Genomic DNA, 144,179 nt, shown 5'->3' with positions numbered 1-144,179 from the left:
TATTTACACAATAGCACTGAGTTTTTAGTATCTCAGAGAGAAAGGTTGGGGACGTGGCCTTCCAGGTGGAGGAAACAGCATCCATGCCCTTGTCCACTCTTCTTTTCCCTCGCTAATAATTAGTATTGCTCTAGGCACCGAAAACAGAGGACTGAGGAAATGATACCATCTCTGCTCTTGTGAACTGGAGGCTACCGGGGAAGACATAAAATCACCAAATGATCACATAGCCACAAACAGTGCCAAGTAGCATGAAGAAAAATAGGGACAGGAGTTTAGAGCAGCGCCAGGCCTCTCTGAGGAGGTGATGTGTAAGCCTAGACCTCAGGAATGAAACTGAGAGACAGTCATGTGCGCGGGGGAGAGCCCTACTAAGGAAGGAAGACCCCTGCTAAGAGCTGTCACATTTTTATCTAGACCAGTTAAATCCTGACTATTGGCAAAGGGTCTAGACCTCTTACCCCAAATGGACGAACCGTGTAAATAACCCACTTGGTGGAATTCTGGTTTTACTTTTCTCTCACCAGCATGTGCTGCCTGTGACTTTGTGTGAATCACTTCTCTTCCACACATCCACTTCTAAACAGATGAGGAAAACAAGAAAAAGCTCAAACCTGACAATAAGTTAATAACAGGAAAATCAGTGATGAAGAAAGTTTATCTCCTGAGAAAAGTGGTTTTCTCTTGACATGACCAAACTATTCCGTTCCCTCCCCTGTAGTCCTGGGACAGAAACGATCTCCCTACCGTCTCAGAGTGAAACGCTTTCACCATCTCCCTCAGCAAGTTGGATTATAAATCCTATCTGACCATTCAAATCTACATGAAGTACTTGTCTAAAAAAAAAGTTTTCGTTGTTCCATAATCCACATGTTTCCAAAATTATCTCACAATTTTTAATTAAGGGGGGGATGAAGTAAAAATACCCAGACTAATTCATTACTAAAAAGAACTCTAGGGCTTCCCTGGTGGCGCAATGGTTGAGAGTTCGCCTGCCGATGCAGGGGACACGGGTTCGTGCCCCGGTCCGGGAAGATCCCACATGCTGCGGAGCGGCTGGGCCCGTGAGCCATGGCCGCTGAGCCTGCGCGTCCGGAGCCTGTGCTCTGCAACGGGAGAGGCCACAACATTGAGAGGCCCGCGTACCACAAAAAAAAAAAAAAAAAAAAAAAAAAAAGAACTCTATTATTCTGTAACCTTAGAAGCATATTCTAAGTTGCAAAAGGAAAATAGCACTCAAGCTACAGGCTAAGGACAGTCAGGTAAATGGTCAGGATAATTTAGAAAGGAAAACAAGGGGAACAGTCCATGTTTGCCAAGGTGGAAAAACTCAAGAGTAAGAATACATAGAAACATAGAGAACTGGACACTGCTCAGCTGCTGACCAACAGTACAATCAGGTAAAGTCCTCCTAAATTCCCTACTTTTTTGGCCTCAGATTCTCCATCAGCTGTAATGACCCCTACCCTTCCAAACTACTTAGGCAATGAGAAAATCAAATGAACCACCATGGCTTAAAAAAATATGCTTTTTTTCCCAACATTTTTATTGGAGTATAATTGCTTTACAATGGTGTGTTAGTTTCTGCTTTTTGACAAAGTGAATCAGCTGTACATATACATTTATCCCCATATCTCCTCCGTCTTGCATCTCCCTCCCACCCTCCTTGGTGGTCCAGCGGTTAAGACTCCACACTCCCAATGCAGGGGGCCCAGGTTCGACCCATGGTCAGGGAAATAGATCCCGCATGCTGCAGCTAAGACCCAGCGCAGCTACATAAATAAATAAATAAATAATTTTAAAAATTAAAAAAATTGAGATCTTCTTTCAATAACTAGATAAATAAATATTTTTTTAAAATAAAAAAATAAAAATTGAGATCTTTAAATAAATATTTTTTAAAAAATAAAAATTGAGATCTTCTTTAAATAAATAAATAAATAAATATCACCTAACTAAATACATGTAAGCTTATTATACTTTCATTACAAATGTGCCTCCTAGGTCATTAAAGATGGTAACAAATTCTCCATCACTCTATGCGAGAACAAAGATAAAGGAAACTTTCATAAAACGAGAACACAGAAAATGCACAGTACCAGGAACAATCCCACCATCAACTTAAAAACCCTTCCCCTTCATGAATTACCTCTAAACAACCCAATATGTATTCTAAAACCATCCCTGACCCTTACCAAAAAATTCCTTTGCCGCTTGTTGTAAAATGTTAACACGGGACTATCATAATGTTTCTTCCCAGGAAATTATAAGAGCACTTTGCTCATTAGAAAGAGCCAGGATACTTCACTAGCCCTGTTCCTGGAGATTCTGATTCACTAGATCAGGAGAGGATACCAAGGATCTGGATGTTTAACACACACCACGAGTGATTCTTGCCATCAGGAAGTTTGGAGCAACACCACTGTGGCCTGTGTGAGCAACCGAGGAGCCTGAAGCAGGAGCCTGGCACCCTCCAATCTATGCTGAGACCAATTTACAAACGCCTCACCTGGGAGCTTTATACTTTGAGCCAGAGATTGGCTTCTGGAAATCGGCTAGGGCGCTGTTAAAAATCCCAATACTCAGGCCAGAGATCCTCAGACTAATTACAAAAGAAGCTCTTGGGGGTGGGATCCAGACACAGCATCTTTAAAGCTCTCCAGGTGATTCCAGCGTGCAGCCAGTGCTGAGTGGACAGAATTCTGAGCAGTACTCTCCTGGCTCCTTATACAAACAAGATGACCTCCTCTCTCTCTGACAGGCTTTGGGATCTAGTAATGAAAAGTCAAGGCTCATTAGATTAGCTTTCAGTGTCGCTTGCTTTATTTTTCTTTGTAGAACTTATCACTACCTAACATTTTAATATACTTTAGTAGTATTTAAAACACACACACACACACACACACACAGAATCTATCTCCCTTTTTAAAGTATATGTTTCATTAGATTGAAGAATTTTTCTGGAATAGTGTGCCTAGTATATGGCTGAAAACATTTTTGTGTTGTTATTAATACTACATATATACTATCAGTTGGCAGAGGATGGGGGGAATAAATATTATTATTAGCCGATGCAACTTTAACTAAGTAGATAGATATTCTGGATGAAAAAAAAGAAAAAATAACTGTGAATTAAGATGTTATTGGCAATAATAATGAAGAGATCTTAGATGCAGCAAGAGAAGTGGTCCAAAACGTCAGTGCACTCCTAATAACATGAGCAGATTAGTAATGAATCCACCCCCATGCCTTAAAGGGAAAAATTCTCGTAAATAGCCAACCATCATTAAATGTTTGCCTCACAAAGTCACTTATATAATAATATTTAAGTGGCTCTAAACTCTTTATGTTCATAACCTCTTATACCTCTCTCTGTAAAGCTCAAATCAAACACAAATAAGACCACAAACCAATAAAAGTTCATTTAACAAAATTAATTTAATGTGATACATGATGCTATCTTGCAAAAACAAAAACGCTAATTCTACATTTAATAGGAAAGAATTCTATTTTTTTTAACCTTTAACTTGTCCATTTGTCTCTTTTTATTTTGAGCATAATGAAACATCATCTGATCAACTTTGTTGAAATGTTGTTATTTTCTTTTTGAACAATAAATTTGTATTTTAAAGGTAATCCTTAACTTTAATGAGCATGTATATTCGATAGTGCACTTCAAAATACAATACTGGCAAAATATAAAATGCCAGTTTAATCAAGTTCATCATTGTGTGACAACCATGATACTGACAATAAATATAAGTTATCTGAAGAGACTGGCTCCCCCCCAGGCACACACACACTGTAAATACGGTGCTAAGAGCAAGTTTGAGTGCAATAACAGGATTTGGGTTACCAAATGATAATAGGTAACATGTTTATGTGTGTGTATTTTCAGATAAATAAATATAAAAAAAAGATTGAAGTATTGTAAAAGGCCAATAGCAGTTACATCAGAGTAGTGAAATTACAGATCATTTTTTAATTTTTGTTTGTTTTTGTTTTCAAATATATATGCATTTGTTGAATAATGAGAAGCTCTCCCTTTTACTAAATACCCGTTAAGTGAAGGATTTCAAAAAGTTACATGTAGCATGAGCTGATTTTATAAGGAAAATGATATAAATGTATCCCAAAGTACTGAAAAATGTCTGTAAGTATATGTACCTAAAACTGAAAGATAACTATCTCTGGGTGATGAAATTACAGATGATTTTTAAGGATTTGTCTCCTCTGTGCTTTTGTGTATGTGTCAGGCACCTCCCAACACAGCTGGCAATAATTCCCAGCACCCACCAGTGAGGCCTTTGTGCCACCTGCTTCCTTTAGGGTGAGTGAGACTGACTGATTTGCTCCTAACAAAGAGAACTGAGCAGATGTCACTTCCAAGACTAGGTTCAGAAAGACTGTTGCTTCCATCCTGAGCTCTCTCTTGCTCTTTCTCTGGCTGCTGGTCCTGGGGAAGCTGGCACCATGTTGTGAGGCAGCCGTGTGATAGGTCACTAAGTGCCCTTGGGTGAGCTTAGAGACAGATCCACACCTGCACCCTTCCCACCCCTAGTGGAGCCTTCAGATAAGACCACAGCCCCGGCTTGACTGCAACCTCACAGGAGACCTTGAGGCAGACACTCTCCGCTCAGCCACCAATTCCTTACCCACAGAAACAGTCAGATAATAAGTGTTATTGTTTAAGCCACTAAATGTTGGGGTAATTTATTATGCAGCCAATAGATAACCAATGAAATGTAGGGTTTTTTTCCCATTAAGAAAATAAACATGTTTACTTTATAATCAGAAGGAGAATTTTGGTCAATTGATTTCCTCTCTCCTTGTGTTTTTCCCTTTTTTCTCCCTTTCTCTTTCCCAGAATTCTATACCTAAGTAGGATTACTCAAAACACTGGGAACCTCATCTCAGTGGCCTTTGCTAACACTATACTCAAACCCCCTGTCCTGTTGTTCAGATTTCGATCGCACCCACGTTTTTCATTTCCTAATGTACACTTATTAAAACTGCACAAAGTACACTTTTTAACTAGACAGACTATGTAATGAAGTGACTCTAACCTACCTCCTGAAAACCCTGTTCTTGGACTGGCATTGCTCTAACAATAAGCTTAATCCACCTCTTGAAGCCATCTTTGGATGAATAAGTAGAAGAATCTGGCTCTGTGTTTTTTGCCTTGGGATTCCTCATCATAAAGATAAAGCAGACATTTCTCAACAAGTAACACAATTAATGGACTAAACACCAAATAAATACATCTATTCCCTGCTCTAGTCAGAGACACAAAAATTGGAGGCTTAAAATGAAGAGGAGATGATGGAAAGCAATGTGATTTGACATCTAAATGGAGGTATGCAAGCATGTCCCATCATGAACAGCACCTAGCACCGCTTCCCGCACAGAAGCTACCGATCCCAGGTTCTAGATGACATGTCTGAATCAGGAATAATTTGGTAACTTTCACAGCTACAGAGCGGAACATATTTATGTTGTAGCAGCTGAATGTGTCTTCATGTCACATTCCAAGAATCACGCCACAGGATGGAAGAGAAAACATTTGAATGAGATGTGGACAAGCCCCAGACATCCTGCTTCAGAAACCAGATCTCTTGTTGATAGAAAACACTCTCCCTGTTCATCAGGGTTGAGAGCCGATGGTGAGCTTAATTAAAATCAATGGAGAAAAAATTTGAATACTGAGGAGCACTATTTGGGGCTCATGAAATGTAAATGGGTCAAAATATGAAATATCCAAATAACCTTGGGTCCTGGGCTTTGTTGAGTGACCACCTTGCTGATCCCTGAGAGCCACATCTCTTCTTTTCCTACCTCTGCCATGGCTGATGGAGAGCAGCTAGAGCCTCTGGTTTTGGAGTAGAAGTCTCTGCACTGCTACTTTTTGCCTACATTGTCCCCACCTTCCTTTCACCTTTTGTTCTGTTTCTCTGTGAGCAGTCTTGTCACTGTCTCTGTTGCTCTTTTATTGACACCTACAGAGCAGAAAGAATGCCAGCAGGCTGCAGAAAAAGCCTGTGTTTTCGAGTGACCCAGAACTAAACATTGATTCCAAATAAGAGGAAGATGCACATTTCTTCCTTTTACCTCATTTGGGCACAAGAGTTCCATTTTCTGCACCTGTGATTAGAAGTTACAAAGAGGTCAGCTGAACGAAGGACACTGGATTCACTGTAACTGATATCCTTTGTTTTTAAGGGATTCATTTAATAGCAAATGTGCAATTTGCAAAAATGGCCCAACTCCTCAGCCCTCCCACTAAAAATGCCCTTTGTCACGTGGCTTGGAGTTCTCATGAAGGCAGAGTGTATTCCTCCAACCCTCCTATTTGAGTTGGGCCAGTAAAAGAGAGTGGGCGTGTCAGTCCCTAGTCAAGGCCTCAGGAGCCTTCCGGCTTGCGCTTTCTTACTCTGGCAATGCTGCCATCAACAGGAGACACACCCAGGCTGGCCAGCTGGGGGATGAGGGATACTTGGAGCAAAGCCAAACTGTCCAGTCTGTCCACGTGGGGGCCATCTCAGCTCACACAGTAGCCAATTCCCAGACACGTGATCAGGCCCAGCCCCAATCAGCAGAGCCCCCAGCTGAGCCCACACATATAAGCAATAAATGCTCTTTGCTGTGTGCACTGAAGGTTTTGTTACACAGCATTATAACGACAATAGATAACTGATACAGGAGAGTCTCAGTACCTACTCTCACTGGAAGGCCCACCGTGGAGACTGACTTGGAAAGTAAACTGGCATGTAAGCCTTGCTAGGATGTGTGTGTGTGTATGAAACAGAGAGAAAGGACACAGTTGATGTTTCTCTACATGAATAACTATAAGCTGTGTTTAGTTCTTTAATCTCAAGATAACACGCAGTAATGTGCCCACAGAACACTTATTCATTCATTCATTCACTAACTTAATAATTATCTATCAAATAGCTACCGCATACAAGACATCAGGGATGTAAAGGCAATAGGCTGTGGTCACTACTCCTGAAGAGCTTTCTGTCTACCTGATGACATATTGGAAAATATAATATAATGAAACGAGTGCTTTGCCTTCCCTTTTTTGTAAATTATAAACATGAACGAATGTTGCACTTTAGCTCATAGTTATTCTCTTTTATAAATACGATCTTCTAAGTTTCTATGAAAAACAAAATAGTCCAAATGAAAGAAAAGTCAATTTGTTTATTCCTCAGTTTGTAATGTCACACCTCAAGGTAAGACTCCCTTTAAAATATGACACTCTTGACATTGGCAGTATGGAAAAATAAAGTACATGTCGCTCAGTGGGGGCCAGGGACCTATATTATGTCCTACTGTTGGTTACAGAATTTTCAATATTTCCTTATCCTTTTTCACTCATATGAACTGCAGCTTATAGCAGTGGTAATCATTTCCTGTGTTTGAAAAAGAGATGAAAGCATTCATGGATGAAAGCAAGTTGGATTTAATCTCCTTCTCTCTCATCCAGTGCACTGTACTGATCATTTTCCAAAAAAACAAGACTTAAGCTCATTTTTGTCATGACAAAACTAGTTTCATAATAATCAGATGGCAATTCCTAGTGTACACAATTCTAATATAATTACCAGGAGGAAATGTAGAGGGAGTTGCAGGTCTGAGATAAAGAAAAGCCTGTGAATTTTGTATTAATGTCTCAGACTCTCTTATTTGTGCAAGTAATCAATCTTTCAGGGAGTAGAATAGTAATTCTTTGTGAAAAAAATGACAAGAGTCAGAGGAAGAAAGAAGATAATCTGAGTTCTATTCGGTACACAGCGGGTCAGCTGTGATTGACAAAGCTCATCACAAAACTATAGCTCACGGAGTAATCCCAGTAGCAGAGTCTCATTTGCAGCCCAAGCCGTGTTAATGACATGTTTAACAGCTGCTTGTTGAAGTCTGGAATCTGCATTAACCCGCAGAGCAGTGAACAGAGAAATGAGGGAAAGTACTGAAGTCAAGCCTTCATTATTCTGACAGCCCAGGTGAAAGGGTGTCCAGAGGTTATGGAGAGGCAGGGAGGCAGGTCTGGGAGGTGGAGGGCTCAATTGCATGTGAGGACCGCCTCGGACGTGACAGGGGCTGATCAATAAACGGAGAGACTACAAAAGCACACCAACCTGCTCCAATCCGAGGGATCGAAGCAGGAGAGGCTAGCCATCGAAATGAAGCCCTGGCTTGGGGCACCAGCTATTACGCTGGCATGACAGCCGCTGTGAATCAACTCAGCACTAGATTCCGCTAGAGGCTGTCACACTGGGGAGACCAAGTAACGCCAAGTCTTCATGCTCCTTTATCCCCAGCAATGTTATTTATTCAGCCCAGCTCCAAAAGCAAAGGCATATATGTGCCACAGCGTGTTTCCTAGACTTCCTGAAAGAGTATTTGTTGGATTAGCTTAAATAAATGACTAAGCGTGTTTTCCTTAAATACAACTCTTTATAGTGGTCCATTGTTCTGTGGAAGTGTTTCTCTGGCCTCGCCCTCATAAGAGGGCATCCGTTACTGAGGACACAGAGGAAGAGTCAGGGGATTGGGGCAAATCCCAACTTCTCTACACTTTTTTAAAGTAGCCTTTGGCAGCTTGTGCAAAAGCCCTGAGCTTCAGTGTTCTTATGTATAAAATGGAATAATAACACCTACATTACAGGGTTATTGTAAGGATTAAAGTAAAACTTGGAAAGCCCCCAACCCAAGTAGACACTTCATCAATAGACAACGTGAGTTTTACTGGAGATGAGCACCGTCAGCAGCACAGGTGTGGCCAGTCTGCACAATGGCCCTCATTAGCATAAATGGTACACACACACACACACACACACACACACACACACACACACACACAAAGCTTCCCTCTGATAAACTGTCAACTCCATGAGACCAGTGCAATTTTTCTACGTTGTTGACTGATTTATCCCGAAACGCTAAAACACTGGGAAGCACATACTAGTCCCTCAAAGAATATGTGTGGGTGACTAAGCCTGCTGTCCCAATCTGAGGTGTCTTTCACTATGCTGCACATTGCTTCTATATAAGGCTTTCTTCATTTAAAAAAAACACTGGAATTATTGAATTACAACACCTTGGAGCTCATTTCGTCAACCCTTTCATTTTGCAAATGAGGAACCAACCGAGGCCCAGAGAGCGATTGACACGTCAAGGCAAAGCAGGCTAAACAATGAAGATTTTACAACCTCATGGAGTTTCATGTGGGATGGTGTATTCCTTTATACCATGTCTGGATGCTTTCCCTTTAACCAAAGCACTGGGCAGTGAATTTTCATGGTCATTCAGTCATCAAAGCAGGCTTGCCCACAGGCATTCTTTCTTTGGCCTAAGTCATTTTACCTCTCAGGTCTTCTGTGTCCTCTTATATAAAATGAGGAGATTGGAGAAGAAGGCTTTGTTTTCACACTATGTACTGGGGAACAGGGTTGTTTTGGGGAAGTGCAGTGCAGGGGGATCTAAACCCACTTCCATCCTTATATTCGTACTCAAAACACAGCACCTTTTTTTTTTTTTTGATTTTAAAATGGATGTCTTTATTTTTCTCTCAACAATTGCTCTTTTTTTTAAAACAACTTTATTGAGCACCTCTTTCTTAAAATCTATTGTATATACAAGCTTCTACTTAAGATTTGTTTAGGGTTAAAACAGTTCCTCCAGCTAAGTAACACTTGACCAGATGATCTCTAAGCTACCTTCCCTCCTGTCCTTCTTGAGAATAGAAAGAACAAAGTCAATCCAGTGAGAAGGCACTGGTTCCTGACTACAACCGTCCCCAACTTCTCCTTCCAGAGGGGTGAGGGTCCCAACAGAGAAGAAGAGGAAGAGGGAGATGGGAGAAAGGGGACCACAAAGAACAAGAAGGTCCAGAAGAACAAGAAGTAAGAGGCAGAAAGCAAACAATTCTATAGTATAGTCAACATTTTTTGGTCCATGTGTATCTGTATCTACCATCTTACTTAATCGTCACAAAAATCTAGTGGTCTAAGTACCAATGGTATTAAACTGAAACAGTAGAGGAGATAAGATAATGTCACCTAACTCTGGTTGTTTTCTTAACGGCAGTTTGTCTTAACATTTAGAAAACAAGAATGGTCCAATGGCTCACGTCTTTGAAGTCTCCAAACACAGTCAGCACTCCTTTCCCACAGATCACGGCTTACGTCTGGAATAGCCAGACATCTTCAGAGAACTCTCATTACTCACAACACTGCGTGCATTTTTCTGCTTTGCATCTAGGTAGGGAATGCTCTGTTGCAGATACCCTAGCTAGTCATCAGGCCAATAAACAGTTAATTAGCAGGAGGCATCAACCTCAACTCCTTTTGTGGCATGCAAATGAAGATAATTAGATATTCTGAAATCATGCCAAGTGTTTAGAGCACTGAGGTTCCTATTTCTGGTTTTGTGATATTCTGGGATTCCCCCCTCCCCCAAGCCACTATGCCCCACCCTCTCCTAGGACCTGAGGGCTTTCTTAAATTTTCTTAAAATGTCTTCAGATGCAAATGCTTTAAATTTACTTTTCACATATATCTACATATATGTTGGTGTAGCTGTAAATATTCATTTTTCACATGTAGCTACATATGTATATTTTAAAATGTTCCTTTGGAGGCCCTATACCTCAGTCCTTTATAAAAACCAAATTCAAGAGCCACCTGGGAAAGTCTGGGGGTCTCCATTGCTTCCTCCTGCCCTAGTACAGAAGCTTCCCCATTCATCGCGGCTTATCCCAGCATCCCCGACTCTCAGCCCTAAAGAGGGATGCCCTCCCCTTTCTCTCCCAACCGGGTAGTAAAAGTAATAGGACCTACAGGCTACAAAGCACCTGCTATGTGTCAGTACCATACTGGATGTTTTATAGATACTATAATTCCCCCCAAAACAAGACAGTTACTAGTATTATCTGCCTTTTATATGGAAAAACTGAAGCTTAGAGGTTAAACAAATGTCTAACGGTACATAAATACTAAGGGAAAGGACTGTTATTCCAACCTAGGTCTGTTTTCCCTAAAGCCCATAATATTAGCAATTAAACTGCGTCGCACTTCCTGAGGATCTTCCTGTGGATGAATGGGATCTTAATGCAACGAACACATGTGTATTAAATGCCTCCTCTCTGGCAGACACCCTTCTAGGTGCATGAGGTCTGGCGGTAGACGAAACTGACAAAAATCCCTGAATTTGTGGCACTCACACTCTAGCGGGGAAGACCAACTACGAAGAAGACTAGTAAATCTTCCGCATTAATTCTTGTTTCCTAGATGAATAGAGTTGAATCTATTACAAAACGGGAGATTATTTGCCTTTCCACGTAGCCTTCTGGGAAGCCCCAGGCCTGATTAAAGAGAATGGCTTTTAAAGGGAGGGGGCATGCAGGCACATTGGCAGGCATGCTGGGGGCCTCCAGCAGAGCCTGGCAAATCTCACCTCCAGCAAACAGCTTCTTGCACGATCTCTGCCAAAAATGATGCTCCTACTTCAGAAATTTGGAAATCACTCTTTTTAAGTACTTTAAGTCCATGGAATCCTCAGGATTCAATGTCAAATGAGAACATGGAAGCATTTTGGACTGTACAGACTACTTTAGGTTAAAGATTCTATGAATGGGGCATTTGCTGGACACTGTCAAGACTTTCCTGAAGAAAGTGAGTCTATCCTGACGACACCAAACAGGAGTTTACCACTGAGACCTGGGCACCTCCCAGGCTCCTCCCAAGGTTACACAGGACATGTGGTGATGCATCTGCTTAAGGAAATACATAGTACTTTGGCCTTTGAGACACATTAAGACAACAGACACAACCCAAGCTTTTTTACAAAAAAAAAAAAAAAAATTCAAGATGCAATTTACCTTACCCCATCTCTTTCATTACTAATAGACTCTTTAAAAAAAATTAATTTGTTGAAGGTTTGATGCTCTGATACTTATTTTAACAAAATGAAGTTGACTGAAAAAGAGTGCCATTCAAGTTCACCTGGGGAGTTATATTCCAAATTCAGTTATTAGAGTTCCTGTCAAATTATTATATTAGAGTGAGTCCATCAGAATATACTGGACCAAATATTCAGGGATATGCACAGGGCATGTATATTTTGCATCACTGATGGAGAATTGCTGGCATTCTCATATATGTAACATTTAATATTTCTTTATAAGGTTCAACATAGAAAAATATTTAATTTCTTATCACAATAATATTTTCTCATAAAATGGGACAAAAAGCAAACTTCACATCTTGACCATAGTCTCATTAAATTCATATTCTTGATACTCTCTTTACAGTGACCAATTAAAATTCACCATGAGATATTAGTAAGAAAAAGAAAGAGGAAAAAGAAAGAAAGAAAGAAAGAAAGAAAGAAAGAAAGAAAGTTGAAGAACATCTTATATGCCTAAAAATAAATCAGTTCTTTTACTCCAAACCCACCCCTCGTCCCATGTGGAGTTTTAGGATCTTCCTAGGCTACCCTGGTAGCAATTAGTGCTATTAACCAAATAATGTCCAGCCCTCTGTCTTCCAGGAACACAGTAGGACTGTACTTCACTGAAATGTTGGAAGTAAGCCATGGCCATGTGACTGGCTTGGGCCAATGAAAGGTAACCAGACAGGTACTTCAAGGTGGAAGCTCTAAGAACCTGTGCATAATTCACCATCTTCCCAGCCCCCTGATGTGGTTATCCTGGAAGTGAGAGTAGAAAAGGCACCTGAGTCCCTGACAGACCACAAGGGGCACAGTCTCCTTTCCGGTCCACAGTGGGCATGCAACATAAGTGAGGTAGAGTTTTCTGTTGGGTTAAGTCATGAAAACGTGGGGACTATTTGATCCATAGCACACCCTAGCCCATCCTTACTGATGCAGCTCAGAAGTCACATGCCCTCAAAGTCTAAAAGCCAACACATAAGAACCTTCTGACTTCTGATGATTTCAGTGATGGCCTTATTCCTCATCTGTAGTGGTTGTTTAGGGTGGGAGATGGACAGCTGGTGCACAGACTCGGTAGCCCTCAAAGTACTAATTCAGAAAGTTCACCTTATGCCTTGCTTATTTATTTATTTATTTATTTATTTTTATTTATTTTTGGCTGCTTTGGGTCTTCGTTGCTGCGCGTGGGCTTTCTCTAGTTGCGGCGAGTGGGGGTTACTCTTTGTTGCAGTGTGCGGGCTTCTCATTGTGGGGGCTTCTCTTGTCGCAGAGCTCGGGCTCTAGGCGGGCAGGCTTCAGTAGTTGTGGCATGTGGGCTCAGCAGTTGCAGCTTGCAGGCTCTAGAGCACAGGCTCAGTAGTTATGGCACACGGGCTTAGTTGCTCCACAGCATGTGGGATCTTCCTGGACCAGGGATTGAAACCCGTATTCCCTGCATTGGTGGGCAGATGCTTAACCACTGCACAACCAGTGAAGTCCCATGCCTTGCTTTAATACACCAGCTACATGCTCCTGAATTCCACCTCATTCCCTCACTCACAAGACACTGCAGCAATTCACATGTGATCATGTCTTTCTAGATAAGATAGCAACCAAATGATTACAATGAAGTTAATCTTGCATGCTACCTTCTCCTTTTCTCATATCTTGCAGAGAAATGGGAAGAGGTAAGCAGAAGAAAAATGTAGGCAGCTGAGACTTTGTGTGAAGTTGAGCAGTTTGGATTTAAAATCCATGAGTTTTAGGAACATAATTCCTGAACATAAGTGTAAGCCTTCATTTCCAGTCTTTATATATAGCTCAGTAAAATAGAGAGAAATTGTGTGTTAGGGTTAAGATTTAGCTCTCTTATAACAGAAATATACAAAACATTACTGCCTGCCCCTTTCCTGCTTCTGGCCCAGAATTTCCCCGGGTGTTGCTTGAGCTGAGCCTGCTGGCCCCTATCAGACTCTGGAGAAGCAGCAGGTGGCTGAACATTGACTTGAGAAAGGGAGATATGCAATGTGATATTAAATGGGGCTTTTCTTGTGGTCCTGGTTGAGACCCCAAAGGAGAGGACAGTATGGAGACAATTGCCTCCTTTATTCTCAAAAGCAGCCAAAACATCTATATTAGTTTTCCATTCCTGCCGTATAGATCACCACAAATTTAGCAGTTTAAAACATCACAAATTTATTATCTCATAGTCATTCATTCATAAGTCCAGGCAAACTTGATGGGTTCTCTGCTTAGGGTCTCACAAGGCTAAAATGAAGATGTCAATAGGCTGGGCTCTTATTGGGATGCTCTAGAGGAGAATCTCCTTCCAGGTCACTCAGCAGGTTGGCAGAATTCGGTCCTTGCCCTTGTAGGATGGAAGTCCCCATTTCCTTGCTGGCTGCCCACTAGGGGTCATTCTCAGCCTCTAAAGACCACCTTCATTCCCTGGCTGGTGGTTCCCTTTGTCTTCAAGACCAGCAGAAATGAGGTGCATTCTTCTTACAGACTGAATCCTCTGTCAACCTCATCTTCTCTACCTCATCTCTCCTACCTCTAGCTAGAGGTTTTCTCCTTTTAAGGGCTCATGTGATTAGGTTGGACGCATTGGAAAAATCCAGGATTATGTCCCTATCTTAAGGTCCATAACCTTAATTACATCTGCAAAGTCCTTCTAGCTGTATGCTGTAACATATTCACAGATCCCCAGAATTAGACCACGCATGTCTTTGCTGGGCCATTCTGCCAGTAGCACACCATCTGTCTCAGTCAGCTTGGGCTACTATAACAAAGTACCATAAACTGAGTGGCTTGTAAACAAGATAAATTTATATCTCACTGTTCTGGAGGCTGAAACCAGGTGTCAACATGGTCAGGCTCTGGTGAAGAGCATCTTCCAGGTTGAAGATGACTGATTTCTTGTGTCCTCATATGGTGGCAAGAGATCTAGCTAGCTCTCTGCCCTCTTCTTATAAGAGCACTAACTCCATTCATGAGGAACCCACCCTCATAACTTAATTATCTCCTAATGCCATCACAGTGGGGATTAGATTTCATCATATGAATCTTGGGGGAACACAAGCATTCAGTCCATAATACCATGTATGACTTGCTAAGCTAAGGGATAGCCTAACTCCAATTCTGTGGCCTCTTTACAAATTGCCACCCACCAGCCTAAATATGGGAGGACTAGAATCTGATTGGAGAAGGGGGCGGGATGTGGAGTGAGACAGAGGTTTACTTGAAGAGACACAGGCTGAAGTATGTTTATAGGGAAGAGGAGTGTTTTGCTGCCTTAAGGGAGGGTCCGGAGGGATGTTTACACTCCCTCCTGGTCAAGTGAGTGGGCTTAGTAGCCTGAAGACTCTTTGGAGAAAACTGACTTGTGTCCCTAGACTTCAAGGGGCATAGAGACCATGCCCCTGGAAATGTCTGAAGGCAAGAGGCTGCCTATGGCCACAGAGCCATGGAAAGAGGTTGCAATGAGAGATGTTTGCCTCCTAATGTTGGGCTGTCATGGAGGCCTGGTAGTTCAACAGGGCCTTCCAGGTGAGGGTCCTCACCAGAAAGAGGCTCTAAGCCAGGGGGAAAGATGGGGTGTCATTGGAAGGTGAGAAAGAAAACACAGCAGCCAAGTTGGTCAACAGCAGTGTCAACTTGACTGGATCATAGGGTGCCCGGGTTAAACATTATTTCTGGGCATGTCTTGAGGGTGTTTCTGGAAGAGATCAGCATTTGAATTAGTAGACTGAATGGAGCACATTGCTCTCCCCAATGTGAGTGGGCACCATCCAACCTGCTGAGGGCCTGAATAGAAGAAAACATGGAGGAAGGAAGGATCCATTCCCTTCTTGGCTGCCTGCTGAGCTGTGACTTTGGTCTTCCCTGGCCCTTGGACTGGAACTTATATCCTCTGCTCCCCTGGCTCTCAGGTCTTTGCATTTGGACTGGAATGACACCACTGGCTTTCCTGTGTCTCCAGATTGCAGACAACAAATTGTGAGACTTCTCAGCCTCCTAAATGGTGTGAGCCAATTCCTCATAATAAATCTTTGGTCTGTTTCTCTGGAGATCTCTCACTAATACAGATTTGTAGGAACTGCCTATTTTAGGTCTTCAAAGAGCTCATAAATGTTGTCCATGAGAGAAAATACCAGCAATACTGGCATTTGCAATCTACCACTAAGATGACAACACAGTACAATTGCAACATCCCAAGCCAAGTATGAACTTGCTTCTTAACCTTGCATCTCTCCTCTCCATGCCAACTCTGGAAGAGTTAGAAGAAGCAGTGTAAATATAGAAACTTAGAAAAAAAGAAGGAGAAACAAAGCAAAACAAGGCACCTTCCTTCTTCACTGAGGTTTCAAGCTTGATTCAAGCTTGAGTTGGGGGCAGAGGAAGTGCTTTCCCCTGGACAACAAGTCCAAGTTTTGATTTGGATGAGATTTCGGTCTGAGGACTGGTTGATAATATGAGAAAGTGAGCAGAGGATGTCTGGGGCTCTGGCTGATTTGTTACCTTCAGCCAGGGAAGGGAAGGGATATGCTTCAGAATTTGTTTGAAATAGTGGTAAGAAATTGTGAAGTAGTTTCCCTCCAAGCTATTTGGCAACCAGCTACATTTGATTTCCTTTGTGATATATTGAGATATGAAAATTCATATAAATATATTCAGTCCTGTATTTGAGCTTTAATTGACATATAGTATGTTTATTTTATGGACATACCTCTGGAAAATGAGGTGCCAGAACACTTGCATAATTCTGAGAAAGAAATTTTGGCATATTTCCCCCAGTAAGGACCTTATATATCAGAGTCTTTGCTCAACTCCAGGAAAGAACTCTTGAAACTATTGGTTGGAATACATCTAGCATTCAGAAATGTTTGGATGTGTTCAAGGCAGGAGCTCTAACTTACGCCTACATGAGTTACTCAAATCTAGGTTATTTTTATTTTTGAAGATACTGAGAAAGACATCAATATTTGTGGAACTGTGAATTCTTTAAGTAGTACCTAATCTCTCGCATCCTCAACTTTTTACTTTTTAATCAATAAAATAGAGACATTAATGCTGAGCTTACAGGAAATGCTGTTAGGATTAAATTTAAGAAAATAACATCTATGAAGGATTGAGCACAGTTTATGGTGGGTACTCAAGAAATGACAGTTACTAACATATACAATTCTCTGCTTGGAGGTAGATGGAGATACTTTTAATACTATAGTTGCAATGTAGGCAAATTGAAAGCTAATTCATTCCACAAACTTTTATTGCACATCTAGGTGCTGGGAGTATAAGGTTGAGGAGATATGGAGTCTGCCTCAGGACATGGAGATATATAATTTATTATGAAGAAATAGGCATAGAATATCTGTTTAGTTCATTAGGGAAGACACATGTAAACTGGCAATCCATTGCAGTGTGACAGTTACCATGTACCAATGTACAAATTGCTCAGACTCACACGTGAATGACTAAGCTATGTGGGGCACTGGAAAGGTAGTAAAATGGTAAAAAGAAAAAAAAAGGTATCCCAGAGGGAAAGCTTCCATGGAGTCTTAAAGAATATTGACAAGATGGACACATGGGGAACCAACCACCATCATCTGTGTTGTGACAGAGACGGTCACTGTCGGGAGGGCTGTATTAGCATTGTGGGAGGGGGAGAGGATCACATTTTTAAAGTCTGGACTCTTGACCAAGCTAGAGAAAAATCTGCCAATTAGGTTGTATTTGGATATCAAATCCCCACTTTAAATAGACTGGCCGCATCAAACCCAAAGAAATGTTATGAAGACACGCCAATGCAATTCTCTCTACAGATCAGGCAGTGAGCACACTGATCCTCCAAACATCCCCACTAAGTAGCCACCTAAGCTCTCTACAGTCTCCAGGGGCAAGGGCACTGTCCCCTCCATGTAGATGGCCTGGAGATGCTCCTTCTGGCACACGTCCCAGCAGGTTCTATAGCACTGCCCCATGACTTAATTTGTTCTGCTGAGGTCTGTGCACTTTACCTTGAGTCGAAATAGTATGTGGGTCCACAAGAGTTACTTCCAGGTTATCCCATAGACACTAATGATTAATAGGTATCCCGTTAGTAATTAGTGTCTAGTGCAAAGTCCTTTACTTTCAGCTGCCAAATAGGAGTTTTACTTTTCATTCTTTTTTTAAGTCTTTATTGAATTTGTTACAACATTGTTTCTGTTTTATGTTTTGGTGTTTTGGCCCCGAAGCATGTGGGATCTTAGCTCCCCTACCAGGGATCGAACCTGCACCCCCTGCATTGGAAGGCAAAGTCTTAACCATTGGACTGCCAGGGAAGTCCCGAGAGTTTTTCACTGGAGGCATTCCACCAGCAAAGGAGTCATGACCTTCCACCTTCACCAGAATTAGATGGTGTGTCCCTTGCCCAAAGGGCTGTTTGCTAATTGTACAGAAACTGAAATTGAATTCTTTGTCCCCTTAGCTTACTTACCAGTTACTGGCTAAGATACTGACTATGTTCTGGGAAAAGCTATGTTAATAATTGCTTCTTAGGTAACTGGGGTGGATTGTACAATATTCCAAAATATGAATAGAGAAGATTAAGTAGATTTAACCCATTGACATCAGGTTTAGCCCTGTGAATTAGAAAGCCCGTCCTTACAAAGGGATTATACCTCCCTGCCCTATTGACACCAGTCCTGGCCATATGACTTCTTTTGGTCAGTGAAATGTGAGAGGAAGTAGCTTCTGACACTTCTGAGCAAAAACTTTAAAAACTCACATGTGGCTCTGTTATATTCTCCTTTCCCTCTGCCATGAAACCCACAGTTTCAAAAAGAATTGCTCCTTTATCCTGGATCCAAGAAATGTAATGGACCTGTAGTGAATGTGTAGCATGGCCCAAAAATTAATTTTGATTTTTATAAGCCCCTGACAGTTGGGGGATATTTGTTACTATCACATAACTTAGCCTAAGCTGACTGATACAGACCCTGAGATCTGAGGTCAGCTTTCAGTCTAGTGAAGATTGAAAAACTCAATTCTCAGAATATATATCTCACCAAAGATGCGTGATACTTATTTGATCAATCTTTGTAACATGGCCTACAGAGAAAGAATTTCTAGGTATATTCCTTCAGAATTCGATATTGCTAGTTGATACTACCAATGAGCCTCAGCCTGTTCCAGAGGATCTGGGGGGAACAGAATAGAAAAATTCAGTGTCCACAAGTCACCGCAAGCCAGGATGGACACTTGTCAGTCAAAGTGTGACATGTTTACATTCAGCCAAAAACTATGCAAAATTCAGATACTATAAGAGTCTTCCCACAATGCACTGGAGCCTTCCTGGAATGGGAATCATGCAAAGGAAGGTGCACACCCTGCTTTAAATAGCATGTGTTTTGTCTACAATATTTCAAAGTACATCTTTGCATTATTTTAAAATTATTACCAAAAGAATAAAGATGCTTTGTTATGTTCACTTAAATATATGCAGTCTGCTTTTAAATATATGCAATCCACTTTTAGGGATAACTATCCCTATGGTAAAAATCCACTGTTCAGACAGTGGGACTGTTATTGTTTTAATCCGGTCTAACTCAACAGGTCCTAAGGGCACAATTTCGATAACTCTGAGCTATTCAAACATTCAACCATGAGCCAAAAAAGATTAAAAGCATCTCTGAATGGAATCAGGTTTTTAAGGAAATTTAGTCTGCTCAGGTATCCAGAATGTGTCTCTGTAATCACACCTGTATAAAATGAATTTATTTTATATCTGTATATAATAAATTTTATCAAGTTTATGAAATTTAAATTATAATTGCTTGTACTATATTCTATTAAAATTTGAAGAATTACAAATACCTAAGATATTTCTTTTGGTCTTTTTTCCCCTTTAGAAATACTTCATTACTTATCCTTCAGGCTAGGGGCAGAAAATCTATGATTTTAGAAATATTGTTAGTGTGTCCACTAAAAAAGAATGGAACTCACAGAGTTTGGCCACAAGAAGATGTATAGACAATCTTTAGTCTATGTCCAAGTTGAACTGATGATTCACCTGAAAATTACCAATCAGTTGGCCAGAAGTTACAGGACATTCTTTTGATTTATTTAATTTTATAATTAGAATTTACTTTCTTTACATTTTCTTTCAGTTCTTTTTCAAGTTGAAATGGAAATTAATCATAATTTATTCCTTTATGTATCCAAAAGTCTTCATTAGTATCTATATGAGACATCATATGTAACAAATCCTGACTGCCATCTTGATCAAGTTTCTTAACTCATTTGGGTCTCTTTATGGGGCTAAGAGCAGCTCCCTGGTGAAACAGTGGTGACCAGGAAAGAAGGAATCCCACGTAAAGCACCTAGCCTGGTGCCAGGCATGTAGTAAATAAATGTTAGCTTTTATTATTGCCATGGTTTTATTATTGTTGCTATTTTTATTTGTATTTAATAATTATCCCTAAGGTGTTTCAAAGAGAAAGCAGGGGATGAAAGGTGTGGAGAAGAGATACACTTTGCCCTTAGCCAGCATAGAGCCATTCTCAGGACCCTGGAAAAGCGCTGGTAGTATCTGGTGTGCACTTTCCAGACGTTCTGTTCATTTTTCCTCTTATAGATGAGGACACTAAGTCTGAGGGAGGTGAGGAATCTTGGCTAAGTCAACAAAAGTCTTGAATGGGGAGCAAGAATCTGAATCCCTGCCTCCAAAATCCCTGCCTCTTTTCCATTACAAAGAGTTTCCAAACTTTTACTAAAGAAACACAAGAAAGTATTGTATAATCTGTTTTGAGATTTTTTGAAAGTTTGATTTGTTGTATAGGCAGCATGTTCATGGTTGTACATTGAAAAAGGAAAGACAAAGAAAAGGAATAACATGAAATAGCAGGTTTTTATTGCCTATGTCCTATGATGGCTTATAAAATGAGGGAACAATATGAAAAAAAGGTATATTGCCATAAAAATAATAAGTACACCACTGATGTTTATCATTGTGCTAAAAGATAAAAATTAAGGAATATTCCTTCAGAATTCTGAAACTAAACATTTTTAATAATCATTTTTAAATTCTCACTAACATTCAGTCGGTTTATAGCTTTTCAGTAGAAAATGGAACTCTGCGTTCCCTGCAATCCTCTTTTAGTATTGCCTGTTGCATGAAAATGGCTAATTTAAACTAACTATTCTTTTTCTAGCCTGTTCACCAATGTGCAATGTCCCAAAAGGGTAAAATAAAAATGACAAATTTATTTACACACAAAAGCAGTGGCATCCAAAGTAAAAAGAACAATGCCCAAAGAATGAGAATAAAAATAAACAATGAATTTCAAACCAGCAACCGCAAATCCCAAACAAGAACTTCTGTGAGGAGTCATCAGTATCAGAGTGAAGCATTCTCCCTTCACTTCTCACTCTGACCAGGGGCGTTTTGCTACAGAGTTTCAAGGCTGCCCACGCATCTGCTGCTCCAATCATCTCTTTCCCCTGCTCTTAGCTAAATATCCTACAGGCACAAGAAACACCTGCAAAATATGAGCATTGTGATGGTCCCATCGCTTTGCCCTAAATACCAAAGTGGTGAAATATTTTCAAGCCATCTCTTCTTTATCTGAAAAACAGAGAATGGCAATTGAATTTGGTCTTGGGTGGATTGATAGTAGAGGGAAAAATAACCCTTTATGACATATTCACTTCTTTGTAAGAATTCCCTGATAATATGCACCCCTTTGTTACTACAATATAAAGACCTGTGGCAAGGGAAGGTTTTGGTTTTGGTTGATGTTTGTTCAAGAGTTTCAGGGGATCAAAGTCCTCCAGTTGAGGGAAAGGAATTTCAGCAGTCGTTCACCTACACAATGTGCTTCTAGAAGCAGGGAGCCCGAGGGCAGAGCTGGAGACAGCTCTCTACGCCTGGTTGTAAGTTTTTATTGCTGAGACCACTGAGACTGGACTAAGTTTACTCTAATAATGCTTTCACTTGCCCTTTCTGGTGACCTGAATTTTGTCACCTGAAAAATCATATACTGAGGTCCTTATCTCATAACCTCATAATAAATACAGAATGTGACAGTATTTGGAAACAGTGCCTTTAAACATGTAATTAAGTCTTTGGGGTTGAGCCCTAAATCAGTATGACAGGTGTCCTTATAAGAAGAGATTAGGACACAGATGCTCACAGAGTAAGACCACGTGAAGATGCAGCAAGAAGCGGTCTATCCACAAGCCAAAGAGAGAGGCCTTAGAAGAAACCAACCCTGCTGACACCTTGATCTTGGACTTCTGACTTCCAGAATGATGAGAAAATACATTTTGGTTATTTAAGCCCCCCAGTCTGTGGTACTTTGTTATGGTAGCCCTAGCAATTAATATATCCATCTTTAACAATTCTAATGAAAGAATATTTTCTTAACCAAAATTCCTAAGGCTAACGTTTATCAAGTGCTTACTATGTGATAAGGGCACCACACTGGTATCTCTATACCTGAGTGTTTGTATCTGTAAAACAGGATATTAATCATACCTGCCAAGTTGTAGTGAGGATTGAATTAAATAAGCTATTTTAACTGCTGGGTTATCATTATCATCCTTACCCCCTCACTGTAGTCCTACAAGGTATTTTTATCCCCATTTTACAGATGACCACCAAGGGCCAGATCCTACTAATCCAACCAGTGGGCAAACTGAAACTCATACTCTCCCAAGTATTTAAATAATTAAGCAACAACTTGGTTAAAGAGGAGGACACTGAGGCCCAGAGGCAGCCAGGGGATTGGGACATGAAGAGGTGAATGACCTGCTCAGGGTCACACACAGCCCAGTAGGTGGCTGGTGGGTATTAGATGGAGGGTCTGACTCCAGACCTCATGTGTTAACCATTGCAACTCACTGTTCCTTCCTTGCCTGTGCGTAGAATTGTCAACCGTGGTGAACCTCAGCCATCAGGAATCAGTGGTTGAATGAAGGACACAACAGTTTATAACATGATGTTTAAAACTTGAACCTGGATTTCTACTCACCTTAATTTAAGCCATTCATATTTTTTAGTAGTGTGCTCATTCTCCACTTTGTACCTATTCACATACTTATCTGTTGAATGAATAAGTTTGGACTTCTCACTTTAGCTTTATGTATTTCAAAAGTTGTTATCACTGTCGCTAGCTACTCCCATTCAACAGGTGAGTTTTTACACAATGGAATTAGATCATGAGATACACCTTTGTCCCAGGAAAGCCCATCATATTTCCATCTGTGTGAAACTGGAGGAAACTCCTCCTTGATATGCAGAGAAAATTTACTGTCTTGTCTCTAACATTCAGTCCCTGCCCCATTCAGAAGTGGAGCCCATCCAGAGAGCTGACCCAAAGAACCTCAAGCGGGGTGCAGGACCCCAGGCTCTGGGTGCTCTGCAAGGCTGTGTACATAGGACCACTCACTGCCACCTGTTCTCACCTCAGGTATCAGCGGAGCCCACAAGCTGCACCCCAGTTCCTGTACTTCCAGCCTCTCTCCTGCTGGTTTCTGCCCTTCTGGGGTGTGGGAGTATATCTGGAAATACCAATATTCTCACTGGTATATATATATTTACTTACTTACTTACTTACTTACTTTTATTTATTTATTTATTATATTATATATGTATATATTTCATTTTCCAGAACACGTTACTTTAAAATATTGTTCAATTTGGAAGCAGAACTAAAGAACATGCCTCTGATCCTTTTATTACCCAGTCTGAACACTTCCAGGCTTCCTGAGGCAAAGCCACTGGCAGGGAGTAAAGGAAGAGGGATTTGTCAACGTGTCAGGAACTGGCCTGAAGCGTGGCTGGCTCACTAGTGCCCGGAACGATGACACCAAGGCAAAGACTTCATGACAGCAGCCTGGGTTCTCTGGAAGGCCAGGCTGACACAAGCGCCAACCCCTCACCTCACACTTGGTTCATGTAAGATGCAAACAACAGAAATGACAAAGGCAGGTTTTAATCTGTTGGGATAAGTGTTCTAAAGATGAAGTGAACTGAGACTCACCATGGTAAGTGGAAAAGTTTAAGTATCTATCTGAGTACATCAGGTTACAAATAATTTTTCCACATTTCCCCCTTGAAATTAAAACCAAGTGAACTTGGGTCATGAATCTTTTAGCTTATGAAGTATTTTGCTAGCAGAAGGTTTAGCCAGAAAGGGACAGAAACGTTTTTAAGTTTTTGAAGTAATTCTCTCACCACAAAAGGAAAAAACCTTCCCTCTTAAGAAAAATGTTCTAATTGTACCTGTGATCAAATTATAACTGGTTTGCTCTAAATTCAATACAATCTTGGCTGTGTATCAAGTAGTTTAACAGCTTTTCCCCAGGTTTTTTTAACCTCCATAAAATATTAATTTTTTTTCCCTTTTAAACATCGTTCCAATCAGCTCGGTTAATGTGATGAGGCGCATGTGGTCGGGTAACGAGAGCTGTGTTATTACCACCAAATGCTCCGCACGATACAGCGCAGTCTTTCAGAAGCAAAAGGCACAGTGAAATAAAATCAGACTAAAAGTGTTCTATGTTTACGTCTCACAATAGCAATCACCACCACTGTGCAGGGGCGTTTCTTAGCAAGGACTTACTGGCTGAGGTTAACTGCCCAGGGTACAGTTGAAGGCCACCAAGTCTTCCCAGCCACTCATTAATCCCCAGGAAATCTCCTGAACCTTGAGGGTCATTGTTCAGTCCTTTAGAGGTGATTTTCCAAGTATTTGGAGTACTTGTTCTTTCCTGAACACCTACAGCCATCCAGATCGTGTTTGTATAAAGAAAGGTTCTTTTTTCTTAAAAGTGGATTGAATTCAGCCTCCCCATAAGGGCACCTTAAAAGCCAGTGGCTCAGAGAAAGCCGCTTTAATTGCATTTTGTCTTCTCCCTTTCTCTAAGGGACCAAGCGAATGGAGAAGCTGAGGGAAACTAGGGGAGGGAAGGAGACTAGGAGAAGGCAGAGGATTCCAGACACCAAATTCCTCCTTGTCTCAGGAATCACCCTGTAAAGGACATAAGAGCCGCGGGGCTTCTGGGGAGTAAGGAGAGGCCTGCTCAGGACACAAGGAGGTCAGCACGAAGGAAGCGGAGAGCCTCGGTCAGAGCCACAGGTTCCCTCCTGCCAGCCACACAGCCAGGGCCGGGGCAGCAAGGGGCGTGGGCCAACTAGAGACCAAGGCTCAACTCAACAGGCGGAAGGCAACCTCACCAACTTCCTTCAGCAAATCCGAGGGATTTCTGTCAACAGAGTCCCAAGCATGCATGATTTAATATTGTACGCATGTGAATAGTAAAAACTAATTTGTCTATTTATGGCAATAAATAAAATTAGAGGCCAAGGTTCAACTCAGCAGACAACCCTACTGATTTCCTTCTGCAAAACCAAGGGATTTCTATCAACAGAGTCCCATGCACACGTTTTAATATTGCAAAAATCTGAATAGTAAAGGCTAATTTGTCAATTTATGGCAATAAAGAAAATTAAAATTTTGGTCCACTTTGCCAAGAAAGATTTTATGTTTCACCTCAACATTTAATATATTCTAGATCAGGTGTCTGATATTAAGAAGTTGTATAAGTAACAGAGATTATTTTAAAACCACAAATTAGTTACAGTTGTCCAATGTTAACTTATTAGAGTGTTCTAAGTACCATGTATGTTTTAAGTATCGTGTGAGTATGTGTGACAAAGAGAGAAGAGGGGAGGAAAAAAGAAAGAAAGAGGAAGAGGAGAGAGAGGAAAGAATCTTCTTCTGAGTCAAAGTGGCATCGTATATTCTATGTGTTAGTATCCCTTCTTTCAAATCATTTCTCTATCGCTTATTAGGGCCCCATAAGAAAAAAGTGTCAAATGAAAATAAGGATCTTCTGAACAGATATTGTTAAAAATAAGTATATCCCTATTATGACAAAAAAATCAGACAAAAGACTGGATACATAGAAAAGACAGATATTTTGTTTATAAGTTTTTAAAAAAAGTGAAGGCTGTCTCAAAGGACCAATGGCTTTCTAAAGTCATATCGCAGAAAAATCTCTACAGATTCTTCCTTTGGATGAGAGAAGAGAGGAAGACTATTTTCATCATCAGACACATACCAAATTGCCCTACATCGACATTCAGGAGATCCCTAGCTCCCTTACAATCTAGTGATGGGTTTCCCATATAAATTTATTTTAAATCAGTCCAATGCAAATCAGCAAGCAGTGAATGGGCATCTGGTTGGAGAAGAGTCCAGCCCCTGTATTTTTACTAGGAGTGTAAAATGAATTGTGACACCCTAAATGCAAAGGAAATGATGGGAGTTGCCTATTCAACCAGAGTAGAGCCAAGGGAATTTTCTATTAAATGTTTCCTAATTTGACAATGTCTACACAAGCAGAATTATAGTCTTGGGTAAAGCACATTCCATTATTTCTATATCTTGGGCGCTGACATAAATACATAGGCAAGTCAGTAATTCAGTCAAACAAAAGTAGTGTTGGGTTCAGTCTTTATAATGATTTGGTAACTGGCATGAATTTAATTATAAAATACCTCAAACCAAGCCTAGAGCCAAGAACGCAGGTTGAAGGAGGTGTTCTTGCACCGTCTGACTCTAGGACTTCTAATTCAGAAAGAAGCAAACAGTTTAGCTCAATTGCACTTCCTTTGCCCAAAAAGACTCCAAATCCCCAAGTGTGAGAAGGAGAAATGCCTTCCGTGGCTGACTTATGTCCTGCTCACAGCTGCCCTGTCCCCGAAGGCTACCTGGTGACTAAATGCAGCAGGGTCTGTTGAAACCTGCAAAGTTGTGATAAAAACAGTTGGACCAGGACTTCCACAATAACTGTTTGGGTGGGTAGGTACAGTTAATTATTATGTTTTTCTTCACCCTTTCAGAATTCATAAACTCTGCCTCAAGGTCAAGGCATGATTTTTCTGTACTTTTAACAGGTCATTTATTCTTAAAATGTTTGGGGATTTTTTTTTTTTAGAGAGAGAGTGAAATAGCTATGTAACTCTAGGGAAAAACCAACAACTCAATTTGAAGCGATGGTAAATGGGGAAAAAAATGTTTGTTTTTCTTAAATATTTCATTCCTTTTTCACCCTGGGATTTTTTTAAAGCTGCATGCTTGGGATTATTATTATATGCCAGGTATCTTGCTAAGAACTTTCATTATCTTTAGTTTTCACAATAACCATATGAAGAAGATATTTCATTACCATTCTCATTTTACATACTGGAAGTTAGAAAATTTCAAAACCTTTGCAGGAGTCATGTAACTAGCTAGACACAGAGCTGAGATGTGAATTCAGGTCTGTCTTGACTCCAAATCTCTTTATCCTAATTATTGTGTAATTTTGCAACTGAATCATGTTTCTGAGGTAGATTGACTCAGATAACAAAATGAGATTTGCGTTGCCTTCCCTGCTATCATGTTCAAAGGATGATATTTAAAATCAACACTAAATTAGATATTTATTTTCTTTGCTTTTGCTAAGAGCCTCATGAAATAAAAAGTTTCTTTTCAAAAGACAATGACGATTTCTTTCCCAATTCTATTTCACCTTAAGGGAATCTTGTATAATTAAGGAGGACATTGGCTACCCCCCATTTTCACCCAAAAAAAGCTTTTCTAAACCACTAGAACTTAGTAGTGACATGTTGATATTATGATGGCTGTCTATCAACTCTAGTGTAGTACTAACACTTTTAACCAGAAAATTCACATTATCAATGTAGAAACGCCATATTATAAATTCAACCTTTTTGGTCCCCTTGGAAATGTTCAACTGTTTACATCTTTGTAAATGGATCGTTCATATTGTACCAATAGCATCACCTTCCTGCTTCCAGCTCACACACACACACACACACACACACACACACACACACACACCCTGATCTCATTCTTAGAGGGAGAAATAATGAATAGGGTATTTGAATAAGCAGCTAATTAAATACACTTAGCCTACATTGCTATCAGCTTTCTATTCAGCTTAATGTATATTCCTTTACCTATGTAATCAAGGAGTATACCCCACGCTGTCAACACCTCAGCCCAAATAATCAAAGCAGCTCCTGGATAATAAAGAAACAATATGCAAACAAAGTGTATCTATATTCTTATGAATTTATGTATGGCTCGAATTTCTTAGATATTCTTTCTATGAATTTCTGACTCAGTCATCATTCTACCTCCACCCAAAAAAGAGTGAAACATCCTTGAATAGTTTCTTATGCCAGTTTATGCTATTTGCTCACAATCTAAACATTTATTTAATAAGCGTTTCATGTAATTTTTAAAAGAATCTTCATGAGAAAATGTAACAAAGCAGCATACATAGAAGAAAGAAAATGTGTTCTCTTTTAAAAGAGTATATTTTAAAAGTTCAGATTTATCCATTAAAATGCCTGTTTCAGCCATCTGAATGTTTTTTTCACAGGGAAACACAAGAAAATCCCAACTTGTTTTACAAATACATTTCACATTAATTACCAGATCACTATCAGTCTGGAAAGAATTGTTGTTTTACCAACTTTCAATAAGTATGAAATGATCCTTGAGGAATGAATGCATAATAAAAATCAAATTGGAGTTGCCTTGTTTCCCAAATGCAAACTTGTTAATCTGTGGCCCGTTTATATACCACAATTCTGAAGGGGAGAATTAGGTCATGAATGGATGTGGCTGAGAAACGGAGGTTGAAGAAAAAGGATATGACATTTCTCAACCAAGCCCAGAGTATTATGAAAATACGTAATGCAATGTGACGCCCTTCCTCATAAAACAGTGACCAGTACAATTATTTTATTTTATTTTTTGGGGGGTAAAATAATAATTTATTAAAATTTTCAATGGAAAATTGAGCTTTTTAGAGCATCATCTAAATTGACATATTTCTCCAGAATTTTTAATTCTCCCCATTTCTTCTACTAACATGATGCATGTTAATGGCTCTCAAAGGCTCTGGGTTTCATTAAGGCTATCTCCAAGTATATTCTGTTTGTATCATAATGGTTATGAGAACATGTTAGTCCTTAACTAAGCCAAGTGCATTTATTTTTATTTATTTTTTTATTTTTTTATTAGTTTCTGCTTTATAACAAAGTGAATCAGTTATACATATACATCTGTTCCCACATCCCGTCCCTCTTGCGTCTCCCTCCCTCCCAGCCTCCCTATCCCACCCCTCCAGGCGGTCACAAAGCACCGAGCTGATCTCCCTGTGCTATGCAGCTGCTTCCCACTATCTATCTACCTTACGTTTGGTACTGTATATATCAATGGAATATTACTCAACCACAAAAAGAAACGAAAGTGAGCTATTTGTAATGAGGTGGATAGACCTAGAGTCTGTCATACAGAGTGAAGTAAGTCAGAAAGAGAAAGACAAATACCGTATGCTAACACATATATATGGAATTTAAGAAAAAAAAATGTCATGAAGAACCTAGGGGTAAAACAGGAACAAAGACACAGATCTACTTGAGAATGGACTTGACGATATGGGGAGGGGGAAGGGTAAGCTGTGACAAAGTGAAAGAGAGGCATGGACATATATACAATTATAATAAATATACCAGTGTCAGCGGTTAAAGGCCAGTCAAGATAGTCACGGGGAAATTATTTTCTTAGATAAATAACACATTGCAGATTTATATTTATGTATTTTCACTAGAATTGATAATGGGCGAAGGTCTATGTACATTGCAAACATTCAGAGTATAAAATCTTTTTAACCAAACGCACTGTGTGCCAAGGAAATAGAACAGTGAAAATAAAAATCAGGAAAAGGTGCTGATTTTGAAAAAGTTTAAAAATGTGTTAGCTTTCTTTTATTTTATACCAGTGTACTAACATGCTAACTAAAAACTGAAACTATCAATGTAAAAATGCTATAGTATAACAAAATCATCCCTTGCCATTTTAATGTGATCCAATCTCTCTCGGCAACACAGCCTTTAAAAAGTGCCAAGATTTATTGCTTTGGGAAAATATAATAGACTATAAATCAAGCTACGATAACAACTATGAAAACTTCTCTTACTATTTTCCACCTCTGGGCTCACCTCTGCCCAAGGAAGCCCTGGAAACCTTTCTATTCAATAGACTGTGTTTCCAAACAGTTATTTATCACACCTTGTGATAAGGTGGCTTAACCATTGCAGCGAAGTGTCTTGATTTGTCTTCACTTATAGTTATGAGAACAAAGGAAACTTTGATTCTGTTGGTTGGGATGAAATGTATCCATATCACAGCAATATTAGGACCTTTTAATCGCCTCTCCATAAGAAAAGATTAAAATGCCTTAGTTATGCAAGATTAAATGCTCATTCAGTAATTGCAACAGACAGTATGCTTTCAGAGTGGGAGAATTAAATTAAAAGAAAGACAACTCTGGAAAATGTACTAGTGGTAGAATTAGAGAATGTTTCATCAGATCCTGATGTCTCTACAGTAATGAATCTGCCAAAAGATAATAATATTTTAGTGAAAGGTGTGATTGGATGTCACATTATTTATTAACTGTTACCCTAAAATATCGCTTTTGTCTTATTATTAAGAATGGTTAGAGGGCAGCCAGGATGCCTGACACAAGGCATTAAAATTGGATTGTGTCCATCACAGACCCTGGAGGCGTGAGCTCCACGCTCAGTCGTGGAACTCACTAGCACAGCCCACGGACTGGAAAAGTCTCAGTCAAGTCCCCAAGATCAGCCAGTCAGTCATTCACCTGGTCCTTTCCAATGGCCTAAACAAGAGCTGGTCTTTAATTTCTAAACTTGCTTTTCAAAAATTTTCAAATAGATGCACATGCTAGAGAAGACTGTTGGAGACCAGGAAGATTAAGGTTATAAAAGTTGGTGGGAAAATGTCTCCAAAGCCATCTCTAGAGGTTACTGGCATTCTCCTGGGAAGCAAACTTTCACGGACAGCTTAATTTAACTCCTCAAATTCTCAAAGAGTTTGTGTGATAAAGACCATGATGGTGAAACAGACACCACTAAAGAGCAAAAGAATATAGACTACTTCAAGCAAAGCAGGCCTGGGGGCTAAGGAAGCAACAGGCAATCGGTAGCTACCTTGAATTTCCAAGGGCCTGCAATTAACCCCCTGAATGGGAATATTAATCTAAAGCCTAAACAGTGCTGACAAACTGACAGGCATTTATCTGGTCATCCAAAAAAGAAGAATAAGGAGGAGGAGGATGGGATGTGGGGAGGAGCCAAAGGAGGAAAGAAAGGAAAAACAACTAACCACCCCAGGATTCCCTTTCATGAAATACAGGGTAGGTGAAAAACCCGAGGGGACTGCCTTAAAGTGTGATGCCTCTTCCTCCAAGTCTCAGGTGAGGACCAAGTTAGTATGTTAGCACAATGGAGAGAGGTCCTTATGTCCTGGGAAAATGACCCAGAGTCTCAGCACATTTCTGTTTGTAGTCTTTATGGATCATAGAATCGTAGAATAAAAGGGATATTAAGGAACCCCAGGCTTTTTGGGGCTTACAATTAAGGAAGGGACCTTACTTGTAATTCTCAAGGTTGGTCCATCCGGAGGCAGAACCGGAGCTACGTCATCAGTCATCTGTGCCCAGCAGACACAGACCTGCACAAGCACAGTCCTAGTCCTGCCATGCACAGCACGACCCTGGGCACTGGTTTGCGTGTATCTTTATGCAAGTGTTCACTCAGGGTTTTGTTACTTTTCATCCAAGGACCCTGGATGCAGCTCCAGGCCTCTTGGGTCAATATTCAATACTGTATTTAACAGTATCTCATCATTTTGGTTTTATTTTCATTCCTACTGATCACAATTTAAAAGGTTGTCCCAGGGCTTCCCTGGTGGCGCAGTGGTTGAGAGTCCGCCTGCCAATGCAGGGGACACAGGTGCTCCGGTCCGGGAAGATCCCACATGCCACAGAGCAGCTAGGCCCATGAGCCATGGCCGCTGAGCCTGCGCATCTGGAGCCTGTGCTCCGCAACAGGAGAGGCCACAACAGTGAGAGGCCCGTGTACCGCAAAAAAAAAAAAAAAAAAAAAAAAAAATGGCTGAGTAGAAGGACGTGTGCTCACTCCCTCTTGTGAGTGGGAGTCACCAGAATCACAGCTAACTGCTGAACAATCATTGATAGGAAGACACTGGAACTCACCAAAAAAGATACCCCACATCCAAAGACAAAGGAGAAGCCACAATGAGATGGTAGGAGGGGTGTAACAATCACAACAAAATCAAATCCCATAACCACTGCGTGGGTGACTCACAAACTGGAGAACACTTATAGCTCAGAAGTCCACCCACTGGTGTGAAGGTTCTGAGCCCCACATCAGACTTCCCAACCTGGGGGTCTGGCAATGGGAAGAGGAATTCCTAGAGAATCAGACTTTGAAGGCTAGTGGGATTTGATTGTAGGACTTCGACAGGACTGGGGGAAACAGAGACGCCACTCTTGGAGGGCACACACAAAGTAGTGTGCGCATCAGGACCCAGGGGAAGGACCAGTGACCCCATAGGAGACAGAACCAGACCTATCTGCTAGTGTTGGAGGGCCTCCTGCAGAGGCAGGGGATGGCTGTGGCTCACAGTAGGGACAAGGACACTGGCAGAAGAAGTTCTGGGAAGTACTCCATGGCATGAGCCCTCCCAGAGTCCATCATTAGCCCCAGCAAAGAACCAGGTAGGCTGCAGTGCTGGGTCACCTCAAGCCAAACAACCAACAGGGAGGGAACCCAGCCCCACCCATCAGCAGACAAGTGGATTAAAGTTTTACTGAGCTCTGCCCACCAAAGCAACAGCCAGCTCTACCCACCACCAGTCCCTCCCATCAGGAAGCTCGAACAAGCCTCTTTGATAGCCTCATCCACCAGAGGACAGACAGCAGAAGCAAGAAGAACTACAATCCTGCAGCCTGTGGAACAAAAACCACATTCACAGAAAGATAGACAAGATGAAAAGGCAGAGGACTATGTACCAGATGAAGGAACAAGATGAAACCCCAGAAAAACTAAATGAAGTGGAGATAGGCAGCCTTCCAGAAAAAGAATTCAGAATAACGATAGTGAAGATGATCCAGGACCTCGGAAAAAGAATGGAGGCAAAGATCAAGAAGATGCAAGAAATGCTTAACAAACACCTAGAAGAATTAAAGAACAAACAAACAGAGATGAACAATACAATAACTGAAATGAAAAATACACTAGAAGGAATCAATAGCAGAATAACTGATGCAGAAGAAGGAATAAGTGACCTGGAAGACAGAATGGCAGAATTCACTGCCACGGAATAGAATAAAGAAAAAAAGAAATGAAAACAGCCTAAGAGACCTCTGGGACAACATTGAATGCAACAACATTCACATTATAGGGGTCCCAGAAGGAGAAGACAGAGAGAAAGGACCAGAGAAAATATTTGAAGAGATTATAGTCAAAAACTTCTCTAACATGAGAAAGGAAATAGCCACCCAAGTCCAAGAAGCGCAGAGAGTCCCAGGCAGGATAAACCCAAGGAGAGACACGCTGAGATACATACTAATCAAATTGACAAAAATTAAAGACAAAGAAAAATTATTGAAGGCAACAAGGGAAAAACAACAAATAACATACAAGGGAGCTCACATAAGGTTAACAGCTGATTTCTCAGCAGAAACTCTACAAGCCAGAAGGGAGTGGCATGATATATTTAAAGTGATGAAAGGGAAGAACCTACAACCAAGAGTACTCTACCTGGCAAGGATCTCATTCAGATTCGACGGAGAAATCAAAAGCTTTACAGACAAGCCAAAGCTAAGAGAATTCAGCACCACCAAACCAGCTTTACAACAAATGCTATAGGAACTTTACGAACTTCTCTAAGTGGGAAACACAAGTGAAGAAAAGGACCTACAGAAACAAACCCCAAACAATTAAGAAATTGGTAATAGGAACATACATATTGATAATTACCTTAAATGTGAATGGATTAAATGCTCCAACCAAGAGACACAGGCTTGCTGAATGTATACAAAATCAAGACCCATATATATGCTGTTACAAGAGACCCACTTCAGACCTAGGGACACATACAGACTGAAAGTGAGGGGATGGAAAAAGATATTCCACACAAATGGAAATCAAAAGCAAGCTGGAGTAGCAATACTCATATCAGATAAAATAGACTTTAAAATAATGTTACAAGAGACAAGGAAGGACACTACATAATGATCCAGGGATCAATCCAACAAGATATAACAATTATAAATATATATGCATCCAACATAGGAACACCTCAATATATAAGGCAACTGCTAAAGGCTATAAAAGGGGAAATTGACAGTAATACAATAATAGTAGGGGACTTTAACACCTCACTTACACCAATGGACAGATCATCCAGACAGAAAATTAATAAGGAAACACAAGCTTTAAATAACACAATAGACCAGATAGATTTAATTGATATTTATGGGACATTCCATACAAAAACAGCAGATTACACTTTCTTCTCAAGTGAACACGCAACATTCTCCAGGATAGATCACATCTTGGGTCACAAATCAAGCCTCGGTAAATTTAAGAAAATTGAAGTCATATCAAGCATCTTTTCCAACCAAAACGCTATGAAATTAGAAATCAATTACAGGGAAAAAAATGTAAAAAACACAAACACATGGAGGCTAAACAATATGTTACTAAATAACCAAGAGATCACTGAAGAAATCAAAGAGGAAATCAAAAAAGACATAGAGGCAAATGACAATGAAAACACAACGATCCAAAACCTATGGGATGAAGCAAAAGCAGTTCTAAGAGGGAAGTTTATAGCTATACAAGCCTACCTAAAGAAACAATAAGGGCTTCCCTGGTGGCGCAGTGGTTGAGAATCTGCCTGCCAATGCAGGGGACACGGGTTCGAGCCCTGGTCTGGGAAGGTCCCACATGCCGCGGAGCAACTAGGCCTGTGAGCCACAACTACTGAGCCTGCGCATCTGGAGCCTGTGCTCCGCAACAAGAGAGGCCGCGACAGTGAGAGGCCCGCACACCGTGATGAAGAGTGGCCCCCACTTGCCACAACTAGAGAAAGCCCTCGCACAGAAACGAAGACCCAACACAGCCAAAAATAAATAAATAAATAAATAAATAAAAATCTCAAATAAACAATCTAAACTTACACCTAAAGGAACTAGAGAAAGAAGAATAAACAAAACCCAGTTAGTAGAAGGAAAGAAATCATAAAGATCAGAGCAGAAATAAATGAAATAAAAACAAAGAAAACATTAGCAAAGATCAATAAAACTAAAAGCTGGTTCTTTGAGAAGATAAACAAAATTGATAAACCTTTAGCCAGACTCATCAAGAAAAACAGGAAGAGGACTCAAATCAATAAAATTAGAAATGAAAAAGGAGAAGTTACAATGGACACCTCAGAAATACAAAGCATCATAAGAGACTACAACAAGCAACTGTATGCCAATAAAATGGACAACCTGGTAGAAATGGACAAATTCTTAGAAAGGTATACCCTTGCAAGACTGAACCAGGAAAAATAGAAGATATGAACAGACCAATCACAAGTAATGAAATTGAAACTGTGATTAAAAATCTTCCAACAAACAAAAGTCCAGGACCAGATGGCTTCACAGGTGAATTCTATCAAACATTTAGAGAAGAGCTAACACCCATCCTTCTACAAACTCTTCCAAAAAATTGCAGAGGAAGGAACACTCCCAAACTCATTCTAGGAGGCCACCATCAGCCTGATACCAAAACCAGACAGAGATATTACAAAAAAAGAAAATTATAGACCAATATCACTGATGAATATAGATGCAAAAATCCTCAACAAAATACTACCAAACAGAATCCAACAACACATTAAAAGGATCATACACCATGATCAAGTGGTATTTATCCCAGGGATGCAAGGATTCTTCAATATATGCAAATCAATTAATGTGATACATCATATTAACAAACTGAAGAATAAAAGCCATATGATCATCTCAATAGCTGCAGAAAAAGCTTCTGACAAAATTCAACACCCATTTATGATAAAAAACTCTCCAGAAAGTGGACACAGAGGGAAACTACCTCAATATAATAAAGGCCATACATGACAGCCACAGCAAACATCATTCTCAATGGTGAAAAAGTGAAAGAATTTCCTCTGAGATCAGGAACAAGACAAGGATGTCCACTCTTGGCACTATTTTTCAACATAGTTTTGAAAGTCCTAGCCACAGCAATCAGAGAAGAAAGAGAAATAATAGGAATCCAAATCGGAAAAGAAGTAAAACTGTCACTGTTTGCACATGATATGATACTATACATAGAGAATTCTAAAGATGCCACCATAAAACTACTAGAGCTAATCAATGAATTTGGTAAAGTTGCAGGATACAAAATTAATGCACAGAAATCTCTTGCATTCCTGTACACTAACAACAAAAGATCAGAAAGAGAAATTAAGTGAACAATCCCATTCACCATTGTAACAAAAAGAATAAAATCCCTAGGAATAAACCTACCTGAGGAGGTCAAAGACATGTACTCAGAAAACTATGACACTGATGATAGAATTCAAAGATGACACAAACAGGTGGAGAGATATACCATGTTCTTGGATTGGAATAATCAATATTGTGAAAATGACTATACTACCCAAAACAATCTACAGATTCAATGCAATCCCTATCAAATTACCAGTGGCATTTTTTACAGAACTAGAACAAAAAATCTTAAAATTTGTATGGAGATACAAAAGCAGTTTTGAGGGAAAAAAATGGAGCTGGAGGAATCAGACTCCCTGACTTCAGATTATACTACAAACCTACAGTAACCAAGACAATATGGTACTGGCACAAATATAGAAATATAGATCAATGGAACAGGATAGAAAGCCCAGAGATAAACCCACACACCTATGGTCAACTAATCTATGACAAAGGAGGCAAGAATATACAATGGAGAAAAGACAGTCAATAAGTGGTGCTGGGAAAACTGGACAGCTACATGTAAAAGAATGAAATTATAACACTCCCAAACACCATACACAAAAATAAATTCAAAATGGATTAAAGACTTAAATGTAAGAACGGACACTATAAAACTCTAAGAGGAAAACATAGGCAGAACACTCTTTGACATAAATCACAGCAAGATCTTTTTTGACCCACCTCCTAGAGTAATGGAAATAAAAACAAAAATAAACAAATGGGACCTAATGAAACTTAAAAGCTTTTGCACAGCAAAGGAAACTATAAACAAAACGAAAAGACAACCCTCAGAATGGGAGAAAATGTTTGCAAACGAATCAGTGGACAAAGGATTAATCTCCAAAATATATAAACAGCTCATGCAGCTCAATATTAAAAAAAACAAACAACCCAATCAAAAAAGGGGCAGACGACCTAAATAGACATCTCTCCAAAGAAGGCATACAGATGGCCAAGAGGCACATGAAAAGCTGCTCAACATCACTAAATATTAGAGAAATGCAAATCAAAACTACAATGAGGTATCACCTCACACCAGCCAGAATGGCCATCACCAGAAAATCTACAAACAACAAATGCTGGAGGGGGTATGCAGAAAAGGGAACCCTCTTGCACTGTTGGCAGGAATGTAAATTGATACAGCCACTATGGAGAACAGTACGGAGGTTCCTTAAAAAACTAAAAATAGAAATACCATTTGACCCAGCAATCCCACTACTGGGCATACACCCAGAGAAAACCATAATTCAAAAAAGACACATGTACCCCAATGTTCACTGCAGCTCTATTTACAATAGCCAGGACATGGAAGCAATCTAAGTGTCCATCGACAGATGAATGGATAAGGAAGATGTGGTACATATATACAATAGAATATTACTCAGCCATAAAAAGGAATGAAATTGGGTCATTTGTAGAGACTTGGATGGACCCAGAGACTGTCATACAGAGTGAAGTAAGTCAGATAGAGAAAAACAAATATCGTATATTAATGCATATATGTGGAATCTAGAAAAATGGTGACGATGAACCAGTTTGCAGGGCAGAAATAGAGACACAGATGTAGAGAACAAACATGGACACCAAGGGGGGGAAAGTGTGGGGGGGTGGTGGGATGAATTGGGAGATTGGGATTGACATATATACACCAATATGTATAAAATAGATAACTAATAAGAACCTGCTGTATAAAAATTAAAAAAAAAACTTATGGTTACCAAAGGGAAAAGGGAGGGAGGAATAAATTAGGAGCTCGAGATTAACATATACACACTACTATATATAAACGACAAGGTCCTACTGTATAGCATAGGGAACTATATTGAATATCTTATAATAACGTATAATGGAAAACAATCTGAAAAAGAAAAAGTGATTCAGTTATATATATATATATATATATATATATACACACACACACACACACACACAAATGAATCGCCTTTCTGTACACCAGAAACTAACAACAAAAAAAGAAAAGAAATGCAAATATTATTTATCTCATAAATAGTTTTTAAAATATTGAGTACATGTTGAAATCATATTTAGGATATGGGTTAAATAAAATATATTATTAAAATTAATTCCTTCTGGTTCTTTTTACTTTTTTTAAGGTGGTTACTAGAAAATGTAAAATTGCTTATGTGACTCACACCTGTGGCTCACACTATATTTTATTTATTTATTACAGAGCAGACACATCCTGGTGTTATCATTCCCAATACACATCCCCGAGAACAGCATACCTTCTGTGTCACTCATGTCTTCTTTTGATTGTCTAAGATTTTGCTTTTTGCTCTTGAAGGATTAAGTAAACATGTTTTGAAAATAATAGGAAATTGAACAAAAATCAGGGGATCTGGAGCATGGTTCTTACTATTTTACTGAGATGACCTGGGCTCCTCTTCTGTTAAATAAAAAAATGGAATTGAGTCAGATTATCTTTGGGTCCCTTCCAGCATTAACTCCCCAGTGTCCTTACTGCATGTGGGAAAGTGCACTTCAGTAACAGTGAAAGTTTTGTAAAAATGTTACTAGAAGAATCTCCCCTACACCCCATTCCTCAGGAATGACTTGTTAAAAATTATGAATTAGTATATGAATTATTATCAGCCCTCCAAATAGCTATTGATTAGAATAAGGGAAATGTGTTCCACAGTGGAGAGATCTGATGACCTAGACCAGAGTTCGAGCTTGGCGGGCATGGTCAATCCTGACTCGGCCTGACGTCCTGAGCATCCTGCATCCTGATGTGGTGCCATGAGCAGTTCCCAAAAGCACCCCAGAGGCAAGAAGCATTTTGGCCATGCTGGGTCACTGGTGGGAGCAGCCCATGGGAAGCAGGACTGCCCTGCAGGTGTGAAGTGATGGCTACAAGTCACAGCCACTGGGCCCCAGTGACCCACGTCAAATTCCTGCTGCAGATCTGAGCATCCGAGCAGCACATTCTCATGGCTGCCACACTGTGGGACCCAGGGGTCTGTTCCTGATGCTCAGCTTGAACTATCCCACCTGGGGGAACCACCCTTCCCAGAGGTCCATGTTGGAAAGGGTGCTTCTCTCCTTGGCCTCCAGGAACACAGCATCTACTTGTGAGGTCCCAGACACAGAGAAAGTCACCAAGCCCAGCCAGATTCAGCTTTATTCTGAAACATTGAAAGCTCCCTTGGGCCTCTGTTGAACCCTCCCAAATCTTACTAGTGCTTTGTGATGTTTTTAAAAATAAAATTTTATTTTTATGCAGAACAAGAGCTATCCTTTAAAAAGTTCAGAACAATGGAAATCCCAAATTAAAAAGGCGTAATTCTGCTCTGTCGGTTGTTCCAGCTCTCTCTGTATTAGTCACAGTTCTCCAGAGAAACAGAACCAACAGAATGTGTATGTGTGTGTGCATATATATGTATACATAAGTAGATATACATATAGAGAGAAAGGGAGAGAGAGAGAGAGAAATTTGGAGATCTGTTCTGAGGAATTAGCTCACAGGATTGTGGAGATTCAGCTCCAAAATCTGCAGGCTAGGCTGTCAGGCTGAAGACCAGGAAGAGTTGCAGTTCCAGTCCAAGGGCTGTCAGCTGTCAGAATTCTTTCTTGCTGGGTGGAGGTCAGATTTGTCCTACTCAGGCCTTCAGCTGATTGGAAGAATCCCCCCTTCATTATGGAGAGTCATCTGCTTTACTCAAAGTCCACCCATTTAGATGTTATCTCATCCAAAAACCACCTTCACAGAAACATCCAGTATGTTGGGCTAAATATCTGTCCACGGTAGCCTAGCCAGGTTGACGCATAGAATTAACCCTCACAGTTTCTAAATGGACTCATCACTTAAGACCCAGCTGACTGAATACCTGGGATAAAAGCTACAATATCATTTTCAGAGAAAAGATAAAAGAAATGAAATAAATCTGCAGATAAAAATGGACTCTTCCAAGGCCCAGACGTGAAGAAGAGAAAGAAGCCAGGGCGGGACCAATCAGGAAGAATGTTTTCTTTACATAATAAAATCATTGCATCATTTCAACTTTTCTCAAATTGAGGCAAGTGAATAACTATACAAAAAACAAAAGATTGTTTAATAAAATATTAAATCAAGCCCATGCATAATTGTATTACAGGGTGTCATGGTTAATTTTATATGACAACTTACTTATGCTATAGTGCTCAACTGCTGGGTCAAACACCAGTCCAGATAATGCTGCAAAGGGTATTTTTAGGTGTGATAAACATTTAAATCAGCAGATGTAAAGAAGATGACCCTCCATAATGTGGGTGGGCCTCATCCAATCAGTTGGAGGACTTAAGAGAAAAGTCTTAGGTCCTTTGAGAAAGAGAAAATTCTGCCTCCAGACTGCCTTCAGACTTGAGATTGCAAACATTGACTTCTGCTAAAATTTCCAGCCCAGAGATGCAAAAGCACTCTGTGAGGAGACGGAAGGCAGACATAATAAAACTATGATTATTAATTTTAAAAAATAAAATAAACTTTCCAGCCTGCTGACCTGCCCTGCCAGATTTACCAGCCTCCACAATCACACAAGTCAATTTTTAGAAATCTTTATCTCTGTCTCTCTCCCACTTTGTCACTCTCTCTCTGTCTCTCTCTCTATATATATATGTATACACACATCCTATTGGTTCTGTTTCTCTGGCGAACCCTGACTAATACAGTGGTGAAGGGGTTTATGGCACCAATGGGCCCAGTATCTAAAATACTTCTCTTCCAAAATAGGTGTGCTGGTCTATAAACAATCTTTATATCTTATTTTTTAAATGTATATATTAATGCTTATTTATTTTTGTTACAAACTTTAAGACATACTTGTGTTAAATTCACAATTGACCAGCACAAAACTCCAGGAAGAGGAAACTAAGATTGCCTGAGATCTGTTCACTGACTCGCAGACAGCAAGCACTTTTTGCGTGACTGAAGTTTACCAATTAATCAGAGAGGTTTGTATACTCTCCTAAGCATCAGAAAAGACGTAAGCTCTGTAAGTACAACATGGTAGGTGGACAGCATTCCTTAGCTGATAACCAGAGGAGGAGAGACATTTGGTTGGCTTTCACCAACCTCTACTGCCCTTGTCTCTTATCCAGCAAGTTTTAAAGAAAGAACTCCAAGAAACAGAATTTACTGACTTCCCCGGTAGCTAATTCCAGAACACACAGCATCCGCCTGCGTGCTAGAAATGATGTTCAGTGGATGACACAAACTACTGAAGTGAGTTCCTCATCAGTTAATATTATGGTAAAACCAAATATGCACATGAAAAATTATTAAAGATTTGTTTACATGGGACTCTGATATTTGCCATGAAAATTCCTACAATTAAAATTTGACTGAATAAAAAAAGATTTCCCCCCACCCTTTCAAAATCAGTTTCAAGAAACCCTTGATAGAATCAGCTAGTTAATTCTTGGCCTCTTTAACTAACACCACATTTGAAGTCACATGCCATAAATCAGTTTCAGTTGAGATATTAAAATCAGATTATAACAGAAAAGCCTTGCAAATATTTGCCTCTAAATGAGTTTAAGAATAAATATATATTCAGTAATTCATCCATATTTAGCAGATATTAATAAGACAAAGCATAGCTTTAAATTCACTTATCATTTAATACAAAGGAGGAAATAGGAAAGTGGGCCTGATTAGCTTGTTTATTCTTGGGCTTGGTAATACCTTATTAAAATCTGAAGTTCAAAATTGATATAATCAGTCAAATGTCAGCAGAAATATTTATTCTGTAAATGAAGCTTTAGTTAATAGAACTTTAATTTGAAGTATTTTACATTTTCTTTTCCTCCATAAGGAAACTGGAAAGGGGGTCTGGAAGTCTTGATAGGAATGTGAAATTAACAGAGGTCTGAATTTCCCTTCCAGATCTGTGCTGACACTAGAGGTCAGCAACCTTCCAGAAATGATATCTCAAATCCTCATTTACTCACTGTAATTTATGAATTTTTTTTGTGACAAGAACCACAGAATTTTAGGTCAGGAAGTGGTCTTACTAATGACCTAATCTGCTGGGTTTTTTTAGAGGAAAAGGGAGTGAAGTCTAGTGAGATCCAGAGACTTGGCTGGTCTCACCCTTACACAGACGCAGGACCGAACTGAGGATGCTGGGAGCTGGTCAATAACACTTAGCGCTGGGGATCTTCATGGCCACCAAGTTACAGAGAAATTAGGCACTCCGTCCTATAAATGTGGACTAATAATGTTGGAAGGGCCAGGGGAAGGAGAGGAGGAGTTACAGGCTTAGAAAAAACACGGTTCCTGGAGAAAAGATAGGGATGAAAGAGCTAAGAAATCTGCCAGCAGCTTAGGGATGCCAATTTCACAGGTTCCACTACCTCTTCTCTCTTGACCTCCTCTCCACCGGGATCTGGGGCTTGGATACTTGCTTCATTTCTTTCTAAATTCCAGTGAAAATTCCCATAGAGAAACCTTCTCCAGTGTCTAATTAATCCAGCTTTTTACTGGGTTCATAGCACTCAAAACGACCTCATGATTCACCCTTGGCCTTGGGCCATCACATGCCAGCCAGGATCCTCATTCTCATCGTGGCCTTGGGCCAAATAATCATCACCCCCCACACACACCCTCACACCCCACCCCTGCCTTCCTTGTGGTGCAGCGCATAAGAAAGGAACATCAGCTGGAGGAATTGTGGAGAAGTGGCTAAGCCCTGGGCGTTGGGAGACCAGACAGTTTTTTGGAATTCCTGCCCTGCCAGTAGCTATGTAGCTTTAGGCAAGTTACTTAGCTTTTTTAAACCTTAGTTTTCTCATGCTTAAAATGGGGATTGTATTAGTACTGGCCTCACAAGTTTTCAAATGTATTAAGTAAGATGTACATATGGGTTTGTTTGTAAGTGAAAGATATTTGACTCAGACTGTCTTATTAAAAAAAAAAAATGGGACTAGGGTGGGGAGGGAAAGTCTAGGCATGTTGCTGCCAATCCAGGGTCTGCCCTCCTCACTGCAGCCCTTCCTGAACTCACCACCTCCCTGACTGAGTCCAGGAGAGGAGAGTGTCCATGCCTCAGCATCCCAGGCAATCCCCCCAGGACTCCTGCTATCTCTGCCCTTACTATAGGCTGCTTCTCCAGTCAATAAAGAGGGGAAGAGATGAGAGACCCAACAGGCATAGTTGTGTGCTTGGCACATGGCTAAGACTTCAATAAACGTCACCTGCCCTTCTTGTTGTCATTATGATTGTAAGTCACAGTCACCTACATCTTGGTCACTCACAGCAACCTGTTTGGTTTTGACTGACGAAGGAATGGAGGTTCACAGAAGTTAAGAAATCTGTCCCCGTGATTTGGAGTGTGGACTCATACTGTGTCATTCTCAAGTCTCCCATCACCACTAGGCCCTGCACTCTGGTTAATCAATACATGAGGCACGTCAGGAATGGCTCAAAAGGCTCCTCTGTACTGAGAATGCAACCCTGCAGGAATGGAAATTAGCTATGATACTCAGATGGATGCTGGGTCAGAAGAAAGGCAAAATAATTGGTGGATAATTTGTTTAAGATGGAAAGATACTTTTTTTTTTCCCAAATGTCTAGATAGGTTATCTACAAGACACCAAATACTCAATTCGGATTTTATTGATAAAATCTACCCAATTCCAGTATTTTCAGTACCACAGAGGACCTTAATGCAATGATTTTGAAGAAAAATTAACCTCTGACTCTATTCTAATTCATGTTTGTAAAATGTCCACTTACTTTAGAATGGGAGATGTTCAACTTTAGCCTGAGGATACTTTCAAAGCTTTCCAGTCCATCAGGCTCAGAAGACATATCACACTAGGGAGACAAAGACCCCACTGCTTTGCTTTACTGAGAGAGGCTCAGATAGCTTTTGTTTTGTTTTGTTTTGTTTTTTCCCTCTTCCTGACACTGTATCTTTGGAAAATACAGAAGAAAATCTTAAGTTTGTGACTCCTGAAATGGTCAACTAGAAAATTACTTTGAGTGAATATGCAAAACAATCTAAATACTCTAATACCATAAATAAATATTTGGTGATGATGATTTCTTTAAAAAAATTTAATTGCTGTCTTAAGTAAATAAGTCCAAGTGAGGATAAAATGACTTCTGAATTTGGGAAGTGGATGAACTACATGTAAGAAAACTCAAGTTATGGCCTGCTATCTAAGATGACCCATTCGTAATTCACACTTTTTTTGTATAGAAATTGACCACTGTCTCTCAAGTATCTTTCCATTGTTTTCTGAGACATGCACCAGGCCGTAAGAAGATAAATATGTTCAAATGAGATTGTTAGCCCTACTATGCATTCCTTCCTTTCCACCAAAAATGTACAAACTGACTTCCAGTTTTGGTGAATTGACATAAATTATTCAAAGGTAAAAGCCTTTACAGATCAAAAAAATTTTAAGTGTTTTTGTATATCATAAAGTTATCAACATCCATTCTCTCCTTTTTTTCAATAATACTGTCAACTGAATTTTCTTGAAAAATTATGTTTCTATAGGAACAATTTATTTGCTTTTGTAGTATTATAAATGAGAAATATAAGAAATTACCATGAAGCAAATCCATGATATCTTACAGTAAGTGCCATTTTTTATGTAACTCTTCAATCCCATGATTTTTAAGTATTATATTAACATTAGTACCAGGTATTATTTTGCTCTCTAAATCCATGTCTGCACAAGTATGACAGTTGTTAATACCCACAAGTTTTCTTCTTCTTCAATTCTATTCAACAAAGTCTTTTAAGAATGCCTACATGACAAACAATATGCTAGGTAATTCCATTAGGTTAATGACAAAGAGAAGCTGTTGAGATTTTTGTTTGTTTGGTTTTGCTTTCAATATTTGTACTACTTTTTTGACAATGTACACATGCAAGTTCTTCATAAGACATTAACATCACAGTGAGAATATTGGGATAAAACCCATTTCGTATTGCTTTGAAGATTGGCGTTTGACCCATTAATGAGATCACGACCTCAGCTTTCAATACACCCAACTCCAATCTTTATAAAATTTATCGAGCTACTATGCTGAATGCTCAGTTCTATATGAAGCCAGTGAGACCACACAATGTCATGGTTGGTAAAGTCGACCAAAATAGAGCACTGTGGTCAGTGAGAAAATTCTCAGGTGTTGGAACAGAAACTGACTTCATGACACATCTTGCTTGGCGTCTAATTCCAACCAGCCAATTAAAAACTCACCTTTGATGTTTCCTGTATTACTCTTGCTCCACTGAACCTTCCTTTTCTGAATTCAAATAACACTTTTTGCCCCATCACTTGTCTTTAAATGTAATGTTACATGGAATTCTTGCTTTTTAATTGTTTCCAGGGTAGAAGGGTGAGACATTGGTCTTCTCCTGCCCTTGGACTGGGATTTACACCATCAGCTCCCCTAGTTCTCTGGCCTTTAAACTTGGACTACAACTACACCACAAGCTTTCCTGCATTTCCAACTTGCAGAAGGCAGATCATAGAACTTCTCAGCATCCAAAAATGCATGAGTCAATTTTTCATAATATATGTATGTATTTAAATATCTACATATATGGATAGAATATAGATAGATACAGATATAGATATATGTATAGAGGTAGATGTAGATAAAGATATAGATATAGATACAGATATTTCTCCTATTGGTGCTATTTCTCTGGCAAGCCCTGACTAATGCACACCTCTTCTTTTTTTCCAACTTAATAACAGTGCAAGGTAACAATGCATGTACTAGTCTGCTTGGGCTGCCATAACAAAATACCACAGACTAGGTGGCTTACACAATAGACATCTATTTTCTCACAGTTCCGGAGGCTAAAAGTCTATTATTAAAGTGGCAGCAAATTCTGTTTCTGGTGAGGACTCCCTTCCTGGTCTGCAGATGGCCACCTTCTCGCTGTGTCCTCACATGGCCTTTCCTCTGTGCATGTGGACGGAGAGAGCTCTGGCCTCTCTTCCTTTTTTGATAAGAACACCAATCCTATTGGATTAGGGTCTCATCCTTATGACCTCACTGAACTTTAATTACCTTCCTAAAGGCTTCAAATACCATCGCTTTGAGGCTTAGGGTTTCAACACGTGAGTTTTGGAGGTGGAGCACAATTCAGTTCATAACAGTACATGATTGCTTAGTGTGAAGACTACATTTCCCAGCCGCCTTTGAAACTAGGTCACTAAGTTCTCATTAATGAGATGGAAAAGGAAGTGCCGTGAGACAGTTTTGGGGAATCTACTTCAAGAAACTGTCCTCTGTTCCTGCTTCTTCATCCCTTCCTCCATCTTGCAGCCTGGAAGAAAAGACTACGGAGACAAGGGTCATACCTCAGGAAAGGTTGGAAAGGATCTGGGTCCCTGGGGGCCTGAGGAGCAGACTGCCCTGAGCTGTCTATGGACTGACTTGGATGAATGTGAGAAATAAATTTCATTTGTCATTATTCTTTGAGATTTCCTTTCTGCTTGCAGTCAAATGTTATCCTAATTAATATAAGATTTACTTAGCTAGACTGAAGTAGATATGTCGTGTAATTACCAAATGTCTTGGGGAAAATTTGAGTTTGCACTTTAAAGTGGGAAAAAACTTTACAGTTTATCGAACGTAGGGGTTTACAAACTAGATGTCCATTTGCTAAAGCCAACATAGTATTAAAAATGAATTCTAACTCTTTTAATTGGGGCTTGTATGCCTCTGGTTGCCTCAGGCTCAAGCACCCCATGTCATTTACACCAGGCTTGCTGTCCACATTTCATTTCCTGCCTGGTTTCTTACATATTTGAAATTGCAATGACTAATTTATTCTAATCCAAATTCTCTATTTTACAAATGAGGAAGCAGAGACTAAGAAGAGTAAAATAACCAGAGATTAAAGAAAAATGAATACTAGTATTTCGGGCTGCTGACTCCCAGCCTGGGCCTCTTTCCACTGTTTGGGCACCAGTAATCCCTCTGAGTCACCTTGGGAAGAAATACGCACTGGGGAGAACATTCTGTCTGCATCCTGCAGCTTCCCTGTGGGCCCAGCTCTTTCCTACCGTCTCAGCTCTAGCAGGTGCACCAGGGACAGCACACCTCACCCTGCAGTTGGACTGCAGTAGGATGGGGAGCCTGAGATGCTACGTGTCTCCGTTTGGCACTTCCTGTCAGCATTCAGCTTTTATCACACAGATTGAGAGACCAGTGTATTACATTCTCAACCCTCTGTCATCTCCTATCACATTAATGTGATATCATCTTAGTCTATTAGAGTGCCGTAACAAAAAAGGAGGTGTTAGAGCATGACAGCACCTGTCAGAGTGTTGCAAGTACTTATTTGAAATCTTGGATTACACCGGTGTCATGTGGCGTTAGTGGTGGCAACTTGTCCCCGTAGAGTAAGTTCCTTTATTTGCAGTATGTAAATGAAGGCGTCTCACGCAGGCTATCGTTAAAGAAAATGTCCCCTCGTGGAGTTAAGGAATCAAAAATTGTCACATGGAGAGGAGCGTAGCGGCCATGAAGGACCATGCTAGGCACTCCTCTGCTTGAGGGCTGGTTGTCTCAGTGCTGACCAAGCCAGTCACCTTGTTCATGAACTCTGGCTAAGCTTCTCCAACCACATGGGTGGACATCCACACTACTTTGATTATTTCCAAATAGGGCTTTCAAAACATCATAGCCTCCTCTCTAATCGAGCTGCACCTGTGTTTCTCATGTTCCCTTGACTGTAGACTCCCTGAAAGAGTAGGAATCATCTTTCCCTGTTCCTCTCCACCTCAGCATCCAGCACCATGGTTTCCTCACACGAAAAGCACAGTTTTTATTACCTGAAGATCTAGTGCAAACTTTTGTTTTTAACAGATGAGGGAACCAGTCAACATACAAGAGATATTCAGTGGAGGCAAATTATTTAGTCACATTCCTTAAAGCTCACGTGTTTTTATTATACAGAGTAACAGTCTCACTCCTGTCTTATAAGGATACAGGCAGACACTAAATTAAGAATTTAAGATTAGGGCTTCAAATCTAAAAATGGGATGTGAAGTTATCCATCTGGAATTTGAAGACTTTAGTTTATAGCCACATATTATTACTAGGTGCCTGAACACAAAATATTTATTTTCTTATTATTCCGACTATGCTCTACGTTGGTGAGGAAAGACTAGGAAGTATCAGCTCTCCCAGGTAACAGGGTATTTGGAGAATAATTCTATTGGTGATGATGACCATGGTGGGGATGACGATATGGCAACATGAGCCATAGGAAAGCTCCAGGGTCCAAGTTGCAGTCAAAAAGGAACGAGCCCTCCAGGGAAATGACAAGCAGATTTTAATGTTGACATTGTGCCAGCTCCTTTCCTTCTGGTTTCCATTTTCTCTAATGTTGGATGTGAAAGGTTTAGAAGAAGGAACTGTGAAGTCATGTCCATGCTCTGGGATTCAATGAACTAAACATGGGAGTTTAATAATTTTAAATACATTTACTACTGGCTGATGAAGAAACAGAACATTGCATCTCCTCAGAAGCCCCCTCCCAGCCCTCATCAAAAGTGACCACTGTCCTGACTTGCAGGGAAATCACATCTTTTCCTTTCTCTGTACTTGTACAATATGAGCATGCATTTTCCTAAATACCATGGCTTAGTTTCACCTGTTTTGGAACTTTTGCTCAACATTATGTTTGTGAGGTTCAGCTGTAAATTTGTTAATTTTCAGTACTGTGTATTATGCTACTATATAGATAAACCCAATTTATTGATCCATTTTATTGATGATGGCAACGTTGGGTTTTTTCTGTTTGACATAATTCATAATGCTGTTAAAACATTCCTGTATGTGTAGATAGACAGAAATAGATATAGCTTTAGATATACATACAGATATAGATATATAGATATTTCTTTGTGCACATATACATGAATTTCAGGGGTATATTCTTAGGTATGTAATTTCTGGGTCAGAAATTTTGATTTTCTTCAATTTTATTAAATAATTATAAACTATTTTCCAAAGTGATTCTACCAAGATTTACCATCATTAGCAGTGTGTAAGAATTAATATTGCTTCTTTTTCTGGAACACATTATCTGTCTTTTACAATACCAGCCATTCTGGAGGTTATGTTAATGTGGTGTATTTCATTGTGTGTGTGTGTTAGATGTTCTTGATTACAAATGAAGTCAAGTGTGTTTTAATACATTTATCAGTCACTTTGGAGGGGTGCTCTTCCAAGTTACTAATTTTTTGATTGAATTGTTTGTCTTTCTCTTAGACACATAAGAGCTCCTCATATATATATATATATATTTATTTTTAACATCTTTATTGGAGTATAATTGCTTTACAATGGTGTGTTAGTTTCTGCTTTATAACAAAGTGAATCAGTTATACATATACATATGTCCCCATATCTCTTCCCTCTTGCATCTCCCTCACTCCCGCCCTCCCTATCCCACCCCTCTAGGTGGTCACAAAGCACTGAGCTGATCTCCCTGTGCTATGCAGCTGCTTCCCACTAGCTATCTGTTTTACATTTGGTAGTGCATATATGTCCATGCCACTGTCTCACTTCGTCCCAGCTTACCCTTCCCCCTCCCCATGTCCTCAAGTCCATTCTCTAGTAGGTCTTCATCTCTATTCCCGTCTTGCCCCTAGGTTCTTCATGACCATTTTTTTTTTTAGATTCCATATATATGTGTTAGCATATGGTATTTGTTTATCCCTTTCTGACTTACTTCACTCTGTATGACAGACTCTAGGTCCATCCACCTCACTACAAATAACTCAATTTCGTTTATTTTTATGGCTGAGTAATATTCCATTGTATATATGTGCCACATCTTCTTTATCCATTCATCTGTCGATGGACACTTAGGTTGCTTCCATGTCCTGGCTATTGTAAACAGAGCTGCAATGAACATTGTGGTACATGACTCTTTTTGAATTATGGTTTTCTCTGGGTATATGCCCAGTAGTGGGATTGCTGGGTCGTATGGTAGTTCTATCTTTAGTTTTTTAAGGAACCTCCATACTGTTCTCCATGGTGGCTGTATCAATTTACATTCCCACCAACAGTGCCAGAGGGTTCCCTTTTCTCCACACCCTCTACAGTATTGTTTGTAGATTTTTTGGTGATGACCATTCTGACCGGTGTGAGATATCTCATTGTAGTTTTGACTTGCATTTCTCTAATGATTAATGATGTTGAGCATTCTTTCATATGTTTGTTGGCAATCTGTATATCTTCTTTGGAGAAATGTCTATTTTTTATGTGAACTTTGGGGTTATATGTATGTAGTACAAATATATGCTCCAACTTGGTGACATTTATTTTCATCCCTAATGAATGTCTTTTGAGGAACAGAATTTCTGAAATTTAAAATCATGTCTCTATTCTACTTCATCTGTGTGGTCATCTACCTTTGTGATAATAACACAGTGTCTTAGGGTATAATATTTTAAAAGTCTCAGATCTAGTAAGTTCTGCCACGTTGTTATTCTTTTTTCCAATAATGTCTTAGCCATTCTTGGACCTTTGTACTTCACAGCCATTGTAAAATAAAACAATAAGGTTCCACAAAAATAAAAGTTGAATTTTGATTGCAATTGCTTTGAAACTCTAAATGGTTTGGAAATAATTAGCATATTTATGAAATCAGGCTTTCCAACCTACAAGCTTAATAGATCCCTCCATTCATTTAAGTCTTCTTTAATTTCTCTCAGTAAGGTGTTGTAGTTTTTGTGTAGAGTTCTTAAACATTTTTCATTAGATGTATTTTTAGGTACAATTATATTATTGTAAAAGGTATGGTTTTCATTTTAACTTTCTGATCTTCTATTTTTGGTAAGCAAAAACCTAATTTATTTATGAATTTTTGGATATTGTATACGTACTTTGTATATTTACACATTTGTATGCTGTTATACACTGAATGTTTGTGTCCCCCTGCAATTCATATGTTGAAGCCCTAATCCTTGATGTAATGGTATCTGGAAGTGGGGACTTGGGGAGATAATTAGGTGTAGATGAGGTCATGAAGGTGGGCCCCTCACGATGGGATTAGTGCCCTTATAAGAAGAATATCTTTCTCTCTCCCTCTCTCTCTCCATGCATAAACAGCAAGGAAAGTCTAGGTGGGCACACAGCCACAGGTGCTGAGTATAAGTCAGGAAGACAACCAAGATCCCAGTTTCCCGGAATTTTGATCTTGAACTCCCCAGCCTCCACAATTTGTTGAAAACAAATGTCTGCTGCAATAGCAGCCTGGACCAAGACATACACTGCTCACCTTTCTTGCCGAACTTGTTAATTATAGTAATTTGTCTATAGAGTCTTCTAAATTTCTATATACGCAGTCATAGTTATATCATATCATTGTGCCATATTTATTGATTTACAATTATTATACTTATTTATTTTTCTCACCCTATCTACTATTTGAGCACATCAAGTAAAAAATTGAATAGAAAGGGTGACAGCAAAGCTCTCATCATTTTCTGATCTCAAAGAGAAAGCTTTCACATTTCACCCTAAAGATGGTGTTTGCTGTAGGCTTTTTATAGATCTTTTTCAAGTTAAGAGAGTTTTATTTTACTGCCAGTTTGCTGAGTTTTTCTAAAATTATGAATGCATGTCAAATTTATTTAAAAATGTCTGCATGTACATTTTCTCCTTTATCCCGTTAATATGATGAAATACATGGATTGATCTTCAAATGTTAAATCCACTTTACTTTCCTGGAATACACCCAACCTGTCATAATGTATTGTCCTGTCTATAATTGTCAGGATTAGGTTTAATATTATTCTGTTTAGAAGTTTACATCGATTTTCATGAGTAGGAATGACCTGTAACTTTCCTTTCTTATAGTGTTCTTGTCAAATTTTGATATCAAGGTTACACAGGCATCTTAAAACTAGTTGTGGAATATTCTCTTTTTTCCTTCATTCTCTAAAAGAATTTGTGAAATACTGATAATACTTATTCTTTCAATACTTGGTAAAACCCACTTGTAAGTCACTTGGACCGGGAGTTTATTTGTGGGAAGGTTTATAATTACTCTTCAATTTCTTTAAAAGTGAAGGGATCAGTAAGGTTTTACATTCCAGCCTTAGTCATTTTGGTAACTTATGCTTTCCTACAAATTCAACCATTTCATAAGAATTTTCAAGCGTATTAAAATAAATTTGCTTATGATACTCTGCCATGATATCTTAATGACTATAGGATCTTTACTGAAGCATCCTTTGGCATTCCTGTTGTTGCTAAGCAAATAAATATTGCTTATCTCTGCCATCTATTTTATAGGTGTTATTAAAGTTACAAACCCTTTTCCAATTAATTATTTATTATTTATTACTACTTCAATTAAGTATTATCCTATTTTTGTTTGTTTTCTTTTTTATATTTTCTTTTTCCTCTCCCCCACTTTATTTGAGTTTAGTTTGTTATTATTTTTCAAATGTTTGACTTGAATGTTTAGTTTTTGTATTTTCTTTCTTTTTTAAAATTTATTTATTTGTTTGTTTATTTATTTTTGGCTGCGTTGGGTCTTCGTTGCTATGCACGGGCTTCCTCTAGTTGCAGCGAGCAGGGGCTACTCTTTGTTGTGGTGCTCAGGCTTTTCATTGCAGTGGCTTCTCTTGTTGCGGAGCATGGGCTCTAGGTGCATGGGCTTCAGTAGTTGTGGCACACGGGCTCTAGAGTGCAGGTTCAGTAGTTGTGGAGCACAGGCTTAGTTGCTCTGCTGCATGTGGGATCTTCCCAGACCAGGGCTTGAACCCGTGCCCCCTGCACTGGCAGGAGGATTCTTAACCACTGCACCACCAGGGAAGTCCAGTTCATGTATTTTCAAATCTTCTTTTCTATCATAGGCACTTACTGCTATAAATTTCTAAGTGTGGCTTTAGTTGTATTCCACAAATTTGATATATATAGTAATTTTGTTATTCATTATTTAATTTTAATTGTGATTCTTTTGCTTTGATACATGCATAGGTTATTCAGACTTTGTTATTATTTTCTAGCTTAAATGCACTGTAGTCAAAAATATATGTTGTTTGATATCAATCTCCTGAAATCCCTGAGGCTAGCTGTGGAAGACTGCGTTATTGCCCAAAACATGTGCTACCCCTTCTTCTGATGCTCCGCTCTGCAGTAGAGTTGTACTCTTACACCCTAACATCAGTCTTAAGCCATGAAACTTGCTTTGCCCAACAAAGTCTAAGTGGAAGTGACATGAGATACCTCTGAAATCTCTTTTTCCTCTGCCAAAAAATAGACAGGGTCTCAGAAAGAGTCAACTGTGCTATCTTGAGTCATATAATGAAGACATGGAGAAGAACCAGAAGCATTCTTAATGCTATTTGGGGTCATTTGTGACTACACAGCATACTCTAGAGTAGTGGGCAGATGTGAGGATAGCTCTCCAGGACCTCTACCTCCTGGAATCCATACCCTTATGTAATCCCTCACCTTGAGAATTTAAGGACTTGTTTCCTGGAATAGAATGCAGCAAATGTGATGAGATATCATTTCTGAGATTGGGTTACAAAAGGACCATGGCTTCCATGGTGGCCACCTTCTCCTATCCTCTGGTTCTCTCTCTCTCTTTCTCACACACACATCAGCAGCCGCCACATCATGACAACACCCGGGCAGTCTATGCAGAGACCCATATGGCAAGGACCTGAGGCCTGCCAGCAGCTACATAAGTGAGCTTGGAAGCCGATCTAAGCCAGGCACATAAGTGAGCTAAGAAGTGGATTCTGTAGCCCCAGTTGAGACTTGGGATGGTTGCAGGCTCAGAAAATATCTTGATTGCAGCCTCATGAGATTCCCTGAGCCAGAACTATCCTGCAGAGCCACTCCTAAATCCTTGACCCACAGAAACTATGAAATAATGCATGTTTTTTGATTTAAGACACTAAGTTTTGATGTAACATTATGTAGCAATAGCTAAATAATACATATTTTGGTACCTGGAAATGAGGTGTTACCATGAAAAGATACCTTAAAATGTGAGAGTAGCTTTGAACAAGACAGTTGGTGGAAGCTGGAAGGATTTTTAGGAAATGTTAGAGAAGCATAAATTTCCTTGAACAGACTGTTAGTAGCACTCTAGGTTTTGAGGACTCTGAGTGAGGACTTACAAGGAAATGACAAATATATTTTTGGAAGCTGGAGGAAGGGGGATCTTGGTTATATAGTGGGGGAAAGGTTTGCAGCATTATCACCTGCAGTAACATGGAAAGTAGAACATATGTCAAACGAACTAAGGAGATTTCCAAGCAAGTTGTTGAAGGTACCAAATGGTTTCTTTTTGCTGCTTATAGTACATGCAAAAGGAGAGACATAAATTGTGGGAAGGACTGTTAATCACAAAGGAGCCAGAACTTGCTGGATTTGAAAGTTCTCAGACCCTCAAGATGACAAATGGTTATTTCCAAAGTTGAGAAATGGCTTCCAAGTAAAGGTCAAATCCAGGGCACTCTAAGCAAAATATGGTCTACAGAGGAAGCTGAGGGTGGGAGTATAAAGTCTTCTGTTATATCTTCAGAACGATCAAAGCTGATGCTCCAGAGTACTATTCAGTCACACAAAAGGTCCTTTAAAAAGTAAGGGTTGGGGGGACCTTCAAGATGGCGGAAGAGTAAGATGCAGAGATCACCCTCCTCCCCATAGATACATCAGAAATACATCTACACGTGGAACAACTCCTACAGAACACCTACTGAACGCTGGCAGAAGACCTCAGACCTCCCAAAAGGCAAGAAACTCCCCACGTACCTGGGTAGGGCAAAAGAAAAAAGAATAAACAGAGACAAAGGGATAGGGACGGGACCTGCACCAGTGGGAGGGAGCCGTGAAGGAGGAAAGGTTTCCACACACTAGAAGCCCCTTCGCGGGCGGAGACTGCGGGTGGCAGAGGGGGGAAGCTTCGGAGCTGCGGAGGAGAGCACAGCAACAGGGTTGCGGAGGGCAAAGCGGAGAGATTCCCGCACAGAGGATCGGTGCGGACCGGCACTCACCAGCCCGAGAGGCTTGTCTGCTCGCCCGCCGGGGCGGGCGGGGCTGGGAGCTGAGGCTCGGGTTTCGGGTTTCGGTTGGAGCGCAGGGAGGGGACTGGGGTTGGCGGTGTGAACACAGCCTGAAGGGGTTAGTGTACCACGGCTGGCCAGGAGGGAGTCCGGGGAAAAGTCTGGACCTGCCGAAGAGGCAAGAGACCATTGTTTCCTGGTACGCGAGGAGAGGGGATTCAGAGCACCGCCTAAACGAGCTCCAGAGACGGGCCTGAGCCGCAGCTATCAGCGCAGACACGAGAGACCGGCAGGAAACACTAATGCTGTTGCTGCAGTCACCAAGAATCCTGTGTGCAAGCACAGGTCACTATCCACACCCCACACCCCCCAGGGAGCCTGTGCAGCCCGCCACAGCCAGGGTCCCGTGATCCAGGGACAACTTCCCTAGGAGAACACATGGCGCGCCTCAGGATGGTGCAATGTCATGCTGGCCTCTGCCGCTGCAGGCTCACCCCGCATTCCAATAACTACCATACCCCTCCCTTCCCCCGGCCCGAATGAGCAAGAGCCCCCTAATCAGCAGCTACTTTAACCTGGTCCTGTCTGGGTGGGAACAGATGCCTGGGGGTGACTTACACACAGAGGTGGGGCCAAGACCAAAGCTGAACCCCAGAAGCTGTGCGAACAAACAAGAGAAAGGAAAATTAAAATTAAAACTTGAATTATCATACGATCCAGCAATTCCACTTATGAGTATACACCCCCCAAAATTGAAAGCAAGGTCTCGAAGAGGTATCTGTATACCCATGTTCATAGCAATGAATTGGGAGATTAGCATTGACATATATACACTAGCAAACGTAAAATAGATAGCTCATGGGAAGCAGCCACATAGCACAGGGAGATCAACTCAGTGCTTTGTGACCACCTAGAGGGGTGGGATAGGGAGGGTGGGAGAGAGATGCAAGAGGGAGGGGATATGGGGATATATGTATAAAAAAAAAAAAGTAAGGGTGTACTTCACAGATCCTCTCAATTGAACAAGAGGACCTCTGAAAAGCTTAAGTTCCCACTAGAAAGGGATCCGGAGGTATGGCTTTGTTTAATGGAGTGAACCACAAAGAGATTCTAAGGAGGCCCATAAAGTTTTTGAGAGAATTTTGTTAGGAGAAATATGATCAACCTGGAATGAAATAATCAGAATCAGTACACAATGAAAAGAGCCATTTGGACCTCCCAGATTCTATTGGTGGGAGGAAGGTCAAGAAAACTACTCAGTTGCAAACAAGTGCTACGTTTCATGAAAAAGATGGATGATTTTGAGGATGGAATCAAGAGTCATGGAGACTCTTTTCCAGGCCTTCAGACCTAATCAACAAACTTCCAATATTTTTCCCAACAAGATTTCAAAATTGCTATGGACCAATGACTTCTTTTTTGGGCCCCCGATTTTCCCATTTTGAACAAGAATGTCTCAATTATCCCATATCTGTCCCACCATTGTATGTATATGTGGGGGACATATAAATTCTCTTCTTAGTTTTACAGATTTACAGATAGAAATGTGCTCTCCATCAGAGTTGTACTGAAGAACTGTACCTGAGGCACCTCATCCATACCTGGACCTGATTGAAATGATGTCATTCAGAACTTTGAGCTGAGTTTAGAATGGGATGAAACTTTTGTGGGCCTTGAGAGGGTGTGGATGTATTTTGTTGGTTAGAGGGGCAGGACTCATAGGAGGCCAGAGGGAAGATTGTGTTGGGAAACCTGTAGGATTCCAATTAAACATTTATTAAAACTTCACTGTATGCCTCTTACCCTCTTTTCTAATTTTTCTAATATTTTGTCTTTCTGTGCTTCGATTTGAATGCTTTCTTGTGAGTTATCACCCAATTCATTCCTTCTCTCTTTAGCTGTGTCTAATCTAGTCATAAAACACTCCACTAAATTTTCAATTTCAGTTCTTATATTTTTAAATTCCAGAATGTCCATCTGTCACTGATATCTCCAATATCCTGACTCCTGATCTGGCTTTCTTTCTTTGGTTTTATGTCAGGCTGTCTTATATCTCAATCAGATAAGTTTCAATCAGCTAAATTAGTCAAATTTGTACCGTTTTCTAGGTATTGTATTTGCAAAATTCCATGTAGAAATAAGTCTAGGCCTTCAAAGATATCTGATGTTTGCTTGGTCAGGTACGTGGGGACACTCATACTCCAAGATTCACTCCAAGTTTAGTGATTGAGGTGCCATCCTCACAGAGATAGTTCTCCTCAGTTGTAGCACTTAGGAGCTCCAACCCTAAGCTGAGGTGTTTCACCCTGTTTTAACAGGTCCTAGATAACAATCCTTGCTGTCTTAGGCCCTAGATATTGTCAAAAGCAATGTCCAGTCTCTCCCTCTCTCAGCTTCTCCCTTATCAACCATTAGTTATCTTTCGGAGAAAAGATGGCCAAAAACCAGCATCAGTTTTTTGGACCTCTGCCCTCCCTTTAATCTCAAACCACAATATAGTTGATTAGGTCATTACTAAAACATTAATAGGAGGCTCGCTGGATCATACAGAGGCAATGGGGCCAGAACTAACATTTGTGAACAACTTCTAAGTGCCATATGTTTACTATATGACAACCCATTTAAGCATCACTTTAAGAAGGTAGTTCTTTTGTCCCTATTGTTACATACATAACCCCAAGATTCATAGTGATGAATGACTTGCCTAGGATTACAGTCAGAAAATGGCAGAAACAGAATTTATATACCAAGTTTACCTGACTTCAAAGACCCTTTCCTCGACCCTTCATAGGGAGAAAAGGACAGAAAGAAAGTTGAGAGCAAGCATCCAGAGACCTGTACAGCAATTTGGCATGGCCATGACCTCCAGCTGTGTGACCAGGGTCTCCTCTGCTTGGACGGGGTTTGGCTGTATCTGGGAGCTGCTGAGCTCAGACACTGAATCACATGTGACAGGGCACATGCCAGCCTGGCACAGCAGGACTCAGTAGGACAGGAGCCCATGAACCAATGGAAAATTTTAAAAAGTGTCTTTCACAGCAAATAATTTGAGAAGCACTGATCATTGACTAGTGTCCATTTATGTGCTACTCTGGGTTGGTGCTCTTGCTTTCCCCTGATGGGAGTCACCCTAGCAACAGCTGAATCTTGGACTGGTCACTCGTGCTGGGAGCCTCTGGACCTAGGAACCTGTGCATGGTGCCAGCTGCCACGCCTGCCCTCTGGCAGGCTTATGTCCATGGAGGCTGGATGTTCCAGTGGCCACCTGGTCAGGAAAATAACACGACCCAGAAGTGGGGGGAACGTCCCTGGGGCAGCATTAATCAGTTACTGATGAAAGACTAGAGAGCGTTGGTGGATAAATTCCCCTCCTTGCTCTCTCCAGGCAATGAGCTGGCTTGTTACAATGTGAGGGGTGCCTGCAACGCAGCAGCACACACCTCATATGGGTCTTCCCTCCTTCCCTGCTTCCTGTTTTTCGTCTCCCTCATGCCAGCTTCCCAGGGACCCTACACCCCGTAAACTATTAGCATATAAGCTTTAGCCTCAGGCTCTGTTTCTAGAGAACCTAGGCCGGGACATATATTATGTAAAATGGACTTGTGAAATGCTTTTCTAATGCTTTAGACCAGTGGTTCTCAAAGCATGGGCCCTAGAGCAGCATCATTTGTGAAACTGCCAGAAATGTAAATTCTCAGGTCCCACTTCAGAGCAAATAAGTCAGAAACCCTGGGAATGGGACCCAGCAATCTGTTTTAACAAGGCTTACAGATGATTCTCTTGCATGCAAGTCTGAGAACCACTGCTTTCAACTGAATTAGAACTGGAAAATCTTCTTCCTTTTCCAAGTGTAACTGTAGGCTAGAACCTCAGCACAAGGATGGACCATTTCTTCAGTGATATTCATGATGTTCACTTGACACTATTATAATGGTATATAATCTCATAGCTAAAATCTGCCAACTGCCAGATCAATTGAAAAAAGAAATGCTGCATATCAAATTTGTCACGATTTCTATATTTTAACCCCCATTTTCCTTTATTCTGGTTCTTCATAACTTAGACCAACACAGAGAAAACTAAACCTGGGACCATACTGCTGTGTAATTTATTTATTTTACCTCTCATTGCATCCTTCCTGCTTGTTCTTCCTTCTAAGATAGCTATCTAAAATTATAGCTTTGTTTTAAATAAAGCATATTAAAACTAATTTTTAGACTTTCGCAACTCTTCAGGCAATCCACAGGACACTCCCTGGGCTGCTGACGACATCCAGGTTTGGAAACCCCACTCTGATCAGAACCCTGGGTGCAAGTTAGAATCACCTGGGAAGCTTTTAAAATATACTCATGCATTGCCCCCGCCCCACAAAGAAACTGATTTAGTTGGTGTAGGGGTGGGACTAGGTTCTGTCTATTTTAGTAGCCCTGAGATACTATTCTAATGTGTAGCTAGGGTTGAGAAACACTTTGAGGCCAACTTTAGCTCACAGAGTGCTTGCTTTTTGCTCTTTGACCAGTAAGCCCTGGGGCAAACACACTATTTCATGTGTTTCTGCCTTTCAAAGGCAATTTAAAGAGCAACCACCACTACCAATACCTCACAACCATCAGGAAAAGTTCTAGTAAAATTATGTTCTGGAAGTTGAAGTCAAAGGACAAATCAGAGTCCATTTAAAATTACTCTCAAACTGCACCTCCAACAGATATAGGGTTTTAGGTCTCATTAAAAATGGTTTGCAATTTTCGTATGGAATTGTTATTGCCTCTTGTATTCCCTGCCCCACACTGTAGTTAGAGCAAACTTGGTCTCCCACAATCCCAGCTCAAAGACTGCAGCCTGGAGCTCTCCAAGGTAGATGGAGACTCCCCCGAGGTAACCCAGAACGTGAACTATCCAGCTCCATACAGCTCCAGGGGGCGGGGGGCCAGCTTCCAGCAAGGCTTCGAAACCACAGGCACTCCTGAGCCAGCACCCCAGAGTCTATACCGCAGCCTTCTGCCTTACTCTGTGAGTTGGTTTGCACGGAAATTTTGTGTTTGATTCTCACCTTCTATTCCCTTCGTGAAAATCCCATTATCTCTAACAGCTGTGTGTCAAGAAAAGACATGAATTTTGTGTAACAACAGAAGGATACCAAACTTGTTTTTCTAGGTAGCCTTAGGCAAAATCGTTTTAGCTCGCTTTCTTCACTTATTATATAAAGACTTAAACTTTGTGTAGAAAGAGGGGAGTTGCATTAGGGTGGGAAACTTTTGAAAAAAGGAATTCAATCTCTACAGCACAGAAGAAAGTTTATGATGATATTTTTTAAATAAAATACAGCCTGGATGAAAAAAGGTACAAATTTGCCACTAAAATATTATTTGCAATTTATCATTTCTAGATAAATTCATAAAGTGAAAGAAAACCAGGAAGGTGACATACACTGCTTGTGTAAGCCTTGAAATTGATTTCAGAAGTATCAGTGCTCACTACAAAAGAACTTCACAGTTTAATTAGGATGGCTCAAATCCAGTGTCTATATTTAGGATAAGCTGGAAATTACAGTGTAGAAATGAGAATCATCCAGCAACAGTCTAAATGGTGGGGGGGGGAGGAATCTATAGAAAAAATACCACAGCTTTTCTCAGCTAACCATAAAATTTCTTAACTTTTGTTTTTCAGTGGCTACAAATAGAATAATCTCTAAGGATTTTACCAATTCAAGCTGAGGAATGCATTTTTCCTAAAATTCCTAAATATGAACTTTTAAATCTGCACCTATACATATTACCTAAATTATTTTTAATACCTATATGATCTGCTTAAACACAGATCAATTTGGCAATTAATTTATAACATATCAAAGGAATCTCATTAAAATTCTGAATGTATATAAACATATTTTATACCGCTAATATTTTGGCTTCTTTTTTTAAGTGGTTGGCAGAGTTCTCATGGCACTCTATCATTAATTCCTTAAATATTCCTGTTTTCTTCTCATCATTGGTATATCATCAAATAAATCAGTTCAAACCCAAGATGTTACAGAAAGAACCATATGATTAATTTTTTTTTAATTCAGGAAATGTTTTCAATAATCTTGTACAAGTTATATTGGCTTAACATCCCATAATTTATTAGAGTAGCACATGATTATTTATGACCATAATTATGGTTTTTGGATGTCAAACAAGGGTGTTTTTCTTCTTCCTCTTTCTCTTCTTTACAGCGACCTGGGTCTGGGTTTATATACACTTGTCAGTAATTTCCCTAAAAGCAGTTTAAATGCTCTAAATAATATACTCAAAATTGTTAAGAAAATAAATCGCTTTAGCGAGCTGACCTCGGCAGCTCTGATGCATGATGACTATGCAGCCAGAAAGTTGCAGAGAGAAATTAGAGTCTCAGAAGTAGAGTCTGAAATTCTTTCAAATTAAAGTTACTTGCCTTGGCTGAAGGTTTAATTTTAAATTACAAGAAAGGAAATACTCTAGGTAAAACAGCTCTTAGCCAATTATAACTAACAAATCAATTGCAGATATCCGGTGCAGAGGCTGAGTGTGCATTAGTCACATATTAGTGAATTTCTCATTTCTTAATTTTGCAATAGTTCAAGCACTGCCCTGCTCTGTCACCCGAACGTCAGGCCTCTCACTCAGCGTGATCATTCAATTTCTTTTTTGAATTTTATTTTATTTATTTTTTTATACAGGTTTTTATTAGTTGTCTATTTTACACACATCAGTGTATACATGTCAATCCCAATCTCCCAATTCATCCCACTACCACCACCCCTCGCCACTTTCCCCCCTTGGTGTCCATATGTTTGTTGTCTCATCTGTGTCTCTATTTCTGCCCTGCAAATTTTTAAATGGTCCAGAATTCACCAAACTCCCACTCTGAAGACCCAATGTAATTAAGTTGAGTTTGCTTGCTTGTGTGTTAATGTAAATTGACAGCAATTACTTAACAGGTACACAAATTAACTCATTTAATGTCACTTACGGATAGGGGTTCACACTCTACAGACAAATAAACCGAGGTTAAGTATAAGTCAGTAATCTGGTGCCAGAGCCTTAATGTAGAACCCCTTCCAGGTCAACACTGTCATTCCCTGTGCTGTGCCTGTTTCTGTTCCAGGTCTCTGATGAAGCAATTGTGGAAAGATGTACTTGATCCATCCAGGAGGTGTCTGACATGAGGATGAAAAAACGAGCACTTCTTGTTTCCCTGAAGCTGTCTAGTAACTGAAGGTGAAACCAACAAAGTTGATTGTTCTCTTTTTGGGAAAACGCGGGAGTTGGGTGGGGGATCATGACTGGGATAAACACCGTGGGCTGCCTCTATTTTCTATCAAACTAGCTCAACACCCTTGATGCCTTATTGCTTATTTTAACTCAAATTAAAAACCTTCCGTCTCCAACCAAAAAACTTTCTTACACTTTCAAACGAACTAATCTGGAGGAGAGCCAGTGATTTCTATGACAAGGCAGGCAAACCAAGCCGGGCAGATCTTGTCAGCCACCCTCATTATAGGCACAGGCACTGAGCGGACACCAAGGAGAGGGGCTTTGGACAAGATGAGCTGCCAGCCAGCCTGAAGCTATTCATTTTGCTTGTGCGTGCGCTCCTGTGGCTGGCAGGCACCAGGAAAATGCAGAGAATCAAGGCAGAGGCGGGGCAAGGTCGCTTCCAATGTGGAGGCGCACCCAAGAAGGAGATGTTGTGCCTAACACTGCCACCAGGTGGTCGTTCCTGGGAGAGACTTATTTAAATAAAACAAAAACCGCTGAGGTTTTCCTGCTAATGATCAGAATCTAACCAAGTCTCAGATCTATCATCAGTTCACAGCCAAATGGAGGATTCAATCAGCCAAATGCAGAACCCTGAGTTTCAGGACAAATAACCCACTTTTCTTCAACACATTAATGGCAGGAAGAAAAAAAGAAGGAAAGGGATCTAGAGGCAGGGAAGGGAGGGAAGCTACCTTAAAGGGCACTTAGATACACCAATGAAATGCACTGGGGATGTACACCTCATTCGGATCCTGAGTCAAGCAAATCAACTGTAATGAGCCATTTCTTGAGCCAACTGGGGACAACTGGATATAGGCTGGGTGTCAGGTGATATTACTGAATCATGACTACTTTTGCTGATAATACTATTGAGGTTTATTTGTAAAAGAAGGGTGCTTTAACTAATAGATAGATAGTATCCACTGGTGAAATAATATAGTATCCAGGATTTGTTTTAAAATAGATCAAAAAAAGAGCAGGGCTGGGGCTAGATGAGAGGAGGCTGGGAGACTGTTGATACCTGTGAAATCCAGGGAATGAACACATGGGGTTATTATACTGTTCTTTATACTTGCATGTTTGAAAATACCTTCAATAACAATTTGTTTCAAAAACCTGCTAATTTATAGGGGAAATTATTGATAATTCTGAGTTAAATATGTGTGTATATCTATGTACATATATCTTTTTAATCTGTCCTGTGGCTAATTCTCTTCACACACACAGGTACAGATAGTGGCCACCTCAGTCGCTTTTCCATGACACATGTGCTGTTGTAAACACTGTACATCAGATCCTACAAAGGAAAGATGGCTTTTGAAACAACTTTGATTAAGCAAAGCAGCCACAATTCCTCTTTAAAGGTCTAAAAATCTTAGGAGTCCATTTTGTCTTCTCTGGTTAAAGGCTTTTCTCAGTAAGATACGTTAAACTCTGTAACGTATACATTTCCCTGTTCATTCAGTTCTATGACGTGGAAGGTTAGAAAACAAGCATATGAGATGTCCATTTCTCTTTTTAAAAAACTCACTCCTTGAACACATCTTAATATAGTCCTCCAGGACTTGGGGAAAAAAACCTAACCTACTTTAATAATAATATAACAGTATCTGAACTCAAAGTCAAATTAACATTTTGTATTCAAATTCCATTTCGTATTCAACTTTTTTGTTGCTGAACACTCACAATAAGGCCCCATTGAATCCTCCAGGAAATACAACAAATCAGAACACACTCATGAAACTGGGCGCCAGTCAGCTTTGATTTTTCTGGTTTGAATTTCATAAGAACAAGAACTACAACATAGAGCAACCATTGGTTTACAAAAGCTTAGAGTTATGAAGGAGGAGGAAAGATTTCCAAACAGGTAAAGATAACAAAGATAGTTTTTACACTGAATTATTATTATTTTTTTTGTGGTACGCGGGCCTCTCACTGTTGTGGCCTCTCCCGTTGCGGAGCACAGGCTCCAGAAGCGCAGGCTCAGCAGCCGTGGCTCACGGGCCCAGCCGCTCCGCAGCATGTGGGATCTTCCCGGACCGGGTCACGAACCTGTGTCCCCTGCATCGGCAGGCGGACTCCCAACCACTGTGCCACCAGGGAAGCCCTACACTGAATTTTTAAAAATTTCACTTAAAAATAGCTATAAAATTTTTCTCACCAAAAACATTAGTTTTGGTGGTTTTCTATTTTGTTTTTTTGCTTGGGGATAGTGGGGTGGGATATAAGAAAACATACCAATATGGCCAGGGCAATAGTAACCCTCCTTGTTAATAATGCATTTTATGTTTCTGAATCACGAAGATCACTTCAGGTGATTAAAAGATGCCAAAAAGTCATTGGATATATTTCAACTTTCCCCAAATTGCCATTTCCATCAATTCAAGAGAGAGGAGTTGTTTTGCTTCACAGCTTCCACAAAAGACTCTCTGATCATAAACTTACCGGAGAGACTTGAGCACTCCCTTGTTCACTGGTCTCCTGTTTATGCGTGAAGCTGACCTAGCATCACCCAGAGGGCAGGGCTCTGCTCCGCAGCCTGGGCTCAGGTCCCAGCTCTGCCCTTTACCATGGTGCTGACCAGAGCAAGTTATTTCATCTCTCGGTTTCCCCAGTTTTAAACTGGGCGTAAATCACACCATTGATGTGAGGATCCAGGCAAGTCTACACCATCAGAGCGCTCAGGGGAAAATAACGGGGAACAGCACCCACCCAGCTCCCCGAGGGGCCCGGCCCACGTGCACGCGCTCCTGGGGTCCTGAGCTTCTGCCTGCTGCCCGGCGGGTGCTCATGATTCTAGGCTCCGCACCTTCTGTTCCCTCTGCCTAGACATCCTCTCCCTGCCCTGCCCGCCCCCCCCCACCCCGACCCGTGCCAACTCCTGCATCTCCTTCGGGTCTCGCCTTCAACGTCAACCCTTCCGGAAGCGTTTCTTCACCTCCGGTTAACCTCTGCTTCTGAGAAGGTGAAGTCCCCTGACCATCTCCTTGTGATTCCTGGGCTGTCGATATTTATTGGTGGTTTCACAACTAAACACCACTCCCGCCAGGCTAAGTTCCAGCAGAGAAGGATTGCCTGTCTGCTCACTGCTCCTCCTGTGTGCTTGGCACATGGTAGGTCCAGACTAAACATGTATGACAGGAATGTGCAGTCCATGCAGAGCACACAGGATTTTACAGAAATCTGCCCAAGGGACAGCCAACCCATCCTCTGGGAAGGTGCTGGGGACGGGGGGCAGGGGTTAGAGGGGCTTCCAAGAGGAAGTGGTTCTTCTAAATTAGATACGCACAGAGATGCAGAAAGACAAGGAAAACGGTAGCTGCAGTTGATGCTCACAACGTGTCCAGCACCATTCTAAGCCCTCATCATGTACAAATTCTAATTCTTACCGCCCTCCTGCAGAATTAGGAGTTATGATTATTCCCACTTTACAGATGAGACAATTGAGATACGGGGAAGTTAAATGAATGTTCAAGGTCATGCGGCTAGTGAGCAATAGAGCCTCTCGTGGACAAGCTGGACAAGCTGGGCGCTGCCCTCCTGACCACTGCCCTGCTGCCCAGCCTGGCTCCACTAATGGTGCCTGCATCCACATGGACACCTGTATGCAGCTATGCCTACAGCCAGAGCCATACATAACAAGGTAGGCACAGGGAGAAAAAGTTCTTTTCTCCTAAACTATATTGTTGTCAGTGTTTATCATGGTTTTTTTTGGGTATTTCTTTCAACTTGTAGAACGAGGCTACATGTTAATAGGTACTCAATAAATAATTGTTAAATGATCAAGTAGAAGGCTTTTACCTAATATTGCTAAATTGAATCCTGAAATATAACCGCAAGGTTTCTATGATTACTAGGAAAGAGTTAACTAGGAAGAGTACCTACAGGAGTACTCATTATTCTTATAAGAATTCTTGTTATTCTTATAAGAATACTTATAAGAATAGGAGCTGTGCAACTTTGGACAAGTTACTTAACTTCTCTGTGCCTTAGTTTCTGCCACTGCAAAATGGGATTAATAAGAGCCCCTGCCTTGTGTGGTTGTTGTGAGGATTATGTGGTAACATCCACTGAATATGTATAACCCCGCACAGCATCACTGAGTTATGCACCTGGTACACTAATACTGCTTTGCTAGGACCAGTACACCAGCAACTCCCAGGGACCTGGAACCCTGCCTGGCAGGTGGAACAGAAGCAGCATCGGCTGACAGCCCTCAGGCTTTCCCAAGGAGCACAGTCTCTGAGTGTCACCCTCCAAAGCCACACCCTCTCTGCTCCCGGAACTCAGATAGCCTTCCACCCTTAGCTCCAGCCACTGCTATTTTCCTCCTTGGGGAAGAGTTGTTACTTTCCATCAAGTCACCAGGGGGCAGTTGTAGCCTAGAGCAACTTTAGGGTCTCGGAAGAAGAGGAACAAGGTCACTCACAGCAGCAATATGAAGGGTGTACATGTCAGGGTGGAGAGCCCTTTAACTTTGGGTGACTGGACCTTAAGTCAATGCCGGTGGAGTGGGGGACCCTATTCCCATCAGCCTCTGCAGCCTCCCATCCCCGGCCCTGTCCAGCCTTACCCTGCAGGACCAGAGCAGAGTCTCAGCCTGAGATGTCAGCAGCCCAGGCGGGCCCATGCAGAGTGCAGCCCCAAGGAAGAAAAGACCTTTGGCCCCAGGCAGTGGCCTGCCTTCAGCCTGGAGGGACTGGCCCAAGTCCCAGTCAGGAGGGCCTGGGAAGCAAATCAAGCCTCCTGCCTGGATGCAATTAGCTACGGACAGGCTCTGGGAATCTGTATGCAAATGTACCATAATGCAACCTTAGTTATTTTCCAAAGCCATAACTTCGTTTTTTTAAAAAAACCTCATGCAGGGATAGAAATATCAGAGACAAGTGGCCTCTGCTGACCACTGGGTCACCATAGAGGTTCCTGGTCACAAAGCCCTATCCATTAATCACCCTGACAGGAGCAATTACGGAGCAGACGTGCTACAAAGGGACTGTTGCATTTCCCTGCTGCATGTGAACTGATGAGGGAATGGATAATTGGAAGCATTTTTGGAAAAACAAATACTATTATCCCCAGCTCTCTTTAATTATAAGTTTAAACAGGTATACATTTCCTCCATTAACTCAATAAATATTTATAAGACATGATATGGTACAGGAGAAACATTTAAACAATAAGCATTAGGAATAAAAGTAGCAGAGAAGCATTTAAGCATTAAAGAGAGAAACATTTTAAAACAAATTCAAGATTTGTTCTCTGCTTCCAAGTGGCTTGCAACTAATTGGGAAGATGCATCATTTACAAGTGAAAAGATAAATGGCCATCTACACCCAGATGTGATACATGTTCAGTGAATGGTTTGTACCAGTGGTGGTGTAAGAGCTGGAGGAATGAGAGACCATTGACCACTAAAGAAGTTGGGACAGAAAGGCTTTGAGAGACGAGTACCAGGGAGGAGAGGAAATTCCACGTAGAAGAGTGAAATTTATAGGAGAGCTGTTGGGTTTTAGAGAAGAAATTTCTCAGGGAATTGTGAGCAATAACATGATTGGAACTGCATCATCAACAGATTAAATCTCCAATAATGTATCAGATTATATCTGTCATTTGCTAACAAGGGAGATTGACACTGGGTGACTTAGGAAAAAAACCAAAAAAAAGACTAGTTAATTGGGGGATGTCAGGGTAATTGAGGGAATGTTAGGATATCCTGAGGGGCCGACCTAGTGGGCAGAACCCGGCTGAGTCCGGGAGCCGTGCCAGCCAGGGTTCTTAAGGGGAGGAATTGCCATTCATGGGACTCAATGTCCATGACTTCAGATCCCAGTGTCTCTGCGTTACGCATCTCCTTTCCTTGGCAATAGCATCTTTCCACACCCATTGGATCAGAAGCCTTCCCTCTGCATCAACAGCTGTGGCCAAGGGGCAGTGCCAGTAGCCCTCCTATGTATCAAGACCGTCCCTGGAGAAGGGGAACTGGTTGTGATCCAGGCGACCACGGAGAGGTGTCTATTGTAAGTAAACTCACGCCAGGTGCCAGGCACTTTGCTACATAGTGATGTCCCCTGATTATGACGTTAAGCCCATTCTCTATGAAATGGGAAACCCGAAGGTGCATAGCAGGGAAAGAACAAAATAAAAATATGTCTTTAAGGAGAGCATTCTATGAGTGAAGTGCCTTTTGGATTTAAAGGTAGAACTGACTTAAGTCAGAGGTGTATGTGACCATGGTCCCCAACAAAAGCCGGAGTGTATGTCAAAGCCATGTCCTCCTGGGCCCCTACGCTCTACAACTCTGAAGACGTGGATCCGGCGGGGGTTGGAATTGGTGTCTGGGGAGACCTCCCCAGCTACTCAGGAGCCACTGAGATAGGAAACCAGACTAGTAATCCTGCCGACAAGCAATGCGAAAAAGCAGCAGACAAAGGAGATAGTGCAGCCTTTGAAAATGATATTGCCGGTTCAGGGACCTGTTTGGAAATGGAGGATCGTGATTAAGGACAAGTTGAGGTGATCCCAACAGTTCAAGGCCAGGGAAAGGGGACAGCACCACCAAATGGAATAAAGAGAGCAGAAAGGACACTGGACCATACAGATAATGATTTTGCATTCGTGGCCAAGCAGGACGTCTCAGCAGAGACGGTCAGTGGGCACTGGAACCCAGATGAGAAAAGCAGGTTATCTTCCGAGAGGTTATAATCTGTACATGGGTAATAATGTATGAACAGAATCTATTCAAAATGAAATTAAAATATTAAGATAATAATGAAATCTAAACAGTATTTCAGTGATGCATCTGGATTCAGATTTAACTAACCATAGGAGGTGCTTTCATGAATATTATTTTATTTAACCTTCGCAATTACCCTGTCATGGAACTGAGCTTCGAAGCTCTAAATTATGTAAATTGTCCAAAGTAACACACACATGGGGTGGAGAAGCAAGAATCTGAACGGAGAGCTTTAGATTCCTGAGTTCTTTCTATAACATCTTACCCCTCCTCATTAAGAAACAAACAAAACACCTATCCAGACAGCCAGCAAATGGGAGAAACACTTATATTGTTCCTGACACTGTGAAATGTAGATCTCTACCTTGTTAATGTCCGTATGGATGATTGCGTTTCTTAAAATTTGAAAAGCCAGGTGAACTAAAGAGATCAAAGACAACAGTCACTGCAGATTCTCAGCCTCGGAGTCAGCGGAGGGAGTGTTTCTGATTCCTCCGTGTCATTGCTACGTAGCCTGGGTACAATTTTGGTTCAAGGTCTTTGATTTGCGGCTCAGCTAGCTAACACGCAGCTCCTTTTCTTCTCCCTATTTTAATAATTCCACAGTGACACCTGCTGGGAAGAAAGCACTGCTCAGCCCCATCCTCACTGGGGGGTCCTGGGCAGGGATAGTGGGGGGCGGCAGGTTCTCCTCTGCCCTCCTCCAGCAGCTGCTTCTCATTGGGTGAGTGCGGAGCTCTTCAGGATGATTCCTACCCAGATTCTGGGGCCCTCGGAGCTGGGTGAGTTCCAGCCAGGTCCCAAAGCAGCAAGATCCCGGGACAAGCCTACATCTCCTTGTCGCTGTGTGACTGGCCCAGCTTCCTCTCCCGCCTCTGCATGTAGCCATCAGTCCCCTCTATCACACCCCAGACATGATACCATCCGTGGGTCTCTGTGATGCTGTACTTAATAACAAAGTAAAACTGAAAAAAAAAGTCCCCTGGCGTAACTGAGAAGAAGACTTCCGCGGAGACTGCCAAAATGTTTTAGAAATAAACGGCAGACAACAGAGTCACTGCATATTTCACTAGGCAGGGTAGTAATTTATGTGATGTATTTTTAACTGTGAGAAGTGATGGGGGAAACCACTTAAATATAATGTGAGTTGAAGATTTGTCAGTTACGTAGCTCATGCAATGGCAGATCTGGAAAATGTTATAAGAATGGAAGGATTACCAACAAAGAATGCCTACAATTGGAGCTCTTCTTTGAGTTCCGACTCCCCCTATCGCTGGGAATTTGCTCCTTTCTGGGAATATTTTGCTTTCTGTGGAAGAAGCTGGAATTTTACATTGTCTGTCAAATGTTCTTTTTTTAATCATCTCTCTCCATTTCTGCTTTTATCCCTCAGGTCTCTACTTTAGCCTCTCTATGATGCTGAGTTGGCCAGACACGAACTCCGTGGCCCCCTATTCTCTGTGCCCGAAGAGCAGTTTCCCGACCCAGGAAGACGCCTGTATCCACTGTGGTTCCTGCCCCGTCTTAGGTGGACAGGCCTTGTGGAGCACAGTGGAGCGTTCGCCAGATCTGTGTCCCCCCATAGAAGACTTAGGCTGGAGTAAATAGTCTTGAATTTGTCCCTGGAATATGTGCTGTGTATACTGAGGCCACAACAATCAGGAAAAAACAGCCTCGTAAGCCGCAGTGACTTTACGCTGAGACACACACCTCCCCCAGTTGTTACCCAAGGATAGAAGTCTCTTATCTCAGGCTGCCCTTTTCTTCCCCTCCCCCTGCCACCCTAATCCCCGCCACCCTTTGAGATGTGCTCAAGAGCCTTTTGGAAAATTCCCCGGGTTTCCAAGGGAAAATTTTCTTTATAGATGAAGCAAGCCCTCTAGTGGCGATTTTGCAAGTTACAACCTCTATTTTAAGATTTGTGAGGAGGTGGGTTCAGTTTCCTCTTTCTTCTAACGACGCACCCAGAGCTGGTTCTCACTAGGAATTGATGTGACTTCCATTCCCTGTTACTTTTTTCCCCCCAAAGAATTCTACACTCCTTTCCCCAGTTTGCAGCATCCCTGAGAAACTTTCTTTTTGTCCATTGTAATCTGTGCAGCTCATTCTTACCCATCAGTCTGGGATTCTCCGTCCCCGTGCCCTTCTCTGCTGTAGAATTGCTGGCCTCCTGACTTCACAAGCCACATGCTGAGAATGACACCACACTGGCAGTGTGTAAGCTGGATTAGCAAACACTTTTCTCTGAACAGTTTGGCCACGAGCTACAGCTGCAGTGCATTTGAGTTTCAAGGTGTTTCAATATTTACCCCCAAAGTCACACCATCTGCCATGTCAGTCATATCTTAACACCTACACTTGTGCTGTTCCAGTGCTCAAAAAAACCTGAAAAGGCACATTTCGACTATCTAGATAGGGTGCTGGGTATGACGTGAAGCCGCTAAAAGCAAATAAATCTGAAATCAGTGCTAACTCAGATGGGTCCTGCGGCTTTTGGAAATTGCTCTCCCTCCTTCTAAAGCATTTAAATCAACAGACTAAATCCACAGAGCCTCTTAAGAGGACAGCTTTGATGTCGTTTTCGGGATCCTAACCAATCAGAAAATGGCATGTCGCTTGTATTTAGCACCCATTGTTTACGCCATGTGAAACAAACATAAGTACAAAGGCAAAAAAAAAAACCTCCTCGTGACCAAAGTGCTCGTGGTCAAATGAAGAAGAGAGCCAAATAAACAGGTGAAAATCAACTGGGAAGCTGAGCCCATCAGAAATATTAAACACAAGCACGATCGCTGCTGGTTACTCAATGCTCTACAGAGTAGTCCCAACAAGAAGGCCTGCGGTTCCCTCAGATGGAATCCAGGACTTGGTTCATGCACCTTGGAAGAGACAAGCCATCCTTGACTTCTCTCCTTCACTTCTCACATCCAAGATGCATCTAAATCCATTCCCTCGCTGCCCCTCCTGTGCCAGTGGCTTGGCTGAGTTCTCAGGGTCTCTCTGCCTGAACAGCTGTGACACCCTCATGGGTTCAAGTCCTCATGGTCATTTCACCCCAGGCCCCAGCATCCATTCTCCATGGATCCCCGTTTCTAAAATGCACCCCGGATCTCATTCCCACGCAAACGCCAACGGTGACCTCCTTGTCCTTTGCACCAGTGTCCAAAGTGTGCTGAGGATTTTGATGCCTCAGGATGTTACTAGTGACAAGTGAGAAGGGGCCTCCATGTGGGAAATGACAAAGGTGACTTGTGAATCACCAGGGGGTGCTGGGGAGAGACAGGGACAGTACCTGGGAGTTTCCTCCGGAAAACCTTCCCCAACCACCTGCAGGTAAATGAAGCCCTCCATCCCCTGCACATCCTAACACGTTATACACACATACCACATAGTTATGTGCTTTACACCCTGTGAACACACAAGCCCCTGAGAGGAGGGCCATGTCCAGGGTGATCGTGGTCCACTGCACCAGGCAGTGGAACTAAGAGAAAAAACAGTATGTTTCTGAACCAACAAAGTTAGATCCTCGGTTCAAACGTGAGCTTTCTGTCAAAAGTGAGGACTGAGCGTCACGGTTTTCTGTTGTGAAATTTGACTCACGAAACCTAACCCAAAGTAGGGAAAGAGAAATACAACACCATTTATGAGGGTGGAAGTGGATAATTTCGTTTATTAAGGTAAAGGGAATAAGACTTTGTGAATTTGTAAATGGTCATCTAAAAATATGAATCAGTATTTCTTTTTTTAAATTAATTTTTACTGGAATATAGTTGCTTTACAATGTTGTGTTAGAGTATTTCTTACTAATGTGAAGGGGTTTGCAGCCCATGAATAGAAAACTGGAGAGTGCAGCTAAAGCAAGTCCACAGGAGGTGTTAAGGGCCCGTCAGCCCCACCTCCACCGCCCGGTGGGGTGAGGCTCACACCCCTCCCCGACCCCTCCTCAGCCCCTGCACCAGCCCATCCCCCCGCCCGCTCCAGCTCTGCCACTGTTCTGTGTACCATGTTGCACGGGGGGTTCAGTGGTCCCATCAAGGTGGCATCGCAGGGCTCCAGAGTCCCACAGAGCCTGCTCGCAGCACCTCCGCATGTAAAGATTATAACGGCCTGCACTGGCCTCTTTCGCCCTGACTCTGCGGTCAATGTTACATGTTCTCCTCTTTCCAAGAAGAGAATCTCCATCCTATTAACAACAGCAAAGCATTCTACAGGAAATCTGTAGAAGTCAGTCAGTGCTTTACAGTTGGTGCTTTTCTATTATTCTCTAATTCAAGTTAGAAACAAATGATTTTCCTTATTTGAATGAGCAACTCTATAATTCTTGACATTTTTGGAATTACAGCCACCTCAACTGAAAAAGATCCACAAACATCACCTTCTTATGTCTAACATTTGTTTACAAAATTGAACTGGCTTGGAACTAATGTTCTAAGAATTCTCTATCACGTATGAAAAAATTAGAAACGCCACGGGTAGCATAGAGCTGGGAATGGAAACTACCTAAGACAAGAGTTAGCATTGGAGGGAGGCCCCGTAATAACACAGAGGCTCATCCACGCCTGGTGCTCGTGGGCGGGGCAGGGAGCATATGTCAAGCAGATAGCAACGCGATGCTAAGTTTATGTTGCAGTCAAGAGAGGTCTTCTGTCTCTAATCTGAGCATTAAATTATATTAAATACATTCAAAATAAGCTTGAGAACCTTGGAATAGCTGTCTTATATCAAGATTCATCAGTATCCTGAACTGCACACATTATACCGGAGGCCAGTCTCCACATGGCTGATGGCTGAGAAGGTGGGCAGGGCGGACAAAGACCCATTCTCTTCCTGTCCCTAAGCAGCTGTGACCTCCAGGGAGCCCTTCAGAGAGCTGGAGTCAATGTCCTTGTACAAGGGGCGTGTGGAGGAACACACCAGCGCTGTCCAAGATCAGCTGCTGCACATTCCACAGGAGCTCCTCGGCCCACGTGGCTTTGTGCTCGCTGTTTATGGGACCGTGGGTAAGTTCCGTAGCCTCTCTGAGCTTCCCCTTACTTCTCTGTGAGGGGGAAAGACGAGATCATAGCACTCACTTCTTAGGATTTTTGTAAGGATTAAATGAGATCCTCATTTATAGTGCTGGGTCCAGTGTCCGGTACATAGTAAGCCCTCAAGAGCTTCTGGCAAAATGAGATACCACTGCACACATATTAGAATGGCCACAATCCAGAGTACTGACAGCACCCAATGCTAGAGACGATGAGAGCAACAGGAATGCTCATTTATTGCTGGGGGTTACACAAAGTGGAAGACACTTTGGCTATTTCTACAAAGCTGGATGTTCTCTTAACATACGATTCAGCAATCACACTCCTTGGTATTTACCCAAAGGAGTTGAAAACTTATGTCCACACAAAAACTGCACACGAGTGTTTATAGCAGCTTTATTCATAATTGCCAAAATTTGCAAGTAACTAAGATGTCCTTCAGTAGGTGAATAGATTTTTTAAAAAAAAGAAAAACTGTGGTACATTCACACAATGGAATATTATTTAGTGCTAAAAAGAAATAAGCTATCAAGCCATGAAAAGACATAGAAGAAATGTAAAGGGGTATTACTAAGTGAAAGAAGCCAATGTGAAAAGGCTGCATACTGTATAATTCCAACGATATGACATTCTGGAAAATGTAAAACTGTGGTGACAGTAAGAAGATCTGTGATTGCCAGGAGTAAAGGGGAGAGAGGGATGGATAGACAGAGCAGAGGGTATTTAGGGCAGTGAAAGTACTCTGTATGATACTGTAACGGTGGCTGCATGTCATCATACATTTGTTCAAACCCATAGAATGCACACCAAGAGTGAATTCTAATGTAACCCACGGGTGCTAATGACATGTCAGTGTAGGTGCATCAGTTCTACCAGATGTACTACTTTAGTGAAGGATGCTGATAATGCGGGAGGCTGCTGGGATTAGGGTTGGGCAGAGGACATATGGGACATTTCTGTTCCTCCTGCTCAATATTGCTAGAAACCTAAAGCTGTTCTTAAAAAATTGTCTATTCAAAAATTTTAGCTGTGGTAATTGTTATACAAAATCCCCTCTAGCTTTAGACTCTGACGTTATATGTAGCCAATATATATTTGTTGAATGAAGTTCACATTTACCATGCATTTGTGTTACCCTGGCCTCTGGTGGTGAATTTGCAGAGATGTCATACTTCTTACGTCTGCACTGAGCATTTCCATAGCACTTTTCCCTGATGATGGTTTTTCCTGAGCTGTTACAAATTTTGAGCCTTTTGCACCCCCTACAATTGCTTTGTATGTAGCTGATTACTATTATTATATTTAATTTCCAAAGGAGGAAACATGCACAATGGGTCCTCATCTAGGAGGTGTAATTTGGGCATAAATAACACCTCAGGTGAAACAGGTGAGGCACAATTTGCATCTTGGCATTAAATTAGAAGTAAACCCCAGGAATATTTTATTCCTGAAATAACAATCACCAAGTGGAAAAACAAGAGTGATTAACTAATGTTCCTTGGCTTTCATAATAACTTGGTGATAAATTCAGAGTTGGAGCCACCTGCTTATGTGCTGGACGGCTCTGGACCTGCAGCAGCCCAGCCTCTCCTGCTGGAGTGCACTGAGTGTCCGAGCAGGTCAGTGGACTAAGCATCAGAGAACCTGGGTCCCATCACTGATGCTGCACTGCCACGGCCATATAAACTTGGCAAGTCCTTGAACTTTTCTCAGCATCGGTTCATCAGTTTTTGGTGTTTTTGTTTTTGTTTTCAATTTATGGAATGAAGATAACACTCTTTCTGATTTTCCTATCTCTCAGGGTTAAGGGGAAAAAAAGATAAATGTGGCATAGGCAGATAAAAAAGACAACTCCTAAGGTGGTAACTGGATCAGTGCTCCTTCCTTTAGGTGGGCTGTTGTGCTCATCAATGGATTATGCTTCAGCCTCAGAGTTAAGACCAAGGCAAAGTGGGGTCAGGGCTTGACTCACTGATGGCTACAAACAGCCACTGCATTACCAGAGATGTGTTTAGACCTATATCCATCATGCTGGCCACAACTCACAGAGCACTGAAATGAAACACGCAAGCCCAACCAAGGATTCAAAGCACTGAATACTTACTCAAGGCCCACACATGCAGTTTAAACTGTACGTCTTCTAAACTAATAGTTAACACAAGGTTAACTAAGTTCTTTTGCTAACCCAGGCCCCATTCACAGAAATGGAATATGTTCTATGTTGCTGACTTAGCAGACCCCACCTTGATTAAGGTTACATCACCAGTAGTGGGACATTAATGTCCTGCATCTCAGGATACGATGCACCAAGAAGGCTACATCATCTCTGTGATATTCTCTCCCAAAAGCCATAGATCCAACTTGTCAAAACATCACACAATCCCAAAATGAGAGACACCTGACAAGGTAATTGACCGGTACCCTTCAAAGTGTCAAGGTCGTGAACAACAAGGAAAGACAGAGGAAAGGTCACAGATGGGAGGAGGCTATAGAGACTCTGCAACTAATGCAGTGTGGGATCCTGCATCGGATCCTGGAACAGTGAAGGACACTGGAGGAAAGACTGGGGAGACCCAAAAGAGTGTGCAGTTTTAGTTAGAGGTATTGTACCACAGCGAATTTCTTGAGAGTTGTCCTGTGGTTTCTCTGTCTATAGTTGCAACTGCTCTGTAAGTTTTATTTATTTAAAAATAAAGAGTTTTGAAAATAGCTTGGTGCTTGATGTTCCAGTCCCCATGCACAACAATTCCAAGCAGATACTGGGACCGGGATTGCATGTGGTGCAGAATGGGAATGACATCTACCCTGCTTAGATCGATGCAAAGGGTCAAAATGAACATGGTTGTGATTTCTACGAAAAGTATATCCATAATTAGTTTATGCCAGACTGTGAACAAATGATTGAGAATTAGTTTGATAAGCTCCTGCCAGCAACCCTCTTATTCCCTAACCCAGCACTCCTCCTCCGACCCCCCCACCTGCCTTCAAAAGGCAAGTTCCTCCCTGAAATCACCTGTTCCAATTCTTGTGTCAACCACTGCTAAGGCACCAGCTCTTCTCTCCTTACATTGTTCCCATGAAGTATGCCGTTAGGGGCTCAGAATAATAAAGACCGCTGTCATAATTAAGCTCTGGGATGTATTTCAAAGACTCACAGACGTCAGAGATGAGGAGGACCCAGCAGGTCATCCAAGCCCATCTCCCTGCCAGTGCACAATGGCTGTGTGGGATTTGGCAGGTCTGTCATCAGGCTATAAAAATTCTAAACTATTCAAAAAATTACCACATTGTATAAATTATGATAAAAAGTTTACCTTATTCCTGGATGATTCTCGAAAGTAGAGGGAAAAAAAAGGAAGTCATGAATAGCTTCCTAAAAACAATTACTGTCCTATTTAGAATATATTTTCCAAGGTGAAAATGTGATTATTTTCCATTCAGTGAGATAGCCTGTGCTTATTGTTATGCAACAGTTGCCTCTCTGCATCTGATAAATGAAAATGTAGCCCTGACCCCAGCTGTCCCTCAAACAATATTATAAATGTGGTTTGCCATAGTTCCAACTTCTTCTGGCTTATATTTAAGTGCTGGACTTGAACACAGTTGTATGTGAGGCTGCCACTGGCTCAGAACTCCTAGCGCCAGTGTCGACATTCCCCAGGAATGAATGCTACAACAAAACCCTCTAAGGACCTTCAAAGAATGATACTTAAGGGCCTGTACCTTATCAAGTTGGGTGAGGCCTTTTCCAATCACAATCGTGAAATGTACACATGGACATACAAATCCAGCAGAAAAGGGCAACAGCAACTATGATAACAAAAGCAGGAAGTATTTTCATTGGATAGAACTTGGAGGAAGATTGAAGAGAATCATTGAAACGTAAGGGTTAATTCCGAAATACATCCTTGGGCTATGTTTCAATGATGTACAAAGTGGAAACCTGGCAGAATAAAGGATGAAGGTGGATGAAGTCCAGTGAAAAATGTGACCACTGTGTCCATCACAACCACTCCTGCATGCTGGGCGTGCAGAAACGGGCACGGAAACATGAATTATGTCAGTATTTTCCATTTTTCTTGAGTTTTCTCTACTTGGCACATATATTTCACCTTTAAACATATAATATGGAAGAAAATGTAGGTCTGTGTACTATGGGAAAAAAGGAGCATTATAGCAAAAACCATGCCTGGCCTTTCTTTACAAGTACCATGTTAGCTGGGTACATCATGTCTGTCATAAGTCATGGTGGAAACTCACATATGAAGCGTAACCCAAGAAACAGAGTTCTGTGTTTGAAATTCTTCATCACTCTTCTTTTAACATGACTGCATGGAAAATGTATGCAGATGGGCCCCTGTTTATAAACGGTTGGCCAGTTGGTTGAAACTTAGAATGCATTTTCCCAAAGCTCCAGTGTTGTAAACAATAGTCTACTTCCCAGGGTAGCTCACAAAAGCCTCCTTATCAGAGCTGGTATCATGAACTTGCCCACCTCTATACACAGAATGCTTTAAACCTAAGTGCTTCAAGACCTATTCATTCATATACCACCAGGGCTTAATGCCAGCAATCCAGCACTTCTGAATTCTGAATCCTGAGTCTATAGGATAAGAATGGTCATTTGTATGAAATGGTTGTCAAAAATCGGTTGTTCATGAAGTCTGAGGATCATGGTATTAAAAATAATAGGTAAAGTTTCAGACATTGAAATTAGCAAGAGTAATAAGACGTTTATATAACTATAACAATGAATGGGGGCAGATTAGAAACCAAATACTCTGCAGAAGACATAAACCCTGAGATAGAACTGGGTGAATAATCAATCCTCCACTGATACAGACTTCTTGATTCCCTCCACGGTACTTAAGCAACACGAACACACTGCCTGCTCCTCTTCCCCTGTTACTCTTACAGGTAATACGAACTGACCTATTGTGGAGGGACTGCCCCTATATTTTCCTTTTCAGTTTTGGTTTGGCTCTTTGGGTTGCCAAGAATGTGGACTCCCTCAGCTAGTGTACATGGGGGAGGGGAATATTCAAACAAAACAGATGGTACAAGAAGAGAAAGTCTCACAAAAAGCCAAGAACAGGACACAGAAAGGCCTAGGCTGACTGGATCCTTGAGCTGGAGGCCAGGAGGCACCAACGGCCCCAGCAGCAAAACCTTCCAGATCTCACGACAGCCATCTGGTATTCATGGCGCCCCCCTACACTCTCATGTGGGTGACTTCCTGACCTGCTGGCAAAAAGCTTCATGTGCTTTCTAATGTCTCCATCCCCCTAAGCCTTCTGTTCCCATGACGACTGCTGGCTTCTGTCTCTACTACTTCCTAGTGACACGGAGCAGGGCCCTGTGGGGCTCCTGGGCACGAAAGCCTTTCTGTGTCCCCCATCCATTTCTGGATTACAGGAAATAGGCTTCATTCAGCCTCCAGGACCTTCCCTGAGTTCCAACAAGCAGGTTCAAACAGTCACTAATCAGGGAAGGGAGAGGATGCAGAGACAAGGGAGGAACAGTCAAGAAACAATAGCACAGCCTTGGGGCAGGGTCCTGGTCCCCCTCGAGGGATGCACAGAACAATATCTTTGAGCTGTTTTGCAGGTACTAAAACCCCCTCCAGGTGGGAGAAGTTAACTGTCTGCTGCCCACAAGCACGGGGACCCCAGACTGGTTGGAACCAGAAGGTTGATGATGCCCACTCCTGATGACCTCACCACCAGCCAATCAGAAGAGTGTCCATCAGCTGACCATGCCCTCTTTGAACCATTACTATGAAACTCCTCATGACCCCTCCAGGTTGGGACACAGAGTTCTGAGGGCACTAGTCTGCTGTGGCCCCCTTTGCCTGGCAAAGCAATAAAGCTATTCTTTTCTACTTCACCCAAAACTCTGTCTCTGAGAATAAATTTGGTGTTGGGGCACAAAGGCTAGATCCGGCTTCACTTACACCTCTGCATATGTCCCCAGTATAAGTTTCTGGGAGAGCAGCAGCTGGGGGAGAAGAGAGAAAGAGGAAGGGGAGAAGGAGAAGAACCCAACTGCCCAACTTTTGTCCTGGGCTACGGTCCTAAGTCACGAGCAGTTGGATAGACTATGGACTGACTGCCCTGGGGCCAGGAGCCGCATCTTGACACAACTAGCTGTGTTCTGGTTTTGTGGCATAAACGAGGGGCCTGGTCCCTAGAAAGTATAACAGGAGCCAGTTCTGTGACATTATTACTACCTTTTCTTATGAAGTATGTTTCAACAAAGTGCTCCAAGGAAATAGGATATTCTAAATCCAGTCATGCTCGGTGTAGGTGAAGAGCAAGCAGTACCTGGCGAGAAACATCAGCCACCCCATAACTCTAGCTGCACTTAAACTCCTCCTGCTAACTAGTACACATTAAAAGAGAAAGGCAGAATCCAGAATATTTGCTAACTTCTGCTCTGTTCCAACTCTTTAAAGAATGACTTTCATTTTCCTAAATGAACATAAATAAGCCACAGAATATTTGTTTAATATAAACATTTATATGCTGCTTGTTTCTTCTAAGTCATCAATAAAAGTGACCTAGCTCTGGGCTCACCTCACCCTGACCACTTCCCTTCACTCACTCAGTCCTTCATTCATCCAGGCGATGTTTACTCAGTACCTACTGTGGAAACGCCATCACAGAGGGGTTACCAGCAACACCCCTTAGCTGGGCCATCACTGGGGAGAGTTAACGACCACGAGGGACAGGTAATCTTGCACCAGAACCAGAAGGGATGTCAAAATCATAACCAGGGGCTTCCCTGGTGGTGCACTGGTTGAGAATCCGCCTGCCAATGCAGCGGACACGGGTTCAAGCCCTGGTCTGGGAAGATCCCACGTGCCGCGGAGCAACTGGGCCCGTGCACCACAACTACTGAGCCTGCGTGTCTGGAGCCTGTGCTCCGCAACAAAAGAGGCCGCGATAGTGAGAGGCCCACACACCGCGATGAAGAGTGGCCCCCACTTGCCACAACTAGAGAAAGCCCTCGCACAGAAACGAAGACCCAACACAGACATAAATAAATTAATTAATTTTAAAAAATCATAACCAGTTTTCCTGATGGCTCTTTTGCAAAGATAACATGTGACAACCTGGGACATGAGCTGGTGACCTTGTTTTCCAAGCTCTTTCAAAGAACGACTCTTTCAATTTCACAGATAGAAAAAATAAGTAATGTCTTTCCTGAGATCACAACCTACATCAGCCATGAGTAGAAGCAGTGTCCTCACTCCCACTTTCCCATAAATACTAGCAATTCTATTAATTTGTTCCACCAGGGATAACTTTCTATTACATGTGACCTGAGACATGTTTAATACCCTTTGATCATTCACAGGGCAGGGACTGGATTTCTCCTCTCTGGTTAACAGCTGCAAAGAGCTGTATCTTCTAACCAAGTCACATTCTAAAACATTTTTATTTCTCTAATCCTAAAACCACAGGTCACTGCTATCCAGTGTATGTACTGGCCAAATCTGTTTGGAAGTTGCTTGTCTTTCTTGAACATTCTGTGAAATATAAATATTGTATAATAATGAAGGTGAGGCTTAAATCTCCTCTTCTAAGGCTCAACACTCAACCGCACTTCCAAATCTTGTCTGAGGCTTCTTAGGCTGGGGAAGAATGGTTTCGTTTCAAGAAACAATCTTCCAAGATCAATGATGCACAAAGTACTTCAGTTCGAAAAGAGGAGAAGAGAGGAAAGCCAAGTAAAAAGCAACTCAGACTGGAGGGCCTTGAAGCTGGGGGATTTTCTGAGTCGTTCACAGATGCTGAGTCTACCCTTGACAGGTCATTTCATCCCACTTAGCACTTTTTATTCTTTGTGTTTCGAAGCTCTTAAGCCAGTGGAAGAGGGAGGAAAGCTAACGTATCTGATAACGCAGTCTATCAGACTGACAACCTAACTGAAGTTCCCCTGTGGTGCAAGAGAGGCACGGTTCCAAAAAGAAATAATGCAAAAGAAAGGAAAAAGAGGATCACAGAAATCATGTCTTCACATTTAATTTCAGAGAAGAAGACCTGAAGTTGATTTCTGTGTAGATCAGTTGTGTACCAGTTGGGACATGGGTTCCCAGCTCTGCATTGCAGTAATATGAGCTGGGCTTTAAATAACTGCCAAGTAGCCACGTGGTGGCTGGCAGCAGGCTGGAGAGTGGATCTGGTTCAAAGTGAAGCCTCGTAACGAGGGCGCAAGAAGGGCTGGTGTGCGGGGGGCCATTCTTCATTGCATTTCTGTGCTTTCGTTTTTATATATATTTAAATGTATTCCCCATTTAAAAGGCACTAATTCAATTTGGATTTTTTTTTTTTTTTTTTTGGTTAGCCAACCACATATGGAAACCCACCCCAGGAACTTCTGAGATAGCTTTTCTTTGGCAGCCTATTTTCTATAAAAGGGACCTAATATTACTGTTGTCCCCCTCCCCCCAAGTTCTTCTGGCTCTCATCACACTCCTGGGCAATCTTATACACACAGAGTCAATGGGATGTAAGATGTTCCTAAAATGAGCGTAGGAATGAGGAAACCAGATATGGTCCTGGAAAAATTATATCCACAATCTTTGAAAAGTAAGGTAAGAAGTCTTGGATCAGAAATTATAGAAACATGGTAATTCAAAACTAGAATAAAATAAAAATGAATATAATAGCAATGATAGAGAGAGCATGTATTAAGCAATTACTCTGTGGCAGGCACTGTTCTAAACACTTTGCATGACCATCTTTGCTGTCCTTACTTTGTGGACAAGGAGATTGAGGCAGAGGGAAGTTACATAGTTGCTCAGAATCACACTGCTAATAGTTGAACTCACGTTCCAAGCCTGGCGCTCACTCTTTCTCTCTCCCTCTCTCTCTCTCTCTCTCTCCAGGGCCTTCTCTCTTAACTGGAAGGCCTTCACCCCTGCTAATTGGCGCTCAGTGGGAAATCTGTTCCAATCCAACCACAGACAGGGCACTGTCCTGGGGGCGTTGCCCAATAATATCGTTTGGAGAAAAGTAAAGAGGCTCAGTGACCCGCCTAAGGGACCCAGATGGGTTTTCGGCTCAGAAGTCCAGTCTTTCCCTACACATAGCTGGAGGTGCTCTCCAACGCTGCGAGCAATGGCCTCCAGTAATAAGGCAGGGAAGACACTCCTGCAAGGCGGTATCTGCTTTCTAAATAGTGGGCTTTCTATTTTGCACTCAAGGGGCATAAGCCATTCAAGTGGCTTCAGACTCCTATCGCCTCACAGCAGATTTCAGGTGACTGATGTCACTGAGTGTGCCACAGGGACCTTGACATCTATCTGCACCATCCCATTTAATGCCTGAAGCCCAAAGACTGCAGCAGAGGGAGTAAGTCAGTGGAGGATCTAAAAGTAGCTCACTTTGTGGTTTTTCATTCATGCAACTAATCCAAGCTGTAGCCCTAATCATTCACAGAAATCTTTCTGTTTTTACTGAAATATGTTCAAAATATTTTCCCTCCACTATTAGGGAGAAGCCAAGTGGTATCACAGAAAGAGCATGGAGATTCAAACACCTAGAAAACCATCTCCAATCCTGCCTAGCTGCGTGGCCTTGGGCAATTTCCACACCCTCCCAGTTTCAGTGCCCTCAACTCCCCATGGGAAGACACCACCAAACAATGTATGAAAGGCTACTGGTACACAGGAGGTGCTCGAGAATCAAGAGTCAGCCCAGTGTTAATCTTGTCTGGACTTTCACTCAGTGGAGATCTAGAGTGGAGATCTATTATTCTTGTGATATGATTTGCAATTGTCCACAATTATTTAACTCACAATAACCTAGGGTGGACGTTCCCTATCATTCCTCCATTTTAAAATATGTCCACATGGAGAACAACAAAGTGACTCAAAAACAGTAGGTTCTTCAGAGTCAAAGACTCCAACACAGACCAGGCTGGCATGTGTCTGAGATGTGCTGGCTTGGCTGATATTGAAAGAGTGTAGATAATCTTTGAAATATTTAATGACACAAAAATGTTAAAGCTGTCATATTAAGTAAAAAAGTAAGTTTACAAAACATTTTTCTGTATGACCCTTTTAGTTACCTATCAGAACCATTTATATACTGCTTGACTCCGGTGGTCGAATTACAGGTGAAATTTGTTTCTTTCTTTCTGCTCATTTGTACTTTCTGAATTGTTTAATGAATATGTATTGCTTTTGTAAAGAAAAACAGTTTGGAGAATTAAACCGTTTTTTTTAATGTCTTTTTTCTGTCCTATTGTGTCTGTGAATACGAAGTAACAGAACTTGGAAACTATTTTTCTGAAAGCTGGGTAGTTAGTGAAATTGTAGGCTTTGGGGTTCACACTTTGTGATTGAAACAACAACATCATGAAGCAACCACATTAATGAGAAACATCATGCTATCATGTGGACAGGCAAAAGTATTAGAAATCATAAACTGTATTGATAACACTATTGATCAATCAAAAACTACAGTATCTACAAGCGTAAGATGTACCCCATATTCCCAGCAGCCTTGAGTTGGTCCACTGATGGTGCTATAGTAGTCAGTCAGGCCAAGTAGAGAGAAAGTAGTAAAAAAAAGACAAAAATACAACCCTTCTACATATTCTGTTTTAAAAATAAACTCCTCTAATTTTACTACTGATGAATTAAGAAATATAAGAATTTCTTAGAATCCCAACTGAGCCAAATTTTAAATCCTCTTTCTGATAGTTTTATTTTATCACCCTTCTTCCATATACTGTACTTTTCCTTTTATCTTAGGGTATTTTTCCAGATCAAAAATACAGAATCCAGATCCACGGCTCTAGTGCCGTATCTGGTATGTCTTCTGACTGTCCTTCAAGAGGAAGCTGAGTATTCCCACCACACCAGTGAATGGCTTTCTGTCAGTCACCGGATTCTTCTAGAAAGGAATAAAACTAATGCCATCAGATGTAAGCAAGAAATCTCCTTCTCAAACACTTGTCTGGAGACGTCAGGGAGTACTGAGCTTTACAGCTTCACTAGCAAGATGGAATCGTCTAGACAGGCAGTAAGATCCTGACGGATCCATACTGAGACACTGAATCTGCTGTCGTTTGTTGACTCCCTGGGGTCCTCTGTACATGCTTGGCTGACAAGCAACGAAGAGTATTACATTTGACCTAGACAAGGGAGTTGCCAAACTCTCTGTAACCTCAACACCTAATGTTGGAACAAGGACGTGGTAACTGCATAGCCGCATCTTTGTTTGTTTTTGTCACATTTCATGTAATGAGGGCTCTCCACATCTTGGGTGCTTTTAGATATGGACCCCCTTCAAGGGGCGGCAGGTAGCACTGCCCCTCCACACACACTGGCAGCTCCTTGGCTGCACTCCAGCCACCACGCCTTCCCACATCATCAACTTTCCCTTTGGACAGGATAATCTTCAAAACACACAGACTTGCTCTCATTCTCCCAGGTCCTAAGAATGCTTTCTCTGGTCCTCATATCCTCTTCCACCCAGATCCGTGACTGCTCTCCTTCAAAGACCACCTTCTCTTAGAAGTTGCACAACAAGCTTTCTCCACTTCCTCACCTCTCGTTAACTCCTCTTACCGATCAAATCTGGCTTCTGTTCTGACCACCATGCCAAGACTTCTGCTGTCACTGTCACAAACAACCTCCGCGCTTCCACAGCCTAAGGTCACCTTTCTTTCCTCGTCTTAGTCATCTTCTCAGCAGTCCCTTCTCAAAACAGTCACCCCTCTGGGCTTCCTCAGTATCACATTTCCCACCAATCCTTCCATGTCTATTTCTGGCCTCTCTTCAGGCTCAGTCTTTGGCTCAGTCTCTAGATGTTGGGTTCCCAGGGCAGAGAGAGTCACTCTCTTTGGCCATCCTCCCTGGTGGTCTCATCTTTCCCATGGCTTTCAATCTGGTGACTCTCAAATGTTAAGTCTCCAGCTCAGATTGTTCCTCTGAGCTCCTGATGGCCACATCCAATTATCCACCACCGTCTCAACTTGCACCTTTCACAGGCTTATCAACTGTTACAGCATCACAGCGAGCAAGGGATTCCTTTCTCCCCCAAGCCTTTGCCTTCCTGTCTTCCCTGTTCCAGTCTCTTCCATCTACTCACTCACTGAAGCTAGAAATCTGAAAGCGATTCTTAGTTTGCCCCTCTCTCAACTCACAGCCAATCCACCAGCAAGTTCTTTCAGTTTTACCCTTCAGACTATACTATAATGGCTTAAGGGTTCTGAAGGATGGGGCCTTTCCTACTTCTCCAGCTGTACCACAAACCCTCCCTTCCATGCCAGCCACACAAGCCACCTTGCTGTTCCTAGAACATGCCAAGCTCTTCTTCACTTTCAGGCCTTTTCTCCCCCTAGTTCCCCTCCCTGAAATCCTTTTACTGCTCTTTTCACCCAGATGGATGCTTCGTATCTTTTATGTATCAGAATACTCAGAATTCTCTTCTTAGAAAGAAATTCCCGGACTATCCAACAGTCATGGTTTTATCTATCATTACATCTTGTGTATTTTTCTCTAGAGGATTTATCACAATTTATAAATTCATAGTTATTTTTTGTTCACTTGTTTGTTGTCTATATTTCTTCCTTGAATCCCAGTTTGAAGAGTGACAATTAAATGTCTGCTTTGTTTAGTTATACCCAACAGCTAGCACCATTTGTGACATACAGTGTGTACACAATTATGGGTGTATACACAATTAGTATTTGTTGAATAAATTAGTAAATATTTTAGATGAAGAACTCACCAAAATGAGGTGGAATAACTTTCCAAACCAAAAGTTTAAAATCCAGAATCGGAGTGCAGGTCTTCAGATGCAGATTCATCACCTTCCCCACCACACCGTAAGCTTCTCCCTAAGGTGAACCAAATAAAGAATCCATGGGGGGATCCACTCGGCTTAATGTTCTGCAGGGGGACTGAATGAATGTATCAGCAAGGCATGCTGTTTTATAAAGGAATCCTTTTATCCAGCAAAGTTTATAACTGTTAAATATTCACCAACAGCTATCAACTGCTAGGTACCAATTGCTAGAAGATGTTCAAGACAGGGTCACTTCCCTTGGGCCTTCACAGGGTAAGAGTGAATAGTCCACTGCACACGTATCACCACATATGCCCTGGATCCAAGAGAGAGAGGCCATGACACCACTCACTGAGTCTCTCCGATACCCCTCACCCTCCACGGGGACAGGCATGCAATAGCATGAAGATGACATGTGTCCTCCTGTCCAGCAAACCTTAAGAGCTTGGGAATGCCTGAGACAGATTGCCATGTGGAAATCCACAAACAATGATGTAAATGTAGGCATTTCTTATATATATAAACGTGTATACATTATAGATGTAAAAATATTTTTATAAATACACATATATTATGTATAGAGGTACATGTGTATTCAGACGTATACCTACTGACAAATATACAGTTTTATCCAAATCTGTATCCAAATACATATGCATACATACCACATATGTATATACATATAAACACACACACACACAGATTAATCCAACTTTCTGTTTGACAACTCTCCAGATATTTACATATACCCATAAAAATCTTGAGAAAAAAAAGTCTCTTGTATTTTTTGGGGGTGAAGACAATATGCCAGTATTTCTTATAGTGTCTTGCATATCCCACAGCAAAATATGAGGCAACAAGCATTATTCTTTAAGCTGTACTGTACTCTTCTCTAAGCTGTACTGTTTAAATATCTATTTGTTTAGATAGTCTGCAATACCAATGCTATCTGCAAGCACTGGTGAAATTTTTTAACAGTGGCAGTCTCTTGTTAGAATTAATGGATAAAGAAGTGCTAAGAAAAGAAAAAAAAAAGAGTTGCCATATAAAGGAAGAACCATTAACTCCTGGATTCCCAGAAGAATGGAATATTAAAAGTTTTTATTTTATTGCAGTGAGTCTTCCGCCCCCTAAATTACCTGCACAATACTCAGCAGCAGTGCAGGATGCCAACGGCTCCAACCACACTTACCTCACACAGCCAGTTTAGGCTATCGCTGTCACTTGCATGAACCAGAAAAACCATCACTTCAAGAATTAAAAATCATTCTAATTTACTTACTTACAGATACCTTAAAGCTACTTATAGATACCTTATGTATAATCAGCCTTCCCCTCTGTATCCACCAGTTCCACACCCACAAATTCAACTGCGGATTTAAAATACTGGAAAAAAATTTCAGGAAGTTCCAAAAAACAAAACTTGAATTTGCCATGCTGGGATCTATTTATATAGCATCTACATTGTATTAGATATTAAAAGTAATCTAGAGATGATTTAAAGTATAGAGGAGGATATACATAGGTTATATGCAAATACAATGCCATTTTATATAAGGGATTGAGCATCCGTGTATTTTGGTATCTGCAGGGGTCCTGGAACCAGTCCCCCATGGATACGGAGGTACTGAGGGAAAACGCACTCTCTCTCTCTACACACACTCCCTCTCTCCATACACACACACACACACACACACACACACATCCCACACATATATATACATATACATGTGCAACAGAATTACTAGCTATACCATATGATTCTTTACAACCAGAGGTGGATCATTTTACAAAGTTCAACCATCCAATTGCCCCTTCAATTTTGCAAGTGAGGGGAAAAAATGACCCTTCGAAAGCCAGAGGGGGCCTCTTGTACTCCTCTGTCATTTCAGACTTGTTCTCTCTAATACTCCCACGTCCACAGCCAGCCCAGGCTGATCGTAATGGTCCTGAGGGTAGAGCTCCTACCACTTGCCTAAGTTGGCTGGTTCAGAAGCTCTAAGCTCTAACTGGATGTTTTTATTCTTTCCTCTTTCCCTGCTAATCAGATTAAATGTTCCTTTGTTTAGTTTATGCTTATTATAATATGAACGATGCTAACTATTTCCCCGCCCTCCTCGGTTTTTAACGTATCTAACATACCTTATTCCTAGGATTTTGTTGGAGTTTCTCTGCCTACACTTGATCATCACCGAGAAAACGTCTCCATATATTTAACTCCTTCAGACAATCAATACAAATTTAGTTTCTATTTCATCTCTTTCATATGAGATGCCATTCCTTGGAAAGCCCACCAGGGAAACAACTATGTTACTGTCCCTGAGAAACTGAATGTTTTAAAAATGTGCTACTCATATATATTGATTTCCACTATTCACTTTAACTCTATCCAAACTTATAAATGCAACACACACATACACACACACACAAAGTTGATGATAGATAGATAATTACCAAACACTGACGCCTCTTCCATCATATAAATATACTCTTATAAGTGGATTTAATCTTCAAATCCAGTAAATACATTTCATAGATTAGTCATAAAAGCAGCCAATGACCAGTAAGAGCACACCTAACAGTATTATTTAAAGTCCTATGCTCAACCCCAAACTGAACATCTTCATTCATTGTCTCTGGAGGGTTTTTCTAGCCAGTTTCCTGTGCTCCCTGCCACACGACTGAACTAAACTCCTTGGGCAAACACAATATGCAGAGGTCACAGCCTTCACCAAAGTCCAAGCACATAACTCACTGCCCTCTTTCCTCACTCTTTCTAGAAGTGTCACCAGAAAGATATCTTATTTGTTGAACTGAAACTTTATGATGCAAAATCAATCCTCTTAAAAAGATTTTTAACACTTCATTTGAAAGCTTTTGAAAATAAATCAATACACCAAATAGAGAAATAAAAGGAAACATACTACCCCAAATGAGATAGAAGGCTGTGACGAGAATATATCTGCTATTTTTAAGTATATTTTACTCATTGATACAGCAAATACAACTCACCTTCCTTTCTTCCATGGATTGCTGGTGAAATAGGTCAGGAAGTGTGTTTGAACTCATGTGACCGATGCATTACACCTATGAAACACTTCCAAAGTGTGGATCTGTGTAAAAGTGTCATGTACAGCAGATATTCAGCCAATTGCCTTAAGATAAATATATGGTAGTTGCATAGGTATTAGAAAGTAAGATTAACCATCTGAAAACTACAAATATTCAAACCTTTACTAAAAGCAGCTTGCATGTGAAATTTAAATGATGTATAATACATAGAAAAAGGCTCCATTCCAAAGTTCTACAAAAAGGAATTGTATTTACAAATGACAGGAACTAAGCAAATACATCTAGCATCGTCTGGAAAACTTAATAGCACGCCACAACTTAATATCACAGTCAATATGCATAACAGAACCCATAATTATTTTTGTAATAATCAAGCCAAAAGCAAAGAAATAAATGAAGCAATATAAAAATGAAACAGAAAAAGACAAAGGAAAGGACCGGAAAACGTTTATGATAAAACTGAAACGGCTTGAGAGACCAGTTAAGGCCCTGAAGTCTTTTTTGTTTTTGTTTTTGTTTTGAACAGGGAAGCCCTGTCACTAACCCCTAAGATGCCCTGGTGATCTGCAGATACCTCAGATCTTCGCTCTTCCCCCAGAGCGCCCTCTCACTGAAACAAGGTTTAATGCAAAGTACAAGATGTGCAGAGAAGATTCAGGCAATCTCCCCATCATGGGACCCCGGGGTGAAAGCAACGCCTCTATCCTACAGCGGCTTCTAGGTGGTCACCCTTTAATGGGCCTCCGAGTCAGGCCCTCGGTATTCAAACAGCTGCGGAGTAAAATGCTGTGCCTGAAACACAGTCCGCACACCACGCAGGGCCTCGGTTCCTTCACTAACGGGGAACTCCTCTGTCAGGAGGCTTCCAAAATGCAAATACGACCTAGGCTTCTCAGATGGATTTGATTTCAATCAAAATTAGTGCCAAACAAAAATCTTTGATATGTAAAATGTCTACTCTAGTGAATAATAAAGAATCATTCCCACAACCATCCCCAAAATGTTATCTTCCAAGAGGTTAAAGGAAATAGCAGATCTGTAAATGTTAACATACCTGCTGTAAAGCTGAAGACAGGGAGAGACGACAGTTAAGGGAATCAAATGATCAGAACTATAACCCATAAGATCTTGGGAAAAGTTCACATTTCATGGTCTTTAATAAAGCAAGGCTGTTGTCATCCTCATCTGGAAGTATTTCGAAAGTTTATAGTTGAGTGCATATTAAAAGCACATTTCACCAATAAATTTTCACATGCTGAACATATTAGCAATATAATTTTTAAATGAAATCTAAAAATATCGAATAGAATTATGTACAAAGTGAAGGCGCTTGGTTTTTACATGTTTTCAACCATATTACATATACAATTAACCCACTTTAAGTTCATAAAAATCCAATCTTCATTGTATGTGATTTGGTGTACAGATTTGCTTCTTTTAAATATAGTTTAAGATTTATGTAAGCATGCACAATTAAGTGAATATGTTACATAACCAAACTTGTTTTTGGTAAGAAAGCGGAATAAGTACATGTTGTTTTTGTTGTGACCCACTGTAACTGACGAGTTCACGCAGCCCCTGCTACAAGAACAACTGCTGTCTATTTTTAAATAATGAATAATCTGCTCACAGGTGTCAGTACGTGTGTATGTGGATATTTATGTGTGTGGAGAAGAAATGGAGTAAATTCTCTGACAACATTTGTTTGTTGTTCTTAATTAATCTCCAAGGACTTTTTTTTTGGCCATTTGTACATCATCTTTGGAGAAACGTCCGCTCGGGTCCTTTGCCCCTTTTTAAATCTGGTATTTGCTTTGTTGTTGTTGCTGTTATTGTTGTTAAGCTGTAGGAGTTCTTAATATATTCTGGATATTAACCTCGTATCAGATATGGGATTCCAAAGGATTTTTTAAGAGCAGCAGAAGTGAATGCCAAGGAGGACGCTTAACTCAAATCATGATTTGCCCCTGGTGACTGTTTTCTGCTACTGCCAGGCCTTTGTTACCCGCAAACTCTAACAAGTGCAGCCAAGGGAAGGCCCATGTTACCTGTTCCCTAAAAAACTAGGTTCTTGAGAGCACTTAGATAAGATGGAAGCAAGATGGAGTCTGGAGAGATTCTAGGACCCTCTTATTAGAGAAGATCACAAGTAAAATGGATAATTCACATAGCAGCTAAAAAGTTACATCAACTCATTCTATGCTAGGATCACGGAGACAAAATTTTTTTAAAAATGCTCTGTTTTAAAATCTCTCAAGAAAATACTGGCGGCAACAGTTTGATTAGTGATGTAACTGAATATGCCGTGCAACAACTAGAAATAGTAATCCAGCTAGCAAAGAAAAAAATATCCCCGCTGGGGCCAGAAAAAATGACCAGCCATACAGCACAGAAGGGGTGAAATCCAAACAGTCTTTCATTTTCATGTTTTTGTAGCTTTCCATGTCAGCCACTGCCTGGACCCAGATGACATACAGCAACACCACCAGGGAAAACAGGATGCCTGAGAAGGACAAAACAAAAGACCTTTAGCCTTTCTGAAGATGTCTGCCCAAGAATGCTATATCAGACCAATCATACACCTGATGATATAACTATAAAAATATAATTCTAGCTAAATCACCTACTTTGGGTCAGACCTTTTATTGTATGCTTTATAGGCACATCATTGATCTTTAGGTTTTTTTTTTTTTTGTCTTTGCTTTTGTTTGTTTTTTTTTACGGTATGCAGGCCTCTCACTGCTGTGGCCTCTCCCGTTGCGGAGCATGGGCTCCGGATGCGCAGGCCCAGCTGCCATGGCTCACGGGCCCAGCCGCTCCACAGCACGTGGGATCCTCCCGGACCGGGGCACGAACCCGCGTCCCCTGCATCGGCAGGCGGATTCCCAACCACTGCGCCACCAGGGAAGCCCCTGATCTTCAGTTTTCAGAGCACTGAGGTGAGGGCTATAGCTGCAGAAGAAAAATGGCAACAGGTGACATGTATTTACTGAGTGCTTACTGTGTGCCAGGCACTGTATTAGGTGCTTGTGAACTAAAAGAGTCAAAGATCCCTGCCTAGCGGAATTTATTTTCTAACATTTATCCATTTTTACTGTATGCCTCATTTGTGACAAGCACTGTTATACATTATTTCTTTCAATATGTACAATAAACTTGTGAAACAGGTACTATTAACCCACAGTTTTAAGTATATGCAAACTCAGCTGGTAGTTTTCATAGCTGATTTTCAGTTCAGGTCTTTCTGACTTTTGTTATATTATTATAATACAGCTAACTGGTGTTGCAGTTACATATGGCAATGAAAATAGAAGCCAAGGTAAGTACCAGACAAGAACAGAGATGGAAGCACTGTAAAAGAATATACATGACTCTTTAAGAAATATTCTGTGGAATATAAAACCTCAGGTTTGAGATCAAGAGCCTTATTAAACAAAAGAAAGGAAGGAAGAAAGAAAGGAGGGAGGGAGGGATGGAAAATGTTTAACCACTAACTAGAAGGCAAGATAACTTATCAACCATTTCAATGTAACTGCAATCCACCTATTCAAAAATATTGTTGGAATTATAAGGGTAGAGAAGTACCATGGTGTTGGACCCTTGACTTTAACAAGCAATATGACAAAAGAGCTTTATGAATGCTAAAATTTGAGAATACTACTAAGCACATGCTTTCCCATGTGACTGTTACTGTAGCAACAGAAGGAGGTGATACCACTGCATTGAGCTGCAGATTCAGAAGAGCCTGCTAAGCTGATCCACTGGTGAGTGAGGTCCCCGCACACGAATTTGCCCCAAAGCAAAATATACTTAAGGACACTTGAAATTTGTCCAAAAGTTCAATCCAAACTCGTCAAGGATCTACTGTACTCTCTGAATTAACTAACTGAACCGTCAGGTATAAAATCTCCATATCCTAATTGATATTCTGTCTAAAAGGTAAACACCGCCCTGTATATGTTTGTTTTAAAAGTATATGTTTGTTTTAAAAGTATATGTTTGTTTTAAAAGTATATGTTTGTTTTAAAATATACCTTTGTGCGTGTATGTACCTAGATATATTTTCTGGCTCCTGAGAGGGTCTGGGAGCAACAACACCCCAGTAGCATGGAGGACACCAAGTGTCCAGATCAGGAGCAAAGGCTGGGGAACGTGGGCAGGAGAGAGTTGCTTTTACAAGCCTAGCCATCAATCACTCTTCTGGGGTTAATTGTGCTCCTACAGCATTTAGGATGTCCTCTCCCTCTTGGGTCATCAATTTCATAAAGAATTTTGACAAGTAAACACGGAGGAAGGGCCCATACGTATGTTGAAGTATGTCAGCATCAGAGCTGAAACTTTCTCCAATCATGATACAAACTACAAAGCTGTGAAGAATCAATGTAGATGCTTCACTAATAAGAACCATCCTTCACTCTGTTGTCTGTAATGTAAATGCAAATACCGGAGCACAGAATAGAGCAATTTAACCACTGAACGACAACTGCATCACAGAAAAATAGTAAAGCCGTAGCCGGCGAGCAAACTCCTCACAGAGCCGAGCCTTGCCTCAGATTTTGACAACAATATGGTGAGGCCATGTGTTGTCTAGCAACTCTGAGCATTTCAAAACATTTTTTCAGAAAATATACAGACAGTATGCTCTGCTAATGTAAAGGTTTGGCTTGGTTATTTGCATACCATTTGCCTTATGCCAACACATTGAGAACCTTTTTTATTATTTGTTGATTTTTTTTTTTTTGACTGTGTTGGGTCTTCGTTTCTGTGCGAGGGCTTTCTCTAGTTGCGGCGAGCGGGGGCCACTCTTCATCGCGGTGCGCAGGCCGCTCACTATCACAGCCTCTCTTGTTGCGGAGCACAGACTCCAGACGCGCAGGCTCAGTAGTTGTGGCTCACGGGCCTAGTTGCTCCGCGGCATGTGGGATCCTCCCAGACCAGGGCTCGGACCCGTGTCCCCTGCATTGGCAGGCAGATTCTCAACCACTGCGCCACCAGGGAAGCCCCCTGTTTTTTTTAATCTTCCTTACATCATGTGAATCTATTGTGCTTTCAGGTATTTCCATTTTTAAAAATTTACTTTGTGAAAAACCAGTAGATTTATACACCTTTTCTTCAAAAATTGAAAAACCCATTACTGAATTTAGAGTATTTTTTAAAAGTATTGCAGGACATCATGTAGATGATTCTTAATAAGGAAGAATTAACTTATATTTAATTATTGCTGTTACTTGAAGAGCGATTACAGCCTAAAAGCAATGAATAATAGTTGCTTCTATCACTACAACCTTTTAACTTGTTCACTAGTTGGAGATATAGTCCATTTAATTCATATCAGATCAGCTTATGATTATACCCATGGAGTAAAACGGCACTTCCCTACTTTCCCTACCCATTAAATTGCCAGTGTTTTATATGTATACATGTGTGTTTGTGTGTGTGTGTGTGGGTAAAGACAGACAGATAAACAGAAGGAAAATAAACTAACAAACATGGAGAAACTATACCAAAAGCCAATGGTTTAGCTACTATGGCAGCAAAAAATGGATGATGGGCGCCTGCATGAAGTAAGGCGCTAAGAGTCAGGAGACTGGTACTTATAGCTAGACTAATCAAATAAATACATATATTGAGGTTAATTGGAGTCAAGTTCTTCACTGCCTGAAAAGGGAGTTACTAATCTGAAAAGCGGGAAAGCTAGAATGAACTTTATGGTGTTTTTTAGAATTGAATGTATCAGTGTGAATTTATGGTTTTAGATAGATAAATGAATGAATATAGAAGTACAAGTATATGTTCGTTTTAAAATATACCTTTGTGCGTGTATGTACCTAGATATATTTTCTGGCTCCTGAGAGGGTCTGGGAGCAACAACACCCCAGTAGCATGGAGGACACCAAGTGTCCAGATCTTGGCTTCTAAATACCAGGAATTAGGACATCTCTAAGAAATAGTTGAGTCCAGGCTAGGACAGAAAGTACCAAATGAATCTGGAACACCATGTTATACCAAAAAAGTACAGATGTGCTCAGAGAATAATGTGGGCATTTCAGAAGCCAGATGATGGGGCTTCTGCTAGCCAATTCTGAGAACATTTGATTATCAAACAAATAGTGATAGAGGCCCATTACATCTCATCAAATGAAACAGGAATACATGAGCCCACAGAGATATAAATAAGCAAGTGAATAAATAAGTGGGGAGAAGGGAATGCCTTTCATTCAGAATGCTAGCTTATAAATGTAGAAGGAATAGCTGAATTAGAAATCACCATTTGGCAATCATTTAAGTCATAATTAAGTCAGGCAAGAAGCAAAAACAGATACTAAAACTAGTGGATGAAATTTAGATGAGAAATAAATATTTACACAGGCTCAAAGTCTTTTCCCACAAAACACATATTAGTCATAAAGAAAAAATAGTAACTTCACACTAAAGAAACCTGGCAAATCCCACCTTACTCAAGTGATCAAAGTTAATATCACCAAGGACATGACAAACTGAGGTCACTCACCACCTCACGAGATTCAGTGAGAACACAGCATCACTGCTATGATACTGCAGCAAAAAAATGAAGAGCCTAAATCCAATCATGAGGAAGCATCCGACAAATCAATTCAGGAACATTCTAGAAAATCACAGGCCTGTACTCTTCAAAAGAGCCAAGCTCATGAAGGTCAAAGAAGAATTTATTCTGGTTCGATGGATACTCACATGACACATCTAAATGCAAAGCATGTTCCAGGACTGGATTCTTTTGCTATTAAAGACATTATTGGGAAAATTAGCAAAATTTGAATGGAGTCTCTGGGTGAAGGGACTTACAATTTCTGTGTAAGTCTGAAAATATTTCAAAACAAGAAACAAAATGAATTACTCAAAAAAAAAAAAAACGTGTGGGGGAAGTCTGTGGCTGCGTGTGTTGGAGAGTGCATATGTTGGATATGTTGGGGTGGGAGGAGAATATGTGTGTGTTTCTTTCACACACCCAGAAGGACACATCTTCTTTCTGTGGGATATCGTGACTATTAATGAACAGTAGTATTATTGATTTGGTCCACCTACCAAGTGAAGAGTCTCCTCTGGGGCAATACCAATACTATGGAAAAATCTTAATTTTTTTCCCTTGATATCTTAAGACCCTCATTCATAAAAACATAAGCAGTAACTGTCTTGAGTGACCAGTGAGTTACATTTCAAACCCATTTGCCATGGTGATCTTAGCAGGAATAGAAAATATTGCTAATATTCAGGTAATAATTTGTTTTAAATGAAGTTATACTTAAATTAGGTCATACATTTTGAAAGCATAATTTATTTCCTATTGAATTTTATAATTTCTATCTTTTGAAGTCCAACAAAAATTCATAAAATTGCTCAATGGAGGCATAATCAAAATATGGTCCCAAAGCCCACGGAGATTTGTGATCACAGTGAAACAATGGACAAATAATTGTCACATCAAGAACATGTTGGGTCTCTTTTATTGGCAGTGTGGGGAAGAGCTTATGATTTTTGCACAGTTTCTCTCACAAATGTCATACATTCAATTTGGAAAACATTTTTTGAAACAAAGGTGACATAAAAATCAGTCACAAATTAGGGACGCAATTACTAAAACATGATAAAAAACATGGAAATAAAACCAAAAGGATTTCCCCAACGCCAAGTCACAGACTGACTGAGAAATAAAACTGCACGTCTTCAATATTCCACAGATACAAGAACAGAAAAGAAGGCATACTAGAAAGATCATTTATTTATTTACTTATTTATTTATTGGCCGCTGCCACAGGGCCTGCGGGATCCTTAGTGCCCAGACCAGGGATGGAGCCCATGCCCCCTGCACTGGAAGAGTGGAGTCTTAACCACTGGACAGACAGGGAAGTCCCTAGAAAGATCTTTTATACTGTATTATAAAAACTGGATTTTAAAATGCATTCCTAGGGAAAAGCTAGCCACAGAAATGAAAACTTTCTTCTTCAAAAGATAGGCAAATGCCAAACCCCTATATTCTTGCCTAGAAGTACATATACCTATATTAAAAAAAAAAAAAAGCCTTTTGGAGTTACTGAAAAACAATAAACTTGATCTTTAGCTGCTTAGATGTAACTGAATTGCCTTTGAAATGTACTTAAATAGATTGAATCATGGGCAGTTATTGGTTACTTGGGGAAGAATCATAAATTCAAGATGATTCACTGGCCTCTTTGCTTCCACACAAATTCAGTGGAAACTCATTTTGGCTTTCAGTGGCCGTAAGGAAAGGCCGTGGAATCCCACAGTCAAAAAAAATGCTTCATGAAGGAAGTTATAGTGAATACTAAATTAGAATCAGGAGAATTCATCTTTTCTCTGTTCAGAGGACACACACACTGGGGAGACAGGGCAATTTTCAGCAAGGGCATCTATATAGAACTAGAAAGTAAGCTTCAAAACATTTTAGGGATGGTAACACCAGCTTACTCATCGTGTCTGTTTTCAGAGGATGGAAATGAGGTCTGCAGTAGTTAATTGTCTACCGAGATCAAAAGTTTAGCCTGTGGCATAACTCAAACTGAAACCCTGATAGCAGGTGTGACACATTAGGTTGGAGACATTCCAAAATATCCTACAATATGGAAACTATTCCAAGGAGGCAGCAGGAGACTAGGTTACTTCTCCAGGTGGAGCTGCCTGGAAGGCAGGGCAAGAGTTCATCCTAAGCATAGAAATAAAGAAAAAAAATCTGGAGCGTGGGTAAGAATGCTAAGGACAGCAGCATTCATGGAATGGTAAGCTTAGATCTGACATGCTCAGAAGAAAGAACAAAAAGGAAACTTGATAAGCTATGTATTTACTATCATTTTCTAAAAGGAATCATAGCAATTCATGAAGAAATATATAAAAAAGGCCGTCTGCAGATCTGCATAGGAACACTGAAGTACGTAACTGACAACACCCCCACAAGGAGTTTTTGAGGAAGAGACACCAACAGTCTTCATACAAACGTGTTTTACATTAGCCCATACTAATATCTGAAGGTATTATGTTAAGCTCCAATGGTTTGAAGGTTTTTCTAATGGGTAAAAAGCATTCCATTTATTTATTGTTTACTGTTTCTCATTATTTCTCAGTCTTTTAATTGAGATATAAGTTAAATAGAGCAAAATGTATGGATTTTAAGTTTGATGAGTTGGTAAATCTAAACATCAGTGTAGCCACAACCTGTTAAAAACAGAACGTATGCATCACTGTCCCTCCAGAGAGGTTCTTCATGCACCACCCACCCACTGAAAGCATCTATCAGTATAGCGTAGTGTTGCCCTTAGAACTTGATAGAAATGACATCATAGTAGCGTGCCATCTTTTGTCTCTGGCTGTTTTTTACCAACATAATGACTGAGAATCCATCCGTGTTGTTGCTTGTGTTAGCAGTTTACTCCTTATGGCTGAGCCGGATTCCACCGTATGAACCTACCAATTCATCCAGTGGTATCCACTCATCTATTGGTGAACATTTGGGCTCTTTCTAGGTTTTGGCTATTATGAATTAAGCTCCTATGAAAATAACACTGAGTTTTTTTGTTTTTTACATCTTTATTGGAGTATAATTGCTTTACAATGGTGTGTTAATTTCTGCTTTATAACAAAGTGAATCAGTTATACATATACATATGTTCCCATATCTCTTGAGTTTTGCAAGGATGAATAGCATTTCCTTAGGCAAATGGTTTCGAAAAAAAAAAATGGCAAAAAAACCACCTTTTTACAAAACATGATCTTATTCCCAAAAGAGAAAATGGCCCCGGGCTTACTGATGCTGCAGCGGTGACCTAGAGTGCAGCTGCCCAGACTCACCCCACACCCCGAGCAGGCCCACTAAGCCCTACTGAGGGCACAGTTGTTTTTCTGACATTCTCCTCCTCAAACATCAATTTTGCCAACAAAACTTGCGACAGTCATGCACTAGCGCTCACGAAGAGGCTGAGCTCTCCAAGCGCCTAAAGTACAGGGATTTTCTGTAACCGGTTGTTTTCAATTCCCTAATTTTTTAAAACTTTCATTATGTATCATTTGAAACATATAAAATATGACATAAAAACGAATGTTATGAAGTTTCATTATAAAATGAACCCCTGTGAAGTGGTCCCCAACCTAGGAACCAGACTACCATCCATGAACTGTTTTTTTCTGGGACTCCTTTGGAAAGAGAGTTGCTCCTCAGATATTTAAAGAGAATCTCTGGGCTTTAAGTCAGTGGATAAAATTTAGATATCTCCCTTGAGAACTGGCAAGGGATTTGACCTTTGGGGATGGAATCATGTGCCCCCTCATGATATGGATGACATTGGGGTCTATTAGGATTATCTGATTTGAGCCCAATACTCATACGAGACTTTGGATAATATCTGCAAATTGTTATGTGTAGGGCCACTACCTTTATGTATGTATTTTAAAAGCATGGAGCACTGACTTATCAAATGTAAACACTTAAAAAATTCCACAATATATGAAAACGAATTTTGACATGCGTTAACTTTTAATATGTTAGGAATCTTAAAAATTGCAGTGTTTGAGGTGTTTCTCACTTCTAAGAAGTCCTATGTGTCATTCCAGAGAAGGAAACACGAGCATTAGTGCAGGCTGAATCTACTCTCACAGGTCCATCCAGAGTCTAAATGTATACCTGTTTTTTTTTTTTCTAATCATTATATAATGGGGAAAGGAAAATTGACCAAGTCTACATTTTCTAAAGAGTAATACTTGTTATTATATTGTAATATACTTCCAAAGCAGTCTTGCATATAGTACATATTTCATTCATTAAAAAATTAGCTTTTCTGATAAAATAAACCAGAAGTCCTTAAAAATAATTTAAATTGCATTTATGTAACAGCTTGTTCTTCTTTAAATTAATACACATTGCCTTCTCTTATAATTCAATTATGCTCGCTTTTACATATCATATTTCAGAAATTGTAAAACTACCAATGCACAATGGTCAACCGTCAACATTCTTTGCTTATCTCCACTCTTCATTTTCTGACTCACTTTCCACTGATTTTTCCCCCAATTTTCTGAGATGGCCTTAAACAGTTATAACTTCACGACTACACATTTTCATTACATCTGTCTGATTTCCAAATATTCATTGCTGCCCTCACCTCCTCATACTACTTCCCAAATACATGAGTTGCCCCTTCCCTTTCATTTTCTGGCCTCGTGTTTTATTTAGTCAACCAAACCTACGTAATGTCTATCATCTATCAGATTTTTCAAATATTTATTACTTTCTTAGATTGGTATAATAACTTTAGGCATTAAACATCCTATATATTCAATACTCTGCACTCTCTTGAGAAACAATTATTGATAGAGAATGATCATGAGGTTATATCCATCCCTACAAATAGTTAGGGGCTTAACCTGAAAAGCAGTTTCATTTAAGGCCAAGGAAGTGTCTACTGATGGTAACTGAGTTTCAGGAAGTATTTAGTGGTTGAAGAGCACAGATGTGGAATCTGTCTGCCTTGCTTCTAGGTTTACTGTCCAGAAAGCTTTAAACTTTACTAGCTGAGTACCACTGAGCAAGTTTTTTACTTCTCTGTGTCTCCATTTCTTCATTGGTAAAATAGAGATAATTCAAGTGCCCACCGCAGAGAGCAGTCACGAGGAATTAACGGAGGTGAAGTACTCAGCAAGATGCCTGGAACAGGGCTAGCACATAACGAGCACTGGCTACTTTTACTGTTACGCTTTGGCATGAGCTCTCGCTACGGCTAGAAATGCTGTTCTCTGAAATCTTCTAAAGCGTCAGAGCTTCTCATGTGACTAGGCTATTTCAGGGCTGGCCAAGAGGCAAGAGAATAAACTTGCCATGGGGCCTTCCCGTTCAGAAGGAAAGGTCGCTTCAAACGTGTCTGCCAGTGTCTCGCTGGAATTCTCCACCAGGTGGCACACGCCACCTCACAGCCCCACTAGGGCACATTCTGGAAAGAACATCAGGTGAACCCAAACTGGGGCTTATTCATATTAAGGACGTTTTCTTTTTCCACTGTCCAGTCAAGCAAACCTCCCGCCCCTCCTCAACAGCCCCTGAGTTACAGGAAGCAAAAATTCTTCCTAGGACAAACCCAGCCTATGTTGATCTGATCATTCAGATGAATCTGTACTCTGTGTGCTTCTCTTCTACACGAGAAAGTATAGAGAAAAAAAAAGGCCTCAGAAAATGCAAAACATAATCTAGTAAAGAAACCAAAGAGCAAAGTGACAGTTTGGGGGAAGGGTGAGGAATGAAACAGAATATTTGCAAACAAACTAAATGCCTTAGCAGTACTGGGTAAATAGTAGATGTTAATGATACACGTACTTTGGAAAAGGAGAATGAAGCAGATGGAAACTCATTCTGCCCTTCCACCACGGCAAAATTAATTCCAAACCAGAGATCCTATTTATAGGCCAGAAAGTCTGGTCACCTAACACATCTGAAGACTCCCTTTCAAGGGTGGAGATTAATTATACCCCGTAGTAATATGTCATGTGAGTGAAAGCATTCATTTGCCAGGCCTGTTGCTCTAGTTCTCAGAAAAACAGCTCAGGGCTTCCCTGGTGGCGCAGTGGTTAAGAATCCGCCTGCCAATGCAGGGGACACGGGTTCGAGCCCTGGTCCGGGAAGATCCCATGTGCCGCGGAGCAACTAAGCCCGTGCACCACAACTACCGAGCCTGTGCTCTAGAGCCCACGAGCCACAACTAATGAGCCCATGTGCCACAACTACTGAAGCCCGAGTGCCTAGAGCCCACGCTCCGCAACAAGAGAAGCCACTGCAATGAGAAGCCCGTGCACCGCAACGAAGAGTAGCCCCCGCTCACCGCAACTAGAGAAAGCCCGCGTGCAGCAACGAAGACCCAACGCAGCCAAAAATAAATAAATAATTTTTTTAAAAAAAGAAAAGAAAAACAGCTCAGATACATTTTTAAAGGGGGTGGGGAGCATTTAGTCAAGTTTTCAGAAAAGTTCCACCAAAGCTGTTACTGAGTGAGCTTCTCACACCTCGACTCATCTGGGTAGGAGTCGACCAGGAACCAGACTGTCTCCAGCAAGGACGCTGTAACAAGCTCAGGCTAGGGTGGGCACTCGCAGGAGCGTGCCAGCTCTAGCTCTCCTCTCCCACCTCGCACTCCTCCTCCTTCCCACAGCCTTCATCTGGTTGAGACACTGGAAACTCACTGAACTGGGTGTGACGGGTCCCTTTTGAATTCTTCCTCTGGGAACCTGTTTCCTCACTTTACTGCCACATACAGGCAGACCATGTTTTACCGCATTTTGCTTTACTGCGCTTCTCAGATGCACTTTTTAATAAATTAAAGGTTTGTGGTAACCCTGCTTTCAAGCAAGTCTGTTGGTGCCATTTTTCCAACAGCATTTGTTCATTTCATGTCTCTGTGTCACACTTTGGTAATCCTCACACTATTTCAACCTTTTTCATTATTATATTTGTTAGGGTGACCTGGAATCAGTAATCTTTGATGTTATTATTACAAAAAGATTACAACTTGCTGAAGACTCAGATGATGGTTAGCACTTTTTAACTATAAAGTATTTTTAAATTAAGGTCTGTACATTTTTTAGACATAATGCTATTGCACACTAATCAATTACAGCATAGTGGGTCTGGAAGCAAACGCACAATATCTCCAAGGTGTACCTGTGTCTACCATATTGGTTCCTATTCAAAACCAAGTCTGGACAAGTCTGATTCTAACAGCCTGTTACACATATTTCAACTGATAAGCAACATGGAGAGAAATAAATGCTCAAAGAACAATCTGAGAAAGAAAATAAGGCTTTCAAGTATTTTTGTAAATAAAAGCTCTTCTAAGCGCTTTCCTATTTAATATTAACCAAGGTTGACTTGTTCTAGCACTTGACATCTATAAAAAATGTCAGATCAAGGACATTAAAATTCCACATAATAGTATCAGTATCCAACACAGTAATTTGTGTTGGATACTGATACTATCCAAATAAAGTCCCAAATATGACAACTGAAGGCAGAAAGCAAGTGTACAAAGCAGGTAGTTTTAGAAACATAAGAGTGACTGGGTCTTCTGTTCCTACTTGGAAAGCAGATCTGTATACCCAAACCTTTGGACTGAGCAAAAGGGAAGTCCGAGCAGCCCTTCTGCAGTTCATGAAAATCGGAGACACTGATTCTATGACAAAAGTACATCTGGCTGATATATCAGTAATACATAGCTTTTATTAATCACTATTTCTTTCCCCCACCCACCTCCAACAAACCAGAGCTCTGAATAAAATGCTGAAGTCCTGGACTTTGGTGAAATACTCAGTTCCGTACTGGGAAGTTATGCTTTTGATTTTCCCCTGAGAGCCTACTTCTTGCATGCTAAGAAAGACGGAAGCTTTAGAAAAGCTGGCAAGCACTCACTGGCCCTCCTGGCCCGTTCCCCTCACACAGGAGGCCCCCTTTGCCTCTCGGGGATCAGCGGCTGTTTACAGGCTGATCGTTCAGCATACAGACATGAGGACAGCAGGTGTAAGCGGGGAGACGAGTGTGCTTCCCGTAAGTTTAGAATGCCTGCCTCTAGGCTGTCAGCAACTCTCCCCTAATCCCTTCCTGCTTGGGGGCTGTTTCCTCCACATACTCTTCTCCTGCTCTGACTGCTGCCGTGTTCTGCTTTGTCTGGAGGGAGACGTGAGGAGCGAGACACGACCCCCAGCGCCTCCTGTGAGCCATGTGTTCAGTCTCAGCCGAAGGAAACTGAGCGTCTGAAACATGTCCCTTGGCTTTTGTGAGCTATTTTTTCTAGGATGAAGGCAAAAAAGTCTCTTGTATTATGCATCCATCGCATCTATCTTATCTCAGGTAGAAATGAGTGATGTTTACCATGAGCTATACAAACTCCACTGATCTTTTTTAAAGAAATAAAAAAACAAACCGCAAATCCAGTTTAGTTCTGAGTCAGTTTTGCCCTCTACATGTAAGAATGTGATATTCCCTTCATATCCACTTACCTTCCCTATACTGTGTTTTTAAGGGGGGTCATATCCCTACACTCTTAGAAAGCACTGTCCTCCAGACCAGAAGGGAGCAGGTTTGAGCCCCATAAGGACGTGCTCAGGCTGTCTGTCCCACCTGGCAGAGGGTTTATACAACTCACCCCAATTCACACTGCTCACATTCCTGGTGACCAACGGCAGCTTGGTTGGGCAGACAGCTGCTGAAACAGCTGTCTGGGCAAGAAACATACCCTGTGGTCACAGAATGGGGCAGGAGTCAGGCCACAACTTTACCTCCATCACCTTCCAAAGGACTAATTACACAGCAAAGATGTCCTTTCCTTCGGCTAACACACCCTGGGCCTGGAGTGTGGGCTTCAATGTTCCTCCGACTTATAAGACGTCTGTGTAGTCTCACCAACGTGAGACTCTAACAAGGAATTCAGCCAAGATTCAGAAGCTTTCCAGGCCCCTCTACTCAGGTGAGACTCTGTCTAGCTCTACATCCAGCAGAAAAATGTAACCCCAGGTTGTCATTCCGGAAAAGGGGATTTCAATTATGGAAGAAGAATCTTTCTACCCTGATATGCTGGTAAAATACTAATTTCTAGCTTTTTTATGTCTTTTCACCCAATATCAGTGTCCCAGAACATCCAGACCCCATCCTCATTCTTACTTGTACACTTAGGGATCTTACTCCTGTGTAGCAATTCCTGTATTGATGTCGCTTTGCCCAGGCATTAGGAATATTCAGCTGTACAGTAATTTTCTCCACATAATTCAAATGTTTTGTAATGTCATGCCTTCTTGCATCTTTCCTAACACATCCAATATCACAGGGTTAGGAGAAAACACGAGTCGGCCCTTTGTATCTGAGTACCCCTGGAGTCCACATTGAAAGAAAATTCAGCAATTGTTTAGGCATTGGGAGGTGTGGATGAGACTCACTGAAACACACTCGGGTGTCATAACGTCCTGACAATTACCGTGTGCTTGGTCCAGAACTGACCTCCCGTTGGAACACATGGCCCAAGCTGAGGAGGCATCTGCCCAAGTGCAGGGAGTGGCAACATATGGCCTCCAGACCTTTGAGCCATTGACAGAGCAAGACGAAAAACATGGACCCCACCCCTTGCTCACACGGACAGCTGTGACATCAGCATGCCACGGCCATGTGTGGAATGCCCCAAAATAGTCTTCTTGCTGATGCCAAAGAGTCTTTCTATGTGCACACACCCAGCAATGGCCACTTGGAATTTGGTTCTGCCCTGTCTTAAGGCCATCTGTCCAAATAAAGAGAGAGTGTCCAATCTTGTTTGCGGCATTGATAAAGTAGTCACAGAAACTGTGGGCCCAGGCTGCACCTGTTCCCAACTGCCCAGCTGAGCACAGAGTGCTGGCAAAGGAAGACCGTGAGGCAGGGAATGACAAGGCAAGCCCTAAAAGGGAGAGATTTTGGGATACTAGTTCCATGGAAAGAGAGCTCTTCGTTTTGAAAACATAACATCTAACCAAAGAAAGCATGACAAATTCAATCCAGTTTAACTCAGTGAAAGACTACACGCACAGTTCCATATTAAACGTAGTACAGAAAAATCTTGGCTGCCTGCCCCCAAAACCTAGTGTTTAGCACATATTTTCCTAGTGTCCATATAGAATAGTATGTAAGTTTCCATCTCCACATCTGAAAGGATTAGTTGCCTATTAACAAATCTGGGGATGTTAATAATAGACAATGAAAGGTTTTGAAAATTCTTCTGTCAATAACACTCAGATTTGAGGATGATTTATTTGCCCCATAACCGCTTTAAAAGATGTGTCTCATAGTAGAAATTGCTACCTGACAGTAAATTTTAGTTAGTCCTGAGAACACCACTTTTACTGTCCAAACTGATAAAAAATAAACAGTAATTTTTTAATCTCATCCAACAGAATATCTCTCTGTTCTTGGGAAATAAACAGTCCTATAAAAACAATAAAGAATAGTGCCATGAAGGAAATTAAAAGTCAGATTTAAAAAGAAGTATCCTCGCAATCGTCTGGTTGAGTGGCTTTCAGGATGGGCTCCCAGAACATGGTGGACCCCTCCCAAGGCGTTTCTGCATAAAGACCTGAGCCAAGAGGACTTCAGACCCACACCCACTGCAGCCAAAGATTCACTGGAAAAAGTGAATCCAGTGGTCACAGGCACATGGGTGCAAATCAGATGCTTTATCTTCCTTCAGAGCCCCCAGCCAAAATAATTCTTTAGATATACTATTTTCTCAAAAAAGTATAAAATGGAAAATATGACCAACAATTTTTTTCAAAAGCACTACACACACACACACGCGCGCGCGCACACACACACACACAGAAACACACAATTCTCTAATAACACCAAACTCAGGATCAGAGCATTTCTGAGTTTAAAACAATTATGTTGCCCATAATGTTAGTACTAAATTACTGCTAGTACGTATTCCCTTTATTGACAAAGATTTTAAAAGATTAAAAAGCAAAGAAGAAGAAACAAATATTTACACATTTTAGTAGAGTGCTATTATTTCCGGGAAGACCATGCAAAAATATACACCTTAACTAGACCTTTGAATAAAGCGAGAGTAGAATGTGATTTGGGGGAGAAAAAATATTTGGTAAAGAAGATGCTCAGTTTTAAGGCATATAAGGGGTTTGGTCTTATGGAATTATGAAGTAAAGAAGAGAGATTATCAATTACGAGATCTAAGTGAAAGAAGCCAGACACAAAAGGCCACGTATTGTGTGATTCCATATACATGAAATGTCCAGAACAGGAAACCCATAGAGACAGAACGCAGATGTGTGGTTCTCAGGACTGGGAGGGGCGGAGGACCTGAGGATGAGGTTTCTTTGTGGCGTGATAAAAATATTCTGGAATCAGACAGTGGTAATCTTTGCCCAACTCTGGGAATATATCAAAAAACACTGTATTATATACTTTAAAATGGTAAATTTTGTAGTATGTGAATTATATCTCAATTATTAAAGTTATTTCTTTAATTATGAGCTCAAATGGCTAAATCTGGGTCCTTGAAAACTCAGTGAAGAAAAGAGTTTTAAATAAAAGACAAAAAGAAAGACAGAATAAGTTAAATAGAGGGCCCTGGTCCCCACAGTGGGTTTTGGCTTTTGTTTTTTGTTATTGTTTTGCGGGGTTTTTTTTTGTTGTTTCTTTTTTGAGGTATGCGGGCCTCTCACTGCTGTGGCCTCTCCCATTGCGGAGCACAGGCTCCAGATGCGCAGGCCCAGCGGCCACGGCTCACGGGCCCAGCCGCTCCGCGGCACGTGGGATCTTCCCGGACCGGGGCACGAACCCACATCCCCTGCATCGGTAGGTGGACTCTCAACCACCGCGCCACCAGGGAAGCCCTGTTTTGTGGTTTTTTAAGCTCGTTGAGCAGAGGATCTATCTGATTGCTCTTTTTATTCCCTCTGCAAAAAAATTAAGCACAATATTATGCAAAAATAGTGTTTAAAGGAACTATTTGTTAATTGATCATTGATTACATGATTTGGGCAACAGCAGGAGCCATCTTTGCAGTGATGAGAAAGGCAGTAGAGCTCCCCACTCTGTTCCTTTCCTTCATGGTCACTACAATCCCAGGTGAGACAACTGGCCCCTTTTATGGGATGCTGCAATAGACCCAACTCAGGTACAGTTTGGTCTTAGTCGTAGTGTAGTTTGTCTAAATTCCCAGAACGTTTATGTTTACAAAAAACCTTGTGCTTATGTTTTCAGGTTAGTGCTCTGGCTTTTATTTCCTAATTAAATTTAAAAGTCTTAAAATTCACAAGACTCACCTACTCAATTATTTTTCTATTTGTACTATGACCCTTTTAGCAGGAATTAGACTAGTTAGAAAGCTGACTTAAAAAAATACAGGTTTTACAAAGAAGAGAAGGTATTTAGATAATGCACATGAACCACAATTAAGAAAATAGAATGATGATGATGTAGAAAAAGATGGTTTTTACCTATAATAAATAAATCATGAGGGTTTGTAATATCATAATGGGGCTATCTTCTTAAGAGCACACAAAAAGCTTCACCTACGCCCAGATGTTACAGAGAGACATGTTATAACCCCCTTTTACAGGTAGAAAATTAACAGGATAAGAGAGATTAAAAGGCTCTTACAGCAGAGCTTTCCTGCCTAGTGTCTTCATTCATATAATGTGGATACAATGAGCAAATGGAAAACGGGAAGTCCCTGGAAAAGTGTGTGACATATAGGTAGCACTCAGGAAATATTGTACATGAATATTAACATATTATTACTACTAGAAGCCTCACCCCTGAAACTAGAAGTGGAAAATATGAAGATATGGGGAAAAACCACAGCTGGAAATCATACCCTTCACAATGGACATACCTGCGGCGATGTAGGAGCCTCCTCCGGCTTTATAGAGAAGATGGCTGGCGAAGGGGGCTGCACAGATGATCAAAAAGCTCGCAGTCACCACAGAAACTACCCCAAGAAGCATCAGGACCGCCCAGAAGCCACGGTAAACTGCAGACCCCAGGAGAAAAGGACAAGAGAAAGGCACACTTAGATTGTGAACGCAGCAGACTGTCACACAGTAAGTTTCTCTCTTCAGTTTTCTAATTTCAGCCCCAGCACTGCTGGACGGAATCCCAGGCTGTGGTCCTGAGTTCTCTTTAAAAGGAAGCCTCACCAGACGACTTTGGACTCAATGATGCCGAACTTCTATCAACAAGCGCTTGGTATTTACACCACATATGTGCTTAATATACTCTGGGAGCTCATTTTTCTAACCAGATTATCCATGGTTAGAAGTGGGAACACCTAACGTTCTATAAAGACGCCTCTTGAGCAAGTTCCCAGATAGGTCACACATAGGTGTTCACACCAAAAGGACAAGGACATAAAAAGGCATTCACATTCACAAATGCTGCCTCTTAATCCCTGCCAAGACAGTGCTTATACCACAGTGATCCTTTAGAAGCTGGTAATGGTCCCCCCAATCTCCTAACAAAAAAGTACACTTCTATTTAGATTGTGACTCTACTGGAAAATAATCTTAAGGTAATAAAAACGACAAGCAAAGCGGAAAAAAAAAAAAGGGTTTGTACAGACTGAGATTTAAGATCAGATATATTTAAGGCGTACTACTTTCTATTAATATTTGTTCCTAGAAAGATTTAAAATGAGAAGTTATAGCGGTCTCTTAGTCAAGGGCAAGTCTGAATTAATGGATGCAGCTGGTGATAAATAAATTGTGGATTTGGTGACATACAGTGATCAAATAAAGAATTCTAATGTTCATTTTTGAGTGGGATAATTACCAATCTCTTAAACAAATTCATCATTTCCCAAAGGCTAGAACACAAAAATAAATTCCTACGTGTGTAAATGAGGGAAAGCTCACTGAAACACATTCAGGAAATTACAATTTTTAATGAAAATACAGAAACTTTATAAGAAAGCAAAAAATGATTCTTCTCAACAAGCCACCTGGCAAAGGAAAAAATATATCAATCAACTGGAATCTTTAAGAGAAAAGAGAATAGGAGGATGGAAAATCCGAGGAGAGCAACCACTGCAGTTAAATGAGAAAAGAAGGCTTACATTTCCGTGTGAATAACTCGGGTTTTTTTTGTTTTGTTTTGTTTGCTTTTTTACAACTTTATTGGAGTATAATTGCTTCACAATGGTATATTAGTTTCTGCTTTACAACAAAGTGACTCAGTTATACATATACATCTGTTCCCATATCCCTTCCCTCTTGCGTCTCCCTCCCTCCCACCCTCCCTATCCCACCCCTCCAGGCGGTCACAAAGCACCTAGCTGATCTCCTTGTGCTATGCGGCTGCTTCCCACTAGCTATCTACCTTATGTTTGGTAGTGTATATATGTCCATGCCAAAAGACAACCCTCAGAATGGGAGAAAATATTTGCAAATGAAGCAACTGACAAAGGATTAATCTCCAAAATTTATAAGCAGCTCATGCAGCTCAATAGCAAAAAAACAAACAACCCAATCCAAAAATGGGCAGAAGACCTAAATAGACATTTCTCCAAAGAAGATATACAGATTGCCAGCAAACACATGAAAGAATGCTCAACATCATTAATCATTAGAGAAATGCAAATCAAAACTACAATGAGATATCATCTCACACCGGTCAGAATGGCCATCATCAAAAAATCTAGAAACAATAAATGCTGGAGAGGGTGTGGAGAAAAGGGAACAGTCTTGCACTGCTGGTGGGAATGTGAATTGGTACAGCCACTATGGAGAACAGTATGGAGGTTCCTTAAAAAACTACAAATAGAACTACCATATGACCCAGCAATCCCACTACTGGGCATATACCCTGAGAATAACTCGGTTTTGAAGACAGAAACAAAAGGCAGGCTTCCACCTCACAGGTCAATGCCATCCATCTGGCAGTGGCTGCCAGGCTTGCTGTTGAGGAAGTATTCTGCGGCTGTATTCAGGCTCCTCAAGGCACAGAGCAGTAAAGTACTGATGAGCTCTCAGTGTGGGAAGTGAGAGTGAAAGGCTTTGAGCCAAATGCCTGCCATCCCTGTCCTACCAGAGTTTACTAGATAACTGGTGAGCCTCACATTTTACACTTTGATTCACTTCATTTAGTGCACTTTCACACGGTCCTTCTGTGGCAAGTGCTAGGGGTATAAACATTCGTAAGAGGTAGGTGGTCCGGGGAAAAGGAGCCCTTCTATCACCTCTCCAATCACCCTCTGATCACCCTCCAATCACAGCTAAGACTAGACAAAATGGCAAACTACAGGAGTTTGGAAAGTAAACAACAGCAAGTGGATTAAGGAGGGAAGTAAAACCTTAATGAAAGATCAACTCAGCTACAAGGGGTTTTCTGGGTTTTTTCTATTTTTTCATCCAGGATTTGGCCTCAAGGCAAGCCAAATTGGGAACTGTGTAAAAAGGTTCAAAGCGCACAATATCCCTAGTGAAGGCTGTCATGCTGGCTAGAGAAGCAGGAGAGGGCCTCTGCAAGCCAGAGTGTGGGGAGACCTCATGTTTTTATTCTCCTCACCCTGCTTCACAGCCAGCTTCAAACATAGATCTGCACTGCCACCCCCATGGGGGAGTGGACATTTAACATCCCAAAGATGATCCAACTCTCAGGATAGAAGAATCAGAAAAAGAAACCCAACTGCGCAAAGAGTGGGGGAATCACCTTTTCTCTTGCTGGTCTGCACTGGTGCCGTTGCAGGGAACTCTGCCACAGCACAGGAGACCAAAACTCTGAAGGAACCCCATCTTTCTACCCAGAGAAACTGGGAGAAAGGGGCCGTGGAAGCCAGAGGGTGTGGCTGAAAATCCCACAGATGAGACAGGGCTGGACAAGAGAATCTCCAGTTCTGTGTTTGAAACTGTACAAGGATTGAGCTCACTCCCCACGTTGCACACGTGCAGAAAACACCCAGAGATGTATAGCAAAGGCTCTGAGAACTGAATTACAGTATAAAAACCACCCAAGTACCAGAGCAAGCCTGGAGCGGTGATGCCCCAGGCAGACCCAAATAGCATAGGGAACCGAACTGACAATGCAACTACTATCACAGAGGAAAAAGACAGAACCATGCCAGTCAGCTGCCTATTCAAACAACAGATCAGTATTCTCCAGAGGATTTTAACAATACGCGGAGACGGACAACAAAATATTCAAAATGTCCAGCATACAATCCAAAATTTCTTGATATACCAACAACCATGAAAAGCCGACCAATTCTCAAAGGACCAAGCGATCAGTAGATGCCAACACAAACACGATTCAGACATGTGAGTGATCAGACAGACTCTGAAGTAGCTTTTAGAACCAGCTTCTATGAACTAAGGTGAACACTCCTGAAATGAATAGAAAGATAGAAATTCTCAAGATAGAAGTAGTATCTATAAAAAAGAGAACTAGGCTGAACTTTTAGAGTTGAAAAATACAATATGTGAAATAAAAACTCCCTTAGATGGCCTCACTAGCAGGACAGGGAGGAGAGAGGAAAGAGCAACAAACTTGAAGAGAGAACAGTAAGAATTATCCAGTCTGAACCACAGAAGGAAAAGAGACTGAAAACAAAAATGACTCGAATCTCAGGTACTCGTGGGACAATATCAGAAGATCTCACATTTATGTCACTGGAGTCCCTAAAGCAGAGGGAGAAGATATTGGTGCAGAGAGAACACTTATAGAAATAATGCCTTCAAACTTCTTAAACTGGGTGAAAGACAAATTTACAGATACAAGAAACTCAGCAACCTCCAAAGAGGGCACACTCAGAGAAATCAGCCTAGACACGTAATAAGAAAATTACTGAAAACCACAGGCAAAGTCTTGAAAGTAGCTGGGGGTATGGGGTGGAGATGACCCATTAGATGGACAGGAACAGTAATTCCACAGATGGCAAGTCTCTCACCAGAAGTGACTGAGGCCACTGCCCAAGTCAGAGTGGACATTGTGCGCTGTGGACACGTTGTCACAATCACCGCAAAGTAGAGGAAAAGGGTTGCTGGCAAAGATGCTGACTTGGGTGGTCCCCTTTCATGATCACAGGGTGTGCCTTCGATCAGAGGGGCTGCTCAAGGCCTGAGGGTATGCTGGGGACAGAGCAGCCCCGTGTGAGTAGAGGGCAGAGGAGGTCTGACAGCTTCCACTTTCAGGTTGGGGACCCTGAGTAAGTACACAACAGCAAAAGTCACGGCAAAGAAACAAACAGAGAAAGAAACGACTGAGGCCAGAAGACAGTTAAACAGTATCTTAAAAGTGCCCCAGAAAAAGACCTGTCAACCTAAAATTCTGCCTCCAGTGAAAATATCTTTGAGGGATGAAGGGAAAAGAAAGCCATTTCTCAAGGAGGAAAATATAGACTTTGTCATCAGAAGACCTGCTCTACAAAGAAATGCTAAAGAAATTTCTTTAGGCTGAAGGGAAATGACACCAGGGTTTCCTTGAAATTTCAGAAGTGAAGGAAGAGAAACAGAAAAGGTAGATATCTGTGTAAATATAGTAGATTATATTTCTCATCTTAATTTCTCATCTTAATTTAAAATATATTTGACTGTTGAAAGTAATATGTATGTGTGTGTGTGTGTGTATATATATATATATAAATATAAATATATATATATGGCATAATACAGTAAAGAAATGTAGGTTTCAGAATCAGAGTGACCTGAGTATGCACTCTTACCTGCAATGTAACCTTGGACCACTTACTTAAACTTATGAACCTGTAAAATAGGAAATGCTTTCTGAACCTTCACTTCTGTAAAATAAGAATGCTTGTGTCCATCCTTTAGAGTTCTTGAAAGAATTACTAATAATGCATTTGAAGTGTGTGGCATATCACAAGAGACCAATGAATGGCACTTATTTTGTGGTTGATTTTATTGCATGTTAAAATTGCATTAACATGACACAGTAGAGGGTATTAGGTTCAGTAATAGGAAAGTGGATTACTTCCCCCAGAGAGCCTTGCACACTGTTTTTTATGTATCATTGACATTAGGAAATCCCTTTAGATTACAGCATACAGTACAGGTTGTGTCTGCCAATACACACAGTTCCACAGAGCTTTCACGCTATCTTCCATGGGAAGTTTCCCTGTCCACTAAGAAGGCACTGGCCACGTTTCATACCACATGACTCTACTCTTAATTACCCCAAATACAAACAAACGGGGTCAGATACCTGACACAAAGACCAAAACATGGTGGCCTCTGACCCATGCAGAGATGAGTTGAGCTAATCAGTGTGACCCCTTGAGAACGGGAACACTGCAAAAGGGAGAGGATTCACAGCAGAGCTGAAGCTAAAAGGAAGCACTGGTAGCTGATCCAGAAGAGCTGTGGTGAGTCACGGCCATACCCAAGCAAGAGGGCAGGAATTATGACGCAGGCCATAGAGAGGGCAGAAAAAGCAGAGGAGCCTCTCCACAGAGAGAAGCAGGGGGACTGCCAGAAAGAGAAGACACCAGGTGAGGGTGAGAGGGAAAGAGAGCCAGACGGCAATGGGGGATAAGTGCCCCCCAGAACGGCTGTTGCTGAGACCTGCTACTTCCTGCTCTTGGTCTGCCCTAGCAGAGCAGCCTGACTTTTGATTCTGAGTCCCCGGTGAAAGGCAGGAGCAACAGATCTGTACTTAAAGGAGGGGGCACCTGGCTGCCTGGAGAGTTGTGACCATACAGATATAGCTTCCAAGTGAAATTCCTTACTGCAGTCACCACAGGCTTTATTTTCTGCCTATGCTTCAGCATTCCAAAGTGCGCAACTTTAAGCCTATTTCAAAATTTCTTGGAATTTCCTGTTTCTTAGCTAATTATATTACCTAGTTTGCATATGTGGCACACTTTGATTCCAGAATTGAAATGTTCAGTTGTAACGAAGAATCAGCTCCTGGAATTGGGTAGTTCTTTCACTGTCTGAAGTAAAACTGAGGCAATCAGAGAATTTTCAAAATAAAATGAATGTTTTGAGATATTACTAACTGGGTGACTCTGAGAGACCACAGTTTTCTAACATAAAGCACAGTATCCTTCAAATAAGTTTATAGGAAGGATTGAGAACATATATGAAAAGTAGCTGCATGCAGTAAGGAATCAGATGTATTTGCTATTACTATTATTTTTACATGCCTTGTAATAAAATACTCTTGTCAACAATGTGCTTGACACTTAAAAGATATCTATTTATCTCATGGATCTAGGATGGGGACAAGCTTTCAGTTCTAGTATATAGACACTTTAAAAATGTTAAAGGACGTTCTTGTTTGGTTTAAAGGATGTTCTTGTTTGGTCAGTGGTTTATACTGTTTAAGACTCCTAGATCTTGAATGTATCTCTGAGAATACTTAATCTGTTTCCTTGTTCTTAATATGAGCCCATAAAAACTGCAAAGCTTTGTCTTTGAAAGCTTTGGACTGTACCAAGTGAAAACATCTCTAAAAATCCAATTCGACCATTTAATAAAATTTAAAGCTCAACTTAAACAATATTGAATTTCTATTAATTCCTTAGAACATGAAGCAAGATTTACAGTGTAAATAGATTTACATGTAATCTATATCATCACAATTTGGATTAATTAAAGAAAGCTTCATCTGAATCTGTGAAAGGTCAAAATTAACTACTGTTTTCAAAGAAATGAAGTTCTGTCAATTCTAAATAAATTGGTGAACTGACCTAACAAAGTGATCCTTGGTCGGGTGTCATAATGAGGAAGATGATGAATAATTAGTCTAACAACAGACGTTATAGAAATGGTTCTCCTGAAGTACTCAGTTTTTTTCCTAAATCAATTAAACTTTTACCTTTACAGTATTATCCTGTTGTTTTTATTAGAGAAAAGAGACAACAAATCATTAGAGACTGTCTAGTTTGTTAACTAAGAGTGTGTATGAATGCAAAACTATGTTCATGATGTCTCAGTTCATTCATACAAAATTGCATAACATAAAGAGTCTTTACTGCAAATTCAAATTTCAGAATCAAACAAATACTAAAGGATCTCATGTCCCAGAAAGTACCCAAAAGGCCTAATTCCAAGTGACACACCTAGGAAGTGTAGGGAGACATCTATTAAGCATCCTTCAGGTAGGAAACATACAAATCACCCCAAACGACAGGACAGTGAAGGCCATGAAATAAAGTGGACTTTTAATTATACACATCAATATGTGTGCACATGTGTGCATGTGCGCATGTATATGTAACTGTGCGTGTGTGTGTGTATGCTTGTGCAGATTACCACAGACAGGAAGCCAATGGCAGAAGTGGAACCTGTTCCAAATTCCATGTAAAGGGTTAAAAAAATAAAACCCTACAGTATTTCTTTTCCACTAAAAATGTAATAAAAATGTACAGAAACCTCATTAGTTTAGATGATGGGCAAGGCAAAAGCAGCCTGAAGTTTTAACTGTGGATTTATTTTAGAATAAGTCCCATTCCAAGTCATTCACATCCATCCAATAATCCAAACTGATGTCTCACAAGGGACCTCTGAGCAGGGCCCTGCCAAGCTTGCCTGGTAAACGGGCACGCTGCTGACAACCAGAAGCCACTTAATTTGGCAAACATATTTTGACGGCTCTCCAGGTGCCAGGCACCAAAAGCCGCTTGAGCAAGACAGAACCCTTGCCCTCACAAGTTCAGTCCAGTGAGGGAAAAGCAAACCAGTTAACACTGTGTGCTAAGTGCCCTAGCCGAGGGGTGCACAGAATATCACGAAGCCAGATGACTCCTGCACAGAGAGGCCACTGTTTCAGGGCTGGATGGTAGTAAGAGAAGGCCTACAGTACGGGGTGTAGTTGAACTGGGTCTTTACGTTTGCCTAGGATTTCAGTAGGCAGAAGGCAGGAGGAAGGTGACGGGGGAAAGGAAAGCAGCTTCCCTAAGCTGCCACCCAGGTGGATGAGGGGAACGACAATGTAAAGCACACGCCACTCGAGAGCTGGCGCTTTCTCATACTGGTCCTAGGAAGCCCCTGAAGTCAGCGACCAGAGCTGGTGGTCACATTTGTATGAGAGTGTCATTCCTGTAACTGGATAGAGAATGAACTGGCAGGAAAAAGACAGAACAGGGAAAACAAGTTATGTAGTTATCACAGCCCCCGGGTGGGGACTAATGCCCGGCAGTTGTGGGAGAGGTGAAATGAGCTTCAGTGATTCTGTTGTTACAGGTAGTAAGAAACCAGCAAGATAAAAGGCTGTCTTCATGGATTTCATTTATATATCAAAACAGTTTGTTCTGTTGAGATACTAAGAAATCCCGTCTTGATTTTGTAATATTTCAACTTACACGACAAACCCTCTTTCATACAGAGCATAGGGGGAAAGTCAATCCAAATGATCACAATTCCAAATTTGTAGTGTTTTGATAAATTATTTTGTTGGGTATATAAAAATGTAAATATTGTATTTGCAGTTTAAAGATAAACTTAAGTGTTATTCATTTTTCAAAACTTGCTATCTTGCCTCAGACACCTCACAAAGCTAGTTCAGAAAGCTAATCCTGTATTTCGACACATCCTCAAGCACACACAGCGTGAAGTGCTATAAAACGGTCTAAATGAAGCCAAAACAAAACACATCACCCCCTCCACCATCCTCGGCAGCAAATGAGAGCCCCCAGCATATGTCGCCGTAGCTTTAGGCAAGACGCTTCTGCTACACAGGCCAGCAAGCCTGTCCTGCATCTCCATGTACTACTTGTCTTGGCGATGTCGGGCGGGTCTAAAAATATAGCAATGCCCGCACCAAAGCAGAAGGACAGGCTGTACAGAGCGCCCGCGTCGGAGCTCCACAGGCCGGGACGTGCCAAGCCAAGCCACGTGCTCTGCTCGGGCCACTGATTTTTCAGGACAAAAAGAACACTGAGAGACCCGACAGAGTTTATGGACTTCCCTCTTGTAAACTTGTCAGTGAAGGAAGAGCTGAGAGGGAGAAAGCGCCTCAGGAAGCAGGGGCAGGGCCCTCACCACCCACACTGGCCGTGACCTTGGGAAAGGCCCAGAAATCATTCTCAAGTTTCTCTTCCTGAGAGTCTCGGGGTGGGAGCGGCCGGAAGGGAGGCTTGCCGGGGAGCTGGGCAGAGAGGCGCTGCAGGAATGCAGGTAGGAGCGGTGCCGGCACCCTCAAGGTCGCAGTAGCCAGGGGACCCAGGCTCTCTCGGAAGTGAGGTGAAGGGGACCAGAACAGGCCACCCTCACATATGTCAGTTTGGAATAAGGATTATTTTGAGCTGGGAGCAAATGAGAATCAATGAATGCAGAAGGAAACCTCCTAGGAGTTTTCCTTATCTAACTGGGAGAAGAAACTTCTGAGAAATGAGGACTTCCAGGGGAGTTTTATGGCCACGAAAAAGACAGCAAGTCAACACAAACATGGGTCTTTAAACAAAGCTACAAATACAAGCCATATGTTCCATTGCTTTCTCTCCTACGTTTTTCCTGGGCACTTTCCCACAGTTTACCCCCCGAGCCCAAACCTCTCTTCCCTTTGTCTTGTCGCATCTCCACGTTCATCGTTCTTTGCTAAAAGGTATGTAAGTTCCCAGGCCTATCTGCTTCTTTGGGTCTTCACGTTTCTATGAAGGCCTCCGTATGCACACATAATCATAAACCTCTCCTATGTCAATGTCCATTTTTATCATCTAATTTGCAGGGCCCAGTTACTGAACCTAAGCGGGTAGAGGGAAAAGTGTGTTCCTTCCCTATGGCGGTACTGTGCACAAAGCCACTCAGATCCTCACACGGGGGACCAGGTGAGCATCCAGAGTCAGCTCCAGCTCCAAGGTCTTCCTCTGACCCCTGCTGCCTGAGGGGGCCTGGATTGATGGCTCCCCTCCCCGCTCAGCTTTCAGAGCCACCCTGGAGGGTTTTAACATCACACCCAAGCTAGGATTCCAAACCACACCAACTGAATGAGAATCTCTGAGGGTGGGCACAAGCAACCATATTTTTAAAAGCCCCCTAGAAGAATGGGATGTACAGCCAGGATGAGAACCACTGGACTGCTGAGTCTCTCTGGAGCTACTAATTTTATTGAGAAGGTGCTACTCAGCCTTTGCAGGTATTCTCTCCTCTGTCATCACAAAAATCCCTATTTTGTGTTTTACAGATGAGGCTCAGAGAGGTTAAGTCAAGTCCCCCAAATGAAACAGCCAGTTAATGACAAGGTCAAGATTTGAACTCAGGGCTATCTGAGCTCAGTCTCAGACACCATTAGCCTCAATGTTTGTGGTGTTTACTTCCAATAGATTGTCACTGATCCATCTAAGGCTTCTAGGCTCAAATCCTCCCACTCTGGCTCCTCGTACCTTATCCTCCAGAAATGCTGAAATTATACTGAAGTTTCCAGTGGGGAAATGCTGTTATCACACCTGTAGGCTTTCATAATACTGCCTCTGTCAGCTAGAATACACAGCTTTCCAACTTGTCGTTTGAGATCCAATCAGGCATCCTCCCCGACCCGCCCCCAAAGGACATAGTGGAGCTATGTCCTCATCTCCACCAAAAGGCAGCAGAGTGCAGAATCAGACTCAAGAGCTGGAATATCTCTTACCAGTTGCGTGACCTTGGGTAAGTTACTTAGCTCTCCATGCCTCACTCTCCTTCCCTAAGATGTGACATAAAGATACCCATCCTATAGTGCCCTTAAGAGGACTGAAAGAGTTAATGTGAGTCAGCCCTGAGCAGTGCCCTGCCTCTGCACTCCGTCAGGGTCTTGACACACGCCCGTCACCAGACAGCACTCTGCGTTGTGCTTCTGTCTTTACATTGCCACCTCCACTTCTTGCCTGTGCATTCCTGCAGGGCCAAGGCTCCGTCTTGCCCATCTTTCTAACCCCAGGGGAATCTTTGTGGCTGGCATGTAATAGATGCTCAATAAAATATGAGTAAGTGAACAATCAATAACTTATCACCCAGTCCCCACTGAAATCTCAATGTATACAGTTAAGGTTAGTGAGATATTTAATGGCCATGGGACAGAATGAAGCTAAACTCATTCAAAACGGAAATGAATTGATGGTCTTGGCCTATAATCACAATGGCTAGGGATCACTTAAATCCCTACTAGGGAGAAACAGGCACTTGGAAGAGAAGAGTTGAGGAATCAAGTGATGAGGTGTTAACAGGTGGATACTAAGTAAGAGTACGGAGGACTATGTAACCATCCTTTCCAGGCTGCTGAATACCCAATACATAGAAATGAGTCAAGAACATTGGGAACTTCTGTAAATGTTCCTGCCCAACCCTAAAAATGCCAGAAGAGAGGCAAATTTCCTCATTAACTGATTCCCTCTTAAAAAATCAGATCTATTCCTGAAAAGACTTGCTGTCTTTTATACTGAGCCATGAAAGGAACATTTTTAGGATCCCTTTATTGATATACTTTTTTTAAACATTGACTATGAACCTGTTTACCCAAAGCTTTTGGCAGACAATTGAAAATAATTATAGCAAAGCCTTGCTTACTTGATTGTAAGTATTCTGTTGTAAATTTTCTAGGACTCCTGAGCCTTCATTTTCATATCTTTCAGATGATTTGCCTACACAAATCTCTTACACCTTAGAAATCACACTTCTCTGAGGAATTTTATGGTCTTTCCTTGCAACTATACATCCAGGAATCTTTCTCTAAGGGATGTGGCTCAAAAGTAGTTTCTATATTTCTTTATCAGAAAAGTTAGTTTGAAAATTGCATAGCACTAAAATGATTTGATATTTCCCCTCTAATTTGATCATAAAACACCAACAAAAGAAGTGATTAACAACTGAATTGAATTCCACTCTTTCATTTACCCATGCTCAAACATTGATTGAAAAATCTATCTTGTATCAGGTGCTGTGCTAGATAAGTACATACTGGTGATACGCCAGGAAAAAAAGTCCAGTATGTGCTATCAAGCAGTCTAATGGGAGAGAAACACACAATCAGATGACTGTCAGCTATGCCAAGGGCAAGGGGAGGACTCTATGGTATATCACACGGGAGTAGAGGAAGGGTAGTTGACCCAGTCTTGGCAGACTTGCAGAAGGCTTCTTGGAGGAGCTGATTCTCTTTTTTTAAATTTTTATTGGAGTATAGTTGATTTATAATGTTGTGTTAGTTTCAGGTGTACAGCAAAGTGAATCAGTTAGACATACCCATATACCCACTCTTTTTTAGAGTCTTTTCCCATATAGGCCATTGCAGAGTACTGAGTAGAGTTCCCTGTGCCATACAGTAGGTCCTTATTAGTTATCTATTTTATATATAGGAGGGTGTATGTGTCAATCCCAGTCTTTGGAGGAGGTGATTCTTAAACAGGAGAGCAGTAATGCAGGAAATGAAGGCAGAGAGCAGAAAGTATGAACAAGGAAGAAAGCAGGTGTGAGCAAGTAGCCTAGTGTGAAGGCACAGAGAAGGAAAGCTTTGGGGCGGGGGAAGTGGTGAGAGAGAGAAGGTACGAGGCAGATCATGACGGTCCTTGTAGAATATGGTCGTCTACCAGGGGAGCATTTTGGCCCACGTTACATGAAACTTTCCTTACAAACAATATGAAAAATCACTGAACAACTTGAATTAAAATAGGTGTTTTGTCCACATGGAGCTTCAATCTATTAATAATCAAACCATTGGCAAAAGGTTTGCAGTCTGGTTTTGTGAGGCATGGGGAGGTGTTTTCAGTGCGAAAGAGGGGAAAAAAAGGCAGTAAAACACCTACTCCCTTTTCTTTATTACAGGCATTTATATTTTCTTGATTTTTTTTTCCTTAGGGGTAAAATACTTAGAGATAAAGGTACCAAAAAATCTAGCAGTACTTCATGGAAACTAGCCTCTCTTGTGAGTAAAATGAAATGGGCAAGAGACCTTATCAAGGAATTGTAATAGCAAAAGAAAGGAAGTTAAAAAGTTTCTAGCAACAAAATAAAGGTACAGAGCTGGGAGTAACCACTGGCTGCTGGGGTGAGAGGGTTGTGTAGGCAATAAGCAGTGGCTTGTCCCAGCCAGCAAATGCCTTGGAAAAATACTTAGCCAACTTAGAATCTGGACCTGCATAGTTTGGGATGTGAACCACACATGCAAGGAGTACTAGCACAGCCGGTGTGAAATGACCCTCCCCTGGGGACAGACAAGATAGCTGAGACATAGCTGGCATCCCTGGCAGGGCAAGCACGCCTCATTTACTCCAGAACAAACATTCACACTTTGCTTATTCACAAACAGAGTCACATTTTCTCCAATGAGCAGGAAACATGATCTTTGTTGTTCAAAGTCAGGACCTAAACCCCTCTTGGGCATCTCTCACTGACTTGGCCTCTTCTCCAGGGCTCAATCTGAAGGAATGGGGTAGAAATGCCTATCAGCAGCCTTCAGTCTTCACTGACTTGTCCGCTATTTGCTGTGTGTTCTTCAGAAGTGGGTCACTTGTCCAGCCTCCCTGGTTTTCTGCTTGTTCTTGATAAAAAGGTAGACTATCAGTCTCAGAAGTCACTTCCAACTCTTCTGGTTAGAGTCCCAACAAGTGAATAGTCAATATTTCCCTCTGATAGTGAACTGCATAGACTGAACTTCCAAGTCTCCACTCGAAAACACCAGCCTTCTGAAACTGCACGTTTAAGCAGAAAATCATTGAAAAGATCAAACGTAGCATTCCCATAGCTACTCTACACACAGTCTAGTGGGAGATTTGGTTGTATGTATTTATTTGCAGTGATAAGATACATATTGGGAAGACTTCCCTCTCTAGCTACTCAACATAGCAAGCTGTTGGAGCAAATGCCCTTCATATTGTGTAACAACAGCTGTGGCTCTGGAAACAAGTTAACGCTTCGCTTTCCATGCAACGCGTCCCTTCCCTTAATGATACTAAATCAACACTCTGTGGATGTGAATAATTGCCACGGCCACTTGCAGACTTGAAGCAATGAATCTGAGTCCTAGAAAAAGTGCTTTATAAAAATCAATCATATTTTTAAAAAACTATATTTAAAAATCACTTTTATTTTATTTCTATACCCCCCAAATTTGCTTGTAAAGAGTAATAAATAGTAAAAGAAAGACTCATATCGAGTCACCATACGAAAACTAAGAAGTAATATAATAGAACTCACCAATTCCCCACTAATTAACAATAGATTTTGTTTTAAACTATATATTGCTTGTTAGAAAAATGAAACATAATCTCCTTTACAATGTTATCAAGAAGCTGATTATGGAAACGGAGGCAACTCACTGCAGAGCATGAACTTTGAGTAGAGAAACCCAAATGCTCTAAGTTTCCTTGGCCTTGAAATGGCAGCAATGAACTCTACCTCACAGCACTGTCATCAAGATCCAAGGAGGCAATCTTTGTAAAATAAAAAGTAGGTGGGCTAGCCCAGTGACTGCACACAATAGGAGCTTATCATAAGAAATAAAATAAGTCATTTTCTTGTGATAGTAATGATTTTTATAAAATAAATAACACTTTTTCTTTTTTTATATACTTGTCAGTAGATTAGTGGGTTTCAACACGCAGAAACAAGAAATAAGGATATAAATGAACAACTCTGAAGAAATTATGACGGTGCCTTTGTGCAATTAATGGCTCCAATTATTCATAAACTCACTGGATCTAATTCCTCATGCCAGCACTGAAATTTATCAAGCAGTACTTATGTTTACCATTCATATATTACCATTTAAAAGTAAAAGAGAGAAAAAAGAGATTACACAAAATGTGATCTGTCAAAGGGGAAACAGTGGTAGTGAGCCCAAGAAGAAAGAAATCCAGGTTGCAAAACACTAGGTCAAATTGCTGTGGACAGCTTGCTAAATTCAAGGGTCAAATCTCAGTCCACGCCCTACTCTACTTCTCAGCAGCATTTGGCCAAGCTTACCACTCCCTTCTCTGAGAAAAGCTTTCTCTTTCTGGTTTCCAGAACACCATACTCTCCTGGTTTGCTTCCTGCTTCCCTAGCTGCCCATCCTCAGTCTCCTTTGTGGGTCTCTCCTCTTCTTCCTGACCTCTGAACAACAGAGCAGCCTAGGGCTCTGTGCTTGGACCGACCTCCTTTCTCTCTACACTCATTCTCCAAATGCTCTTATCTTGCCCCATGGCTTAAATAGACCTCCATGCAATGACTGCCAAATGCAGTTTCTGCTCAAAAAACAACCTTTAACTCTAGACTCTGCGATCCAAAAGCCTACATAACATCTCTACTAGGTGTCCTCAACTTAACATGTCTGAAAACTCCAAAGCTTCCTCTTAACAATCAACTCTATGTCAGCTTCCCCCGTCTCTAAAAATAACAACTTCATCCCTCCAGTTGCTAAGGACAAAAAGTGTCATCATTAACTCTGCTCTTTCCCTACACCTCACAATGAACCATCAGCAAATCTGGTCGGCTATTCCTTCAGAATGTAACTAGATAAACGGAACTTCTGCTTCCAGGAAGATGAAGCAAACATACTTTTCCCTATTGTTTCTTTTAATCACAACTAAAATCCCTGCCGATTATCTATGAAACAAACAGAAGAAGATTCAGAAAGAAGGGAGAGAAGAAGACCAGCTAGGAAACTTGGAACCCAAGGAATGATGTGGTGGTGAGTTCCCTGGGTTTTGTTTTTGCTCACTCATCCTATACCTACAGCTAGGGGAACCAATAACTAGGAAATGGCAATGGACACAGACAGCAGCAGGCCCAACCCCCCTGCTAGGGAAATGCCAGAGAAGGAAGGGAGGTGGGACTTTTATCACCACAGGTGGTAATGGTCAGCTCCCATCCTGTGGTGTCAGTGGGGATGGAAAAGCAAGCAACCCAGAAATGCCAACAATCACAGTCAAAAAAATTCCCAACAAAAGCTGTTTGTCCAAAGAACCAGGTAAGGGGCTACCTATCAAAGCAGGGAACTTTTAGAAAATAACCACCTGACACCAAACGCTGCAGAATAAAACGTTGGCCCCAACCCCACTGTGATCAGCAAAGACCAAGAGGGGAACCTAGTCTTTGACTCTTGATAGACTGTGGTAAGGTGTCCTCTCCCAACTCCACACGCACACATGGATGTATCAGAGAAAGCTGAATATGGAGTCAGGACTTAGATCTCTGCAGGGTAATGAGGCCACCATTCACAGTGGCAGTGGAGACCATGTGGGGAACCTGGACGTTCACCCCTACAAGGTGGAAATTAGACATCCTTTCCCCCTGGGGTGGTATCAGAGGAGGCTTAGTGGAGATTCAGGACTTTCATCACCATCCAGTAGTAATTAGGCTAACTTTACATACCTACCATGTCAATGGCAACCATGGTTAAAGTTGTAATGATTCAATCCTGCCCCTCCTGGTCAGGACAGTATCAGTGGAAACATAGTGGGAAGCCAGAACTTTCACTACTGCCCAGTAGTACCAAGAAGAGTTCTCCTTATGTCAACACAGACTAAATGGGGAGCCTGGAATTCCATCCTACCTGATTTTATTGAGGCAATGCCCACCCCTTCTCCTACAGGAGCAGTATCAAAAAAAGCCAACCAAAACAGAAGATCTAGAGTCTCATAATACATCCTAATTCCTGGTTTTAATTTTAAAAGATGATGAGTCATCCAAGAACCAGAAAAATCTCAACTTCATTGAAAAAGATCACTCAATAGATGCCAATACAGAATAGAGATGTTAGAATTATCTAAGAATGATTTTGAGTGAATCATGATAAAAACATCTCAAAGAGTAAATACGTACATGCTTGACCCAAATTGAAGAGAAAACAAAAGTTACTAGCAAATAAATAAAAGATATAAAGAAGAACCAAAAGGAAAATTTAGAAATGAAAAATATAGTAACCCAAAATAAAAACTCAGTGGATGATCTAAACAGTATAGAGAGAGGAGATATACTCCAAAACACTTTAGATAAATCAAATGGAATGGCCTGGAATGGAATTTTTAAAAATTCAAGTAACCCATAGAAAGACAGGATAAAGAAAACAGAAATGAAAAACAGAACAAATAGAAAACAAAAATTAAAATGGCAGGGTTAAGGCCCAACATATCAATAATAACATTAAGTATAAATGGTACAATACACTAATTAAAAGTCCACTTTGCCTTAATGTACATGTACCTAACAACAGAGTATCAAACTACATGAGGCAAAAACTGATAGAACTGAAAGGAGAAAAGGATGAATCCACTATTACAGTGGGAGACTTCAACACCTCTCTATCAGAATGGACAGATCCATCAGGCAGAAAATCAGTGAGGACGTAGCTAGACTCAACAACACCATCAACTGGATATACAGTTGCGACCCTGGACGACACGGGTTTGAACTGCATGGGTCCACTAACATGTGGAATTTTCTCAAAAAATGTATGGTTGTCCCTTTGTAGCCACCGGGTCCACATCCATGGATTCGACTAACCTCAGATCATGTATTAAGTTTGCAATCCACAGTTGGTTGAATCCACAGATGTGTATCCTGCAGGTGCAGAGTAAAAATGTGGGACTTGAGCATCTACAGATTTTGGTATACCTGGTGGATCCTGGAAACAATCTCCAGCAGATACCCAGGGACAACTGTAATAAATATCTATAGAGTACCTCACCCAACAAAAGCAGAATACACATTTTTTTTAAACTCACATGAAATATTCACTAAGATAGATAACATTCTGGGCCATAAAACATAAATTAACAAACTTAAAAGAATAGAATCAAACAAGGTCTGCTCTCAGACCACAATAGAATTAAATTAGAAATAAATAACAGAAAGATAACAGAAAAATCCCCAAATACGCAGTGATTATAAAACAAACTTCTAAATAACACATCAATCAAAGAAGAAATCTCAAAAGAAATTTAAAAAATAGTTTCAACTGAATGAAAATGAAAACACAATTTATCAAAATGTGTGGGATGCAGGGAAAGCAGTGCTTAGAGGGAAATTTATAGCACTTAATTCCTATATTAGAAGAGAAGAAAGATCTAAAATCAATAATCTAAGTTTCTACCTTAAGAAACTAGAAAAAGCAGAGCAAATTAAATCCAAAATAAGCAGAAGCAAAGAAATAATATGAATTAGAGCAGAAATCAAGAATTTGTAGAAAATCAGTAGAGAAAATCAACAAAGCCAGAAGATAGTTCTTTGAAAAGATCAATAAAATCAATGTCTCTAGCCAGGCTCTCTAAGGAAAAAATAGAAAGGACACAAACTGCTAACATAAGAAACAAAAGAGATGACATCACTACAGGCCCTGTAGACATTAAAGAGGTAATAAAGGAATACTACGAACAGCTCTATGCCCCAAAATCTGACAATGTAGTTGAAATGGACTAATCCCTTGAAAGACACAATCTGCCAAAACTCAAACAAGAAGAAACAGACAATCTGAATAAACATATATACATTACAGAAATTGAATCAGTAATTAATAGACTTCCTAAACAGAAAGCAGTAGGCCCAGATGGGTTTACTGTTAATTTCTATCAAACATTTAAGGAAGAAATTATACCAATTCTCTACAATATCCCAGAGGAAAAGAAGCAGAGGTCATATTTCCTAACTCATCCTATGAGGTCAGTGTTATCCTAACATCAAAACCAGACATTACAAGGAAAGAAAACTACAATCAATATCACTCATGAACATAGATGCAGAAATCATCAACAAAATATTAGCTAATTGAATCCAACAATGTATAAAAAGAATTATACACCATGATCAAGTAGAATTTATCCCAGGTATGCATGGCTGCTTCAACATACAAAAATCAGTTTATGTAAACCATCATATCAACAGGCTAAAAAAGAAAAATCATATGATCATATATCAGTAGATGTAGAACAAACATTTGACAAAATCCAACACTGATTCAGGATAAAAACTCTCAGTAAACTAGGAATAAATGGGAAATTCCTCAAGTTGGTAATGCATATTTACAAAAACCCTACAGCTAATATCATTCTTAATGGTGAGAAACTTGAAGCTTTCCCACTAACATCAGAAATAAGACAAGGATGTCGCCTCTCACCACTCCTTTTCAACCACACTGGGTATCTTAATTATGCAATTATATAAGAAAAAGAAATAAAAGTTATATATATTGAGAAGGAAGAAATAAAGCTGTCTTTGTCTGTAGATGACATGATCATCTAGGAAGAATATCTGAAAGAATCCATTAAAGACTCCTGGAACTAATGAGTTAATGTAACAAGGTTGCAGGACACAAGGGTAATATAGAAAAGGCAATCGATTTCCTCTATACCAGCAATAAACAAGTGGAACTTGAAATTAAAAACAAATGCCATTTACATGAGAGCCCCCTAACAGAAATATTTAGGTATAAATCTAACAAAATATGTACAAGATTTATATGAGGAAAACTACAAATCCGATAAACAAAATCAAAGAATTAAATAAATGGAGAGATGTTCCATGTCTAGAGTAGTAAGACTTAATATTGTCAAGCTGTCAGTTCTTCTTAACTTGATCTATACATTCAATGCAATTCCAATAAAAATTCCAGCAAGTTATTTTGTAGATATAAACAAACTGATTCTAAAGTTTATACGGAGAAGCAAATGACCCAGAATAGCTAATACAATATTGAAGAAAATCAAAGTTGGAGGACTGTTACTACCTGGCTTAAAGACTTACCATAAAGCTAGAGTAATCAAGATAGTGTGGTACTGGCAAAAGAGCAGACATATATAGATCAATGGCACAGAATAGAGAGCCCAGAAATAGACCCACAAAAATATAATCAACTGATATTTGACAAAGGAGCAAAGACAATAAAATGGAGCAAAGAAAATTCTGCTGAAACAAGTGTACATCTGCGTGCAAAAAAAATGAAACCAGATACAGACCTTACATTCTTCACAAAAATTAACTAAAAATGGATCATAGCCTTAAAAGTAAAATGTAAAACTATAAAATCCTTAAAAAATAATATAGGGAAAACCTTGGGTATGATGATGACGTTTTAGATACAACCCCAGAGGAACAAGACATGAAAGAAATAATTGATAAGCTGGACTTCATTAAAATTAAAAACTTCTGCTCTGCAAGAGCCAACGTCAAGAGAATGAAAAGACAAGCTACAGCCTGGAAGAAAATATCTGCAAAAGACACATCTGATAAAGCACTGATCCAAAGTATACAAGGAACTATTAAAACTCAACAATAAGAAAACAAACAACTCAATTTTTAAAAAATGGTCCAAAGACCTTACTTAACAGACACTTCACATAATAGAGCTCATATCTCCCCCGCCTCTGCTACCCCAGGCCCCTTAGTGTCCAGCCTCTTTCCATGTTTTATGTTTCTCTGGGCACTTGTCATTTTCCAATGTACTATATAATTGGCTTATTTTATGTTGCTTTGTCTGCCTCCCCTCACTAGAATGGCAGCTCCATAAGGGCAGGGATTTTCAACTATTTTGTTCACTGCTGTTCCCCAGAACCTAGAACAGGGAAAAGCACACAGTATTTATTGAGTAAATTTTAATCAATATTATCACATAAACAGTAGAAAATCTTGGCCAGTACAGATGGTAATATTAAGTATCATGTACTAGGATGATGGGAGCATGATAATAATAGCATTATTTATAAAGTCCCTACTCTTTGCCAGGAACTGCGCCAAATGCTTGATGTGGGCATACACCACACACACACACACACACACACACACACACACACACACACACACACTCAGGGAGCAGGAAGCATTTCACTAGGGAGAAGCTAGGATGAATTGGTGTGCCTTGAGGATGACTTATTTTTGGTGTTCTAAATTGGTGTAGCATCCTAAGAATAACTGACATTTATTGAATACCAACTAGATGGCAACCATTATGCTAAGCATTTGTAGTATTCCCTTTTCATTTTAACAACTGCGTGAGGTTGATACTATGCTTATCTTCCTTTTGCAGTAAATCTGAGGGGAGATTAGAGACAGGAAGTCATGTTTGGAGATCGTGTACGCAGACCCGCTGACTGAGAGGCCAGCTTGTAAAGGCCATAGAACCATTACCAAGAGCCAGTCCCTGTGCTAAGTGCTCTGAACAGCATCTATCCAGTCCCCAAAAGAGGGGTCAGGAAACTGGACAGCTTAGCTGGGTGGCAGAGCCCTATTCAACCCAGGGTTGTCACCTCAAAACAAACGTCACCTTCTAAGGCCTCCCCGTCACCCTATTTAATACTGAGGTTGCCTCCACACTCACTCCTTCTCCTTTTATCCCTCTCCAAGCATGTGACTGGTTTATCTTCTGCTGCCCACTACAGTGAAAGCCCCAGGAGGGTAAGAATTCAGGGCTGACTCTGGAGCACCCAGAACAGTGCCCAATGTACAACAGACACTCTATTTTTTTCATCCAATCTAGTTAATAGTGTCTTCTAAAAAAAGGTCTGAAGCTTGAGGCAGAAGCAACACTGTTTAAAGATAATCGAGGCCAAGATGGTCTCCTTGTTCCTTTTTGGTTTAAACATTCAATATAAAAGAAGGCAGGAGGAAACTAACCATTATTTATGTGCTTTGGGGTCCAGAACTGGAGTTGGGCACAGCATGTGGATAATATAATTCTGAAGAGGAGCGTGGGCCCTGGGTTAGAAGTGTTGGGGATAAATGTCTAGAACATCCCAGTGGTTCCCATCAGAGGTGATTCTGTGCCCATCCAGATACCCCAGGATATTTGGAGACATGTTTGATGGTCACACTGAGGGGTGCCACCGGCATCTAGTGGGTGGAGGCCAAGGATCCTGCTAAACACCCTACAACACACAGGACCGTCCCTCCCACAACAATCATCTGGCCCCAAAGGTCAACATGCCGAGGCTGAGAAACCCTGGTCTCAGCACCAGGAGGTGCCCTATCATTAGAGGGGATTTCTACTTCTGAGTGTGGCTGACAGCTCCACAGATGTTACCAGAAGCTTCTGTCTAGGCTGCAGCCTGTCCTCTGTGAAGGGAAGAGGACCCACATTGTTGTAAATAACCAGTCTTGTTTATAGAAAGCAACTGTCCCCATTATTGGAGGGATGTACATAAACTGCCAACCAATCCTTAGATGCCCGTGACTAAATTGTAGAGAATGCAAAATAGCACTCTCTGAAAAAGTGCTTTTTAATTACAGCTTTGATGCTGGGCCCTGGAACTGAAAAGCCAACTGTACCCTCAGGAGCTGCAGCCTATGAAGCCTGAGCGAGCTGCCCTGTGAGCAGCACTTTAACCTGAACACAAGAGAGCCCACACGGGGGCCACAGATGAAAAGTCAGCAGGAAACCAGGAAGTACAGCCCCCCTGTAATATCACGCTGTGTCTGTGATCATGGTTGCATGATTCCAAATGTCTGAATGAACAGTAGGAAATTAAGTGAATGTTAAGGTATTTCCAAATATCTAGGTACTTGACATTCATGACAAAAAAAAAGAGATGAATTGTATTTTCCATTAAACTTTGCAGAGTATGCTTTTTTTTCTACACAACTAAGGCAGAGCAGAAGTATTTAAAACTATTTGGTGAATTTACAACAATGTCCAGAATCACCATATACGAACACAAAAAAACTGCAACATAAGATCCAACTACACTAGCATAATTGATTTGTAAGTAGAGTTGGGATGCGGGGATCCCGATGTGATTAGATTCCTATGACATGTTGATGTGTCTCCTCAATTATTTAAGAATTTATATTAACTCTTGACTCAAATCTTAATTCATTTATTTGCTGTTTAAAGCTGTGGTGTATAAAGGCATTCATTTTTATGGTTTATTTTGCCTTGTAGAGTGAAGCACAGGATTTTTTTGTGAGGACCTGGTGCTCTCTGCAAGGCTGTGCTCTTTTGGTTGCTACTCCAAGTCCCAGTGTTGGCTAATTGCAAAGGTCTCCGCTTCCTCACCTCTCGCCCCCTCTCGCCCCCCGTGGACACCCCGTGTGAGGTTTCACGTTCCTATCATCGTGCTGCTCTGCCCCCCTTTAGGAGGATCGCTGCCTTCTGACCTCTCCTGGGAGAAGAGGAGGAGGAAGCCTGCGGTAGGGCTTGGCTCTCAGGAGGATCAGGTGACAGAATGCACAGGAAAATGGAGGGGAAAGGCAGTGCCGCGAAGAGAGAGCAGGGCCCTCAGGCTCCACCCAAGGGGATGGGCCGTGCACAGAAGTGGGACACAGAGCAGAAGGTCTGGAAGTCTCGGGCCAAACCAGCAGGGCCTGTGGGTTTATATTTCAAAGGAGCTGACTTTATTGGCCTCTTTATGGGTCCTTGGTGGGGAGGGAGCTACCAGGGGCCACCAGAACCTTTTCATTATCAGCATGTTATCCAATTCCTTTTTGCCCCCTTCTCATTCTCATTCACTCTACATCTGCCCTGAGGACCACCACGTCTTTCCCAAGACTCTCACTGGTGCAGGCCCCTCTGACAACACACCAGTCTGCCCATGGCTTGCTTCTCAATACCTCTTTCTCTTCCTCCTTCTGGACTGTCCTCGCTTCTTTCCTTCTCCTGCATATAACCGATATTTTACCATCTTCTTTCCTATGACATTTTTTCTTGAAGATTATATCTGATATCAAAAACCATGTCTGCAATTCCTGATCATTATCAGTTGTGCTAATTAATGTCTTTTAAATTAATCGTCAGTTCTGCACATCAAGCTACTTGTCGGATTATTTCAAACTGGTATTCCACCATCAGCCCAAATTTACTGTGTCTAAATCCAAACTAAATCCCCCTCCTCCACTTCAGAACATGCCACCTCCTCCTGATTCTCACATTTCTATCCTCCCTACCAAATCTTCTTGAAGTAATTCACAGTTCAGTGCTGGTTGGCAAGCAATTGGGTACCTTGGCACAATAACGATAATGCAATTTTATTCCTATCTTTTGATTCACCACCGTTCACATTTATGAAAACATAATCCGAAGAACCAAAACAAATTATGACAAATATAACACACATAAAATTATATTTAATGTGGAGGTAGCAACTAGCATTTAAAATCTGAGAAACTATTAGGCACAAATATGGAGACATATGTGCTGACGTAAAAATAGAAAAGTGACATACATTTGCATTTATAATGATGAAACAATGTACAATATGCACATTGTACATTGTAAAATGTAAAAAAAGACTGTAAAGAAATACACTAAAATAATATTTATTGTCTGGAGGAAAGTGACCATATTACCTTGATTGTATGTTCTTTAAACTGAATTACATCTTGTTCAAAAGGCAATTCCTTTATCGTCCTAGATTCCTCCAGCTTTCTTTTGTTTGGCTACCAAATTTTACATTTAACTCTTTAAATATCATTTCTATCCATCACTCCCTTTTCACCTTTGCTGCCTCACCCTTGTCCTGCCCTGATAACTTCCAGGCAGGATTATGATGCTGGTCCCCTGAGGAGGCTCCTCTAGGTTGATCCATCAACACTCCCAGCCCTTCTCCCTTCTCCTCCTCTGCCACAGAGGCTAGAAAGCAAACAACTCCACATCCCAGCCCAACAAGGCCATGTGACACAGTTCCAATGAAGAAAGCATTGGTAGAAATCTACTGGAGAATTCTAGGGACATGTCTGCTCTTCTGAAGATGGAAGAACATGCCAGGGGCTATCCACCTGCCAAGGATGGTGGAAGAAAAGGTTGAAAGGGCCTGGGTCCCTGACAGCATCATTACAGCAGCTGCTTCTGAACTTCTTATTGTGGGAGAAAAATAGCCCTTATGTTTTAGTTGCTGTTTGCTTTCTGCTCTTCCAGCTTGATGTGCTGCTGACAAATATCTTGCCTAATAGCTGCTTTCCTGCTTCTAGTCTGACATCATTCACATCACCCTATAATTTTTTTTTTTTTTTTTTTTGCGGTATGTGCACCTCTCACTGTCGTGGCCTCTCCCGTGCGGAGCACAGGCTCCGGACGCGCAGGCTCAGCGGCCATGGCTCACGGGCCCAGCCGCTCTGCGGCATGTGGGATCCTCCCGGACCGGGACACGAACCCGTGTCCCCTGCATCGGCAGGTGGACTCTCAACCACTGAGCCACCAGGGAAGCCCTACCCTATAATTTTTATGAGTGAAGGATGAACAGACCAGAAAAGAAAAGTAAATAAATAACTATTGACAATAAAAGCAAAGGACAGCTGACACGTGAAACAATGTTGAAGACTTAAAAAATTACAAAAAGTATGAAAAAAAAATTTAAGGGTAACCACTGTCCACTTAGTAAGGTTTAAAAAATTCCTACACACATCATTAGTTCCTCAGGGCATCAGTATCAGCACCAGAGTACAGCACAGTTAGTGGAGACTCTCAAGAAATATTAATTCTACACAAATATTCAGTCTACAGTGGATACAATGGTGAGTCAAACATAAAAGACGTCACAGCAGTGGAGCTTAGAGTTGAATCGGGAAGGAATACATGAACAAAATAATTATGCAAGTAAATGATTAAAATCTGTGCTACAAATTATCAAATTAAAGCATGGTTTTTCTAAAGGAGAACCTGGTCTAGTCCAAGTATTAGTGGGGACAGGGGGACCAGGCTCTACACTAAGCTCTGGTGATATAAATTTGAGTAGGTTACATTCTGTGCCTTTGGGGAGTTGCAATAAATCATTAAGAAGCCCAGTAAACAAACAAGTACAGTTAAGTACAAGGAGCACTCTGATGGGTGTGATCAAAGGCTGTGGGGACACCGAAAAGAAATGACTGATTCACTCAAGGATTGAGTTACCTTGAAAATGAATCTACATTCAGTACATCATCACCAAATGTTACCAAATTAATGAAATATGACTGAATTTAAGCATGAAACAAACCAGAAAATCTAAATTCTGACATATCAAAAAGTAATGAAATTGTTTAATGGACTTTGAAGCACACAGTCCTAGCTCAGAAAATAATTCTGAGAATTAGATCACCCCCTCTAAGCTTGGTCCACCATCCAAATGACTAGATTTGAACCATGATTGTATGCATTTGAGATTAAGACAAAAATAAAGGAAACAATGAATTAGACCAGACTGTATACACAAGTCAGGATCAGACAGAAAGGCAGAAAAAGTCAACATAAGTTTACTTTGTTCTTTTATTGAGATCCAACTAAAAGACTTACACTTAAAAAGATTTAATACTAAGAACTAAAACCAGGCTTTTCATTCACTGTAGTTTATAAGATTATCAATAAACACCCAGAGACTTGGACCTTACATTAGTTCTGCCAGTGACCAGCTGTGTGAAGACAGAATCACATGGTTTCTCCGACTCTCAGCCTCCTTATCATGAAAAAGAATAATTTCATCAGTAATATCCAATAATTCTAAAATAGACTTTCCAGAAAAACCATCCACCACTGTATCACTTTCACTGATTTCAAATATTGGCTAACTGTAACTGTAAAAAATCAGGAGAATACAAAGACATTTTACCAATAATTTGCCAGGCCACGATACATCAGATTTCACAAACAATACTTTGAATTTTCCTAAGATAAGTTGGCAAATGTATAATGTCTGATAATTAAGAAGCTATGAAGCCAAAGAGTAGTTCTGGATTCTAGTGAAGTCTATGTGGCCTCATTAACCAGGAAGCACACACTTTCAATCAGGTGGTATCTTTTTGATGAAATCTATGTCCTTCTCTTGGATAAAGGAAACAATAAAATAATCACCCAAATGTAATGTCACATATCATTGTACAGTATTATGAAGATAAATGAAACTTGCATATAGTACTTCTGCTGTAGGACATACCTCTTCCCACCTCAGTCATTTTTTTTTTTTTTTTTTTTTTTTTTTTTGCGGTACGCGGGCCTCTCACTGTCGTGGCCTCTCCCGTTGCGGAGCACAGGCTCCGGACGCGCAGGCTCAGCGGCCACGGCTCACGGGCCCAGCCGCTCCGCGGCATGTGGGATCCTCCCAGACCGGGGCACGAACCCGTATCCCCTGCATCGGCAGGCGGACTCTCAACCACTGCGCCACCAGGGAGGCCCTAACTCAGTCATTTTTATTAGAGTGTTTGATAAAGTTGCTTCAAGTGAATAAGGAGTTACAATATGTGTGCCAAAGAGGAGTCTGACAATTTAAACAAAATGGAATACGGTTTTGTCACTAGATTCAAAAAATGACACAGTAATTATATGTAATGCCACATAATAATCCGAATGTAATTGCAGTGTAATTTTTCTGACATGCATTTACTATCCTTCTCCATCGTAATTATTATGCACAGAAACGTTGTCTTGTTTTTCAAGTTCTCCACTATCTCCTTGAGGTGCAAACTTTTCAAATATGTAGATTCATTTTTAAATATATGGTACTTACAATACCTATCTTATCACAGGACCTCAACATATGAGTATCAACAACAGCAATACTAATATTTATGCAAATACCTGATGTTCCAGAAAGAATGACAAGGAAGGGGTACCATTTTCATAATTTTTTGTAATGTAACTTTTTGTAGTATATGATAAAATGGTTTGGGACTTCCCTGGTGGCGCACTGGTTAAGAATCCGCCCGCCAGTGCAGGGGACACGGGTTCGAGCCCTGGTCTGGGAAGACCCCACATGCTGTGGAGCAACTAAGCCCATGCACCACAACTACTGAGCCTGCGCTCTAGAGCCTGCGAGCCACAACTAGTGAGCCCACGTGCCACAACTACTGAAGCCCATGTACCTAGAGCCCGTGCTCTGCAACAAGAGAAGCCACCGCAATGAGAAGCGCACGCACTGCAACAAAGAGCAGCCCTCCTCGCTCGCCGCAACTAGAGAAAGCCTGCGTGCAGCAACGAAGACCCAATGCAGCCAAAAATAAATAAATAAATAAATAAATAAATTTTTAAAAAAAATGGTTTATCCTGCTCTTCCCGTGCCATCTGTTCTCTCATCAGTGAGAGGGTCCGTGTCATCCACGATGTAAGAGCGTCTGGCTAGTGTGAATGAGGTGCCTCATGAGGTTTTCAGTGGGAAAGGCATCTCCGCTGCACATGCTTCAAGGCCAACAGCCACAGACCCCTGAGCACATGCAAGCCTGGTGGACAAGCACAGCTGTGTCCTCACCCCTTTTCCTATCCGGACCCACACCCGCTCCATAAAACGTCATGTTAATGATGTGATATAAGCAGATGCTACATCCTTTGACAAACTCAGAACAAAATTATAATGTGTGGAAATACAAATTTTATATCAAGATGAGAAAATGGATGAATGCTGTAAAAATTCATTAAGTTCTGTGATGGTTAATTTTATGTGTCAATTTAGACTATGGTGCCCAGTTGCTTGATCAAACAGTAGTCTAGATGCTGCTATAAAGGTATTTTTTTAGATGTGATGAGCATTTACTATCAGCAGACTATAAGTAAAGTAGATTATCCTCCAGAATGAGGAGGTGGGCCTCATCCAATCAGTTGAAGGACTTAAGAACAAAGATAGGTTTCCTGAAGAAGAAGGAACTCTCCCCAAGACTGCACCACAGATATTCTACCCGAGTTTCCAGAGTTCAGACTCAAGACCACAACATCAAGTCTTATCAGAATCTACAGCTGCAGGCTTGCCCCAGATTTCAGACTTGCCAGCCTCCACAATAGCATGAGCCAATTCCTTAAAATCTCTCCATCCATCCATCAATCGATCAATCAACCTCAATCTCTCTCTCTGTATACATACACACACACACACACACACCCATATATAATCCCCTACTGATTGTCCGGAGAATCCTGACTAATACACATTTATTCAGAATGTTAAATATATTAAGTATCTTCTTTGAAAAACAGATATTTTTTGGCTTTGTTTATGACATTGGTCAATTCTGTACCAACCCTAGTTTTAAGGTTTGGATAAACAATATTAAAAACTTCATGAAACCAGCTGAGAATAAAGCTGACATATTGAGCTTATGTACTTTCTAAAATTAGATTTGTGTACTATATATTGTGTACTTTCCATAGAAACTTAGTTTATATATTTTGTACAGAAAAAATAGCATGAAAACATGAAAGAATTCAGGTAATCATGACTCCCAGTTAATGACATCAGACTCTACTTCTTCTATGGGACATCACACACAGCAAAGTTCAGTCATTTTGTAGAAATACAGTAGCATAATCATATTCTTATGTGTAACAACTGCAAAAAAATGTTTTAAAATCAGGGTGTATATTACAATATTTTCCATTGTAAGACCAGTTTTACATCTTACGGAGCAGTTCTTCCTGATGTCCACCACTACTTTCATATCAGAAAACACACTTTAAAAAAAATTATCTTTATAAGTAGAAAGCAAATTACAATGGCTTTAATTTTAGACCAAAGTTGTATTTTATTAAGATTATAAATGGTGTTTTAAAAACGGCATCTTATTATTTTATACATAACAGACTGATATCAAAAAACATGCTGAAATTAAAAATGTTAAATTATTTTTTAATCGCCCACAGAAATGCTGTGGTGGGCATCTTTCAGAAAGAAAGGCCCCTCTCAGAGGCCTTCTGAGGAAAGAGGTACTTACTGACTGCAGAGTCATAGGAGGTCGAGTTGTGCTCTCCTCTCATGAAGGGATATGGCGACAGGTAAGCGTGCGTGCAGTTCTTCAATGGTGGCTGATTGGCTAGGAAGGAGAGCAAAACAAAGGTATGTGTTACTGAGAAGCTGAGTGAAGGTTTGTTCCTAACAGAAGAGAAATACAGGATCTGGGGGTACACAAGCAAAATAAAACTATAGGTTAGATCAACAAATTCAGAGAATTATTGATTAAGGGAGGAAACTTCCTTAAAAACCTCATATGGTAAATAAAGCACAGGGGACCTGGAAAGTGGATTCATTCAAAACATCTAGCTCATGACCTAATTCAAGGGAGAGAACGCCCTTAATATCACCCTAAAATTGAAAGCACCAGATTTCATTTGTTTTCACAACTATATTCTCCAATTCCTAACATAATGCCTAGCACATAGTAGGTATTCAAAAAATAGTCATTTAAAAATCTAATAAATTTAGATTTAACCTTGATTGGTTCTAATTAATAGAAAATTTCTTCTATATTCTATTTTCAGGGAAAAGATGTAAATGATAGACCATACAAGTTAATAATTCAAGTACATTTTTAGCATTTGAAGAAACCACAAGGAAGAACTTTAATGTTGTTTGAAATCTTGAAGATTTCATCGTATACCCTCTAAGGAGTAAAGTACTCTTTCCTTCTCTAAATCTTGGCAAACTCTTCCTCTTGCAAAGTCTGACCTACTCCACTTTACCAAAGTCTAAATAATCTTCACTGGCAGATCACAGGCTTATTCTCCTCCCCCAAATGACAATCAGAAACTCTATGAAATATTTCTCTCAAAATGCCATTTCATCATTACTTTGTTCCTTTTACATATGCCATTTACTATTGACTCGTCTTCTGTGATCTCATATTTTTATGTTATATTCCATGATCCTGACTATTGTTTAAATACCATACTTTGATTTATCACAGGAGTATTTTGATAAGAAGACTAATAATTTCAACCCACAGTAAGTTTGAAGGTAATAAACAGTTCTTTCATTGCTGGATGCAATAAGATAAAGGCTAGCTATTTTCAGTGAATTGATTTTCAAAGATTAACACAATATAGGAAAAGCAGTTGAAAGAATGCATCATATTTTTAAGGAGCTATTCTACTTCAAAAAAGAACTTTAAAGTTTCTATGAGAGAATGGAAACATCAAAAGCAAAGCATTTCTTAATATTGCCCACAAACTTGGTTTAAGCCCAAACAGAGCAAGCTTTCATCTGCCACTGCTGATCACTGTTTTGTTATAAAGAAGATTTTTTTAAACTTTGAAGCTATTAATATAAAATAATACACCTTTAATTCTGGATTTTTAAACTTGGGATTTCAAGCCCCAAAAAATAGCCAAAAAAAAAAGCATTTATTTGTAACATAGCAATAATAGACACTCGAAAAAAATACTATAGATAATATCTGTTTTGTTTATTAGGGTCAGTATATTTTATACATGAGCAAGGAAACAGCGGATTACTCAATTTTGCCATGAATATTCGGACTCCAATTTCATGTTAGAAAATAAAATAATTATTCCTATAGCCATTTCTACTTAATAAAAAGGAATCACTTTATGAACAATTTGGAAGATATCCTATTGAGATTCTACAGCTAAGAATCCAATCCTATCTTACACGTGACATGCACCAAATGAGAAACTGTTCATTTTTATTTTAAAGCCAAAGGGGAAAATAAAGCTGAATTCCACTTACTGTACCAGAACTGCCAGATATTGGAATCATTCTCTTCCACAATCCCATTAAACCAACATCTCCAGAAGAATCCTTCATGGTGGAAAGTGACGTTTTCTATCTGTACAGAACGCAAATGAAGTAACTTGCCATCAACACAAGGAACATAATCTAGTTACCTCCAGGAAATTTTTTAAGCAATGTATTTTTCCCAAATAATGATGATCGGTAGCTTTCTACATATCTCTTTTATGAAGAAACAGACATTCCACTACCATTTTCGGATTTCAAGAGGATACATAAAGCTATCCTCACTACTATCAAGTACAACAATATTTTGAAGAAGAAACGCACATTCTGTTCACCTGAACACTTTCCCACTTCAGTCGCAAGAAGCCAATAATCTGATCCAAAAGCCACCAAAAAGAGTAAAACCCCCAAAGCACCAAAGAGAGCCCCAAAGAAGATGGCAATATTTAGTCTCATTTTCAATTCACTGGTTTCCCTTTAAATAAAATAAGAAAATTAAAAATAGCTAACACCTAGCTCCTCAGCAAAAAAGAATAAAGATTTTTGAGTAGGCAGAATCTTCTTGAGAAATGTCTCTTAGCTCCTGTTTTGGTGGCTTCGCACTCGCACCCAGCCGGTGGATTTGTATTGCCTTTGCTCTCCCCTGGAGGGACTCCAGCTCAGCAGCTGAGAATGGCTGACTATTTTAGGATACTGATTGAGGAGCTGTCTCTCTCCCATGGGGATCAAAAAATAACTGACCTTCCCCTGACTGTGGAGGGCAGTATCGGGAGCTGGCCAGAATCATCGTTACTGCTGCTGGGTAATCCACAGAAGTGGAAAGAAGACGGAATGGTATGAGGTCATTGACAGCATTGGCCCAAAGTCTTAAGTGTCTAAACAAGCTCCTCTTAATCCAGAAGGACCATTACAAACCCAAAGACACTGAAGACTCTCTTTGAAGATATATAAATTGCAGCTATAAAGAACCACAAAGACCTCTCTTGGATATAACTGAAGTTGTAATTAATATCTTAATCCTTTTTGGGTATTTGTGGGATATAAAATAATTAGTGGGTTGACAGATCTAACGTAACAGCGAGTACAATTCAGGTTTTAACTTATACATTCATAAGGGTATTTAAAAGATCAAGAATATGGTAACATAAACTACCTAAAGTATAAAAAAATACACTAGGACATAAAAACAGCACTTTATATAGCAGCTCCCAGATCTTGTACAAGTTATTCCAAATAATCATCTCAAAAGTGGACTAATGAAAAAAAGTCTCAAATATATATTATTTTCTGGATTAGGATGAAAGAATATGGTCTACTTTTTGTTTCCTTCATTTTAAATATTCAACCTCCTCAAAATATGGGTCTTACTTTATACCCATACAAGTCACCAAATAGCAATGAATCTATACTTTCTTCATGTCTAGCCTCTATAGCTCACTTCTTTTTGTTCCATGTCTAAATATGCCCGAGAGCATTTTTTTAAGTATTTGTGTAATATTTTAAAACTTTCACAGTCTCTATGGCTATTGTTTTTTATACTCCCAGTTGTAACACGGGTCACTGCATCTTCTCAAGAGGCATCTGAACTCTACCAACTTCCTTCACCACTTCTGTTTGACATGGGATAGATCCTTAGATAATAAAATTAGCAAGGGCAAAAAGACAACTCCTTAGTAAGGATGTAGGGCCTTGACCAGCTCCAGCCATATGCAATCAGAAGTGCCCAAGAGTCATGAATGGAATTCTAGGTGATAGAATCTTTTTTTTTGAATTTTATTTTATTTTCTATACAGCAGGTTCTTATTAGTTGTCTATTTTATACATATTAGTGTATGTATGTCCATCCCAATCTCTCCCAGTTCATCCCACCACCACCACCCCACACACTTTCCCCCCTTGGGATCCATACGTTTGTTCTCTACATCTGTGTCTCTGTTTCTGCCTTGCAAACCCGTTCATCTGTACCATTTTTCTAGATTCTACATATACGTGTTAATATACAATATTTGTTTTTCTCTTTCTGACTTATTCACTAAGTCATAGAATCAGTGACTGTGACGGTTACATGGAATTGAGAGTACATCTGTGCTGATCCCTCATCTAACGCTCAAATCTCCTTTATAAGATTCAGCAGATCAACAAGCCATGCCATTTTCAGCCGTTTCATTTAAGGACATCAATAATGTCCATAGCTCTGCCTTAATTTCTGCCCCAAACTGCTTCCCTAAAGGTTCCAGTCTTAATCGTATTCTGTCCTCCAAGGCTGTACAGCACGTTTCAACTCTGTCGTATGACAGAGCTTTCTTATATTTTGAAGAAGCAATCATTTCGTGGCTCCCTCAAACCCCACTCCACCCCTTAATACAGGTCTTCATTTTTCTAAGGTAAACATCCCATTCCTTTAAACATCCCTTAGATTGGAACAACTCCCAATCTCCTTGCTGTTCTGATTCTTTCTACAATCTGCAAGTACTTGATTGAGGTGAGGCATAGCGAAATATTCCGGGCAGAATCTAATGAAGTCAATATCACCACCTTTCTTATTTGGATGCTGTGATGAGCAGAATAATGGGTTCCCAAAGATGTCCATACCCTAACCCTAAATATTATCACGTAATCTGTGAATGGGTTACCTTACATAGCAATATCCTGGATTATACAGGTTGACCCCATCTAATCACATAAATCCTTAAAAGAAAAGTAGAGACTCTTTCCTGACAGTACTTGGAGAAAGAAATGTGACCACAGAAAAAGGGTCGGAGAGTCGCTGGTTTAAAAATGTAGGAAAGAGACCACACGCCAAGGATTGTGGGCAGCTTCTAGAGGATGGAAGAGGGAATAAAACAGATTCTCTCCAAGAGCCTCCAGGAAGGAATGTTGCCCTACCAACACCTTGACTTTGGGGATTTCTGACCTCTGGAACTGCAGAATAGTAAATCTGTGTTGTTTTTAAGCCACTGACTTTGTGTTAATTTGTTACACTGTTACAGCAGCAATAGGAAACTAACAAGGATGCTGTTCTATAATTAATACAATATAAGATCAAATTAAGGGGGTTTTTGTTGGGGGGGGCG

The 144,179-nt window shown here is 40.8% G+C and overlaps 1 protein-coding gene across 2 annotated transcripts; it reads right to left on the bottom strand.

The window, feature by feature from the left end:
- Positions 1-92,631: 92,631 nt before the first annotated feature.
- On the bottom strand, positions 92,632-141,561 carry TMEM182 (transmembrane protein 182; the record flags this gene model as incomplete). 2 transcript variants are annotated; one of them, XM_079720426.1, is made up of 5 exons in its annotated part: positions 92,632-92,852; positions 109,747-109,884; positions 139,346-139,444; positions 141,097-141,196; positions 141,430-141,561. In XM_079720426.1, 5 exons carry the CDS (start codon positions 141,559-141,561, stop codon positions 92,632-92,634), a joined length of 690 nt encoding a protein of 229 aa, XP_079576552.1. The 2 variants fall into 2 exon arrangements, with proteins under 2 accessions (XP_079576552.1, XP_079576553.1); XM_079720427.1 differs by lacking the exons at positions 109,747-109,884; positions 141,097-141,196; positions 141,430-141,561 and having other exon boundaries at positions 139,346-139,388.
- Between the last annotated feature and the right edge of the window lie 2,618 nt (positions 141,562-144,179).

This window comes from Hyperoodon ampullatus, assembly GCF_949752795.1.
Source record: "Hyperoodon ampullatus genome assembly, chromosome: 15".
NCBI classification, from domain to species: domain Eukaryota; kingdom Metazoa; phylum Chordata; class Mammalia; order Artiodactyla; family Ziphiidae; genus Hyperoodon; species Hyperoodon ampullatus.
This window is presented reverse-complemented; position numbering and strand designations above follow the sequence as displayed.